Source organism: Abrus precatorius, unplaced genomic scaffold (genome assembly GCF_003935025.1).
Source record: "Abrus precatorius isolate BTA unplaced genomic scaffold, Abrus_2018 Scaffold9, whole genome shotgun sequence".
Taxonomy (NCBI): Eukaryota; Viridiplantae; Streptophyta; class Magnoliopsida; order Fabales; family Fabaceae; genus Abrus; species Abrus precatorius.
In genome coordinates this window covers 32,399,410-32,541,128 of record NW_020874439.1, presented here as the reverse complement: position 1 = coordinate 32,541,128, position 141,719 = coordinate 32,399,410, and the positions used below count along the sequence as shown (strand labels likewise).

At 29.9% G+C, this 141,719-nt stretch overlaps 17 protein-coding genes, 1 non-coding gene and 1 pseudogene across 30 annotated transcripts in view; 8 read left to right on the top strand and 11 right to left on the bottom strand.

Annotated features, from left to right (window-relative positions):
- LOC113849490 (FACT complex subunit SPT16-like) overlaps positions 1-4,263 on the top strand; it is a 5,238-nt gene extending 975 nt beyond the window's left edge. For 2 of the 7 annotated variants that reach the window (XM_027479433.1, XM_027479432.1), the window contains 2 exons: positions 1-199; positions 666-4,123. The exon at positions 1-199 is cut by the window's left edge. In XM_027479433.1, coding sequence (XP_027335234.1) covers positions 672-3,875 — 3,204 coding nt within the window. In that variant the 5' untranslated portion in view covers positions 1-199; positions 666-671 and the 3' untranslated portion in view covers positions 3,876-4,123. Of the gene's footprint in view, positions 200-657 lie in introns of all 7 variants that reach the window. The other 5 variants (XM_027479429.1, XM_027479430.1, XM_027479431.1 and 2 more) reach the window with 5 other exon arrangements.
- Positions 4,264-5,579: 1,316 nt separating this feature from the next.
- LOC113849492 (FACT complex subunit SPT16-like) lies at positions 5,580-11,624 on the top strand. Of its 2 annotated transcripts, XM_027479437.1 has the most exons (4): positions 5,580-5,613; positions 5,711-5,869; positions 6,261-6,407; positions 6,884-11,624. In XM_027479437.1, the coding sequence occupies exon 4, from the start codon at positions 6,898-6,900 to the stop codon at positions 10,093-10,095; it is 3,198 nt and encodes a 1,065-aa protein (XP_027335238.1). In that variant the 5' UTR covers positions 5,580-5,613; positions 5,711-5,869; positions 6,261-6,407; positions 6,884-6,897; the 3' UTR covers positions 10,096-11,624. The 2 variants fall into 2 exon arrangements, with proteins under 2 accessions (XP_027335238.1, XP_027335237.1); XM_027479436.1 differs by lacking the exon at positions 6,261-6,407 and having other exon boundaries at positions 5,594-5,868; positions 6,882-11,624.
- Positions 11,625-25,256: 13,632 nt separating this feature from the next.
- Positions 25,257-27,623, top strand: LOC113851423 (butyrate--CoA ligase AAE11, peroxisomal-like). Of its 2 annotated transcripts, XM_027481890.1 has the most exons (3): positions 25,342-25,539; positions 25,826-26,054; positions 26,100-27,480. In XM_027481890.1, the coding sequence occupies exons 1-3, from the start codon at positions 25,342-25,344 to the stop codon at positions 27,425-27,427; spliced, it is 1,755 nt and encodes a 584-aa protein (XP_027337691.1). In that variant the 3' UTR covers positions 27,428-27,480. The 2 variants fall into 2 exon arrangements, with proteins under 2 accessions (XP_027337690.1, XP_027337691.1); XM_027481889.1 differs by having other exon boundaries at positions 25,257-25,539; positions 25,826-27,623.
- A 6,326-nt stretch (positions 27,624-33,949) lies between these two features.
- On the bottom strand, positions 33,950-38,706 carry LOC113849007 (ras-related protein RHN1). Its single transcript, XM_027478520.1, has 7 exons — positions 38,453-38,706; positions 38,304-38,381; positions 37,634-37,801; positions 36,230-36,278; positions 35,524-35,597; positions 34,753-34,846; positions 33,950-34,373 (listed from the first exon to the last, which is right to left on the bottom strand). The coding sequence occupies exons 1-7, from the start codon at positions 38,489-38,491 to the stop codon at positions 34,273-34,275; spliced, it is 603 nt and encodes a 200-aa protein (XP_027334321.1). The 5' UTR covers positions 38,492-38,706; the 3' UTR covers positions 33,950-34,272.
- A 3,129-nt stretch (positions 38,707-41,835) lies between these two features.
- LOC113849409 (probable polyamine oxidase 4) lies at positions 41,836-47,255 on the bottom strand. Its single transcript, XM_027479308.1, has 10 exons — positions 46,871-47,255; positions 45,932-46,050; positions 45,762-45,850; positions 44,814-44,927; positions 44,417-44,504; positions 44,215-44,300; positions 44,028-44,130; positions 43,411-43,508; positions 42,481-42,910; positions 41,836-42,364 (listed from the first exon to the last, which is right to left on the bottom strand). The coding sequence occupies exons 1-10, from the start codon at positions 46,908-46,910 to the stop codon at positions 42,050-42,052; spliced, it is 1,482 nt and encodes a 493-aa protein (XP_027335109.1). The 5' UTR covers positions 46,911-47,255; the 3' UTR covers positions 41,836-42,049.
- Positions 47,256-52,520: 5,265 nt separating this feature from the next.
- LOC113851403 lies at positions 52,521-53,582 on the bottom strand. The gene is made up of 2 exons (XM_027481869.1): positions 53,244-53,582; positions 52,521-53,063 (listed from the first exon to the last, which is right to left on the bottom strand). The coding sequence occupies exons 1-2, from the start codon at positions 53,486-53,488 to the stop codon at positions 52,757-52,759; spliced, it is 552 nt and encodes a 183-aa protein (XP_027337670.1). The 5' UTR covers positions 53,489-53,582; the 3' UTR covers positions 52,521-52,756.
- A 6,688-nt stretch (positions 53,583-60,270) lies between these two features.
- On the top strand, positions 60,271-62,357 carry LOC113850333 (CASP-like protein 2A2). Its single transcript, XM_027480836.1, has 3 exons — positions 60,271-60,568; positions 61,029-61,146; positions 61,860-62,357. Exons 1-3 carry the CDS (start codon positions 60,351-60,353, stop codon positions 62,130-62,132), a joined length of 609 nt encoding a protein of 202 aa, XP_027336637.1. The 5' UTR covers positions 60,271-60,350; the 3' UTR covers positions 62,133-62,357.
- A 2,517-nt stretch (positions 62,358-64,874) lies between these two features.
- LOC113849241 (zinc finger CCCH domain-containing protein 19-like) lies at positions 64,875-73,655 on the top strand. Its single transcript, XM_027478996.1, has 11 exons — positions 64,875-64,969; positions 65,645-65,724; positions 65,859-66,046; positions 66,797-67,679; positions 68,488-68,600; positions 69,172-69,231; positions 69,457-69,507; positions 69,926-69,970; positions 70,354-70,597; positions 71,292-71,489; positions 72,799-73,655. Exons 1-11 carry the CDS (start codon positions 64,875-64,877, stop codon positions 73,473-73,475), a joined length of 2,634 nt encoding a protein of 877 aa, XP_027334797.1. The 3' UTR covers positions 73,476-73,655.
- Positions 73,656-76,283: 2,628 nt separating this feature from the next.
- Positions 76,284-77,493, bottom strand: LOC113849242 (COX assembly mitochondrial protein 2 homolog). 2 transcript variants are annotated; one of them, XM_027478998.1, is made up of 4 exons: positions 77,428-77,493; positions 77,093-77,160; positions 76,551-76,655; positions 76,284-76,474 (listed from the first exon to the last, which is right to left on the bottom strand). In XM_027478998.1, the coding sequence occupies exons 2-4, from the start codon at positions 77,135-77,137 to the stop codon at positions 76,376-76,378; spliced, it is 249 nt and encodes an 82-aa protein (XP_027334799.1). In that variant the 5' UTR covers positions 77,138-77,160; positions 77,428-77,493; the 3' UTR covers positions 76,284-76,375. The 2 variants fall into 2 exon arrangements, with proteins under 2 accessions (XP_027334799.1, XP_027334798.1); XM_027478997.1 differs by lacking the exon at positions 77,428-77,493 and having other exon boundaries at positions 77,093-77,386.
- A 1,193-nt stretch (positions 77,494-78,686) lies between these two features.
- Positions 78,687-84,873, top strand: LOC113849239. Its single transcript, XM_027478995.1, has 9 exons — positions 78,687-78,807; positions 78,925-79,021; positions 79,671-80,237; positions 80,452-81,825; positions 81,962-82,286; positions 82,442-82,703; positions 82,791-83,007; positions 83,485-84,225; positions 84,325-84,873. Exons 2-8 carry the CDS (start codon positions 78,938-78,940, stop codon positions 83,488-83,490), a joined length of 2,835 nt encoding a protein of 944 aa, XP_027334796.1. The 5' UTR covers positions 78,687-78,807; positions 78,925-78,937; the 3' UTR covers positions 83,491-84,225; positions 84,325-84,873.
- A 7,141-nt stretch (positions 84,874-92,014) lies between these two features.
- Positions 92,015-100,071, top strand: LOC113848912. The gene is made up of 11 exons (XM_027478327.1): positions 92,015-92,491; positions 92,782-93,092; positions 93,187-93,251; positions 93,872-94,133; positions 95,605-95,759; positions 96,187-96,747; positions 96,993-98,282; positions 98,391-98,715; positions 98,854-99,112; positions 99,219-99,452; positions 99,630-100,071. The coding sequence occupies exons 1-11, from the start codon at positions 92,064-92,066 to the stop codon at positions 99,670-99,672; spliced, it is 3,933 nt and encodes a 1,310-aa protein (XP_027334128.1). The 5' UTR covers positions 92,015-92,063; the 3' UTR covers positions 99,673-100,071.
- Positions 100,072-100,212: 141 nt separating this feature from the next.
- On the bottom strand, positions 100,213-104,248 carry LOC113848913 (beta-catenin-like protein 1). 3 transcript variants are annotated; one of them, XM_027478329.1, is made up of 8 exons: positions 103,080-104,248; positions 102,793-102,877; positions 102,190-102,286; positions 101,856-101,919; positions 101,724-101,780; positions 101,361-101,398; positions 101,188-101,269; positions 100,213-100,717 (listed from the first exon to the last, which is right to left on the bottom strand). In XM_027478329.1, exons 1-8 carry the CDS (start codon positions 104,163-104,165, stop codon positions 100,628-100,630), a joined length of 1,599 nt encoding a protein of 532 aa, XP_027334130.1. In that variant the 5' UTR covers positions 104,166-104,248; the 3' UTR covers positions 100,213-100,627. The 3 variants fall into 3 exon arrangements, 2 of the variants coding, with proteins under 2 accessions (XP_027334130.1, XP_027334129.1); XM_027478328.1 differs by having other exon boundaries at positions 100,283-100,717; positions 101,188-101,299; positions 103,080-104,241; XR_003502040.1 differs by lacking the exon at positions 101,856-101,919 and having other exon boundaries at positions 100,255-100,717; positions 103,080-104,241.
- A 1,666-nt stretch (positions 104,249-105,914) lies between these two features.
- Positions 105,915-105,996, bottom strand: TRNAS-AGA. The gene has a single exon. It is a non-coding gene; the product is annotated as a tRNA-Ser (tRNA).
- Positions 105,997-106,934: 938 nt separating this feature from the next.
- On the top strand, positions 106,935-110,444 carry LOC113849147 (protein DJ-1 homolog D-like). Its single transcript, XM_027478825.1, has 5 exons — positions 106,935-107,095; positions 107,172-107,288; positions 107,752-108,192; positions 108,535-108,897; positions 109,905-110,444. The coding sequence occupies exons 1-5, from the start codon at positions 107,042-107,044 to the stop codon at positions 110,091-110,093; spliced, it is 1,164 nt and encodes a 387-aa protein (XP_027334626.1). The 5' UTR covers positions 106,935-107,041; the 3' UTR covers positions 110,094-110,444.
- Positions 110,445-111,498: 1,054 nt separating this feature from the next.
- LOC113849146 (cold-responsive protein kinase 1-like) lies at positions 111,499-115,507 on the bottom strand. Of its 2 annotated transcripts, none has more exons than XM_027478824.1 (8): positions 114,948-115,507; positions 113,810-114,201; positions 113,332-113,442; positions 113,129-113,256; positions 112,790-113,003; positions 112,467-112,698; positions 112,148-112,304; positions 111,499-112,061 (listed from the first exon to the last, which is right to left on the bottom strand). In XM_027478824.1, exons 1-8 carry the CDS (start codon positions 115,322-115,324, stop codon positions 111,747-111,749), a joined length of 1,926 nt encoding a protein of 641 aa, XP_027334625.1. In that variant the 5' UTR covers positions 115,325-115,507; the 3' UTR covers positions 111,499-111,746. The 2 variants fall into 2 exon arrangements, with proteins under 2 accessions (XP_027334625.1, XP_027334624.1); XM_027478823.1 differs by having other exon boundaries at positions 111,545-112,061; positions 113,129-113,259; positions 114,948-115,358.
- Positions 115,508-117,556: 2,049 nt separating this feature from the next.
- Positions 117,557-123,299, bottom strand: LOC113851479 (cold-responsive protein kinase 1-like). The gene is made up of 8 exons (XM_027481976.1): positions 122,929-123,299; positions 120,445-120,836; positions 119,832-119,951; positions 119,218-119,345; positions 118,793-119,015; positions 118,474-118,702; positions 118,158-118,311; positions 117,557-117,874 (listed from the first exon to the last, which is right to left on the bottom strand). Exons 1-8 carry the CDS (start codon positions 123,297-123,299, stop codon positions 117,557-117,559), a joined length of 1,935 nt encoding a protein of 644 aa, XP_027337777.1.
- Positions 123,300-124,514: 1,215 nt separating this feature from the next.
- LOC113851252 (cold-responsive protein kinase 1-like) lies at positions 124,515-129,218 on the bottom strand. Its single transcript, XM_027481720.1, has 8 exons — positions 128,848-129,218; positions 127,588-127,982; positions 126,918-127,037; positions 126,350-126,477; positions 125,905-126,118; positions 125,557-125,788; positions 124,910-125,066; positions 124,515-124,823 (listed from the first exon to the last, which is right to left on the bottom strand). The coding sequence occupies exons 1-8, from the start codon at positions 129,216-129,218 to the stop codon at positions 124,515-124,517; spliced, it is 1,926 nt and encodes a 641-aa protein (XP_027337521.1).
- Positions 129,219-130,977: 1,759 nt separating this feature from the next.
- LOC113851251 (cold-responsive protein kinase 1-like) lies at positions 130,978-139,622 on the bottom strand. Its single transcript, XM_027481719.1, has 9 exons — positions 139,556-139,622; positions 136,872-137,259; positions 134,140-134,540; positions 133,910-134,032; positions 132,574-132,701; positions 132,191-132,404; positions 131,868-132,099; positions 131,382-131,532; positions 130,978-131,298 (listed from the first exon to the last, which is right to left on the bottom strand). The coding sequence occupies exons 1-9, from the start codon at positions 139,620-139,622 to the stop codon at positions 130,978-130,980; spliced, it is 2,025 nt and encodes a 674-aa protein (XP_027337520.1).
- A 10-nt stretch (positions 139,623-139,632) lies between these two features.
- On the bottom strand, positions 139,633-140,793 carry LOC113851250 (annotated as a pseudogene).
- Positions 140,794-141,719: the final 926 nt, after the last annotated feature.

Below are 141,719 nucleotides of genomic sequence, written 5' to 3'. Positions count from 1 at the left end.
GGTAGGGACTCACTAGTGTCTCTTGCGATACTGATAATTTTCTTTTTGTTCCTGCGAACGGGAAAAAGCAGGTGTTTTGCTGTTATGATGGGTTACTACTGCTACTGCTAGACAGTTGTGTTCAATTTCTGAATGTTGTGAAAGTGGAGTCGTCTTTTACTCATAGCACTGAAGTTGTCCAAACACTATTCATTAAAAGGTACTATCACTAGAATCATTCTCTGTACATGCGCAAGGTTTGTGTACAAATTTCATTTGCGCAAAATATTTTTGGAGCATTTTTGCTTTTCTCTGATTATTTTTTGCACCCTCTGAGGAAAATCTGTATTGGAGACTAAAGAGAAATTTCCATCCCTGTACCATCTTTTATAAGTGATCTAATCTTTATGTAATGGAAAAAATTTCCCTAGTTTAATTTTGGGGCTCAAAGTTGAATAGCTCTGTTCTGTTGTGATTACTTGATTGATAAGCCACATATGAAAATGTAATAAAATTTTAATCCTTGGCGTACTTGAATATCAAGTTCAGATTAAACATGATGCAGTAGGACTATTTGTTCCTTTACATATAGTTTCAGAGCCAGAAGAAATTAGAAAATGGAGTTTACATCTGTAATTTTTTTGTTCAGTTTCTTATCTGTGTTTTTGTTTCTCTTTCATTCATAGTGGACCATGGCTGATCATCGGAATGGAGGTTCCCAAGCAGCCAATGGAAAGGCTAGTGCTGCAGGAAGTGCCTATTCTATTGATCTCAATGCATTTCAAACCAGACTGAGGGCATGTTATTCTCATTGGGATGAACACAAAATAGATCTATGGGGCTTTTCTGATGCAATTGCTGTTGCATGTCCTCCACCTTCAGAAGATCTGCGATACTTGAAATCAACTGCTCTGAACTTGTGGCTTCTTGGATTTGAATTCCCGGAGACAATTATGGTCTTCATGAAGAAGCAGATCCATATCTTATGCAGCCAGAAGAAGGCATCAATTCTTCAATCTGTCAAAAAAACTGCCAAAGAAGCAGTTGGTGTGGATATTGTTTTGCACGTCAAGCCTAAAAATGATGATGGAACTGCTCTAATGGATGCTATATTTCGTGCCATTCGTGCTCAGTCTAAGTCTGATGGTCATGATACTCCCACTGTGGGATACATATCGAGAGAGGCTCCGGAAGGGAAACTTCTTGAAGCGTGGGCTGAAAAATTAAAAAACACAAAATTTCAGTTGAGTGACGTGGCCAATGGGTTGTCTTCATTGTTTGCTGGAAAGAGTAATGAGGAGCTTACATCAATTAAGAGAGCAGCATATCTGACAACAAGTGTTATGAAAAACTTTGTTGTTCCAAAGCTTGAGAATGTAATTGATGAAGAGAAGAAAGTTTCTCATTCTACATTGATGGAGGAGACGGAGAAAGTTATCCTGGAGCCTTCAAAAGTCAACTGTAAACTGAAGGCAGAGAATGTTGATATTTGTTACCCACCAATTTTTCAGAGTGGAGGGGAATTTGATCTCAGACCTAGTGCTGTTAGCAATGACGAGTTACTTCATTATGACTCTGCCAGTGTGATCTTATGTGCTGTTGGGGCCCGGTATAAGAGCTACTGCTCAAACATAGCCAGGACCTTCTTGATTGATGCTGACCCTCTTCAAAGTAGGGCTTATGAGGTTCTTCTGAAAGCCCATGAAGCTGTCATTGGATCATTGAAGCCTGGAAACAGGTTGAGTGCTGCATACCAAGCTGCTGTTTCCGTTGTAGAAAGTGAGGCTGCTGACCTGATTCCGTACTTGACAAAGTCTGCTGGGACAGGCATTGGTATTGAGTTTCGAGAATCAGGTTTGAATCTTAATGCCAAAAATGAGCAGATAGTTAAAGAAGGCATGGTCTTTAATGTGTCACTAGGGTTTCAGAACGTACAAAGTGAGAGCCTCAAGTCTAAGAGCAAGAAGAACTTCTCTTTATTGCTTGCTGACACTGTCATCATAAACAAAGATAAAACTGAAGTTGTGACTATTATGAGCTCAAAAGCTCTAAAAGATGTGGCTTATTCTTTCAACGAGGATGAGGATGAGGAAATTCCCAGTGCAAAAGCTGATGCCAATGGTTCTGAGCCCTTGATGTCTAAGACTACTCTAAGGTCAGATAATCATGAGATTTCAAAGGAGGAACTTCGAAGACAGCATCAGGCAGAACTTGCTCGTCAGAAAAATGAAGAAACTGCACGGAGACTTGCTGGTGGTGGAAAGGAAACTGGAGACAACAGGTCTTCCGTGAGGACTTCTGCAGAACTGGTGGCCTATAAAAACATAAATGACCTTCCCCCTCCCAGAGAAATGATGATCCAGATTGATCAGAAGAATGAAGCAGTTCTCTTGCCTATAAATGGAAGCATGGTACCTTTTCATGTGGCTTTCATTCGAACTGTTTCCAGCCAGCAGGATACCAATCGAAATTGCTATGTCAGAATTATTTTTAACGTTCCTGGAACCCCTTTCAGTCCTCATGATTCAAACTCGATGAAGTTTCAAGGATCTATATATTTGAAGGAGGCTTCATTCCGCTCGAAGGATTCAAGGCACATAAGTGAGGTTGTGCAGTCCATTAAAACACTCAGACGACAAGTTGTAGCAAGGGAGTCTGAGAGAGCTGAGAGGGCAACCTTGGTTACTCAGGAGAAACTGCAGCTTGCTAATAATAGATTTAAGCCAATAAGATTGTCTGACCTTTGGATTCGTCCTGCTTTTGGTGGGCGTGGAAGGAAGATACCTGGTACACTAGAGGCTCACGTGAATGGTTTTCGTTATTCTACTACCAGGCAAGATGAGCGTGTAGACATAATGTTTGGGAATGTTAAGCATGCATTTTTTCAGCCGGCAGAGAATGAAATGATTACACTGCTACACTTTCATCTGCACAACCATATTATGGTTGGAAATAAAAAGACCAAGGATGTTCAATTTTATGTTGAGGTTATGGACATGGTCCAAAACGTAGGAGGTGGAAAGAGATCAGCCTATGACCCTGATGAGCTTGAAGAAGAACAGCGAGAGAGAGACAGAAAGAACAAAATTAATGTAGAATTTCAAACCTTTGTGAATCGGGTGAATGATCTATGGGGACAGCCTCAATTCAATGGCCTTGACCTTGAGTTTGATCAACCTCTTAGAGAGCTTGGGTTTCCTGGGGTGCCTCATAAATCTTCTGTATTTATTGTCCCTACTTCAGCCTGCCTTGTTGAACTGATAGAGACCCCTTTCCTTGTTGTGACACTTGGTGAGATTGAGATTGTGAATCTAGAGAGAGTTGGACTTGGGCAGAAGAACTTTGATATGACAATTGTATTTAAGGACTTCAAGCGGGATGTCCTCAGGATTGATTCTATCCCTTCTACATCACTGGATGGAATCAAGGAGTGGCTTGACACAACCGACATAAAGTATTATGAAAGCAGGCTAAATCTTAATTGGCGGCAGATCCTAAAGACAATTACAGATGACCCTCAGAGCTTTATTGAAGGTGGTGGGTGGGAGTTCCTTAATTTGGAAGCTACTGATTCCGAATCTGAGAACTCAGAGGAGTCAGACAAAGGATACGAACCATCTGATGTGGAACCTGAATCGGATTCAGAAGATGAGGCTTCTGACAGTGAATCACTTGTTGAGTCTGAGGATGATGATGAGGATGATTCTGAGGAGGATTCAGAGGAAGAGAAAGGAAAGACATGGGAGGAACTGGAGAGGGAAGCAAGCAATGCAGATAGGGAGAAAGGGAATGAATCTGACAGCGAAGAAGATAGGAAAAGAAGGAAGGCAAAAAGCTTTGGTAAATCACGAGCCAGTCTAAGTAGCAGCATGCCAAAGCGGGCCAAGTTAAGATAGATTTTGGCTGTAGTTCTTTACTGGTTTATGGTTTAGTTCAGTTACTCTAGTGTTTCTGCGAATAGCAGCTTTTGTGTTTGGAGGAGTTGTGATATCATTGTAACCTAGGCCTTTTCGTTCGTTAATATAGTTCAGCTTCAGCTTATTGTTAGCAATTCATGAATCCAATGTATGTCTTTATAATGTTTACGTGGTTGTCTCTTTTAGCAACTGCTGCAATTTTTGCTTCTCATTATGTCATCTAACTTCTTGTTTTGTGCTTTACTGTTTACATTCATTTTTTTTTGGCGGGCTGTTTTCTTTGAAACAACAGAAGAAGGATGAAGGGTAAAAGATGCAGGTTAAATACTTTGTTTTTGATAAATGGTTGAATATTTAATTTCTTTGTAGGACCTTGTATTATTTTATTTCATTTTAATTTTTTTTAATGTGGTGCGTATTCTTCTAAAATTTTTTACTTAGTTTTTATTGGTTGACCATCAAATCCTCTCCCATAACAAATATTTTCGGTTATTTGCAAGTCATTTTTAGAAATGGAGATTATAATGATTACATAATCTGATTATTAAAGTTTAGATTAATTATAATTATAATTTTTATAGTTTAACTTGTCTGTGATTTTTATTTTTTTTAAAATTTAATTGTTCTTGTTTAATCTTTTAAATTAATTTTTTACTCTAAATTTTATTTGTTAAATAAAATAATAAATATATATCATTAATTTATACAAATTTGTAATATATATATATATATATATGTATATACATACATATAAATAATTAAATAAAAATTAAATTTTTTATTATATTTTATTAAAATAATTTTTTATTAATTTATACAAATGAATATAATATCATATATTCATCAATTTTTTGTTAATTATTAAATATAATTTTAGGTTAAAATTTTAATTTAAATAATTAGAAAATTTAAAAGACAATTAAAATTAGACTAAAATTGTATATAAGTTAAAGTATAAAAATTAAAAGTGAAAATAAACTTAAAATTTGAAGTATATGAGATTTGTTTTTTAAAATTGTAGAAGCTTAATTATAAAAGAATATATTACAGAAAATTAATTACAAAACTAGTAAATTTCTCATATATTCTATGGATATTTTTAAACTTAAATAAAGTTTGTAAAAAAAATATAAAAAGAGATAAATAAAAATTTTAAAATTATGAAAAATTATAAAAACAAATTATCAAGTTATCCATACTTTTGTTATTTTTTACGACAAAACTTAAATTTCAGGACTAAATCATTCTAACTATTCTACGATAACAGACTCTTTAACGATGCCTTTTCAAAGAAGGGATAAAAAAATCAAGCTCTATATATTAAACTCGAGTTCTAGTTATTAAATAATAATTTTTTTAAGAGATATATTAAATAAGAGCATTTTTAAAAATTATTTTATATTTTTCATATCATGAAAATTATTTTATATTTAACATTTATTTTCTAATTTAATCATATTCAATATAGTAAAAATATTTATTTCTTAAAATTCATTATTTTTAAAATATAATATAATTTTAATTTAATAATATTTTTGGTATAGTACACAGACAATTTAATAGTTATATAAGAATATTCATTAATTTAAATTAATATTATAAAATTTAAAAAATAAAATAAAATAAATTACTTTTTAAAAAAGTATAAATAAAACTATATGTTAATTGTTTTCATACTCTTGTATCCTTTACATTAGTGCCTGGGCTTTCTATGATGGTATAATCATTGTTCCCAGACGAACCCTATTTTCCCTCTCTTCGAAATTCGAAGAGATGATATTTACTTTCCGTCATCTTTTTGGTTCCGATGATAGGTCGATGCTCCATCTTCCCCACAATTCACCGCACAGAGTATATGGTACGAATTGAAACTTCGATCTTGGAACCGTGCCCAATTTCGCCCCGAATTCATTGAAGGGAAAAAATAAAAAAGAAGAGCTTTGGCACACCCCAGCTGCAAATCGACCGAAAAGGTTTCGATGTTTTCCATTCTTGTGGGTTTAATTTTGGTTTTCATTATATCCTATAATTTTAGAATCATGAAACCCTAGATTTCGTCTTTGAAAGTACTAGCCATCTTCTTTTTGTGTATTTGTTTTAAACAAAATTGATTATCTGGAATTATTGGCTAAGTAATTGAAAGTTTTGGTTTGTTTATCATAGAGTTATATGAAATGATTTATTGGAGACTATCCAAATACTCATTCCTTTAGAGTAAGAAATTTGCCCTTAATTGTCTCAGTTAGTGTTACTGTATCACTTGCCCTGTGATTTGGCATTATGTACAAGGCAATTTGTATGTTGGATTTGAATTCCATCTTCATTGTTGAGGCCCTAATAACTGAAGCTTTATATTGTTCACAGGTAAACTTATATGTCAAAAAGATAGGCATTTCATGATTTTTGGACTGCTCTTGCTATGCATTGGTGTCTAGCTTTTGAAATGCTGTGAAAAGTTCAATCTTCTATTGCTCTCAAAATTGAAGTCTTCCACCAACTATTCATTGCACGGTAGCTCTACTGGAACTGATTACTGTATATATGCAGCAAATTTTCATTTCCTACTTGAATTTCTCAGAAGATTCTACCAGCCCTTTTAAATATATATATTTTTCATATGTGAATGTTTGTTGGAGTCTGAAGTAACAATTAGTCAATTTCTATTTTTTGTTTTTTTTTAATATTTATGGATGGATTCTTTTTCCTAGTTTAATTTTTAAACTTCAATGTGGAGGAAGAATATGACAATCACTAGAATAATTCATCTCTATTGCAACTGTGACTGACAAGCTAAATATGATAATGGAATACATTATTTATTGGTTTAATTTCTTGTTGAGACGAAACATCACAAACTAGGACTCCTTCCTTTAGGTACCCACTACCCACTGTTCAGTTGCTGAAATAGAACTGAAAAGTATTTTGCATCAGTAATTGTTTGTAAACTTTCTTATTAGTGTTACCATGCTTTTTTTTTTTTTTTTCAGAGTGGTAGCAAATTATGGCAGAACGTCGAAATGGAAGTACACAACCTCCCAATGGAAAGGCCAGTGCAGCAGGGACTGCATATTCAATTAATCTGAATGTATTTCAATCCCGATTGAAGACTTTTTATTCACATTGGGATGAACACAAAGCAGATCTGTGGGGCTCTTCTGATGCAATTGCAATTGCATGCCCTCCACCTTCAGAAGACCTGCGATACCTGAAATCTACTGCTCTTAACTTATGGCTGCTTGGATTTGAGTTCCCTGAGACAATTATGGTTTTCATGAAGCAGCAGATCCATATCTTGTGCAGCCAAAAAAAAGCATCTATTCTGGAATCTGTCAAAAAGCCTGCTAGAGAGGCAGTTGGTGCAGATTTTGTTTTGCATGTCAAACCTAAAAATGATGATGGAACTGCTCTAATGGATGCTATATTCCGTGCCATCCGTGCTCAGTCTAAGTCCGACGGTCGTGATTCTTCCACTGTTGGACACGTACCAAGAGAGGCTCCTGAAGGGAAACTGCTTGAAGCATGGACTGATAAATTAAAGAATACAGGATTTCATCTGAGTGATGTGGCCAATGGGTTGTCCACATTGTTTGCTGGAAAAAGTAGTGAGGAGCTTACATCAATTAAGAAAGCAGCATACTTGACATCCAGTGTGATGAAAAATTTTGTTGTTTCAAAACTTGAGAATGTAATTGATGAGGAGAAGAAAGTCTCTCATTCAACATTGATGGAGGAGACGGAGAAAGTTATACTGGAACCTTCCAAAATCAACGTTAAGCTGAAGGCAGAGAATGTTGACATTTGTTACCCCCCAATTTTTCAGAGTGGTGCAGTGTTTGATCTAAGACCTAGTGCTGTCAGCAATGATGAGTTACTGCATTATGATTCTGCCAGTGTGATTATATGTGCAGTTGGAGCCCGGTATAACAGTTACTGTTCAAACATAGCTAGAACCTTCTTGATTGATGCTGAACGTATTCAAAGTAGGGCTTATGAGGTTCTTCTGAAAGCCCAAGAAGCTGTCATTGGATCATTGAAGCCTGGAAACAGGTTGAGTACTGCATACCAAGCTGCAGCTTCTGTCGTGGAAAGGGATGCTCCAGACTTGATTTCATATTTGACAAAATCTGCCGGGACAGGCATCGGCATTGAGTTTCGCGAGTCAGGATTGAATATTAATGCAAAAAATGAACAGATAATTAAAGAAGGCATGGTCTTTAACGTGTCAATTGGTTTTCAGAATTTGCAGTGTGAGAATAGTAAGTCTAAGAACAAGCAATTCTCTCTGTTGCTTGCTGACACAATCATCATCAACAAAGATAAAACCGAAGTTGTAACTTCTATGAGCTCAAAAGCTCTGAAGGATGTGGCATATTCTTTTAATGAGGATGATGAGGAGGAAAGACCAAGCACAAAAGCAGGTGCCAATAGCGCAGTTATGTCTAAGACAACTCTAAGGTCAGACAATCATGAAATTTCAAAGGAGGAACTTCGAAGACAGCATCAGGCAGAACTTGCTCGTCAGAAAAATGAAGAAACTGCAAGGAGACTTGCTGGTGGTGGTAGTGAGAAAGGAGATAATCGTTCCTCTGCAAGGGCTTCAACAGAACTGGTGGCGTACAAGAACATAAATGACCTTCCCCCTCCCAGAGAGATGATGATTCAAATTGATCAGAAAAATGAAGCAGTTCTCTTGCCTATAAATGGAAGCATGGTACCTTTTCATGTGGCTTTCATTCGAACTGTTTCCAGCCAGCAGGACACCAACCGCAATTGCTATGTGAGAATTATTTTCAATGTTCCTGGAACCCCTTTCAGTACTCATGATGCGAACTCGGTTAAATTCCCGGGATCTATATATTTGAAGGAGGCTTCATTCCGTTCCAAGGATTCAAGACACATTAGTGAGGTTGTGCAGTCCATTAAAACACTCCGAAGACAAGTTGTAGCGAGGGAGTCTGAGAGAGCTGAGAGGGCAACCTTGGTTACTCAGGAGAAACTGCAGCTTGCTAATAATAGATTTAAGCCAATAAGGTTGTCAGACCTTTGGATCCGTCCTGCTTTTGGTGGGCGTGGAAGGAAGATACCCGGTACCCTTGAGGCTCATGTGAATGGATTTCGTTACTCTACCACCAGGCAAGATGAGCGCGTAGACATAATGTTTGGGAATGTTAAGCATGCATTTTTTCAGCCAGCTGAAAATGAAATGATCACTCTCCTGCACTTCCATCTGCACAACCATATCATGGTTGGAAATAAGAAGACCAAGGATGTTCAATTTTATGTTGAGGTTATGGACATGGTCCAGAACGTTGGAGGTGGAAAGAGATCAGCCTATGACCCTGATGAGCTTGAAGAAGAACAGCGAGAGAGAGACAGAAAGAACAAAATTAATGTAGAGTTTCAAAGCTTTGTGAATCGCGTGAATGATCTATGGGGACAACCACAATTCAATGGCCTTGACTTGGAGTTTGATCAACCTCTTAGAGAGCTTGGGTTTCCTGGGGTGCCTCATAAATCTTCTGTATTTATTGTCCCTACTTCAGCCTGCCTTGTTGAACTGATAGAGACCCCTTTCCTTGTTGTGACACTTGGTGAGATTGAGATTGTGAATCTAGAGAGAGTTGGACTTGGGCAGAAGAACTTTGATATGACAATTGTATTTAAGGACTTCAAGCGGGATGTCCTCAGGATTGATTCTATCCCTTCTACATCACTGGATGGAATCAAGGAGTGGCTTGACACAACCGACATAAAGTATTATGAAAGCAGGCTGAATCTTAACTGGCGTCAGATCCTAAAGACAATCACAGATGACCCTCAGAGCTTTATTGAAGGTGGTGGTTGGGAGTTTCTGAATTTGGAAGCTACTGATTCTGAGTCTGAGAACTCAGAGGAGTCGGACAAAGGTTATGAACCATCCGATGTGGAACCTGAATCAGATTCAGAAGATGATGCTTCTGACAGTGAATCACTTGTTGAGTCGGAGGATGACGACGAAGAGGATGATTCTGAGGAGGATTCAGAGGAAGAGAAAGGAAAGACATGGGAGGAACTGGAGAGGGAAGCAAGCAATGCAGATAGGGAGAAAGGGAATGAATCTGACAGCGAAGAAGATAGGAAAAGAAGGAAGGCAAAGAGCTTTGGTAAGTCACGAGCCAGTCTTAGTAGTAGCATGCCAAAGCGGGCCAAGTTAAGATAGATTTTGGTTTTCATTGTTAGCCAAATTATGGTTTAGTACAGTTGCTTTTTGTTTCCGCAGATAGCAGCTTTTGTGTTTGGAGGAGCGGCCTTTGCCCTCTTAATATCGTTGTAACTTGAGCTTTCCCTTCCATAATATAGTCCACACTGGATAAGAATCCTTGAATCCAATGCATGTCGTTAAGAGTTGTTTTATTCCTCTCTTTTCACTGTTGCTTGTGTGTTTTTTTTTTTCCTCCACTCTTCCATGCCAGCTATTAGACCTAACTTGTTTTACTCCAATTTGTTTCTAGTTAAAATTTCAGAGCATCATTTTTTTTTATTCTCAACTGTATTTTTCAATTTGAGCACTGATAAAAAGAATTGAAATTAACAAAAGTTGGCAAACAACAATAAATGCATTCTTTCTTTGTATTTTGTTAGTGCTTTTGGAGTTCAACTCAAGCCTCATCCACTTTGTTGGGGTGATTGAACCCAGGTGTTGCCTTAATCAGATGTTAATAATCATTCTGACTTTTACGTCCGCCCTTACGATTTAAATCCGTTATTATGCAGACTGTGTCTGTGGAACTGGGGAAAACAAATAAGGCAAAGTGGTATTAACACCATTTCTTTTGATATCCGGTTCGTGTAAATATTTTCGCACTATTCAATCAAACACAATGTGTTCACAGATCATTAAAAATTAACTTCTGTGACAATCTCTGTCCTGATACTTTTTTGTTGTTGTTGAATTAATGTTATTTTGAGCGTAAAAAACTCATTGACATTGCTCAAAATCATTCCTTAACACCTAAGTAGATAGAAAAAAAATTGCTTTCGGTTTGTCTTTATTTTAACAGCGCCTTGTAATAGCACATATTGAGAGAATTATAAGGAGTTATGTTTTTATTTTTTTTTATTTTATTATTCAAGTTATACTCAGGTAGAGAGTAGTCAAAATGGGCTGATTGGGCTGATTAATTTATATGCTCAACTGAACAAAGTCTTTTTTTTTTTCACGAATAAACTTATGTTTTGTAATATAGATGATGCTACCGATTAAAATTAAAGTTTTATTTTAATAAAATTTTGTATTTAATACTACCATGTTATTGAAGTAAATCGCTAATTTTAATTAATAAATAACATTAATAACATTTATAGAACTACGCTTAAGATTTGTCACTATTTTTTCCTAATAACATTATCTCTTTCTTCCATAAACAAAGTTTTGAAATGTTAGTCACTTCTAAAAATAAAATTTTGGAACCGGAAGGGTGGTGCCAAAGAAACCATAATATATAAACTGAAACAACAAAACACAAGTTATTGTAAAAAACTGCCTGTTTAGTTTCTTAATTTATTAATTAGATAAAATTACGTTTCTCTTTTTCTTAATTTATTCTTTTTAACTTCATAAAATCAGAGTTATTTTGATGAGTCAATGAGCCGAGAAGCACGTTCCATACCTTGCATTGGGTGTTTGGGTGACTAAACTGACCAAATGTCAATCCAAAACATAGTGAGCTTGTTTTAACCCTAAACTACGTGGACCCAAAAAAAAAAAAAAGAAGCCTAATACTATGGAAACATTATGGGCAACTTTGTTAGTTTTAATGTAGACTGAGGGCTTGGTTTTATAATATAAAATAAAATTGTTAACTAACGGTTAAAGATAATTAATTAATAATAATCAATTTTGTTAAAAGAAAAGTATTTGTCATATTTTTATAATTTTAATATAATAAATATTTAATTTTTATTTATAAATACTTAAAAACTCAGTCCTAAAAATAAAACGTTTTATACACCTGCTTCAAATATTTAGTATAATTCTTGTATATAATTTGAGTCTCTATTTTTTAGAATGAAAACATTTTTTATAAAATATTTTTTTACTAAGTCACGTGCTATTTCTTACACTAAATATTTTATAATTAAAACTTGACTTTCGATGTACCATTTCATATTACTAAACAAAGAAATAATACATCATGATTTATACAATTTATTTTAATAAAATTTTCAATTGCTAAAAATCTAACTTTTAAATTTATTTTTATCTAATAGAATAGAATCGTTAATATTTACATTGAAGATATTTTTTAATATACTTTTTTTTTCAAATATATGATTCCAACATTATATATGGTGATACTTATTTTTTATTTATATATTTATTTTATTTTTTAAAGATTACCTTAAGTTTTAAATACTTGTATAATGTACTTGAATTTGCTATGCTACAGTAGAGATTTTATACTTGTAGTCAGTGCTGAGATTATTATTAAGTAAAATTATATTTTTTTTATCCTTTAAGTTTAATTTAAGTTTTCATTTGGTTTTCTAAACTTCATTAAAATATATTTATTATATTTTCAATGTAATAAATCATTTTTGATAAAAAATTACCACTTACTTAAAATCAATCATAAAAGTTAATGTAGACATCTTTCTTTCTTTTTTTATTCTAATTTTTCATTTGTTAAATCCGACAACACCACAAAGTCCTTATCATGCTTTTGATTATAGAATTATTTCCGTTGATTTGTTGCCAACAATGCTACTTTTGCACCATCAAAATATGCTTTCACACCAAAAGGAATATATAAAGAAAAAAAGATAGAGATAGTTCTAATCCAATGCATTTTCCAACGGTTTTATAATGTAGACCAATTAGAATGAGGTTGACTGCAAAGTCAACAATAGAAAAGCCAGATTACTTAAGGAGCACGCAGAAGAAAAGCTCAAACAATAATCTGCTTCTGTTCATAGATTCTCTCAGCTTTTTCTTTCCCTTTTGTCGTTTTAATTGATTTAAGTCTTTGTCTTTGTTTTATTAGCTCTGCTTAATGAAATAGAAGAAGTGATCTTCAATCGTAAATTTCAGTAATTCTCAAGAAATTAAATTCACTGCTCTTCACATTCTTGGCAACCCATCAAGGTATTTTTATTCTTTTAGTTCCATTCAGTTACTTTTTCCATCTGGGTATTCATTTTCTTCTATGATCATCATTTTTGTTTACTAAATTCTATTATCCATTTTCCATGTTTCATTTTATCTCTCTGGGACATGTTGGATGTTTTATAATGACATGCTAAAACAACAATGCTTTCATGAATACATACACGTAAATATATATGTCAACATAGTCTGCATTCAATAAGAGAGTTATTGCCTTTATTTTTTTTTTCCCTAATGTTTTCTATTCATGCTTTATTTACTGGTAGTGAATAAAAAGTGTGAAACACTTCACATGGAAAACTTCGTCTAATTTAGCATTTTCTTGGATGGTGCTAAAATCTAGAGACTTTACTGTCTGTTTCTGTGTATCTCTTGGGAAAGTTTCTTCCAAGCCACAGGAAGTTTCTTCCAAACTTTTAAAATATTCAAAGTCAACACGATTTGAATGATCATAATGAATGGTTCTTCCTTCCTTTAGAAAAAAAAATTCCACTAGCCTAAAATCAAGTGCATTAATCACGTTCATCTGTTAGTTCATAGGCCTTGATCAAGTGGTGGAAAATCGATTCTTGCCTTGAGAATCACCGGTTTGAATCAATGAGTATGGAAAATGAGAGTTGTGGAGCTGTTTGCACCGTATCTCATGATAGCAGTGTTGGTCTTGTTTGCCACTATCAGTTTGAAAATGGGTCATCTCAGTTTGTGTTCATGGATGTTGACCATGAAAGTGGAGCTTCCCTTAATCATTCCCTCAGCTTCTTCACTGATAGCTTTGTGCAGACCCTTGCTTCTTGCAATGGCTTAATTCTCTTGTCTGGTTATAGTGAGGATCAATCATGTTACCATGTGTTCAATCCCCTCACCAAGCACTCTATCATGATCCCTCAAGCATGTATCCAAGGGCATGTTGTTAGAGTTGGATTAGCCTTTGATGGATGTCAATTTGAGGTTGTGCTTGTTGAAGCAGGATCTTCAAAATCCAATGAACTAGAATTGCATGTTTTCTCTTCTGGCACTAGCAAATGGAGGAGCCACCTCCCCATCAACATAACTGTGCCTTCTTTGCCTGATTTTGAGTTCCAAGAACTTGGCACACCTCCTCTTTACTCAAATGGGGCAATCCATTGGGAAATAGGTGGCTATTTGTTGGTTTACGAAGTCCAAAATAGCCATTGTGAATTATATGAACTACCAAATTTTTTTGAGGATTGGTCTTGGCAATCAACAATGACTTATCGCCGTTCTTTGTGTGAATCAAGAGGCCGTGTTTACTATTGCTACACTGATTTTGATGGTTTTCATATTTGGAGTCTTCTCAATGATCATGATCATCTTGGATTATTCTATTCTTATGATTCCAAAAGATTAAGGTGGAGACTAGTCCACAGTGTCATGCATAAAGTGTTTATGTCTAGGTACCAAAACTTTTGCGGCAACTTCTGTGATTGGGAGCCTTACAAGATCACACCAATTGCCTATAGTGAACAAACACAAACCATATTTTTGCAGCTTCCTGGAAGTGTTGTTTCTTACAATTTTAATACAGCAAGTTTGAGATCAATATGCACCTACTCATATCCAGGCATAAACTTCAATTGCTGTTCATTCTTTTCTTCATCTGCTTCTGGGCATCACAATTCACAAAGAGATAAGGACTTGCTGACTAATGAAGAAACGGAGCTAAATCTCCCTATAGCAGAAATGGAAAAGTTAGCACTTTAAATCAAGTTTTGGCATAGTAATGATGTGATTGTATGCGTCAATAAATTCCATACAAGCTATGTTAGTAGTAATGTTATTTTGGTTTGTAAACATTATGTGGAAGCATCTATTTGTGTGTATGTTTACAGAAAAACATTTGAATGTTTACTAAGTTAGACATGATTATCTTTTTTTTTTTTTTTTTTTTTTTTTTTTTTTGAGCTCTATGTGACCATCAAGCACTTTTTTTCTTGATCAAACACCATAACATAAAGAAACAGGAACAGCTTGAGCCATTCTATAGGCCCTCCATTTGGGCCTTTCTCTATTTTTCTGGGTTAATAGAGAAAGGCTAGACATGGGACAGCCTGGGCCATTCTACAGGCCTTTCATTTGGGCCTAATATAGCTTCACCTACTCATCAACTTCTTACATCATTAGTGACATGGATTTATAAATTATTTTCGAATTTTTAAAAAATATATTAAATATATTTTTATAAATTAATTTATGAAAATGATAAAAAAAAAGGACGAAATAATAACCAAACTTTATACCAACTCATAATACGACCACATAGTCTCAGACCCAAAAGAAAAAGGATTGGAAGTTGGAACATTATTCGTTCTGCTGTACCATGTAGCTGCATAATGGGTTTTTATTTACAAATAACATTAGGATTTTATATCAGCAAACAATATCATTATATTCAGTAATAATATTATGAAGTTAATCAGAATAGATTGATAATGTAAAAAGATAATTATATTGATATTTAATTATAAGTTGTTATAAGTTAAAAATTATTAAATTTTATGATAATTATTTTAAAAGTCATATCATAGGACTTTTAATTAATTATATTGATAGTGTATGTATTAAAAAGAAACCCATTATATGGGAGAATTGGTATCATTAAAATGGGCCATTAATTGATCAATTCAGCTTCGTGGACTACTGAGATACCTGAATATGGACCAAACATCAATAACAGACTAAGCTAATGAGAATTAATCCTCGGCTTCAACAGTTCTCAACCATTTTATTAGTTAAATCAATTTTAATTTATTACTTAAACTGTGATATTTTAATCTGAGTTTAGCCTAATTCATTTGAAGTTCTTTTTTTTGGGTCAACATTTGAAGTTCAAAATAAACTTTTAATCAAAAGATTCATAAGAGAGTTAAAAGAAAAATATTATCAATACTTATATTATAAACCTCATTTTTTTAACATGAGAAGATATTTTATTTTATTATAGTCATGGCAAGTGACTTCTTCATTGTTTACTATTTAGTACTTATTTTATATTTTTTGAAAATTTTATTTTACTTTAGAATTTGATTTTATCCTGAAATCTTAATTTTAATCATTATTAATCATTTCATCTCAAATCTCAATTACTTGTATTTCTAATTTAATTGTACAGTTTTAAAAACTTTTCTTTCTTCTAAATTAAGCTGCTTATTTTATATTATTTTAAATATACATATTTATATCATTCTTTTGAGTATATTTGTATTCATATTAAAAACAACTAAGAATGCACTCTTTTCTTTATTTTCGGTTGAGTTTATCAAGGCTCATGAAATAAAAATAAAAAAAATACTTTCGATTCAATGAGTTTCACATGTGATTGCATAAAAAATTAAATTAACAATTATAAAAACTGTATTATAAACATTGTAAATCTCATATTTATACACTTAGTAGCCAAACTATCGAATTATAACATTCTAAACCAAAATGCAATATCTTAGGTGGCTTATAAGTTAAATATTTCTTCTTCTTCTTTTTTATGTACGCATACTCATCAATTCTGTTTAACCACGTGCTATCAAAGAAATGGTTACACTTACACGTATATATATATATATATATATATATATATATATATATATATATATATATATATATATATATATATATATATATGTATGTATATAACATACTATTAATTACGGCCACACGTTTGTACAATCATTTTATAATAATCATAAATATAATCATTCTAGTCCAAAAGTGGAACCTGTTAAATGAAAATCCAAGAACACTTTTATTGATCAATGTGTGTGAAAGATTTGAATTATAGTGGCCCAAAGTCAAGTGTGTACATTAGAATCACATGCAAGCACTGCATATTTTATCAAAACAATTTAGTCAACTGATAAAGAAATCCTCACGCGACTTCTCTAGTGACCATTAATTGACTGTTCTATGATCAAATAGTTTTTTTATATATATCTTTAACCAATAAACGATGACATGTTTGTAATAAATTCACCAATGAATGTTATAGGTTGATTTAAAGTGTGTAAAAATAATATATATTTTTTTAATAAAACTTGTCATTTTTTGTTTCCTAAAATTAATTTTGAAGACTGTTATTAACTTTTTTATTATTATTAAATGATCAGATGTTCACACGGTTCATATAGTTTGAATTCAGTCAGTTCATACCTTGTGATTTGGACATTAAAATTGATACTTGAAATATTTGTTGTTTTCAATAACATGGAAGATCAACACCTAAAAATTTGTTCAAGATTGTACTATTGTATTTTCCGCTAGCCATGTCGTGTACAGCTTTTAAAATGCAACTTTAATAATCAAAACAACAATGAACCACGCACGTTATTGTAATATAATATACGTATGGATATAAACATCAGCAAAAGGTGTTACAATACATTATTTAATGACATGAACAAAACTAAAAATATGGATAAAGTATATTCCCAAATCAAGAGTTATGGGAATTGACAAAGAATGATGGTAAGAGCAACACATTCAAAAGGGTCATAATCAAATCTTGACTTCATGACCAGATACATGTTTTCTCTGTTTCACTCGAGGCCACAGAAAATGAAAATGAACACAAATTCATATTTTAAAAAATGAAGGGGTTTCTGAATATTAGCATAAGTAGTACTTGTTAGTTGACTACAGTCCAAATTAGAGTTTGTTAAGAAATGTAACTTAAAAAAATCTTTTATCAACCATTTTGTCTCTTTGTGCGTGCAGAGCATGTTGGCGTCACTGTATTCAATGTGGGCCCTAAGATCAATAGTGCTTCATTAAAGTTCGATCTTTCAATAGAGTATTTTTTCCGTCGTTGTGGTGTGTACAGGGAAAATGGAGTTTAATCAAATTTTTATATTTTATGTTATAAGATTATTAATAAATTTTATTTTTCATATATTTGTATCTTTCTAATTCTAATGTTTTTATAATAGTTTAGATTAAAATATAACAAAATACTTACATATAAATTTAAATATAATATTTTAAGTATAAGATTAATTGGAAACTAAGTCTATTTGAACCTTATTTTAAATATAAAATTATTATAAAATAATAATATGTTAATTAATTATTTATTTATTTATTAACGCAATGCATGCATTCATCTTAACTGAATAAATTAAGTCTATACAAAGTTGAATGAAAAATATGTGCACTAGCTAAATAAATAATAAAAAGATATTGTAAATAAAATAATAATAAGATCTGAAAACTGCAGCCGCTTATTGACTGATAGGCCTTTTGGATTGAAAAAAAGATCCCCTTTGCATCAAAATAATATGATAGTTTAGATAATTGATTTTTAAGATTTGTAAAATTAAATTTTAGTGAGTAAAATAAATTTAAAAAAAAATAAACTTTTTGGTGAATTAAAATTAAGTTTAAGTATGGAGTTCACAAAATTTGCAAATATATACTTCAAAAGTGATTTTATTTTACCTTGTAAACAAAATCAATTATTCTAAATTTAATCTTATTAAAATCTAAAACAACCAAAAATTTAAATTATATAACTTTCGTTGAACTTAAATAACATGTTGAAGAACATTTTTGTATGAGCCCAAAGTGTCTGCATAACTCAAATATTATTTAGGTGAGCTGATTGAGTCAATAAAGTTCTGAATTATCATAATCTCAGTTTCAAGTAAAACTACCCACTTAAACATGCATGTTTAAAAATGAAATGGTTATATTTATTTTAATTAAATATAAATAAACACATTAAGTAAACACAAGCATTGAATATTGAATATATTATATTTTTATATTAATTGGCACTTATTCAGTGTCACAACTCAAGTCATAAATATAAGTGATCTCAACCAAAATTAATCCTGTGTTACATTAGTAACTCCAATTCTCATGGAGTTGTTCTAATAGCATAAATGAATTCAATTAAAGTACTTAGATATCAGCTAAATTTTTAATTAAGCAATCACCTTTATTTTAAATAAAACACATTAAATTAAGTTATAAATTAATAATAACAGTAAATAATTGACTTTATAAAATTTCTTTCATTTATCTAATTTTTTTTTAACATAACTAAATATCATGTAAAATTTTTTATTTTTTCTCTCTTAAAATATAACTTTCAAACAAAGTTTATCTTGACAATGAAATCAAGCACATAAATTGAATATCCTGTGAAAATAATAATGTAGACAGCAGGACAATCTCCAAAATTTTAAAATTAAAATAAATTAAATAAATGAGATATTATAATTCAATCACAAAGTACATTTCATCACATGACCTGTTTACTTTAAATTTTATTTTTTTCTTTGTGGCAATGATGGAAGAGGAACATGGCCCTGCATATGGATTGCTTATTGGCCATGTCTTTCTAATCTTTTCTGCTTCTTTGTGTTGATGAAATGAAAAAACACAGATTCTACAGTCTGTACAATAATAATTTCAACTTTTTGAAATCCTCACTCTTGTCAATTGATTTGCTTGGTCCCATCAACCATTTCATATACACAAGTTAAGGATATAAAAAATCATGAATAGTTTTTCTATTTGAAATTATAGAAAAATGTTGATTTTATGATTTATCTTTTCAATAAATTATTTTATTTATAGGTAAAGAAGAGAGAACATGCGCATATTAAATTTACATATATTTTTTTAAATAGTGATATTAATTCTAACAATAAGAGATCATGACAATAACTATGCTAGTTACATTAATTCTTTTTTATCAACAATAAATTTACTATTTTACTACATAAAAAAATTAAATTACAAAAATAACGAAAAATCACTTTAAAATTATACAACAAATCAATAAAATTACTATCAAATTTAGCTTATTATTTTTTAATAATATTAAAAAAATCAATGCGTTTTTTATGCCTTCCTTCAATAAAACATTTTCACTAAAAAATAAAATTATTAATATAAATGATAAAATTTACTCTAATAAAAAAAATATTATATTAATAATTTTATCCAGAAAATAAAATAAAATAAATCTTATCATTTAACATTTTTTAATAAAAAAATAACAATTTTTGTTATATAACATAAAAAATTGGTATATTTCATGCGCTCTTGTAGCAGTTCCGACATGGAAAATGTGGGGTTGGGGAGAAATATAGAATTGTAAGGCTAATTAAAATTATTAGACATGTTAATCAGGGAATGCACTTTTTAATAGCTATTTCTTCAATCATAATCATTAATATCATTTAGGTCAAACTTAACGGGAAGAAGGTACACTACAGTGAGCCACTCTATCATTTCTTAAATCCATTTAAACAAACACGTTCCTTATAATATACCATTAAATGTTAGTATTTCCAGTTAGTACAGCAGGCAAATAATTTTTTATTTTAAATATTTTATTATTTTATAGTTTTTAAAATAAAATAATAAATCAATCTTTTTTTTGTTTGTTAATATTATGTAGCTCACTTGTACATGTGAATTAGACTGATAATTACTTAACATTGTTAATTATATTTAGAGATGTAATGGGTTAGAATATCCTTGAATTTATATTTTATTTTTAATAAAATATTAATGCTTAACTAAATATATTTTTATAAATGATAATATTATATATAGTTTTAATCTCAGTAAAATTATTACATTTATAATTAGCTTCTTAACAAATTAAGAATGTGAATATTTAGCCTTGTTAACTTACATCAGGGAAATAAATGCTATGTTAGCTGGAAAAAAGTTTGAATTTAATATTCCCATGTGACAGACTTTTATCTTAATTAACATACAATATTTTAAATTAAATTTAAATTTTATAAAAAGTATTGCATTTAAAATATTTTCCAAAAAAATATATAAAAATTATATCATTAACTTAACACTATCATATATCTAATACTCAACGTATCCTTGTCCGTATATAATAATTTAAATAAAATATGAAGGTTAAGTTATATATATATATATATATATATATATATATATATATATATATCAGCAGACATGTATTCGGCATATATTTTAAATTGTTTTTTCTTTTATTTTTGTGATGCTAAAATGGTTAGAACGAGTTAGTGTTTAGCTTTAAGTCCTAATGTACATTAAAAAATTGATTTTTTTTTATTTTTCAATAAAAAATTAATTTCTAAAATAATATTGATTTTCCATTTATTTTTAGATAAATCAATATTGAAATAATGTTTTATCTATTAATTTTTTAAAAAATAAACGTTTGAAAAATTAATATTAATATTAATATTTAATTATACGTTTTTAATTATAAAAAAACACAGTATTTTACCAACCATCTTAAATTTTTATTAATTTATAATTTTTATATTTTATTTGTTTTATAAATTAATAACTATACATTTAAATAATACTTTTTGGTTTTACTCATTAATTTTATTTTTATCTGTTTATTTTTAATATAACACCCAAAGTATATATATATATATTGAATTTATTTTGAGCTTATTATATGATTTCTAATATTATTTCTCTTTTACATTAAGACGAGCGTATAAAATATTTAAGAATTTGATAAATATGTATATAAAATTGTATATGAAAGGATAATATTACTATGCTCTTAAATTTTTAAATAGAAAATAAAGTCCTGTTAATGAATGTCCAAAGAAATTTATTAAAGAATTAATAAATAATAACTTTATTAAAAATAAAGACATAGATATATTAGCAACATTAAAATTTATGTTTATTTTAATAATATTATGATAAAGATATGTTGGCAATACTAATTTTTCATTCGTGCGTGTGTGGATCGAGAATATAAACATAATAGACTCAGCATCTTTTAACAAAATATTTTTTTTAACAAATTAGTTAACATTCTTGATTATAATAATAACAACAAAAAAATTAAAGCTGAGTCATTTTGTTTTATATGCTGCATGCTGTTGATTAAATTTTTTTCTATTTTAAGTTAGCAAAGAAACCTCTATCAAAATCGAAAATGGATCTCGATTGCAGGACCTGTAGTCCTTTTCTTTTTCTTTTTTTACCGTTGATTGTCTTTAATTATATTTTTATTATTATTTTGTTTAAATTATTTTATGTTAACAAAAAATTTTTTTTTTTTGACATACATTGAATTTGTATAAATTTTGATATGTATATTCATTAGGTTGATATCACGTGCATAAACTATAATATTTTATTGTTATCAACAACTAATCCATCTATCTCTGCCCATCCTCATCTTAAAAAAGTAAAATATATAGATTTTTGCACTCATAACGTGTATAGGTATATTTCTTTCTCATTTTTATGATATTAACTATTTAATTATATCAAATAATACTAAACAAGTAGTATTGTTTAAAACATTATATATTTTAAAATAAAATATTCTAGTTTATTTTTTTAATAAAGAGAAAAAGACAAACTGGTAAACTATTTAGATATTATAGTTTATTTTAAGAAATTAAATCAATTATTTCATTCTCTAAACATTTACATTTTCCATTTTTATATTTTTATATCTATTTTATTTTTATTCTTCCATCTATTTAACATCGTAAAATAAGATAATAGTTAAACATTTGCTTTGTAGCAAACATAACTTCGTCATCACGTTGAGTTAGTATAACCTATCTTCTAACAGGAATCATATGCTTTACCCCACGATTTAGTTTTCATCAATAATTTAAGTGCGATAAACTGAAAATAATTGCATAAACGAAAACGAATTAACTTTTATGAAATAAAAAATTGATATATAATAAAATTTTACTAACGATTATGTATTAAATATTGTTAAAACGCGTTAGATCTTGTCATATTTATGATTTTAAAAATTTATATGTAAATTTTCAATGTGTGCTATTAAATAAATATGTTAAAAAAACTATATTAAAAATTGTACAATGTCTTCTAACGATAATTGAAAACACGAAAGGAGATAAAGACACGTGAGTGAACATGAAATCGATTCATAGACGGAGCAAAGTTTCCGATTGACAATAGGAACTAATTTGTTTTTTCCTTTATATCACAGACTGTTTAATATTCTTTATGTATGAAATTAATTCTCACTTAAATATATATTTGATGGTATCATCACAGATGATATTCAAACTTGTGCTGTAATTAAGTTCATTCACATAGATTTACTTTAATATTTTGAAAGTACAAGAAGCAGCTGCTACCAAACAAATAAAAAATAAGGCTAGAAGAAATAAACTAAAAGAGTGAAAATGTAGCAGAAAAAATTGATAGGAAAAGAAGAGAAAAGTAAACAAAAGAAAGGACATTAATTTCCATGGAAAATTTTGCCCACCTTCTAGATTTTTTGGAAATTACAAACAATTTCCTCTACCAATAATTAACCCCCATTACTAGACAAATAAGGCACCCCATTCTTCTTAAAATACTTGACATGTAGCTTTCTCCTTAACTTTTTTCTTGTGGTCTTGTTGAGATGCTCTCCCATTAAGCAGAAGATGACAAGGATAACTTCCATGTATGCCTGCATCAAGAATTTTCAAGGTCGAAATTCAACAAGACTATAGAAAGTGTTATGTAATTGGTATTTATTCAAACAAATTGCACTCGCTGTTCAGCATTTGAAATATTATATCACGACAATTTCCTGGAAAATTTTTGTGATGAACTTTGGAATTCAATTTATTGGAGTTGAATTGGGGAAAGAATTAATAATATTCAACAAGACTAGACCAAGACACTGAACCATTTTTTAAGTTGGAATGACTATTAAATAAGGGAAAGTATAAAGTTTGTATTAGGTGGAAATTTATATATATTACTATACATTGTTCTCATTGTTAAAGTTGTTGTAGCAATATTATGGCACCCAGAAAGATATGAGAAAGATTAAAGTGTGTGTGAAAATTTAGAAGCTGCGGATAAAGAGAGAAAAAGAGAGAGCATGGGATGAAATTGCTTGAATGATGTTACTTTCTAGCAAATGTGTATATCAACATGCGCCACTCATCGAGAATTAACTTTAACGTAATCTAACCCACTTTTGGAACGAGGAAGGAAATTTTCAACACGACTCAATTCACTAACCAGTGGGTTGACTCATATTGGTTTACTAGATAAAAAATAAAATAAGGGATTTTTTCTAAATTAAAATATTAAGTTTAAATTTTTTAATTATTTAATTTTAAATTTTATTAAATAATAATTTTTTAAATTATAAATTGAGTTAACCCAAGTCAAGTATAGGTTTGCTTGACTTAATCCATAAATTAGGTGAGTTAGATGAAACAAAATCAAAATATCTATAAATTTAGTTTAACTTAATTCGCTCCTATAGCCTGTGATAAGTTGAATTCCACTCATAGGTTGTAACTATCACTAATGCAAAACGCATATAAAATAGAGAGAGAAAACGCTTATTTTTATAATATAATTAATTAATTATAACTTTGGATTAAAGAATGATCATAATAATTATTGAACATATTTGAATTAATCTTGTGTTAAATGTGATAAGTTAATCTTAACCACCGCTTAGTATTATTTATTTAACTTTATTTACTTAAAAATAGTTAATTATAAATATTTTACTCGACTTGAAAAAATAATTAATCAACGAGGTGAATTACATATCTTTACAAACGAGAAAACAAAATAAATTCATTATTAGTTTTTTATTTTGTGATTAAATTAACATCAAGTGGATGTTCATTATTCTCCAAAGTAAAAGCTTAAGAAAAGGACTTGACAGTATGATATTATTTAAAAGTATGACTATTATTAGTTTACTTGCTAATTGCAATTAATTAGTAACAAGAAATAAGGGGAGAAAAAAAGTGAAAATACAAAAGTAGATGGATAAAAAATTAGCTGATCGACAGAATCATTTATTAAGTGGTTAGTTCACTTTATTATTTTGGCTAATAATAAGTGACAAGAAGGGTTCATGGTAAGCATGGTATTAATTTCATGTGATAGTGGAACAGGTGCGTGGGGTCTAGGTGGCTAAATTAAGTGTGAAAAACCTATTTTACATATAATAAAGCAACAAGCAATAGACACAGAATTGAAAAACAAGGTCTATTGTCAACAACCGTGTGTTCATACACCCATTTTGGAGCATCAAAGCAACTTCCTCGTATTTTATATTCCACACCCAAACTTCACTGCATCTTCTTACTTACTGAAGTGGTCCCAACCCCTTCCCAAATAACGTGGCCTCAACAAACTTAACCCTGTTCAAGCATAACAATTTTCCTATATATATATGAACCCCATCAACCTTAACTCTCATTCTTAACCACAACAACCCTGATCTCTCTCTCTCTCTCTCTGCAACATATAAGCAAGTGAGTCATAAATCTGCTATAATATCTAATGGATAACCTTCCAAAATGCCAAGCAAACTATACCTCACTCACCCCTTTAACGTTTTTGATGAGAGCTGCTGCATGCTATGCAAATCGTACCTCAGTGATCCATGAAGGAACGCGCTTCACATGGGCACAAACTTATGAGCGTTGCCTTCGCCTTGCTTCCTCGCTCCGTGCCCTCAACATTGCTAGGAATGATGTTGTATGTGTAACAATTTCTTCAACTACATAAATTTCTTGTACTTTTAAAATATTAATGTCATTATTTGAATATCTAATTACTACCCAGTATTTGACACTTTTGTTGTGAAAATAAAAACATTTTCCAAAACACAATAATCAAAGTGAAAAGTTAATTAATGCCAGTGACCATGCATGCATATATTACATCTATGATTCATGCTTTAACCAATTAATTAATTAATTAGAAGCTGGTTTATGTATATACACACACTAATAATTGGTTTATTTTTTTCTCTATGGAACAGGTATCAGTGCTGGCCCCTAACATCCCAGCAACATATGAGATGCATTTTGCAGTGCCTATGGCAGGTGCTGTGCTCAACACCATTAACATGCGTTTAGATGCAAAGAACATAGCCGCCATTCTGAGGCACTCTGAAGCCAAAGTTTTCTTTGTGGACTATGAATATGTGTCCAAGGCAAGAGAAGCCCTCAGAATACTCATGGACAACAACAACAACCTTCAAGACGGTGGTGCAAAACCAACAAATCAAAACTACTCGTTATCTCTTCCACTAGTCATTGTCATAGATGACATAAACTCTCCCACTGGGATCAGACTAGGTGAGCTTGAATATGAGCAAATGGTTCACCATGGTAATCCAAACTATGTTCCTGAGGAAATCCAAGATGAATGGGCTCCAATTGCTTTGAACTACACATCAGGAACTACCTCAGAACCAAAGGGTGTTGTGTATAGCCACAGAGGAGCATACCTTAGCACCCTGAGCCTAATACTGGGGTGGGAAATGGGTAGTGAACCTGTTTACCTTTGGACACTACCAATGTTCCATTGCAATGGGTGGACCTTCACATGGGGTGTGGCTGCACGTGGTGGTACAAATGTTTGTCTTCGTAACACTGCAGCATCTGACATATACAGGAACATAGCTCAACACAATGTGACGCACATGTGTTGCGCACCTATTGTTTTCAACATTATTTTAGAAGCCAAACCAAGTGAACGCCATGAGATAAAATCTCCGGTTGAAATACTCACTGGAGGAGCACCACCACCAGCATCATTGCTTGAGAAAATTGAGTCACTTGGGTTTCATGTCACACATGCATATGGGCTAACAGAGGCAACAGGACCAGCCCTTGTGTGTGAGTGGCAGAAAAAATGGAACATGTTGCCAAAACAACAACAGGCCCAACTGAAGGCCCGTCAAGGAGTTAGTGTCTTGACGCTAGCTGGTGTTGATGTGAAGAACCTTGACACAATGGAAAGTGTGCCAAGAGATGGGAAAACTATGGGGGAAATTGTGTTAAAAGGAAGTGGAATCATGATGGGGTATTATAAAGACCCTAAAGCAACTTCAAAAGCGTTTGGCAATGGTTGGTTTCAAACCGGTGATGTAGGTGTTATACACCCTGATGGGTATTTGGAAATTAAAGATAGGTCTAAGGATGTGATCATATCAGGAGGTGAAAACATAAGCAGTGTTGAAGTTGAGTCACTTTTGTATAGGCATCCAAGGGTGTTGGAAGCTGCAGTGGTGGCAATGCCACACCCAAGGTGGGGTGAAAGTCCTTGTGCTTTTGTGTCCCTAAAGAAGAATTCATTAGGGAAAACCAATGATGTCACTGAAGCTGAAATAATTGCCTATTGTAGGAAGAACTTGCCACATTTCATGGTCCCTAAGATGGTAAAGTTCTTGGAGGAGTTACCGAAGACTTCAACCGGTAAGATTCAGAAGTTTGAATTGAGGGTCAAGGCTAAGGATTTCGTAGTATCCGAGAATCTGCAGCAAAAGAATAACAAGAAGTCCAGCATAGTCAATCAAAATAATATTGCAGGATATAATAATAATAATGTGCATGTTTTGGCTGTGTCTCGTCTTTGAAGTTTCAAAGTTCTGTCTACAGTTTGTTTGTTTCATATAATGCAAAGAGAATATTGTGTGTACATATGGCGTTATGGGCTATTTGGTTGTATTTAAATGGTTATAATTTCAGAGAATCCGAGGCTTTAGTTTCATGTTCCATCTACTTCGGCTTGTTTTGTGGCAAAGTGCTAAATATATAAAATAACTTTTTCATCTTGTTCCCTGCTTTGTTTAAGAATTCCATTACATCTTTAATCGAAATCTACAACATATTAAATCGTATATATATATTCTCTCCTTTGTTAATTACTTCTAAAATTTTCCTCTTATTTCATTTAACCTGTGAACTTGATGGGTTTAGAACATTTTGTTTATAGTCACTCTATTCTTTATATAAATTTTACAGTTTTTTATATTTTTTTTATCTTTCTTTATTACACCAATAATTTTATTTCACACTTTTCTCTCTCTTTTCTTCGTAAAATCCATGAGTAGAAACAGATTTGTTTATCGTGATGTACTAGTTCAAATGGAAGGATTTTGAAATTTTTTTAACCATTTTATTTTACATGTACATACAAATATTGTTAATCAGAAAGTATCTGTAAATTTTTTGTATTAGTCAGTGAATGAAAAGATGGTCTAGACAACTAAAAGATGTCTTTGTGCTTACTTTCGGTTTTTTTTTCTTTTTGTGCTTTTAAAATTTATGAGATGTTTTAATTAAATTGAAAATAAATGGATCCGTATTTGAATTTTATACGGTTGTTTATTATGAAAAGAGTCAATTTTCTCCCTTTTTTTTTAAAGTTTGCATGACTTAAAATATTATTTAAACATTAATTTTATTTAAATTATTTTATGATTCGTTTTTTTTTTTTTATCAAAAAGTGTGTTCCAGAAAGAAAGAGAAATTTCATAGAATATGAACAACAACTGTGTTATTTGAATATTTAAAAATTAATATAAGATGTAATATTCTATATACTTATTTTTTGTACACACGCCTTTAAAATATTTTTTAAAATTTAAAAAGAAACACAAAAAGTGCCCCACTTTAAGAAAAACATTTTTATATAAATAACAAGGGTTCTCAAATTTGAGAACAAGTTTAGTGAAGTCTATTCCGACTCCCCATGAACGCATGACATGATACGACAAATCCCTGCCAAGCCATTACTAATGTGGAGGTGTCTTTTTTCAAAAGGCCAAAACAGTGTTTTTTTTAGCTTGCGATTGTTATAATTTTCACTATGTCTGTATTTCTTTTATTTAATGTGATATATCTTTTCTTGTTTCTTTTAATTTACTTTTTCGAGACTTATATTAAAAATAAAAAATAAAATAAAAATCCATTTATAATATTAAATACAACATCCATTATTTGATCTGAAAACGATGGAACTGCACTTCTTTCTTTGGGCAGAAATTATTGTATTGATTGAACACAAAATTATTGGAGAATGGAGAGAATCTTTCTGGGGTAATTGATATGATTGAAATGTGGTGTCTATTGTCTAATATCACAACATGTTACGCCGTAAAAAATGGAGAAAGTTTTGGGTGTTCCTATCACACATTCTTACTATTGGTCCACATAAAGAATGAGCTACTTCATATTTACACAATTTACTTCAAATTTATACTGCACTGCTATAAGTTTCAGCAAGATACGATATACGATACTCTTAAAGATATTAGAAATAGAATCACAATACTTCTTATAAAAATGATCTAGCTTTTAAGAGTGAATTAATCCACCTGTGGACGAAATCAATCAGTGGGTATTACAAATTAGGGGACCATGAGATTAATGCCCCCTATCACCACAAAACACAAAGTGCCCATTAGCTATTGACAATTGTCCATTTTGACTCTTTAATATAACAAACAAGTTTCAGTGGGATCTGGGTCTCAATCATGTAAGATATTTCTGATAAAATGTTGAAGATAATAATGATCAATTGGTGCTCCAAGTTCGTGTCACTAAACACTAAAACTTTGTTAGGTACTATATATCCTTCAAGAGACTAGGTTATCCTCAAGATCTGGTAATTTTTGTTATTTTCTATAATAAAAGGTGTGTGTTCCATTCAGTTTACTTTAAACAAATTGTTACTTTTTTATATACCTTTCTTTTTGACAAATAAGTAGTCATAGTTGAACATATGCTAATTAGTATTTGAATCAAAATTATTCATGTTAGAAGATATAAAAACACAGTTGTCTATGATCTTCTAACATAATTTTTAGGGCAAAATACATTTACATTTTTTGAATGTGATAAAATTTTGCTTGATATCCTTATTTATATTATTTTAACCTTTTTTAAGTGTATAAAAAATTAGGGAAGAATGATATGTAGTGTTATATTATACAATATAAAAGAGATTTGTTTAAGATAAAAAATTGTAAATCAAGAGAACATTATATGATGATTTCTCACATGTAAATAATAGTTAATTAAAATGATATTTAAATATAATATGTTGTCAAGCAAGTACGAAATATACGGAGTATTACTAAATTAGCACAAGAATGAGCACGTGACACCACCCAATTATTGATCCATTTAGTTATCAATGATGACATGTCGGCGTCACTCCTCCATAATTTGTATCCAAGATCCACACTCAATATGAACCAAAATGTCTTTATAGTGTAATTTTCTAGGATTTATTATTTTTAATTTTTGACATATTTTTAATGAATTAAAACAAAAATCGAAATGGGGTTTTATTTTTGGTAAAAAGTTCTTAAACTAGAAACGTCCAAAATAGAGTTGGGTATTACGATGTTGGGTTGTGGAATGGTCCATTCAACTTATCTTATGTGCATATTATTGTTGCTGAGATCATGTTGATAAAAAGAAATCCTAATTGTTAAAACTTTAATGGCTGATTAATTAGGTTGTAATATTGAATTACTAGGTAATATGTTGAGTTTCATATGATACCATACTTTAATTTTAAATGTTGAGTTTCAATTCAATTTGTTAAATACTACATTTTACCTATTTTATTTTGAATATTATTTATGTAATTCAAATTAAATCTAAAATTTTTTAGTTCAGTCTTGTTAAAGTTTATTAACCACCATGGGTCTGCCCAAATAATTTAAATAACTCATTTTGTCAATTCTAAAATTTATATGTAGATTATTGGTTTATATATATATATATAATTATAATTATAATTATAAATTATTAAATAATATAATTTTGATCTAAATATAACCTATCTTTCAATATATGCATGTAATAGTTTTGTTGCCGAGCCTATCTTCAGACTCTATACCTATAGCCTATAAAGTTGTTAAATAGCCCCTAAAAAAACTATTAAATATTCTTCAAAATTATAAATAAGCATGTTTTTGTTCTTTTATCCAGTAAATATAAGGATTAATTAACTTGATGTTTTTAATTTTCAAGAATTAAAATAATTAATATTTTTATGGAATCAATTTTTTTTCTGGACCAATTTAAATATTTATCTAACTTGTTCTTTCAACTAACTAGTCTGATTTGTATGAGCTGTTGATTCACCAATTTAGAGTCAAATTGTTAGCCAAATAATTCCAAAATATATTTATTTATTGGTAGACTCATAAGGATGTTCACACAGATAGAAATTCAAGAATCAACAAAATGTACCTCTCAAGTCTCATCTATTTAAATTAGACAGATATCACGTTTTATTAGTTTAACCGTAATTAAATTAACTTGTAATAAAAATAATAATAAATTTTTAATATTATACATTATAATTTATTCTACAAAAAATTATAAAAAATTTATAATTGTGAAATATTTATTATTATTATTGTTCTTACTTGTCTTTTATAGATGCAGTTCGTTAAAAGTTAAATTTAAACTAACAAAAGTAAACATTGATTGTGGGGTTTACGTTTGGTTAGTTTAATTATATTAATTGAGAACAAAATTATTATGTTACAATATTTTTAAAATTAAATGATTTAATTAGTTTATATTACATATTAAAGTAATTTTATAAAAAAAATTAGAGAAAGTGTTAAATAATAAATTAATAAATAATTATAAAAATTAAGTTCACTAAAACTTTTAATTAGCATAAAATATCATTTTTTTTATTTTATAAGATAAAAATTCATAAAAAGAGTTAAGTAATAATAAATATACAAATTTAATGAATAATTTTTTATTTATTTGAAAAATAATTTAAAATAAAATTAAAAACCAAAGAAAATAGAGTGGCCAATTTAAACTAGTTTTCTACACTATTTTTGCCGGACTTTAACCATTTTTTACTGATACTTAATTGCCGTTTTGCTCCACCAATATTGTTTTTAGTCAATTCAAATTTGGTTAATTCAATCCGATTTTATATTTTTAGTAATTATGCTTTTTTAGAATATTGGATTTCATAAACTTTGTTAACGTGTCATTTTATAACTTTTGGTTTAGAAGTTATAAATTTGACTAATTGACTCTTAATTTGTGAGTGATGCAAGCATGTTGAACCTTATAAACACTAAAATGATTAGCATATAGTAAAGGGAAAAAAAAGCTATTAGATGATAATTTTCCATTTTTAGCATTGTCTTTATTTAATATAAAATAATGAAAATATTATAAATTTATATTAATAAACAATTTTATTAGTATAAAAAAATTATTTTCCATTATTGATGCGTCATCTTGTTAATTTTTAACCTAAAATATTTATATTAGTAATTTAATTTGTTATCTTAATCTAATATTAGTAAAGAGAAGGTGAAAATTAAAAAAAAAAAAGGTACAAATTAATCTAAACAGGCTAAAGTTAGATTCACAAATGACTTATCACTACAGAATGAGAGTTTCCAAGAAGGAAAAAAAATATTAATTTATCTATATATCAAAACTATTATTTATTAATTAGTTTTAAAAAACATTATTTATTAATTATTTGTTAGGCCTGTCAAACTTAAAACATGGACCACCTTGTTTTAAGGTTTGCCATTGGCCCACCAATAGGCCCACGTTGCGGGGTTCTTGTGGTGCCTCTTGAATTTTTAATAACCGACCATCTTGACCAAAAACACCATCACTAACCGTCTCTTACGGGTATCCTTAGGCCCAGTCTTATCAAGTGATACATTGACCAAAAATAATCTCTCACTTTCATTAATAAAAATATCTTTTCAGATGTCATTTTCATTGAAGGATAAGAGGAATGTAGTTAGATATCTGAATTTAGCTTTTTTAATGTGAGAGGAGGATGGATAATGTATGGTTATAATTAAGATTGTGATAAAATATGTACACATACTATGAAATTGTTAAAATCTCAGACATCAATTTGTTTTATACACAAAATTAGAAATTATGTAAAATGGGTGAAAATAAACAAAATGGAAATATTTCTCTGGGTATGCACATACAGATATTCTTCTTGTTAACGGAAGCTTCTCACCAGGGATATTAAATGGATTGGATTTCTTGATAGTACAATTACTAACGTATTCTACAGAAAATGTGCATTTTTGTTTTGTTTATCCAACAATTTAAAACAATCTATAGTCATGTTTTTATATAAAGTTCTAATGATAATTTGTAATATTGTAAGTCAATGGATGTTTGATATGATCTCCAAAAACATGTATTTGTTGCATGGATGCAATATTTTAAGTGGTTATTTGAATTATTGGAGGAAATTTAAGTTTAGCATGTAGTTTAGAAATTAGTTACACAAGTGACAAGACCCACACATAAAATCATAAATATTTTTTATATTTATTTTCTTAATCAGTTTTCTTAAAACACTCACTAACATTTACCATGTTTTTGTTCTAAAAAATGTCGTGTGTGCCAAGGGAAGTGGGATTTTGCTGAACAATAGCTCAAACCTGTTTTTGAAGTCTAGTTAATATGATGTACTGTGAGTTCTATCACTTGAGCTTCATTAGGCTACAACTAATAGTTATGATCATAAGCTGAATTTCATGGGACTTATCACAATCCTCGAGGTTGTAAATTCCTTCCATACGCTAAATTTCTAGAGATTTATTATATGGTGAACTTCCCTATATCTGAGTCATCGCTTCCCTAACCAAAAAATTACGAAGTATCACTTCCAAAAAAATTGTACCCTATCTACTAGAACATTTAACGGAATTTGATTCTCAAACAAAATTTCAATTTCAAAATTTATAAATGAAAAAAAAAATGTAAACAAAAATTAACCTTTTTAATTAAATAACCATGCATTTCGTTTTCTGTTTAAGTATGGCAGACGTGAGTGGTAAGCTACTAAATACAACTTTTAACGAATAGACAAACGTTCAAGGAAAATAAAGCGGGTCTAAACACACGCAAAGCGACTCAGAAGTCTAACGTGTCTTCCACGTAACAAAGGTCTAAGATCAAAGAAACCAACTACCATCCAAACCCAAAATTACGCAAGTAATTATTGAAGGAAATACTGTGAATTTAATCTGTTTTGGATTTGTTGTTAATGCACACATACACTAATTTATTTTATGAACCACGGGAAATTAACACTATATAAATGTCATCATGGTAACAAGGGGAGTTTTTTATACAAGAAAAAAAAAGGTGTGAGACAACTCAGAGTAAGGGAGAATGCAAAGAATCATAAATCTTGTCTAGAAACATATGAATGAACCTTAACATTTATGCTTTTTCAACACATAATACTCAAACAAATGAAGGGACACATGAAAGGATATGTTTTGCACCATCAAGTTGTTTTATAAATTGCAACCATAAACTTGTTGGAGCTCCACAAAACAGTGACATCAAAGTGTGTAGTACATACAAACCACAGAAAACAGGATTAATTTTTGAGGGGGGAGGGGGGATGCAAATACAGCTCAAATATTTATGAACAACATGATGCAGCCCTTGTTCCTTCGGCAGGTCTATCAACAAGAACCATCCCTGGTGGATTTTGTGCTGGCTGAGCCCTTGGTAACCTCTTGGCTGTTCACATAAGCAATTGTGAGTCTAGCAACGTAAACAAAATTCAACAGTTTATAGTAAAGGAAACACTACTTAAAAGCACTGCATGGTACTATAATCACAAAAAGAGTGCATGTTGAATGACTTGTATGTTTCCTAAACGAGTTTCCACAGATATCCAGAAAGTATAGTAACTGAGTAAATGAATAAAATTTTATGCATCACAAAAGTAAAGTAGATGCCACCAGGAATAAACAAAATTTAGTCCAAGAATGTTGCAATAAACAGTAACAAGGGCATGGTAAAAAACAAAGGAAAAGGAGGGCAAATATTGCTCACCATAACTTTTTCCTAAGCGATTCAATTAAAAAATAAAGAAAGTAAATAGGAATAGACTCACCTATTTCATAAAATATATCATTAACATTGGCTGCAGTTTTGGCAGAGGTCTCCATAAAGAACAAACCATTTTCCTCAGCATACACACGTGCTTCCTACAATATCAATGAGTCAAAAATCGATACACTGGTAGGTCTAAGAAATCTCATTTTACCACTATAAAACATGAAACTACACAAAAATATGCAAGTTGCTAAACACAAAAGAAGAATTCAAACATAATGCAATGGTAAACTACTCGTTATAGCATCTTTTGTATCCAAAATTGAAGTTTTATGATGGCAGAGATTTGACAAAATGGTGCAATTATCCTGCCGGATAAAACCAAAAGCACTTGTATATAAAATGCTCAAGTCAAACAGGTTATCAAATTTGCACTTTGAAAATTCATTAAAAATCTTTGGGAAAATTAGGTCAAATTCTAAATCTTGAATTGTATCCCATGCCTTCTAGTTTTAGAAAGATTCACTTCCCTCTTGAACAATTCGAAGATAAAAAAAACAATGGAACTGTTAATCAAATTAGTTAAATTGGACAGTGGGAAAATTCTCTATTATGCCTGTGATAAATTTCTTGGACACAAATTGATGAGTACATACATATCAATCCCCACTGCTCTGTTTTCTACTGTTTGGGACCAGAATCCACAGTGTATTTAATTTTTTTCACTTTTCCAACAATTTATATAATCAATACACATTATTGTTAAGATTATAATTTCTTGATAATTAACATGGCATAAAAAGGAATATTGAAAAGCAATAATGCTTACTTCAGCTGTCACTTTTCTCTTATCTTCCAAGTCAGCCTTGTTACCAGCAAGAGCCATGACCATGTTAGGATTCCCTGTAACAACAACAAGCCGAGTGCATTATTCGAGAATCTAATCATGCAACTACAGCTACCACAAACCTTGTATTGCTAGAGGGAAACAAAAGTAACTACTGTTTCACACAATAATTTAGAGCAAACCCTCCGGTTGAGCATTATCTTTTAAAAAAAGCATTGTCTGTCGTATGCTGATTGAGATTGTACATTGATAGCTAAGTTACATGAATGGAAAAATACAACTAAATATTTATGTCAACCATATCATAGATAACTTGTAAAATTAACTCAAAAGTTCGATGTATCCCTGGCTCTCTACAAATGGAATATTGGATCTCCCCAACTGTGAAGAAACTTCTCATGCACACAATCATTCTCACATCATCTCATATATATTTCATCTATATCTATGTCATTCTATTATAAAATATGACTTGGAATTTCCTAATTTCCTTCACTGATTAATGTATGTAGTTCTGATCAAAGTTAATAAAAAGTTCAAAAAAGACACAAAGGAACATTGAAGGATGTGACAAAAATGTGAAGTTTGTAAATGGTTAATAAATAGTTTTAACTCCACCTGCAATCTATATATTTTATTTCACTTCAGGAAAAAAAATGACAAAACTTCAGAGCTAATCAGCTAATACCTTGTTTTTGAAGTTCTTGGACCCACTTCTTAGCCCGTGTAAAGGACTCCTGTGAAGAGAAATTAGAAATAATAATATAAAACCTTATTAAATAGACAATAGTGTTAAAAGCATAGGTTCAGCCCTACCAAAAGACAAAAGAATATATAAATCAAAAGAAAGAACACCATGCTAGCAGATTTTGTCTGCTACTAATTCATCAAAAGATTGTTCTGGAAATTCAAAATAAGATGTCAGTTCATCATACTCATTGTACAAAATCTTGCACCAATAATGGTTTGATGTTCAAACTAACAATCTACAAATATATTTTGGCAAATTATAAAAGGCAATCATGATTTTTGTTAGATATAAATAAAATCATTCATGAGCCTTCATCTTACGGCTTCAGTTTTGGGGAGAGTAGGTTATTGACAAGATATCAAAACAACCTTAACTAACAACAACAAAAAAGCCTTATCCCACAAGATGAGGTCTGCTATATGAATCACACTACACCATTGAACTCAATCAAAAACCAAATCAAAGCATCCTTGACTAAGTGGTCAAAAAATTTATCCTTATTGCCTCATCCCTCCAATAAAAAGATGAATTCAGCATAAAGTAAGGTGGACCTATGCATCATCTACCTTTCCAGCTCTTGTGTGAGGGGTGTATTGGATATGAAATCATTTATGATGTTGTGACCCAACAGTTTTAAAGTTTTGGGGAGATGTGGTCATAGACAAATTCTTTTAAATAAACTACTTGCTTACATTGATTAGTTTCAAGAAGTTATATTAGAATAAGTGGGTCCTTTGCATACAATTTCAATGAGGATGTCTCGGGAATTGTTTTGTGCAAAGTTTTTTGTTAAAAAGGAACAATCAGATGTTCCCTGACAAGTAGCCTATAATGTCTTAAAAGTAGCCTATAATACCATAATAAGGATTGTTCTGAATGCTACTCACAGTTCTAATAATTACTCCTTTATTCCATTTTAAGGTATACTCCACACGCATATATTCCACTCAGTAAGAACATTTTCAATGTATCTATTACTTTTCAAGCAAAACAAAGATATAATGAAATTAGGCAAACCATCAAAAACAATTTAACATCAGTCCAGAAATACATTCATTTGATCAAAGAAATGCAGCATCAGAAGTACATATCCACATAATAGAACAAATCTTTGTTCATAACCACTGTGATTTTGAGACATATCAACCATTACAAATAGGCTGCAATTTTTCCATGTCTTGTTATAAATAACTATCATTTTACAAATTTTTTATGTAGCGCACAAAAACAAGACAGAAATAGCAGATTTAAATTACATGTTAAAAACAGTTAGTCAATGTAAACCAAACACTGCCAATTTAAATAGGTACTAAGAAATATAAAAAGGAAAAGATATCATACTGCGCTAGTGATGTCATAGACAATGATAGCAGCAGCAGCGCCTCGGTAATACATAGGAGCCAAACTATGGTATCGCTCTTGTCCTGCCGTGTCCCAAATCTCAAACTTCACTGTTGCATCATTTACTGCCAGTGTCTGTGAAAAGAAGGCCGCCCCTATTGTTGATTCCTGTCAAAAGAGAAGAGAACATAAATTCAGCAACATAATCTCCACAGGCACAAAAAATAACAGCTCTCAAAAGTCAAAACCCATAGCTATAAACACACAACTCCAAAGAGAAGAAGATATACACCACACCACAATTATTAAAGCATCATTTCAAGTTCCAAAGTTATAACAACTAACACACACTGGTCACTACTTTCAAAGTTCCATGATCAAATCATGTTGTACCCTTTTGCAATCAGCTGGAATTTCTCACATTACCTATCATGGTTTTTAAGAAAAGTTCATTTGAAACAACCTAACCGCATCTCTGATCAATCAATTTCATGGACGAATCAATATAAATTATCTTAACTCAACACATGCCCGTGATGAACCACGTGTTATTCAGGGAATATTTTCATTACACATAAAAGAAACCCAATACAAAATCTCAGCAATAAAGCAACACTTCAAATTTGAAATTTTCCCAACCAAAACGAAGAAATCAAATAGGGGGAAAAACCTGAAATTCGAGAAATTGACCCTTAACAAAGCGCAAAACGAGACTGGATTTACCGGCACCCATATCCCCGAGGAGAACCTGATGAAAAAAGCAAAGTGAGGACACAATCGGAATCGAAATGATTGAGAGAGAAACAGAGGAAATCGAACCAATTTAGCATTGAGATTGTTGTGTCCGATCGTAGCCATGGGAAGAGAATTGGATCGATCGGAAACAAAGAGAGAAACGAAAACCCAATACGCGAAAGATTAGAGCTCTGCACTTTGCGGATATGAAGAATTGAAGATTGAAATTATCAATTCAAAGAGACAGAGACTCTCTCTCTCTCTCTCTCTCTGAATTCTATTGCTTTTCGCTTACGGTGGGTTTCCTTGCTAGCGTCTGCGTCCAAACGCGTTCGTTTTATTTGTTTTTATTGTCGTTTTTGTCTTTTCTTTTGCATTTCTTTTTTTATTTTAATTTTAATTGTTGTTATTGGTGGCTTGACTTTGACATGCAAATGCAAAATTGCTTTTGCTTACAACTTGGGGCAAAGTCCAATTTTGATCCCTCTTTAAAGTGTGATGGTGAGGCCCATATGTAACTCTTCTTCTCTCATCCATTTTCATTGGATTCTCCCACACCTATTGTCTCCTTTTATGGGGTTCATATCATATTGCTTTTCTATTTTTCCTTTAATTCTTCAAGTCATCATGATTTCTCATTATTAAATAAAAGTTACACACACACACACACATATAGAGTTATTTTTACACTTTTTTTTTTATAATAATAATAATAATAATAATAATTTTATCAGGACACTAGTTAAAAAATTAATAAAAAATTAACTTTCCTACATTATCAATATAAAAATTTATATATCGTCAACTAATTATAATATATTATAAATATAATTTTTATATTAACTATTACAAAAATTAAGTATTGTTGTTGATATGATAATTTATAATAAAACAATAAACTTTTTATATTATCAGTGTATCTAAATTAAATTCATTAATATATAATAAAATTTTTATTATAAATCATGTTATGAAGCATTAAAAAATTTTACTTTTAATTACTTAATTGGTACTCTCTGCATTTTTACTTTTGAAAAATAAGTAGTTGCTTGCCCAATAAAAATAAACAAACTTGTCTTGATCCGTTTTAAGCTAGTCAATGACATGATACTGCCCATCAAACCGATTTATATTTTTAGATAATTTTTGTAGTAATGGTAAATTAAGAAAGCATTTTATGTCTTAATTATTAGATGTTATGTCGTGCAGCGTTAAAATAAATGTACAATCAATGTAAACGTGAGATTAAACGTATGCTAATTGGATAAAAATAATGTAAATTATTGAATGATGTGAACATGAATAGATGAGTTTATAAGAGTAATTGTGTGCTGTAATTACAACATTTAAATGAGAAATTCTTAATTCTATTATATTGATTAAATATATGTTTAGCACCCCTTTAAAAATCCATATATTCTCTTAATTTTACGAATGAGATGATAATATTGAGTGCAAGTTTGAATGTGCCTGGCACGGCTTCATCGGAAAGAGGCGAAGCTTATCCCTTATCTATCGCCATTGCAATCATCGTTGGAGACATTTTTTCAACAAAAAATGATATATCTCATCTACTCATCTTAGGTTTCAAGAATGTTGGAGAATATCTTCTAAGATGTCACGTTAGTTAAGTATGGGGGCAAATCTTCATTTGTTTTTGAAAAAATGGGTTTTTTAGATTATTTAAATTCAATCAATTCTCAATTATAATATAATACCGTAATATATTTCAGCTATGATAATACGCTGCCTATAAATATGTTCAATCTTTTTACATCATAAATATCTATTTCTTAATAAGAGGAGTGTTTTAAATTTGTATAAGTGAAGTGTCATTTATAATAGCTTAAATAATCCTAACTTTGAAATTAAGTTGCATGTATTTTCAATTTTACCATCCTAATAGGTTGACAAAGATTTAAACTTTTATTGTCTGTTTTAAAAAATATTTAATTAAAAATACTCTTAATATTCATAAAAGTTTTGGAAAGTAAATTGTGTAATTTGTAAATATTAATTGGTCATGGGTTTACTTTTTTATACGTAAATAGAGAGAGATTTATCGATTAAAATTAGTTCAATTAGTAAAAATCAAATTTGTATTGTACAAAAATATGAATCTAAATCTCATTATTAATATAAAAATTGTGTTGATAAATTATTTACAAGTGTAAATATTTTTTAAACTTTGAAATATATTTTTATCTAGTGAATTTGAGACCCAAATTATTTGGACTTTGATTGAGAGGTTTTAGAAAAAGAGAAAAAGAAAGTGTTTGAAGGATAAGAGAAAAATGGGAAAAAAATGCATCACTTCTTGACTAAATTACATCTCATCCAATCAAATTATATTAATATAATAATAAATTTAATTAAATAATATGTTCTTAAAAGCTTTAACATTTAAGATTAAAACTGCATAACAATAAATATCGCTTAAGAGAATTTCAATTTGAATGAAAAGTTAATATAAAATTTTTTAAAATAAGAAAACTTAAAAACATGAAATTAAAAGGATTCAGAAGATTTTATCTTAATAAAAATTCTCAAATATATTATTATCATTACGTAAATTTTTTTTTTCTCAAAAATAAAGCAAAAGTTTGTAAAAAAAAAAAAAGGCAAACAAAGAAATATTTGGAGTACTATTACGTTCAAATAATTTGGGGACTATCTCGATGGAGTTAAAGCAGTCAATATGAAAAGTCTAATTATTTTTATTTTTTAGAAAAATAAAGTGGTGCCTCTTAGCTTAGACAACAAGCTGTGACGTTTGTAAACCATAGATTCCAATTCCCAGGGAAAAATAGTCACATCACATGTAATCATTTAGAAAAGTTAAATTTTCTTTTATTTCAAGCACGTCATAAGAAAATAAATTTTGAGACTGTCAATTAGAATCACATGGGAAAAACATTTAATTAACCAAAACTACTTGTATAACATAAAATTCAGGATTTCTATGAAAATTACATATAGACTTTTGTAGTTAACAAATACTACTTTTGTTTTAAAAAATTATATCAGATACTAGATTGTAAGTGGCTAAGTTTGAGTACCTTCTTTATTTGTTTCTCTTTGTGGTCTATTTTATGAGATGTTCCCGTACCATTCCGGTGCTTCCTCTTCACTAAGAGCAATTTGACGTTATACATTTTAAAAGGAAGAGTAATGAAAATCACGTTTTCTTTTGGTCTTTTTGTCGGCTTGATGCAAAACACAATAAGCAGAAACAAGACAAAGGCATGACAAACAAACAGAGCCTAAGGAAACGATAGCCCGTTGTCTGCCAAGATGTTGATTAAGGAAAATGTTGCGAAGCCACCCAGTAATAGTATACCTCTACCATTTAGAGAATTGTGGGGTACTACTGAGACAACTTCCATTTCCATACCAGTAATTGCGTTATATGTACTGTGCTAAAACGGACGTAGATACATGCATCTTAATAAGCCAAGCCTAGTAGCAAAGTCAGCGATCTTAAGTAAATTTAAAATATAAAAGGTCAATTAATGGGGTATTAAAGATAACTTAGACAAAAAGCTGTTCTACTCCAGTCTGAATAAGAGGAAATAGTGTTATTCGTAAGATAATCACGATCCTCCAAATTGCTAATATTTTGCCATTATGTTATGCAAATTTAAATAAATGTTCATTTTTTGAAAAACAACTAAGCACAAATCACATCCTCGAGATCTGAAGAGGTATAAGAGTTTCAAGTATTTGATGCCTAACAGAAACTAGAGGCAGCTTTTCCAGCTGACCTTGTTTCTCTAAAAGATATCTCTGACAATTTTCAGAAGCCATAACTCCAGCAGAGTAAGCTCCATGCACGGATCCCTGGTTGTCCAAGCTTACAGCTTCCCCACCAAAGAATAGGTTACCCAAGGGTGCGCGAAGCTTGTCATACACATCATTAGGTTTTCCAACTAAATCATATGAGTAACAACCAAGAGAGTTTGGATCTGTTCCCCAACGTGACACGAGATATTGAACCTGCAATCCAACAATCCAAAGGTCAGGCTCAAGCAGGAGGAGGTAGTAACTTCGAGAGCAAACTTTATTGAATGGACAGTATGAAGTGTTGAAGACAACATGATAGTTGAACTTACTGGCTCTGAAGCATCAGGAAACATCTTCTTGAGCTGTAGCATTACAAACTTTGCAGCTGACTCATCAGATAGCTTCTCAAGGTCATAAGCAAACCTTCCTGCTGCCATATAGACAAGAACTGGATGGCCTGTTGCTTTATGTAGATTGAGAAAATAACCACAGGCATAAGAGGTTGGAGCAACAATGCCCAGGAGTTCTACATTAGGCCAAAACACTTTATCAAATCTTAGGGCAATCTTATTTTCATTGCCCACACCAAGATCTGAAATTGCAGAAACTTTCCACTCGGGAAGTTTTGGTTCAAATTCAATTAAATTGGCTTTTAGGACTCCAAGAGGAACAGTTATTATAGCAGCATCAGCAACAAAGTTCCTGCCATCCTCAACCGTAACCATTACCTTATTGTAACCACTGGATATCTTTGTCACCCTACATGGTGAGCAGTTTCACAAAAGGATCAAAATCAGGACAAAGGAAAAATTAGGGAACTATTCTTATTTTAAAGTATCCAAAACAATTCACACTTTAATAGATTCAAATTTTGTAGTCCCACAAACAATTGGTAGAGTCAGTTACCGCTAGAGGAGTTTGGCTTAAATAGAGTAGAAAATGATTTTGGAACATTGTTAACTGATGGTAAAGCAATCAATGAACCACCAAGTATCAATTAAGCCAGAGGTGTCTATCAATGTCTTTACAAAATACTAGGAAATGGATTAGGGATATAGGTTTTAAAAACAACATATTTCAACTTAACAGAAAATCAACTTCAGAAACAAAACCTGGAAAAAATCACACTTTCCAGCACTTATTATTCTCTGGGCTCCAAACAGGACATTTATATTTTGCTCTTTTCTTTGAGTTTATTTCATGCTCTGTCATAAATCATTAAAAATGACCATGTAATTAGGTCTGGTATGCAAGCATACCTGTGGTTTAAGCGTATATCAATATCTTTTGCAAGAGCTTTTATAACAGGATCATATCCTTGCACCATGAGTCCGTGACCTCCAGAGAGGACGTGTTCCTATAATCAGGAACATCAACAATGTAAGCATTAATTTGGGTATGAAATAATGAGTTGATCTTCCACAGGTAGATAGAAAACAACAATATAAACTCAATCTCTGTATGAAAAGCCTTTATCTCATTTTGTCAACTGAAACTAGTGAACATTAACAGTAAGTAAAAAAATGGTCATGGGAAGCTCAAATGTCAACTTATTTTTAATCAAACACAAATCATTAGTCAATTGATTAACAATTATTGATAATTTATCTCCAACATTATCTCCATATTTTTTTTTAGTTTTCAAATAGTAAATAACTCATAATAATAATAATAATAATGAATCAATACTTTGATCATTTTATGTAATTAGATTTTTTTTCCTGCTTATTAAACTCATCCCAAAACTTCATCATTTACATGAACAATAACACAGGGACATGATGGCAAATTAAGGTTCATGAATAAAACAAATAAGTGTTAGTAAGTTTAAGGGCAAAAGGATATTTTATATCCTTCAACTAATATAGGCACTTGCCTGATCCCACGTGTTCAGTGAAATCATATCAGCATCAGCAGCAAACCAAGCTTCCATTCTACATATATACCATTGCAGCACTTCATGGGCAAGTCCTTGTTGCCTGCAGAAAACATGTCAATTACAATGATAGATTGGAACTTAAGCCTCAATACAAGCATATAATATTCTCTTCTCAATTAAGTACCTTAGTTCTGGATGCCTGCCCAGCACAATTGAAATCGCTTGGGAAACTGAAATGTCCTCAGGATGCTCATCCCTCACTTTCCCTGTCTGTAGTCACCAGAAGGTCATTCATTAGATTCAAGATTAAGATAATCATAATTGCACTTATATGATTGGAAAAAAAATACCACATGCTATATGCTGCAAAATGAAAAGAATTTTACCTCTTCCAGAATTTTCTTAAAAGTGTCTCCAACTTCAATGACCATCTGTTGAGGAACTTGATTACCGTTGATGTTAAACAGCATATAACTAAAAAAAAAAATTAAAATGTGGTTACCATATAACACTGCTAGTAGAATTGCAAAAAATTCAAATGTTATTTTGTTTCAAACATAACAATAAATCATATACGTATGCTTGAATTTCATATAAGAGAAGGTGATTCATAAACACTTCATGCATAAAGAAAAGGTTAAGGCGAGGAAGAGTGACCATTTTGGTAATTTTGCAACTAATCATGTAGGATAGTTTAAATATTATTAAACTATATTCTAAAAATTGCATCATAAACGTTGAAATGCATCAATCTTAATGGGTTGTAGAACGAGGGATTATTACCTTTCCAAATCATGGTCATACAAGACAGAGTTGTCACCACTGGTACGATACAATGTAAGCCCCAGGCCACGTATCAATGGAGCCAATGGATTCTCATTACAAACTCCATGTAGCCTGAAAAATAATCAAGAAGAAACTAATCGTATTCAAAATTCATCAATCTAACTCATTCCATTGACATTTCCTTAATTTTAAAGAATAAAGTACGAAGAGTAGAAATAACTAGAGGGGACCCGTCACTTGTCAGTACAATCATAAACAGCATACATCTCATGAATATCTTCCAGAATAAGTATTATGTATTAGAGAACTCTCTTCTAGCATATAAAAGAACAGCCAGCTCCTTAGAAGGAGGGTTGAAAGTTGAAAAGAAATATTTAAACAAAAACGTCAATAAATGAAAGAGGTAATGACCATAGGACAAAACTTAGGTGTTATTGTTTTAGTGTTCTGTAAGGCAAAAAAGGAGCCATCTTTCAGAACTAGCACCCTATCAATAGATAAGTCCTTATGAGTTATTGAAAACTCTTCTTCGGGCAATATGGGCAAAGCTGGATATGGTGGTCTAGTTCAAGACATGGAAGGTGAGGGCAGCTTCAGCACCACAACAATATGCAAGCAGAGATTTATGCCATGAGAATGATTAATTTTGGCATAAAAATCTAAGTGTTAAACAAACTCAAATTCCTTGCACTCTATCAAATTATCAATCAGCATGTCCCTGTTTTAAACAACAACAAACACGAAAGTAGGGGGAGAAAGGTGGGCAAGCTACCAGCTATCAAGTTAACATGATAGGATTAAAATTTTATGTAAAAAAAAAAGCACACAAAATCAAAAACAAGTAAAAAGTTAATGAATACAGTGCACAAATTCTGTTCATCTTTCACCCACAAAACTTTGTGCACGTGCACAAACACATTTTTCAGTAGAACAAATTGACCTTACCATGAGGCTCCCATGTCAACTGGACAACCAAATGAGTAGTCAGTCTGAATGCGACCACCAAGCCTATCCCGTGACTCCAGTATAGTTACCTAACCAAATGATGAAAATAAGACAAAGCAAAAAGAAAGGAAAAATTCTTTAAGTTGACCTATCACATAATGATATGAGACCTTAAAAGATGCATCATAGAGACTTCGTGCTGCAGCAATTCCAGATATTCCAGCACCAATTACAATAACTGAAGGGAGATGTCTGTGTTGGCTTTCAATGCGTCGTGATGCAATAGTGTCTGATCATTGTACACAAAAATCAGAAGGGGAAAAATCCCAAATTCATAATGAAAACGAACAGAACATAATACTGCATCTGTTCATAAAACTGAAAAAATTATTAAAAAAATCATAAAACAATAAGATTAGAAGGAAACAAAATTCTCCAAAATTTTGTAACATCAAAAAGTAACTCAAGGGAGGTAATAAACTTAGAGTTAACTATCAATTTCGTCCCTAACATTTCACATATTCCTCAAATTATTCCCTAAACTACATGATGCCATCCTTTATATTAGCCCCTACCATTATAATCTTTATGTTATCATTAACTAAATCCCTACGTGCCCTGTTAATGATATTGAAATGTCCTTTTAAGACTCATTTGATGTACTAATTGAATGTTAGAGTTTATACAATGCCGGGATGCCCCTTTATTAGTATCAATTAGTAGAATTAGTAAATCAAATGAGCCCTCAGAAAACACTTCAGCATCATGAACGAACCACATAGGCTTAAAGGACAACTAAATACGTTTTTATTCCTATAGCAAAGGCAATCATATTTGAGTTGAATAAAAACACTGTACGCAGCAAAGCTCTCCTGCATGTCTAAGAACTCAAACTCGAGACCACAAATCTCAAAACCATCAATTAAGCTGTAACAACCTCGCCAGTTAACAACTACATAAGTTAAACCCAATTATTTTTTGAATTTAAAAACTAATTTGACAAACGTTTGAAGCCTTGGATATGAAATTAGTAGTTTACTCAGTAAAACTAATCAAGCGAGAACCAGTGCGTAAAATTGGGGGCAAAAAAAAGAGGGTGAAAGACTAACCGTCGAGAAAATTCGTGCAGAAGAAACGTTTAGGATCCATGAAGAGAGACAATAGAGAGAGAGAGAGAGGGATGAAAGAAAACCTAAGAGAACGGAAAGCTTCAAGGGTGTATAGGAATGGGGAAATTGGAGACTAACTGAAAGGAATTGCAAAAGATCAAGAGAAGAATGCCGGCAATGAAGCGGCTGAGATAGGAAGAGAAACGAAGCTTCTCAAACAATATCATAATCTTAATCTTTCAATCAAAATCCAACGCAACTCGCCGGAGATTCTTGCTTGCATATGATCGATGCCTAACACCAATTCGATCGCATTCACGCGCTTTATCTCTCTCTCTCTCTTTCTCTTTCTCTTTCTCTCTCCACCGCCACTTCGATTATGCATATTAACCCGCCATACAAACACACTATTTATACTTCACGGAACCACCTTTTCTTTTTCTTTTTTCTTTTTTCTTTTTTCTTTTTTCTTTTTTCTTTTTTTATACACTAATCACGGTACCATTTTCAAATTACCTAAAACTAAAAGGAACCCAAGTGCTTTTAAGGAAATTATAAATTTATAATTAATGTTTAATCATATGAATAATATAAAAAAATATTTATACGTCGTTTAATTATAGAGTATTACATACATAATTATATAATGTTATGTTAAAAATCATTTTAAATTTTATAATAATTCATATAAAAAATATATACATAGTGTATTTTAATTAGTTAGTAATGTAAATAATAATTTCATTATATTAGTAGTGTGCAAAAATTAAATTCTAATTATATAATTACTATATTTATATTTTAAGTAAATGAAACTATTTATAAACAATTTCTATTTATTTTTTAGAGTGTACTAAAATTGTCCTTAGCTTATAACACTTTATTGGTATATCTTTTCACCAATCATGGTAAACGTTTATTCAATAAAAAATGTATTTATTTCTCCAACATAATGATATTATAAAAAAATTTAAAGCAATAAAGAATATCCTTTTTAGATAAATCAAATTTAAGATAAACAACCAACTTAAAGTAAGTTAAAATTTTCTGAATTTGAAATATTATTTTTTTATTTTAATAATTTGATTTTTAATTTCAAAAATGATTTGTTTAATATTCTTGCTATTTTGTGAATTTTGTCGTTTTAATTTTTAGTTAGGAGAGGCGAAGGTGTGCGTTTATGATAGAGACGGCAACCTAACAAATAAAAACTTGCTCATTCTGTTATTTTCCCTTGTCATGGTCACATGGAAGGGTCGGTATTCATATTTTAGCAAAAAGAATATTCCTTTTCCCCTTTTTAATTATTTATCGCATTAGCTCAATCCAAAAGCAATAATTTGCCCTTTAAAAAAAAAGTCAAGTTAATATTTCACAATTATTATTATTTTGTCTTAAATTTATAATTTTAATTTGATTTTGGGTTTATATTAATTTCATAGTTTCAATTATAACATAGACAACCGAAGGAACATGGTCATAGCACGTCGCTGACACCATTATTTCCAGAAAAAATCAACGACAACTTGAGTTATTGGCATTATATTAACAAAAAAACGAAACTTACAAGAAAGTGGTGAGGTTCCTGTAAATCATGCCAATTCTGTCGATAAAAGACGATTTTTTTTTACTCATTCTCAACTCCTAAACTTTGACTTACTTTATTTTTTGTTCTCTTTTTATCGTCATCCCTCACAAATTACAAGTACTTAGCCAACCTAACAAAATAATAATATAATAGTTTATTTAATCTATAGAATATGACCGCTTTTCCCTTTTTAAGGTGTTAGGTATTTTGTATGATAAATGCTAATACAAGTGTGCTCTTTCACTGGGGTGCTGTCACTGATGTGTGCTGCCCCAGCACCGCCACCAGCTGGTACAGCTCCCAAGCTGCTTTCGATTTTGCTTTCTCTTTGCTGCAATTTGATTTCTTTATTAATTATGATTCCTTACCTTTAGATTCGTCAATCTTTGACCAATTAATGTGCTGCTGTTTACAGACAAAATTTTCATTAAAATCCACCACCAAAAACCAAAAAACTTTAAAGGTTTGCTTTTATATTTAATTATATTTTTATGGTATGTATATTAAAAAAATAATAATATATAATATTAAATATAGTGTATTTTCAGTGATTTAAAATATTAAATAAGAAAACTGAATATAAAACATGCTCATGCAATTAAAATTAAATTAAATTAAACTTTGTATAAATAAATTTATTTTATTTAATAATTTTAAAATTAAAGCTTGATTTATTACTTGTTCTGAATTTTTTATTAAGCTTAATTTATCTTTAAAATATTTTTATTAAATTTAACATGCTTTTTTAAACGTTTGATTTAGTTTATTAATTTTTAATTACTTATTTCATCTTGAGATATTTAGTAAGTCATTGAACCTTTTTTATAAATAAGTTATTAAACTATTTAAATAGATATATCATATTAAGACATTCAATAGAATTATTTCTCTCTTAAAGATATTTTTTGACTCTAATAAAAAAATTAAAATTTTTAATTTAAGATTTTATTATTTTAAAATTTAATTGATTTCATATATTATTATATTATAATTTTTATATAAAAATATTTAATATATTATTATAAATTTTAAATAGATCATTTTAATAAGTTTAACAAAAAAAATTTTAAATTTAAATTTAATCTATTTAATTAATTAAATTTTAAAAATATAAATTAATTTTATTAATTAAATAGACTAGATTAAATTATATTTTAAAAAGATTAAGTTATAGATTTTTGTTGAATAATTAAACCTATTTTTATGTCTAACTGCACAATATTCTCTTTCTCCCTTAAATATATTATCAATAATAAATACTTGTTAAGATTTCTTGTCAACTAATAATACAAATTTAAAAATTAAATCATAAAATAGTTGAACATAGAAGTGACCCATCTTGACGAAACACATCAAATTTAGAAAGGAAAAATCGGTCAAAGAAATTTCTTTATGAGCATAAACAATAAAATGTTGAAGTTGAAATTACAAACTAATTTTATCGTATTCATTAGACCTAAGAATAAAAACAAACTTATAATTAACAATTTCAAGGCTTAATCACTAAATATATATTTTCAAACAAGTTTTGTAATTGCTTGTCACTGGTAATAAAATATTTTTACTTTAGAATTTTATTTTTATATGTGTAAATTTTGAATTACATAAATTTTATATTTTTTAATTACAGTATTTTTTATATTTTGAATTTAATTATTTATAATAAAATTTAATAAATTATTCTTCTTTCTGTATAAACTTATTCTTTTCATTTGATTCGTCACTTACGTTACGATTGCGTGTGATTCATGAATCTAACAATCTTCCCGGAAGGGGAGGGAATGAGGATTAGTATATGCCAATTGATGATAAGGTTGGCATTTTTATATTCTAAACAAATTCTACTAAAACTAAAACACTTTATTTTATATAAAATTTGTATATTGAAATATTCTTTCAAAAATGAATTATTTGTGATAATTGAGTTGGTTCCGATTTAATGTTGTTGAAAATATTAAATTTTAATATCCAAATCAATTAAAATAAGATTAATTTGGATAAACACAAATTAAACCCACATCTAGCTTGTTTAATTTTTACAATTAGTTAAGATTAGCGCACGATTATCCCTACAACCTGTGGGCTAAGGACTAATCATGATAACTTTCGGCCAAATTGATTAATTTTTATGATTTTAAATTTATTGTATCATTGCACAATCAAATTTGGCTTATCATTAACTATCACCAAATGAAAAAAGGTGCCACCTGTATAAGAATTAGGTTACCAAACTATGTTGCATCCCATTCAGTATCCACCATAAACCAAAACAACTAAAAAAAAGAGAGGAAAATATTCACATGATCACATATTAATTGAACTATCTTTCAGCAATCCCACCCTAGCCCTAAATAGCATATATACATTGAATAAGAAGAATTATGCTTTTTTTAAATACTAGTTAAAAATTAATTTTAAAATTATTTATAAAATACAATTCTGTGTAGTTTTAAAAGTGATATTAAAGATAAACAATAATTAAAATATATAATTAATATTTACTTGCCATCTACCTCCTATGTTTTTTTTTTTAATTTATGATAGTTCAGGTTGAATAGAGATGAGTTCATATTAATATGAGTTATATTTATTTTATATCATTTGATGTTTTTATTAAATGATTTTATTTTAAAATTCAACGTTGAATTATAATTTTATATCACTCGTAACATATTTACAACATTTGAATTTAATTAAAAAATATTGAGTATATAGTTTTATATATCAAAATTAATGTAATATATGGTTTAAAAATATATAAAAACAATAATCATTTACCTATTTGTTTTAATTAATTTTTACATGCTTTAATGTGAATAATCTATATAATATATTGTAAGAATTAAATAGTTGAAGGACTTAACTTTTATCAATGAGAAGTATAAAAAGTGGGTGTAATTCGATACAAGTCAAAATTTCTATAATTTATGAATTATGTTTGTATAAAGAAATGGATGACCTAATATTGCATTACCATCGTGCATGCCAAAGAATATATATTTTAATCGCATATCAGTTAATTATCAACCCTTCTAACGTAATGCTACGCGTGCGTAAAATATATATATTATTTGAATATATATATATATATATATATATATATATTATAAAAGTAATAATAAATTTAAAATATATTTGAAAATCATATTTTATAATTTAATTTAAACTTCATGTAGTATTTTTTTTTATAAATACTAAATGTATAAAAAATATATAAATTGAACAACATGTTGACATTTTTTTCTTAAATAACATAAAATTAAAGTTACACATTTCACATTATTTTCTTGTTGTCAACGATCATTTTCTAACTTTGAATTTTGTCTCACTATATTTTTATATTAATTTTTAAGAAAATTAATAATAGACTCTTTCAAATATATTATTTATTATTAACTAAAATATATTAAAAATTATACAAAAGTATTCAAACTTTTAATTTAATGAATTATACTTGTATTTTTATAAGTTTTAATTAATAAATAAGATTGTTTAAACCTATTTTTTTTTTCTTTATTTTATTTTTGTTGTTTTGGTTAAGCTTGTTTTCTTTCTTTCCTTTTCGGTCATTAAGCTTTATTTTCTTAATAACCAATGAAAACAAGAGGAAGTAGAGATAGGGCCTGTAAATGTGGGCCCCAATACCCAATGGTTTCACGTTTTTCGGATTATGACGAATATGAGATTGGAGAAATGCGCTGTAAACCAGCAACGAAAAGAAAACACTTTTAAATACATTTAATCAGTGAATAAGTTATATATAAACTTCACTAACTACAATATAAACCTAAGTTATTCGATAAGATCAAAATAAAATATATTTAATAATCAAAATTATTTAATTTTTTTACTAGTTCTGATACAATAAAAGTATATTTTAGAAAAATTTAAATAAACTTATAAGTTTTTATAAAATAAAATTTTCATCTAAAATATTAAATAAATTAAAAAAATTAACATTATATATATATATATATATAAAATGTTTTCTTATTGTTATACGCGTTTTCTTTATTTAGTGTTAATTTGGTCAAATCCGTCCAATCGAATTCTTTCGCGTCACACCCTGAATTGATTTTCCCCGTTTGGGCTACAATCTCATATAACATTGATCAATTGCACATGTGAATCGCAATATAAAAATTAAAAAAAATAAAATTGAGCTTAGGTGTAAACATGTTCCACCCATGGGATTCATTTTTCCTCTCTGAATGAAATTAATTAATCTACATCATGTGATACCCCGCAAATCAAAGCAAAAATCTTAATTCAAGAACAAAAAAATCACACAATTTCTTTCAAGCAAACAACACTGTTTGACTAGGGATGGTGCTATTGGATCTATGAGGAGGGATTGGTGGCCTCCTCAAGGAAGAACATGAACCCCTTGAAGTTGGTGAATTCATCGTTCCCCTCTTTGAAATAGATTTAGGATTGTTGCACTTTGTTCTATGCTTCTCACTCAACCCTCCACCATAGCTCTTGCAAGACTTCAACCTCTTGTTGTAAGGGTTCTCTGGCTTTGCAAGATCCTCCAAGCTCCTCACATTTGTCAATGATGTGAAAGATTGTGACTTTCCTTGGTAGAATTTTGAAAGCCCCCTCCTACACCATTATCAAAAGACACAAACTTTAGCAAATTCAGAAACAAACACAAATACCCAAATAAAAAAGAAACTAATTTTGTTTCAATTTTGAGATTACATGCATCAATTTGAGTTAAGTACAAAATAATTTGAGTTTACTAACAACCAAAGAAAAAAAAAAAGAAACTAAGAAGCTTACTTGATGGGAAGTTGTTGAAACAAAGACGACATGTCACTCAACGGATCAGATGACGATGAAGAAGAAGCTGGGGAGGTTACTTCTTCAAAAGAATCCGATTCTAACGATGACCCACTTGAAATTCCACTAAGAGAAGAGGAAGAAGAACATGAAGAAGGAAAAGAACCAACAACATTATCAGACTCATGAACTTGTTCTTCTTCCTTATGGGCTTGAATCCTTGGATTGGTCAAATGTTGCTCCATCTCTAATGTTTTGTTCTTGATATATCCCTTTGCGATCAACCACACCCAACAATTTATATCTGACAAACTCTTTATAGCTACGAACACATATCCCTTTTCTAAGAGCTAAATATGGAATTGAAGATATTAGATATGATTTTATAAGGAAAAGTGGTAAGGTGGTGGATAAGATTAAAGTTTTTATTTTATTTTGCCCCTTTTATCCTATTAGTTTATATTTTATATTCCCCTTTGGAAAGAAATAGTAGTAAGATTCGGCTTTATCCGAATATGATTTCTCTTGTCCCCTCTCTATACCCACCCTATCATGGATCATCCTTCTACCAAGCTAAATATGGCACTTCCTTTTGTTTATCACGGATTCAAAACTCAACACGTCTCTTTCGCGCGTAACTTTTCATGTTCAAAACATTTTTTTTTTTTAAATAATTTACCTTTGAATACTCATGTAAACGAGTTTTTTCATCCATAACTATTTATAACACAACCAATTAAAAAGTTAAATTATAATATCATAACTTTAAAATAATCAATGAATAATAAAATAATTGTGGGTGGGAGAGAGCGCGTGGAGAGTGAGGGTGTGCAAGTGTTTGGATAAGGTTGAAAAATTGGGAGTTGAGTTGTGACTCAACGCAACGGAACGATGAATGGAACGCGCGGCGCCCACTGAGTTGAATGAAAATTGAAAATTGAAAACAGAAAAAGAGGCATTGTTTGTGTGATTGGTATCCTTCTTTTTAGGGCAAAAGGCCCCAACTTCACCCTTTTCTGTCTCTCTGTCTCCATTCGCACGCATTCTTCTTGTTGGGGACTTGTTTGTAAATATCTCCATTAGCTTATTTTTATTTTTTCCTTTAAATAAAATTTACACTCTGTGAAGCAAATATTATCTATTTAATAATATTTCAATTGTTTTACATTTTAATTTAATTTGTAATCTTGAATTTGGGTTTAAATAACAAAAATATGATCAACAAAATCCATTGTTAACAGTAAACAATATAGTTCAGAAAAATCAATCATTTTAAGTTTTAAATTGAGAAAATAAACCATAAAAATAAAAAATTTAAAATGAAGAAAAAATAATATAACATAATAACGTAATAATTTCCAACAATATTTCTGTAAGAAGAAGACTTCTATTAAATATATAGAAGTATATTAGAGAGGCCAAATAAGTAAACAAATTTAAAATGACTCTTAAAATAAAAAATAAACCAAAAAACTAATGGATAATATACAAAGAAAAAATTACGATAAATAAATTATAAATTAAATAAAAATTTGTGCTATTTAAAAAAGATAAAATAAGATATTAAAATTTTTTGAGTTCAATTATTTAGGTCTTATTTGTTTTAGATTTAGTTTTTAAATTTAAATTTAAATTTAATAATCTTAAAAAATGAAATAAAACTTATTTGTTAGTTTAATTTTTAAAATTGTTTTTAAGATGAAAAAAATATAAAACATCTTAATTTTTTAAAATTAAAATAAAAAATTAATTTAAAATTAATTTTTCACAACTCATTTTAATAAATAAATTTTATTTTTTAAACTTATATAGCGTCTTTTATTTATTTTTAATTCTTTTTGGTTCTTTATCTAATTAACGAATGCTAACTTTCCGCGACAGCTGCTCCGTTTTCTTTCTCGCCTTTTTTTTTTATGCTGTTTTTAAATAATTTTATTCATATATTTCAGTTGGATTAATATTTTTGAATATTTTTCACGAATTTTATTCTGAATATCTCAAATTTTCATCTTGTGGTACACTTTAACTTTTTAGCTTATATTTTTCTATTATTATGTTTTCGCATTGTAAATGTAAAGCATTCATAATTTTTAAGATAAGGACGTGCTACTTATTCACGTGGCAAGACTTTGTATGAACTTTGCCTATAGTGGAGATTAGTAATAAGCCTAATGATAATGAATTTTTTTAGACTATTAATTAAAATTGTAAAATTATTACTAATATACTTTTATTATAAATTTTAATAATTAAATATTAATTCTTTACTAATATTAACAAGATCCTAATTATAATAAGGAGAGCCACAATTTTTCTAACTTTTTTTTGTAACAATATATAATTAATAATATAGTAAAGCAAATAAAGTATTGATCCTAAAAACGATTTATCATACACGATATTTTTTTTAAAAGAACGTTAATTTATGAATAAAAGTTAAAATCCACCCTCGTATTTGGGAATAAAACTTTTTTTATATAAAAATAACCTATACTATTACTAAATTATTTTCATTTATTTTTAGGTTAAATTACTCTGTAGGTGCTCAAATTCTTTATACTTAAAAGTTTGTACCTATGCACCTAAATTTTTATTGGATCCCCGATTACATATTTGTTTAGATTCCGTTAAGTGCATGAACATAATTATAATTTTAAAATAATTTAGAGAATATCTTACAAGTTTAATTATCCACAAATCCTTGAAATATTTAAAAATTGGTGGTTATATAGGTTTTTACAATTAACCAAACTCATGTAAATGTGATCAAATATTAAAAAATTTAATTATAAACTTTTAAAGTATAAGAGTTATCAACGGAGGTTAGTTCGAGTGACAAGTGACTTTGTATATTTTAAGCAATCTCTCGAGTTCGAGTCTTTGTGTATGTAAAAAATCTCTAGTAATAGACTTATCTACCACATTTAGGTGCACAATTCAAGTCAGAGTCAAATCCGAATTCAACCTAATGAAAACTAAAAAAAATATATATATAAGAGCTGACCTATTTATAATTTGTAAAAAAGTGTTCAAAAGTGGTCTCCATACAACTTGCCATACAGTTTGTTTTTAAAAGCCTCAACTACGTTACCCTTTAAAATCATAAGGAAATATGCCTAACAACCATAGCAGTGGTAAGCTTTACATTAACTTAGTTAAGCACTAATATTGTTAATGTTCTCCTTCACGTGAACTAAGTTAAGCACAGAAAAATACTGTTGTTATTATTATTTTTCTAAGATTAATTATTTAGTCCAATCTAGAAGCATTAATATTTTTTGGACTGACTGATACTCTAGTAAACTTTAATTGTTGTGTTGACCAACCAATAATTTAGTCATTGAGTAACATAATACTAAGTTTGGTTGAAAACCTTCTCACCCCTCAAAACCCAATTAAATTAGGTCAAAAAATAGTGTCAATACTTAGTAACAAGAAAACCCTTAGTATATTATCCTTTAATAAATGTTATAAATGCTTATGAATGATAGCAGTGACTACACGGCAACATGGGTTACAGCTAAATCAATGTGGAAACAAATAAATGTCATTGAACATCAAAGTGTGATCAATTGGTGCATTTATATACATAAAGGAACAGTCAGCATTGAGCATCCACTAGGTATAGGTATTGATTTTCGTTCAGACACGTTGGCCAATAAGCACCCATCCACACAACAAATTGCGACTCTACGAAAAGGAAATAACAAAGAAAGAAAAACATTAATGTTTGGGAGTTGAGGTGGGAAAAGGGTGGACTAACATATGGATGCAAAAAATAATGCATGTTTTTTTTTAAATATTGTGCCTACTACGTGGTATAATTGAGATCAAGATTCGTTCATGGACATATATCTATATCTATATATCTATATATATCACATGACCTAAAACCATTTTTCGTAATTAAAACTAAACAATTCGAGGATTGTCTTCAATTATTGCAAAATTATCACTGTTTTTTTTTTTTTCTTAGAATTTCTTCCATCACACACATGTATCAACAAACTTTGGTCGGTGTGTATATATATATATATATATTTGGGAAGCTTCCAGGCATACTAATTTGAAACATAACACTAACGTTATATATCACTTTGAGAGTGATGAAGCCTGAGCGTGAAAACACAAAATTTAAGTTTAGTATTATAAATATTTTTAATCAAGATTCAAATTTTACTTTAATATGTTATTGTTGACTTTGTTATATGAATTATGTGTAAGATTTTAATTTTAACTAAAAATATCGTAAAAAAAAATTTAATCTCATTGATAATAAAAGCTTATAGCTCATTTCAAAAGAATAATAAATTTGTAACTTCCATGCTTTGAGACGGATAAGTTGTTGCGCAGAACAAGAAAAGAGAGAGGAGTCTTCTCTAATTTTATTATTGGAAGTGCCAAAGAAAGTAAGAAACATAAAAAAGGAGAAAAATAATTATAGATTTACACTTCTTATTTACAATTACAAACTCTTAACATAATTAATTTTATTTCTAATTTTTTTACCAAATAAAATTACAAATCATCCTACCTACAGTTTTTAACAATAAATTGTCACTTTGACATACAGATGTCCAAACACTTAGTATATGTTATTGTGATAAGTAATATAAAATATTTTTTATTTATAATATTTTAATGATTATTTTTCTTCAAATTAGTCCATGTGTAATTTAAATGAATATCTCACTTTAGTCTAACATACGTATTACTAATAAATAATTTTTTATTTTATTAAATAGTGTTTTTTTCTTTAATTAGTGTCTTACGAATATTGATAAACATTTTTTCAGTCCTCGCTCCTCAATGTGTTTTAGTTTGACTTGGTTGAGGTCTATTACTAGCAAGAGTCTATTCTTTTGCACATTTTCTTTGATATTTGCAATTGCAGGGCTTTCAGAAAGAGACAAAAACGACTGTAATTTGTAAATATGGTTTTAAAGACTCCAAAAACATTGTTATTAATTGCTGTCATTGTTGGGATTTCTAATCACAATTAAAACTTCATTTTTTCTTTATTTGTATTTTTTCGTTTCTATCTTTAAAGAAAATATCACTGTGCTAGAAGTCACAAGTAGTGTTTTTAGTTCTTACACGTAACTCGGTTTCCACGTGTAAACAAAAATAAGCTAAAGATTCATCCTTTTGACCTGTTTAGACTGTTTTCATGAATCACGTTTTTATTTTTCTTTTTTTCGATTGAAATGAGTTTTTCTTCTCAACTCTATTTGTTCTTGTACGGGACAACATGAGATTCATTCTTTGACCTGTTTAATCATTATTCAAGAACAATAGTTTTCGTTTCCTTTACCATTTTTTTTTATTGAGTAGTTTTTCTTCTCACCAGTTTAGTCACAGATTTTAACTTTTGAGATAGGTTAACTGTACATGAAACGTTTGAACAAAAGAACTAATTATAAGAGAAATTTTTGAGGGGTAAAAGATTGTGTGTTTTCAGCTAGACTTCAAATTGGGATAGCCAGTCAAAATGACTTTATTTTTATAACTTAGACTGTTTGATTTAGTTATTGCATTAGTACAGTATATGAAAGTACATCTCCATTTATTATCTAATTGGAAATTTTAATTTATATATTATTTTTATAACTGAAATATTCATTAAACATTTCTTTAGGCAAAGCAAGGAATATCAGTGGTATTTTCATTTTTTTTACTTTATATTATGGTGTGGAAAGAGAAAAAATATAAATAAGTGTCAGAATATATATGTGTTTAAAATAATGATTCAAATAATACAGTTATTATATATTTTTTTACAAATATGAAAAAATAAAAACATTAAATAATTTAAGAGCAAAATTTTCTTACATTAATGTAAGTCTAAAAATTTTTACACTGGTGTAAAGTAATAAATTATAACCCATTAAATTTAAGTTAAATAAAATATTTAAATTGAATATAATTTTTTTTAAATTTATACTAATATATAAGAAGATCTTTCTCTGTTAAATTATATTTATGTAGCATATTTTGATAAGCACAAAAAGGTGAGCTTAATATAGTTTTAAGTTCAAGTTGGTGCAGAATAGGTGGATATGTGTTTGAAAATGATGGAGTAAGCATATGTTTAAAATGCAAGTAAAGAAATCTTGGATGTATATATATATTGGGTTATTCGTTTGTGTCAGTGGTAAATTTTGAACCTACTAAAGTTGTAAAAATATGTAATGAAATTTTTTTAGAAAAATGTCAACATTAATAGCTTTAAGAGTTAATTTTAAGTAAATAAAAGTGATAATTTATTAAAAAGAAATTACTTATTACATAAAAAATATAAAAATGCTATAGTTTTTTTATTCCAACTTTTAACGTTTAAAATAATCCATTAAATTGATGTTAACAAAATTGAAAATTATTATATATGTTATTACATACTTTTATTGTATAATAAAATAAAAAAATAATTTTAAAAATGATCAATTTATGGAATAAATATTTTAACTTTTTTAAATGGACCCATGAATAACAAGTTGATTGAAAAATGTATTTAAAAGTGTTTTTTTAACCATTCTCTTGTATCATATATGAAATTTTGAATACATGTTAAGAAATATTAAATATTATATTAAATACTTGAAATTATTATAAAATGATTTTTTAAATATTTTTAAAATGAAAATAATAAATTTTTTTATATTTAATAATATTTTTTTTTTTATTTTCTAACATGTTCCTGATCACCCGTTTAAGAAACCATTTCATACATATGCCTCAACAGCTCAACTTTTGACATAAGTGAAGTGTATGTCATGTGAAAGAGTAAACTAAACTAAAAGTAACTGTTACATTTATACCATTTATTGTGCTCTGGATGATGAATGGGGAATGGAGAGAGAGAGAGATGAAATGGGTAATCAAAATGGCTTGGGAATATGTGGCCTGCCATAATGACATTGATTGCTGCTTCACTCACCATACCTGCCTCTCACTCTTTTCTTCATCAAATTAAAGTCCCACATGCCTTACCCCAAACCTATACCACTACTTGTACTTGCTCTTCTCATATATCATAATGCATCTCTTCCTTTGTTAAAACTTACTCCTCAAAACGAACCAAAAACACTTCATTCACACACAGTGGTGATGGAGAAAGGAACTACTGCAGTTGAAGCTGCAAGATCTCCCATGCAACTCATGATGGGAGATGAATTTGAAGGCAACAACACCACCCTTCGAACTGCTGAAACCTTCCTCCGTTTGCTTCCCATTGCTCTCTGCGTTTCAGCCCTTGTTCTCATGCTTAAGAACTCTCAAGAAAACGAATATGGCTCTGTTGGTTATAGTGATCTTGGAGCCTTCAGGTAAATATATCATCATCAAGTACACACAAACATTTTTAGTCTATCTTTCTCATGCCTCTTTCCAATTTCCCTCAAGTACAAACTAATTGAATATATTGATTTTATTTACTAATGAAACTGTCTATCAGTATGTTGCATGATATTGCTAATATATAGATTTTAGCAATATCTTGTACAAAAATAATAATATTTTGTTATTATGTGACATTTTTTAATAATGCATTTATAGATGTTAGAAAAAACTCAAGCATGTATAATTGGTTTTGAGCTGAGATTTTGTAAGATGAATCTTAGTTTGGGTGAACTTTTAGTCTTAAACTTTGAAACAATAATACAATGACCATTTTGCAGTGATAATTTGGGGGCATTCTGTAGATGATAAATCCGAAAGATGTGAATCCTATATATGAAAATAACAAACATAAATCTTCATATGGGTAATGGGTTATGGATATTGCAGGTATCTGGTGCATGCAAATGGCATTTGCGCAGGTTACTCCTTACTTTCAGCGGTCTTTGTTGCTGTGCCACGCCCTTCCACCATGCCTCGGGCTTGGACTTTCTTTTTGCTTGACCAGGTCATCTATTTATTCTCACTAATTTCTTCCTGTTCTGGACAAAGTCCTTTTATTTCAAAACATAAATAAATAGCTTTTTTCAACATTTCACCAACTTCTTAGTTTCTAAAATATGCCCTTAGTATATATATACTGGTATCGTGGATGGTTCAGGCGAAGTTTTATTTATTTATTGATTATTTTTTTCAACGTACGATTAAAATACAAAATAATAAATAATAAATTTTGATTGGAAATAATAATATTCAATGTATTTAATGCATTAAATTTTGCGATCTTTTATAATTTCTCATAAAAAAATATTTATTTATTTAAATTGTATGTTAATTATGCATGTATATATTATGTGTGTACCTGCCAATCAATCAATTTATATTTATATTTATCTCTCTATCTATATCATCAATTGTTATCTGAAAAACTTAAGAAGTAATTATGTGCTGGTTAAGTAATGGAAATTTTTATTATGTAAAAGATATGGATGGAACTTCATGAAACAATCAAAGGAATAACGAAATTTAAAAAGTAAAGTATATTTCGATCTCATACTTACATGCCAAAGATGCATCTGAACATGAAGGATATGTTAAAAAAATTTGAACCACGATCATTTTACCTGGAGGATGAAGAGAGTTCAATAGATTCCAATAGCATGCATGATGAGATTATTATATGACAAAGATTATTCTATATATATTTGCATGAATTCCCAGGTATTAACGTACATAATTCTGGGTGCTGGAGCTGTGTCAACGGAGGTGCTATACTTGGCAGAGAATGGAGACACTGAAATAACGTGGAGCTCAGCATGTGGGTCATTTGGTCAATTTTGTGACAAGGTGACAGCATCAATAGCTATAACATTTGTGGCTGTGGTTTGCTATGTGGTGCTTTCCCTCATTTCTTCATACAAGCTATTTAGCAAATATGATGCACCCATAAGCAGGCCCACTACAGGCATTGAGGTTGCTGCTTTCCCTGCATGACCCATAATTAACTTCATATGCTTGATATATGTGCTAGCTAGAAATTAATAATGTATTTATTACTTTGTTAGAACTTAGGATAATAGACTTGTCAATTAGGTGTGAGTGTATAATAACTCTTACCTAGTTCTTTGTATCATCATGGTTCATGGTTCATGGATGCCTTTGACTTGTTTCACAAGAGACATGGTGCTTAATTTTACCTCAAAATTAACTACAAACTTTGCCCTTTTAATTTTGAGATTTGTTTGTTGACAAATGTTAATGACTATATGGAATAGTCAAAATAGTAACTTTTTTAAAGGAATTTACTTCATAGTTTTTCTCAAATGAATTCTTTACTTGTAATCATTTTTACTAAGAGTATGTTTGTTTGCATCTTTAAAAAGAGCTTTCTCTTTTTTAAAAACTAAAATTACATGTATTTTTAATTTTTAAAAAGAGAAAACTCTTTTTAAAAATACATGCAAACATTCCCTAAATATTTTTCTAATGATTATCATTTGATTTCTTAAAATACTTACATTTAATTCCGTTAGGTCCCACAAATTTTATTTAATCTTCTTAAATATCATAAATTTTCTGTTTGGTCATAAAATGATAAATTAAATGAAAAAATTAAGACGGAACAAATGAAAATTTTTTGGAAGAATCATATAATAAACAATATATTACGGGAACTACCAACTACATGAATGAAGCGTGAAAATAAATTTTAACATACTTCGCTAAAAAAGTTAATCTAAAAATGAGTTTTTTAGGAATAAAATATTTGAAGCTATTTTCTTCAGTTTTAAATATAATATATTTATCCTCAATTATCATTAAAACAGTAATTTTATAGTTAAATATCGTAGAAAAGTTTTATTTTTATTGACAAAGATGAGAAAGTTTTAGAGCATGTTTATTTTATTTTTAAAAATAATTTTTAAAAAAAATAAAAATATACTTTTTTTTACTTTTAAAAATAAAAAATCTTTTACAAAATAAATAAACATACTCTTAATCTCATTTATAGATTAATATTCTTATTCTAAAAAAGTATTTTTATTAAATATGATAAAATTTAATTCTTATATCACTTTTTTTTAAAATAATAAGACGTCTCTTATATTAGAGATAAACGTAAGGTGTATTTGATAATTGAAAGAAAAAAAAAGAAATAATTATTACAAAGATAAAAATTAAGGGTATGCTTGATTTCAATTTTAAAAACAGTTTTCTGTTTTTAAAAATAAAATAAAATATAAATATTTATTAAATTTTATTTTTAAAAACAGAAAACTATTTTTGAAAACGAAAACAAACACTTTCTAAATCTTTACTAATAGTTATCAGTTTATAAGTTAAACTATGTTAATTAATAAACTCGTGAATGTATTATTTTATTTTATTTTTAAAAAAAGTCTCAATTTTTTTTTCATGTGTGATATTAAATTATAAATTGTAAAAATATTTTTTGAAATAAGCAACAATTGAAGTTTATTCCTAAGAAATCATTAAAAGTGAATGATTTTAGATAACTGTTTCTTTTTTAAAAAATTAACATAGTTAATTATAAATATATTTTTATAAAAATATCTTAATTTAAAATAGATAATAAAAGCTTCAACAACCAAAAAAGTAATAGAGGTTTTAAAAAAAGCTTTCTTTTGCTTTTGATTCCTTCCTATCGAAATAATAAAAATAAGATTTACCAAAATGAAGTATAAGTTAATTATAAATCTTTTATATTTATTTATCTTTATTGCTTATAACGGTGTTATTTGTTTTAAACATAATTACTTCCTACTCCTACATAATATATAGTTCAGAAAAAAATATAATAAGTAATTGTTTTATTGATAATGAAATATATATTTAAAAATGTAAGCTTTAAAAATCAGAAAAATATTCTTATAATGATGTATAATTATTCTATAATAATCAAATTTTATTAAAGGAATTTAAGTATTAATTAATAAAATTATGGAAATTAAATATTTTTATCAGAATAATTAATTAAGAACATTAATATTGATTTTATTTAATGTAAAAAGATAAGACAGAAACTGATTAAGTTTAAATGAATCCTTTAAAAAGGAAGATATGGTGTGATTTCAAAAGAATAATAAAAAGTGTATCAAAATTTAAAATAAAATTAAAATTGATTAATTTGAATCATTAACAATTAGCTGATCTAAAAAAGGAAAATATTTTAAAATTAATGCAGTATATTAAGCTTTTAATTACAAATTGAGAATTAAAATAATATTTTAAAAAATAAAAGTTAATAAAACGACACAAATAAAATATTGGTAACAGAAAGACTCCTATAGTAAATTCTCATTACTTGCAGGTACGCAAAACGAAATTGAAAATGAGACTATGATTCATGTAGTTGCAGTGAGTCACCAATTCAATTCATAATCATACTCCAGTACCCACATTTCTCGTATGCATTTGTTTATTAACGCAACAGTGACACCACTCACCACACAGTCACAGCAATTGTTACTCTGTTCTCTCTCTCTCTCTCTCTCTCTTATTTGTTTTTTTTCTTCTAAGGTTTTTACTATACTGCATTCTCTGAACTCTTTTTTTTTTTTTTGTTTGTCTGGCTCTTTCTGGCAAATGGGTCCTTCAAATTTTATTTTATTTTTTTTACTCTGATTATGGTTTTCTACACCTACATTGGGTAGTGTTGTTGAAGAGAACCTTTGATTAAAAGTTTGGTTTTTATTTTTATTTTTCTAAAGCAAGATGGTAAGAAAGAACAAAAGAAAGAAGGAAGAGATTGCTGAGGATTGGTGTTTTGTCTGTAAGGATGGAGGGTTGCTAATGGTGTGCGATCATAGGTAAGTTTCAGTTTAGAAATATGAATAAGCGCAATCTTAATTTTTAAAAAAAAAAAAGAGAAATAATAATTGTAGTTGTGCACAATTTTTATCTGATCATGGTTTCAACTGGAAAGGTTTAAAAACGTTGGCGTTGCTTATTTGTGAATCCCTAAGACCTTTTTTTCAGGTGTGCATAATGATATTTGCTGTTGCATACACAATTTGTAGGGATGATAACACAGGGAACGTGTTTTAATGTCTATAACACACCCATATGTATATATGTAAATTAAAGTGGAGTCAGCTTCCCATGATAGAAGAAGCTATTTATTCTAAGGGCATTGTGCAAATGAATGAGATGTGAATTCCCAACATGAATGTTTTATTAGCTAAATTGAGTTTTTTCGGTAGTTAGTGACTGATGAATGCTATAAAAGCACATGTAATTGCTTAATTTATGTTTAAGTTTAGCTTTAACAAAGAAGTGACTCATACTTTGGCTTTGTGTATTTTACTTTTTGTTGATAAAATTGTGGTTTGCTTATGAATTTCTCCATGTTTTTTTCACCAAAGCTTGACCATCACTATCAGTAGTATGCTTATCAAATTAATGATGGATTTGGATCATTTTCGAAAACATAATTTGTCTTGGAAGTGACTCTTTTTGATAGTATTAACTCATGATGCTTGAAGGGATTGCCTTAAATCGTATCATCCTTGTTGCGTGGGAAAAGATGATTCCTTTGTGGAGAATGGCAGTCGATGGACCTGTGGTAAGCTGCTTCAACCTCTCTCTCTACTACTATTGCAAGGCATTCAAGTACATTTCCTTTTCTACTTTTGGCATGATACATATTTATGCATTTCCTTTTGGTATTGAATATTTTTGAATAAATTCTATTTGCAGATTCACATATTTGCTTCCTTTGCCATAAAGTGTCAAAGTTTAAGTGCTATTGTTGCCCAAGTGCTGTTTGTGGGAGTTGCATCTATGTTGCTGAATTTGCTACTGTCAAAGGCAACAGAGGATTTTGTTGTCACTGTTCAAAACTTGCACTTCTAATTGAAGAAAATGCTGATGTTGATTCTGATGGGGTAAGGCTGTTTTCAATCATGTATTATATGCAGCAAGGGAAAGGGAGAAGAAAATCTGTAATAGTATTTGGAATCCTAATTCTAAAAACAAAATGACAAATTGCTATTTCTTTACCATTTATCTATATTTACAAATTGAGAATTTTTTACACAAATTACCAATGTTAGTGGGAAGAATTGCCAAGTAAAACAATGCAGGTTTGTTAGGCAACAATAATAACAGAAGCACTTGTTTGGTTACATCTAAATTTTGTTTTAATGTGTTTAAAAGAAGAAAACTGTTCTATTTATCTTTGAAAGTTCTACAAACACATTCTCAAACTATTTTATCTTATCCTTGTCATTTTTCTTAATGGAAAAAAATTGTTTTTGAAAACATTAATAGGAACCTAATTGGTACTATATAATTAACATTCCATCAATTGTATGAAATGAGATTTTGCAAATAAAAGCTTACATATTGTCTGAAACAGTCAGACTTTTAATGAATTATAAGGGAAACTATATAATTTTTAAATGATGGATGCTTGATGGATTTTTGTGAATGTAAAGCTTATCATGACTGAATGAAATTTCAATGTAAGTGTAGTTGTAAAATTTCGCACCTTAAAACTATGATCAAGTGTATTAGTGTAATAATTCTTGGTCAGCTTGGAGTTTATAAGGAACTTTTATCTCTCTATCTGGGGCTTCCTCAAAATTTTCTTTTTCTTTACATTGTTTTATTCTTACATTCCTTTTTATGGACAGGGAATGGTAGATTTCAAAGATCGAGACACATATGAATGCTTATTTTCAGAATATTATGAAATTATCAAAGAAAAAGAAGGGCTGAATTCTCAGCATGTACATTCTTCTCTTAATTCCTTAAAGAATAGAAACAATAAATGTGACATGGATCTAGATGAAATTGGTGAAGAGGATATTGGAGAATCTGAAGATGTTAGTAACTTTATAGTATCTGATTCTGATGACCTGAATGACACAGCAGGATCAAAATCAGTGAGAAAAAAGAAGGGTGAGAGAAAGCTAAAATCAATGAGAGGAAATGTGAAAGATAAGAAAAAGGAGTTTATTGGATGGGGTTCAAGAAGTCTCATAAAATTTCTTCAAAATATTGGTAAAGACACAAGCAAAGAATTTTCTGAACATGATGTTACTTCTATCATTATTGAGTACTGCAGGGACAAGAAGCTTTTTGACCCTGTGAAAAAGAGAAAGGTACTTTGTGATGCACAACTTAGGTCTTTACTAGGGAGGAAATCAGTTAATAGAAACAACATACAAAACCTTTTGGCACGGCATTTTGCGGAGAACTTTGAGGAAATGGATTATATCCCAAGTAGTTCAGAAGATATGGATGACAATGAGCCATTCCAATTTTTGTGCCAGGAAAAAATTATCTCAAGTGCTAAATCTCGTCAGAATGTTGTTTCTGAAGTGCGCCAAAGCTGTTTTGCAGCCATAGTTAGTTCAAACCTCAAACTTGTCTATTTGAAGAGGAGTTTAATGGAGGAGCTTTTGAAGCAACCAGAAACTTTTGATGACAAAGTGCTAGGAAGTTATGTAAGAGTCAAATCTGACCCTCATGACTATTTTCAGAAGAATTCGCATCTGCTCGTACAAGTTGTAGGTAATTAATTGTCTTTGTGATGCATATGAGGTTCCAGTCATAAAAAGTCAATGAAACAATTTTTTATACAATGCTGTCAGAATTTTATCTTATTTTTCTGGTTGCAAAAATGGTTTTCCAATATGCTTCTGTTTTAATGATCTTATTTCTGGAATGCTGTCAGAAGTTCTATACAAGCACTGAGTTCATGTTTTTTAATCTGCTTAAAAAATTTCATGTCATGCATTGAAGAGATCCACAGTTTATTGCATTTTTTAGTGAGTTAAAGAAAACTGTAAATTTAAAGAACCGTAGCTATACAGACTATTTTGGTAATAAAGTAAAATTATAGACTATATTGTGAAGAATGCTATTTTATGTCAAATTATACATACTGACTGCCTATATTTTATTTTTTTCCTGAAAGCAAACTACTTTTTTTTTTTCATGAGTGAACAATATGATTGTTTTTAGACAAGTACATTTAAAATGTTAATTTGATTAGCTATGATAACTTTATCTTGAGTTTCAGTTTTTATTTATTTTTATAATTTAGGAATTTTTAGAAAAATGTAGTGAATCATGCATGTAATTTTGACAGTAATTTGCTTTAATTGGAAGAAAAAGAATATTGCATAAAACTGAGTCATACTCTTTATCCAAAGCCCATATCTAACTTTGAAAAATCAAGTATAAAATTGTAAGCTTTATGTGCAATATTTGCTTTTTAGTGGCATAACATTGAGTGTCAACACGAGTGATGTTCTTTTATTGGCCCCTACCTTTCTAACATGCGTAGATTGACATTATGTATCTGCATAAATCACAGGAATAAACAGAACCTCAAAGAATGATGAAATCAACAAAGAAATTCTGCTTCACCTTTCTAATGTGCCAAAAGATCTACCTATCTGCAAAATTTCAGATGGTGAATTTTCTGAGGTATTATTGCTATTGTAACAGGATTTTCTGCCTCAATTCCCATTTCTAGAGACATTGGAGCAAAATAAGCAGCAGTTTCCTAGTAGCATTGGTTTACATTTTCTAAACCATTTTTTTCCTGTTTGTTGTTGAATGTTTATCACGCGGTCCTATTTTTATATAAGACCTTTCTAACATTTCAACCTTACCCCATTTTAAATACACTCTCTATTATGATTTTCATTGTTGAAATGTTAGAAAGTTTCAAATTTATGAAGGAAATATGTAAATAAATAATGAATCTTCTAAAACATTGAAAAGAGCCTTAGTAAGGGCCAACACAATTTTTCAAAAGGGTCTAATAAAAAGTACTGGAGGGAGGATCAGTTTTCTGCCTAAGAGCATGACACTGTTTATGAGTGATCTTTGTTTATACTTGCCTGAATGTTATCTCTAATATGTGATCTGCATATCCTTATTTGTTAAGTAAATCATACCTAAATTTCAATATTTAGCTGAGTGTACACTTATCCTAGTTGTTCACATATATTTTCTTTGGATTTAAAATTATAAAATTTGGTATTATCTGCAGGAAGAATGTCAAGATTTGTATCAGAGAATGAGAAATGGTCTGCTCAAACAGCCTACTATAGTAAGTTTGTTGTTTATGGGTGATTTAGTGTGTATCACTGAAAGCTTTTTGTTCAGTGTTCTGATCAAATATGAGTTAGGGCCCTGTGAATCTTCTGATTTGAAAAATAAATTTTGTTGTTATGTGGTCCAAAATTATATTGGCTGTGCTAGAAAATAGCTGCAAAATATGTTGGACTACTTGAATAATGTGAACAAATGACAACCACATCTATATGTTTGACAGCTGGAGCTTGAGCAGAAAGCCAGAAGTCTACATGAAGATAGAATAAAGCATGTATGTACATATCAATATTATTTTGTCGAAATCCTTTTTGCTATTATAAAGATAGAGCTCAATATAAATCAAAAGTCTAGCAATTAAACATGGGATGTGCATATTCAATAAGGGAAAGAGCTAACTTAAAATGTTCCAGAATTCAGCGGTTAAAACTCATCATACATGCATAGAATTCAGATTCTTTTAGTTATGAAACTTGCTTGAGTAAATGGCACTATGTGAGTAGGCGTAAACCTATTAGTCAAACTGAACATTTTGAAATCTACCCTTAAATTATTACTTTAATCCTTTATGCTTATGCTCTATTTGCCAAATGGCTTGTTAACATTATTGAAGACTCATGAATCTTCTAGACTATAAAAGAACTACTATTTTTTTCACTGATATTTGTCTTTTCGACTGTTTTATGTGGCAGTGGATCCCCAGGGAGTTAGCATTGTTACAAAACCGTATTGATCAGGCAAATGAAAAGGGATGGAGGAGAGAATATCCTTTCATAACATACATTTTTAGATTGTTGCATCATATTGTGAATTCTTACCCAATTTAATGCTTGATCAAGTATATTATCTCAGTCACTTCAAATTTGTAAACCAAGTGCATGTTTGTTTAGTTTATTTTGCAAAGACAATAATTTCTTTTTATAAACTTGCTGAGAGATTTGTTAAAATATATAAGATATTATTTATGGGAAAATAGTCTTTCCTAAACATACACGAAGCTGAAAGCTATCATTACTGTTTTGGTTTTTGATAAATTGTCTTGTATTATTCTGTGTTGAGTTTTATAATAGCTGTTATTGGGCAGTTTGGGCCTTGACCATATTTTCATACACTTTTTGAGTACATGGATCGAAAACTGAAGCTTGAGACTCCATTAGAACAATCACGTTTGTTAAGTGACATTCCAAAAGTAATTGCTGAAATAGTTGAAACCAATGTGTCAACGGAGAGTTCCCCTGTAAAAGATAAGATTGAGCAAAATGGCTTATCAGAATTAGCCATTGGAGAGAATTGTAACTCTGTTGGACTCTACCCCAAACACGGTGGTTCTGCTCATTGTCCAAATAATAGAACCTATGTTGCAGGTTTGTAGGTCTTGTTCACGTTGTGCTTTGTCATTTCATCAAGTATCATATGCAAATTTGAGGAATTTTTTGTTCCTTGTGTAAATTAGAATATTTACTTTTAGTTATTGTAAATATTTTTTAATCCATAGGCCAGCTTGCTAATTCCATAAGAGTAATTTGTTTGATGGCTTCCTGTTTAGAGATTTGTTTCCATAATTACTGTTTCCTTATGTTTTGCAGTCTCGTATACACACGTTTTTTAAGATGATATGATTTATAAGAATAGTGCGCTGCTCTGTCGTATACACACAATGTGTTGTAAGATGATATGACTCATAAGAATAGTGCGATGCTCTGTCAGCTATTGATTCTTCATCAAGATGTTTGCTACTCCCGCAAATTGTCTTGACTTCAATAGTCCAACCTCTCTCTAATTCAATCATTGCACACATAGTGCAGAATCCAAAATATGCCTATGGGTGGATCTCACTTGGTTGAGACTAAAAATAAGTTGTATTGTCTTTGTTCATGCACACAGTAATTATATGTCTAAATTTGATCCCTTGATTGAAAAATGTGTTTTCATTGGTTATGCACCTACTAGAAAAAGGATATAAATGCTTTAACCCTACAACAAAAAAAACTTTATGTCAACATGAAAATTCTCTACATGAGTCTATGCCTTATCTTATCTTGCATTCTATTTCTCTAGTTGAAACAATTGTTCAAGATGTTGAAAATGATGGAGTACCAACATTAGATAGTTCTGAGACAAGGGGAGAAATATTACTGTCAAATAAGGAGCTACGTGTTTATACGCGAAGGAATTTACAACAGAAGACAATTCATCTTATCATCCCAAAAATGCAACAAGTAGATTCCCCAGAGATCTCTCCTGAAAATGTTTCAGGTAATACTGAGCATACTTATTCTAATACAGATTCTAATACCCCTATAGCCTTTAGGAAATGTGTTTGAACTTGTACTAGGGAAAGTACTAGAACTTTAAGTCCATCTCCTATCAAACTATATCTCAAACTTACATTTACTTGTAGAATTACCAATTTGTTTGTTTCAAGAAACATTCAAAAAACCTCTAGATGGTCAAAATTGAATCTAATGAAGAGAATTGTTAGGTCTCTTGAATGCGTAGATTGTACTAGAATTATTTGTCCCATATTTGTCGGGACAACCTTTGTGGTGAACATAGTAAGTCACTTTAAGCATTCACCTAGACTTGAACATTTTGAAACCATGAACAAAAAAGGGTATCTAAAAGGATTTCCTGGAAAAGGATTAGTATACAGAAAACATACAAGTGGAAGTCTATACTGATGTAGACTGAGCCAGTAGCAATATTGATTAAAGGTCCACTGTAGGTTATTGTAGCTTTATTGGAGGAAATCTTGTTACCTGGGGCAATAAAAATCAGAATGTGTTTGCTAAGAGCAGTACCATGGATTGACAAACTAATAAGGGAGCTACAGTTCCACACGAATGAAACTGAATTGTGACAATAAATTTGCAATTTTAATTGCTCACAATCCAGTTCTATGTGACAAAATGAAGCATGTGGAAGTCTACCAACAGACCATTGAACAAAAGATAGAGAATAGGGGTTTTGGATTCCATATATCCCAAGAAAATATCAGACAGATATCCTGACTTAGGGTTTGTGGAAGAACTCTGACAGCATAGTTTTCAAGATGTCCATGGACAATATCTTTAAGCTAGCATAGGGGGAATATGTTGTATGTAGTAGGCGATCTTGTTAGTTCCCTAAGAGTAATTTGTTTAGTAGCTTCCTTGGTTAATTAGGGGTTCGTTTCCTTAATTATTGGCAACTGTTCCTAATTTTCTGCCATTTCTCATATATGTAGATACTATTGTATATTTAAAAATATATATATACAAGCAATATTTTCATGTTTTTCTGATTTAAACAACCAAATCCATGTTTTACTCTGACAAAGGTCAATTAGAAGTAAAATATGTATTTTGTGAATCTTTTATTAGTTTGTTTCTGCATTTAATCCCCCATATCCTCTAAAGGTCAGGCTACCTTTAGATGTATATATGCCTTTCACTGTCAAATGTGACTCTTCCTTGCTTTTATTTTGCTGCTGAAAGTTCTTAAGCCAGAAGCATTTTATGGGCCGGTAATCAAGTGTATGTGAAACATAACTCACAGAATTCTTATGTGAATTTTCATGGCTTAGGTCAAAATGCTCGAGTAAAGAAAAGTGAAGACGGTACAGTCTTTCCTGCCTCTATTGAGCAATTTGTCTATACTGCTTCACTAGATAAAGACACTTCTCAAAGAAAGCTGCTGCAATCTACCTCAAAAGCAAGGCAAGATGATTCCAGGGCTACACACTTTGAAGAATTAAATTTAGATTCTCAGAACTCCAATCCAGCAAATTGTGGCTTGCATCAATCCAGAAACACAAAATCTAGTTCTGGTATAGTTGGAAGAAATCTTAGTGCTACCAGGAATGCTAAACAGACAACAAAGGAAAAACAGAGCATTTCAGTTGCTGATTCTGTTAAAGTTGCTAATGACAAACATGATACAAATATCTCTATTTCATTGGAAGAACAAGAATTTAGCATTTCAACTACAGACATTATTGTGTTAAGTGACACTGTTGAACAAGAGGCCAATATTGCAGAAATTTCAGAGGGACGAAAAGTAGTGGAGAATCCTGAGATTTCTATTTGGCATTGTGTGGGTCCTTATGGTGAAAAGAGAGGGCCCTATTCAATGTCTGCACTCAAACGCTGGAGTGAAACTGTCTCACATCCCTTAGAATTCAAGGTGTGGAAGACAGGTCAAAGTGAAAAAGAGGCAATACCTCTTACAGATGCGCTTAACCACATTTTCTTAAGTACGTAGGTAAAAGGGAAATGAAAGGAAAACATTTCCTTACTTTAAGTACATTACTAGTTTTAACCATATAGGTGCTTAAGTGGAATGCTGTTAAGTCAAAAGTACTTCATCTATTGACAGTTCATGAGTGATCTTGTTTTCTTTTGGTTGTAAATTTCACCAGTACAATTACTAATACAAGTTTTGCATGCCTTGTGCGTAGGCTTCCACAATGCACCTAAAATTTTAACCATTGATGGAAGTCATGCTTTCTATTCCTTGATTAGTCAATGATTAAAACACTCGTCCACCTTAACCTTTTGGGTGCTTTGTAGAATTGAACGCCATGTGCATCTAAAATGTTTCTTTATTTCGCTTAGCATGTACCTCTGTTGTGCAAGTTGAGCACGGAATAGGAAAAAACCACAGTGATGCTTCCAAAGTTGTCGAATAATGGAATCCCAACTATTTTCCCCCTTGTACCTCTTTATCATTCAACAACAACTAATTTTGGTTAAAGTTGTCAAATCTTTTTCCTTACAACAAACCACGGTGGAAAACCTCAGCAAAATCAAATCACTCAACAAAAAAAATGAAAGCAACCCAACTTTCTTTATATCTCTCTCTTTCTCTCACCATTTTCACTCATTTAACAAGTTTGAAAAGATAAATTTTCCGAGCATCATTATTAGGGTTAATGAAAGAATGATGATCGGTTACAAGATAAACATATTTTAAGTATATAAAATGACACAAATGTGCATCTCTATATAATCCATTTTGGATGTAGGGATGACAATGGATAGGGTATGGGTAGGGTATTATAGTATCAATTCTCATACCCGCGTTTTAAAAAAATACTCGTACTTGGCTCCATACCTGTGTTTTAAAAAAATATCCATACCTGGTCCCATACCTGTGTGAGTATGAATATTAATCCCCATACCTTTTGGGTACCCGCATACCTATCTTGTACCCATTACCCGTGCTTATTTGAGAAAAAAAATATTTATAAAAAAAAATATATTTATATAACTTCACCTAAATAGCATAATAATATAAAAATTTAATATGTAGTTGCCGAACAAGGTACAAACATAGATAAAAACAAATATTCAAAGATCATAAATGTTAAATGTATCTTAATATAATAATTTTCTAAACTAAAATTCTTAGAAACAATAAGCGAAACTAAACACATAAGTTATTTGTCAGTGATAACCCTATCTTGTGTGAGATTTGATCGATTGGTAATGTTAGAGTGATAACGAAATAGATCTGTACAGTGGTTGTCCCTTCGTGTGGATCACTTGGTGACCTCTTGTGACGACATTGACAACTAACTTTAATAAATAATGTTTCATAATTGTTAAGTTTTAATGAGACAGAAATTGAGAATGAGAATAGAATTAGAGTAAAGAAGTTTAATACTAACAACAGAAAGTAGATATATAAAATATTGTTTTTAACTTTTGAATTTAAAATTGTAAAAAAAATAATAGATTTAATTAAAATAATATATATATATATATATATATATATATTAATATTAGTATTTTTAACTTATATACTATACGAAAGTATTTTATTAAAAATACAAATTTTTGAAAAATTATTTTAATGAATTAAATATTTATAATGTATATAAATTTTAAAAGAAAGAATTTGAATAAAAGATAAATAGTTATAATAAAATTTTATAATAAAGAAATATACGTGTATATTAAAAAAATTATACTTTTTTATCTGAAAAAATTAACAAATAAAAATTAACAATAATTTTTTATATTTATATCTTTTGAAAAACTTATTTGAACGTGAATAAATAGTAAAAAAATATTATTTAGATTCAATAGATTATAGTTGTGCTTTGTAATACATATGTTGCATAGAAAAATATTATTTAAATTAAAATATAAAAATAAAATTTAAATATTATTAATAAATAATAAATTTACAGTAATAGTAGATGATTGTAAAATTTATAAAATATTTACGATATATTTATTATTTATTATTCACTTTATGATTTAAATATCAATATAATTTTATAAACAAAAACATTTTATGTATCATATATAAATAATATTTTAAAAAAAGTCAATCTCATATTAATTATGTAATAATTAAATTGTATTAGCCTAATTAAATGATATAAAATAGTAAATAAATTTTTTTATTAAAAATATAAATTAAAATAATTTTTTTGGTTTACTTTATTATTAAATATATTTTAATATTAATCTTATATAATTTCACATAAGTAATATAATAATACAAAAATTCAATGCATAATTATAAAATAAAGTTCAAGCATACATATATATATATATATATATATATATGTGGGTATGGAGCGGGATGGATACTTAGATACCCATATCCGCACCCATCTCCATTAAAATTTGTAAATTTTTACCCACATTCATACCCGTATAGCGGGTAAATACCATACTCATTGTGGATAAATTTTACGAGTGTCCATTGGGTACTTTACCCATTGCCATCCCTATTTGGATGTGAACAATATCAAAAGGCTTTTATTCATTTTGGGGGAGCGGGGGCAAACAAAGTTACACTGAATAGAGTGAATGATATATACATTAAAGGTAATGGTGAATAGTTGCAGCCATCATGATCCCTAATTTTGGCTTCCAGCATGATGCTCTCATCATCTATGAAATAACTTCTATCTCAATTTAAGATAAAATAGTTACATACAAATTGATTCATCAAATGAGGATCATAATTTTCAACAAAATATACTTTTTTATTGAAAAATGTAACAATGCACTCATTCCCGTATTTTCTAACGTATATATATTAGAGGCAGAGAAAATCATATCATGTTGAGCCCCTTGTACAAAATTATGGATTGTACTTTGCAGAATAGTTTGGCTTTTTCAACACTGCAAAAAATCCTACTATTATTGACAGCTGCTTGCAGCATTTTCTTTCCTGAAAGCTCGCAACTGTTCCTTAAACTTTTTACTCTCTTCAAAGTTAGCCTTTCGCTTCAAAGCTTTCTGTTGGAAAAAACAGAGAGACTCTTAAAAAACAACAAATAAAAAAAAGAAAAAAAGAAAAAATTGAAAAGCTCACCTCTTGTCTAAAACAGCGATCCAATTTTATTTTCAAATCAGTACATTCACCAAAGAATTTTGCTACAGGATGTTCTATATGACACTTTTGAAACTGCTCAATTATCTGCATAAAATCATAGTCTGAATTAAAATAGGCCATAGCGTACACTGGTTCACATTTGCAACACCAAAATTACTACTATAACTTTCAGGACCAAAGGAAAATTAAATGATCCAAAATTCTTAATCTACAATGTGATTCCAAAATCCATCATTGGACTGCCAAGGAAAGAGAGAGGAATTTGAAGATTGCCAATGCAGTAAATCCACTCCATTGTTCCAATATAAGCCTCCTCTCATTGCTATTACATAGCCAAATTCTTTTGTTTGGGACCAAATATCCTACAATTGGCTATTTTCCCATGACATTGGCATGTTTATATATGAAACTAATCATAAGCAACAAGCATCCCAATTGTCCAATAACACAAAAAATATATAATACTAATAATAATAACAAGTAAATAATTTTATAAGAGTAGGATGATCAAACAAACTCACTTCAGCACACATTGGATGTTTGTGCAATGTTAAAGGAGGATGCATCTTCCCACAATCAAATCAATCTCCTGCAATGCAATTCAACAACCCCACTGTTATGTTCCCTTCACAGTACCAGACAAACGAAAGCTATAAACAAAAAATTGGAATTGACCCAGAGAAAATCCATTGCCAAAGATCATAACTTTGGAACCTAGCACGCCTAAAGATTAAAATATAGGAAGAACCTTTCTCTATGGAATCGACCAAAGTGAAATCCAATGGACAGAAAAAGGAACCAAAGTGAAGATTTGGTATTAAATAAACATGGGAAATGAAACAAAAAATGAACTTACACAGCTCCAAATTTCAGATCGAAGCCTCAAATCAGAGTTTGGAAGCGCAGTGCCATCAAGTTTTAGACGAAGATTTTTTTTTTTCGTTCAAGATTTTTAGACGAAAATATAATTAATAGAAAAGGGCGAAACACACAGCCCATAAATTTTTGATAAACTTTTGGGCTTAGCCCAAAATGTTTTCTTTTGTTAATTTATTTTATAATAAAAAATGATAACTTAATAAACAATCTTTTCCTAAATATTTTTAACTTTATATTGTTTCTTATTTTAAATTTTTTATATACATCTGTGTTTTTTAATTTTAAATAAATAATAAATTTATATAAAAATTATAACAATTTCTACAGAAAAGAGAAAAAAAGAAAAAATATAAAATAAAAATAAAACATGAGATATAATGAAAATAGATTATTTTTAAGCCTCATCTTAAATGAAAGTATTTTTAAGTATTATTCTTCTCATGTTAAAAAAGAATATTTTTTACAGGTTATTTTAAATGTGACTTTTCATATTTTAATATTTTAAATTTAAATTTTATGTTTTAAAGTTTTATACTTTTTTAAACTTTAAACAAGGATTATAATCTCTTTTTACAATATAAGTGTTTAATGTTCCATAAAAATGCAAGTCGATGAATTTCTTGAAAAATTAAAAAATATAACTTATTAAAAAAATATTTTAGTAAGAGAATTTCAAGTAAATACTTAAAATGGATTAAATTATAATATATTTAAAATTTTTAAGAGAGAATATTATAATATTTTAAAAAATATAAACAACATATTCTCTAATATATATTTTATTATTTACTAAAATTTATTAAAAATAATAAATATTAATTTAAGGATAAAAAAAGTGAGACTCACATAATTTTTGTAATTTTTAATAAAATTTAGCTAATAATAATAAAGAGTGTATAAATATGTGTTATTAATATTATTCTATTTTTAAATGTGTATATATATATATATATATATATTAATTTTAAGTAAAGTAGTATATTTATACTCAAAAAATATAACAATTTTCACTTGAAAGTGAAAATAGAAAGATAAGAAAAAGTATAGAATAAAATTAAAATATTGGGATGTAATGAAAAGAAACAAACATATTTAAAAATTATTGTATAAATTACATTACTCTATAATACATCCTTCCACTTCCTGTTATTTCAAAAGGATTTTCATAATTTCTTTAATGGTCTCTAAATGGATATCTTTATATAAATATATTTTTATCACTTTTTGCGCCAAAAAGAAAAATAACGAAAAAGGAGCCAATACCCAACATCACCCAATTCTCTCTTTGCCGCTCTTAACCACATTACGGTACGTACTCATATTCTGCTCCATTTTTCTGTTTTCTGCAACAAAAATTGTTCATTTTTTCGAATACCCTTTGCTTTTTCATCGCCGCTTAACTAAAAAGTTAATTCCTCTGTATCTCTTTCTCATTGTTGATCTGTGATCAGTGACAATTTGATTGAATTTTCAGGGAAACCCAAGTGATGGAAAGGGGTGAAGGCTTGGTGAGTTTGGTATTTTCTTGGTCTCTTGAGGATATACTCAACAATGATCTCTATAGAGACAAGGTCTGATTACTCTATCACCTTTTTTTTTGAGAACTCTTTACTAGTTGTAGTTTACAATATAAAATTTCACTTTCGAACCTTAAAGTTTCCTTGCTTGGAATTCGATGTATGTTTGTTTTTACGATGTGTTTGTCCAGCTAGGCTAGTAGGCTTAGAGCAACTTGTTGTCCTTGCAGTTGAGTTTCATTTGGCTTCTACATTGTTCCATGGTGTTGGTGTAATTTAGGGTGGTTTAGGTAAACAATTTAAATCAACACTTATTCAATAAGCTCTTGTCACATATGGGTGTATGGTACACGTTTGATCATGGAATTTATTGGTATAAGCCGAAAAAAGGTTTATTTTGATAAGTTGTGCCAAAAAGCTTGCTGAAATAGTTTAAAAAAAAGCTTATGCATTTTTTCAAGTGTTCCCTTAATTTGTTTGAAAGCATATGGATTTTTCATATTGATGTGCTTGGTGAAATATGCAATGTGTAAACCAAAAGATACCCTGCAGGCAGTTGTGGGGCTGAGTACTGACCATTTCCATTTTAATAAAAAATTGATAAATATCTGATGGTGAAGTCATTGTTCATTGCATACTAGAAGTTCTTTGCTTTTTGCATGTAATTAGCTTCTAAAACTATCGTGTTTGTATCTTTCAACAGGTGAAGCAAATTCCAAGGACGTTCTTGTCAAGACATCACTATCTGAACTCATTTATTTTTCCACTTATTGAGGAGACACGAACAGATTTATGCTCAAGCATGAAAATGGTGTCAGAAGCTCCAATGTGTGAAATAATTGACATTGATTTTTCTAAAGATTACAATCTTCCAAATAATTTGTTATACCAAGTTCAAATGAAAACAACAGTGATTATTGATAAAAAAGGGGATATTTATGAGCCTGAGGTTGGAGACCTCATTGTTTTGACTGATATGAAGCCAACATGCATTGATGACTTGAACAAGCCGGGAAATTCCTATTCTACTGCTTTAATTAGAAAGGTAAAAAAAGAAAAAGAAAATGAAGATGTTTATAAGGTTCAAATACTAGCCTCAAAGCCCATTAAGTTCAAAATGCAGTTGCAAAAGGATGAAACATATATATATGGTTTTGCTGTCTGTCTTGTGAACTTAACAACAAATTTGCGTGTATGGAATGCGTTAAACTCAGATGCAGAAGGTCCAGGCATGCATCTCATCAAGCAGCTGCTTCAACTTAATACTTCTGTAAGAACAGTGATTTATTCTCTCTCTTATTATTGATATATACCTTGCAATATCACTATCCATTTAATGGTAGTACAAATGTTTAGCAGATGATGCTTGGCATTTTCATATTATTTCCCCCTTTTTATTCTGTACATTGTTACATTGTCAATATCACCTTATTTATTGAATAAATGCATTCATATACTTTTATTATTGTTACACCTTTTGACAGGTTGCGGAAAACTGCACTCAATGTTTCTCTAGTGAAAGGTATGCTATTGACGTATCAAATCTTGGTGCTGTCATTCGCTCATTTGATTTAAACAAAGCGCAAGAAGAGGGAGTTTTAAGTTGTATAGCTGCGAGGGAATGCTCCCACAAAAATACTGTGAAATTGATTTGGGGCCCTCCAGGGACAGGGAAAACAAAAACTGTTGGCTCGTTACTATTTGCCCTTTTCAAAAGGAAATGCAGAACACTTACTTGTGCCCCAACTAATGTGGCCATACTGGAAGTGACATCTCGGTTTCTACGGCTAGTGATGGAGTCCCTTGATTATCATACTTATGGTCTTGGAGACATAGTATTATTTGGCAATAGAAAGCAGATGAATATTGCCAATCGTGATGATCTTGTTGATATATTTCTCGATTACCGTGTAAATACTCTTGCCAAGTGCTTTGCACCCTTGTCTGGTTGGAAACATCATCTAGAACAGCTGATATCGTTACTTGAAAACCCTGAAAAACAGTATCATGAATATTTAAAGTGTGAGGGAAAGAAGGATTATGTGATAGATGATGATGATTGCTTGAAAGAAGAGAATGAACTACTCGCAATTGCAAGTCAACAAACAGATCAAGAGAAAAAGAATATCTATTCCGAGGATCCAAAAATTTGTAAGCAAAATGAGTGGACAAGAATTATTAATAAAACTTTAATAGAAAACAGGTTGCATTTTAAAGAGGGAAGCAAAAGAAAATATGATAAACAGGAGAAGAAGGATAATATTTTTCACAAGAGCAAAATAACAATATTGACATTTCATGAGTTTGTCAAGGAAAAATTGAATTTCATCAGGGGGAAGATGAGGAAATTTGCCGTTGATATGTGTACTCATTTGCCAACTTCTTTTATTTCATTAAGTGTAGTGAAAACTTTATTTGAATGTCTTGATCAGCATAAAGTCCTTGCAGTGGTGCTATCAAACAATTCCATTACTGATCAAGGATTTAAACATGCTCTTGCTACTTATGTTGATGAAAGTAGCATTAGTTGCTGTACTTGGCAGGATAAGTTGCATATGACCAGGAAAGAATGCCTTAAAATGTTGAAATCACTTCAAAAAGTGTTGATTCTTCCTGATTTTTTTGATGAATATTCAATAAAAAACTTTTGTTTGAGATGCTCTCGCATGGTTTTTTGTACTGCTTCAAGCTCTGCAAGACTGCATGCAGTAGGATTTGATAGACTAGAAATGTTAGTTATTGATGAAGCTGCTCAACTCAAAGAATGTGAATCAATTATACCTTTACAACTTCCTGGTCTTCGTCATATTGTACTTATTGGAGATGAGAAGCAATTGCCTGCCTTAGTCAAAAGTGAGGTGTGTTCCAGTCTTGTTAATTCCTGACTTCCTGTCTATGCAAGCTTGTTTGTTATTATGCCTCACATTTTTTGTTCTTCAATGAGATTCATAGACAAACTATCTTAACATTCTATAAATTTTTGCCAACATGTAGATTTCTGACAAGGCGGGGTTTGGGAGAAGTTTGTTTGAAAGGCTGGTTCTTTTGGGTCATGAAAAACACCTTCTCAATGTTCAATATAGAATGCATCCATCCATTAGCTTGTTTCCAAATATGGAGTTCTATGACAAACAGATTTTGGATTCTCCTAGTGTCAAAGGAAAAAGCTATGAGAAGCTTGTTTTACAAGGAGATATGTTTAAGTTCTACTCTTTCATAAATGTTGCTTATGGACAAGATGAATTTGGTGAAGGGAATAGCAGAAAAAATATGGTGGAAGTTGGTGTGGTATCTGAGATTGTTCATGACCTTTATAAAGGTAATTTTTAATGTGATATGATACATGACCACGAGTGAAAAACACCAACTGAACTATAAATGCTTGTTATGTGTTGCTTTGTCCATATAATTTATGAATAATGTATTTCCATCCTAATTATGAGGTTGTTATTATTATCTATAATCTCTTTACAGAATCAACTTCTAGAAAACAGACTGTTACTGTTGGTGTTATTTCACCATATAAAGCTCAAGTTGTTGCCATACAAGATGCTCTTGGAAAAAGGATTGGTGGTCATGTGCATAAAGACTTTTCCGTGAAAGTTTCTACTGTTGATGGTTTCCAAGGTGGTGAAGAGGATGTGATAATAATATCTACTGTCAGATATAATAGCATGGGATTTGTGGGATTTATTTCTAATTTTCAGAGAACTAATGTTGCTTTAACAAGAGCAAGGTATGGTGACAATGTGTTCTCTGCCAAGCACTATATCTAATTCTTTATTTCTGCTAGTTACAGATGTACTTTCCTTGTCTAATGTAGGTATTGCCTTTGGATAGTAGGTAATGGTGTAACTTTGATTAATAGTGGCTCTGTTTGGGAGAGACTAGTCCTTGATGCTATGGCTCGAGGGTGTTATCACAATGCTGATGAGGATGAGAGATTGTCTTCTGCTATTGCAACTGCCATGATTGAGCTTGGTCAAGTTGACGATCTACTGAATTTGAATTCTCTGCTCTTTAGGAAAGCAAGGTGGAAGGTATGATGCTTGAAATTGTTCTTACATCTATTTTTATCGTCAAACAAGCCATAAGATTTTAACTTACAAGTTAAGCCCCCAAAAGATACATAAGAAGAAATAGAGAATATTTCCAACTAGAACTTGATTAGTGTAGATAACAAACTTCTGACTGAATAAAATGTGAGAAATCCCAATCAACATTTTCAAAAGGTTTAATTGAGACCTATGGAATCCACATCTTCAATCTGGACCTGAATCCAATTTCTTTCCTCACAACAGTCAATTCCTAGTTAGTTAATGAGGGAATCTTGCCCTTATTTATCACATGTAACAGTTCCTAAACAAACATGTCTTCTTGTGGTCATATTTTAGTATCATACATAATGCAAATAATCACCTGTAGGGGGCTCGTTTGATGGAAATGCAGCAAGTTGCATACTCTTGCAATGGCCCCTATCTTCATTCTTGATAAAAGTTTGAATATGTTTCGTGAAGTTGTAGAAAGCTGGAAATAAACATTTCACCATCAACATGTAATACATGAAAAGGAACAAGGCAGCTCATGTGTTTACCAAGCCCAGGGTTGTGACTGCCCAGACCTACCAGTTTACTCAGTCCAATTACCTGAATCCCAATAATTTTTCTCGCATTGCAAATGCGTAACAGATCAATATGTATTTAGCATATGCAGAAAATTGTTCTAAAATTAAAATTCTCTCATCAAAGGAGAAGGCATTTAGATTGATGAATTTTAGCTGCTCTCTAACCCATATGACAGATGCAGCAGATGAAGGTCTTCCGAAGAATCTTAAAAGCTTTACCATTTTCATGTATTCTCAATCTTTTCAGTGACCATCTATCTTTATTATAGGTTTTCTTCAATCAGAGTTTTCTGATCTCTATGACAAGAATTAAGAGCACTGAGATTTGCAAGAAAATATGTTCTCTGCTGATGCAACTTTCAAGTGGTTGGCGTCAACCCCACCAGGAGATAAATATTGGAGTTGTGGATGATACTTCTTCCCAAGTGTTGGAGGTGTATAAGGTTAATGAGTTGCTTTACCTTGTATGGACTGTAGATGTTCTTAAGGAGAACTCAAATTATATTCAAGTTTTGAAGATTTGGGATGTCTTGCCATTATCTGAGGTATCAACGATGGCAAGGGATATTGACATCTCATACAAGAATTATTCTGTTGATATTCTTAGATGCTGCAAAATCAGATGTTCTGATGGGTATAAATCTACTACTAATTATATGATTTGCATCATCTAGTTAAAAATAGTGGAAAGGTTATTTCAAGTAGAAATGTTAATATAATTATTTACTTGCAGGAAATTTGACTTTCCAGTGACATGGTCAGCTAGTTCGAGTTATCCAACCAATTATAATCTTACACAAACTGATCCTCTGCAGTCTCTATGTAACCAATTTGCTTTGCTCAGACTGAGGGATGTTTAAATTAAAATCAATAGTATATTACTCATCTTCCTTGAATTTTGTTTCTATTACTCTAAGCTAGGTTTTTCAATGCATATTTACAATTTAAGGGAGGTTTGTGTAGGGTTTTACAATAGAGAAGAGGTTAGTGTAATGCAAGTAAATATAACCGAGGTCAGAGTAATTTACTCTCAAATTCGGTCAGTCCGAAGTCATGGGTAAGTTTTTCTTTCTGCCTGTTTAGGACTTCGAAGTCATGGCCATGATATATTTTAGATTTTATTTTGTAGTTATTGCTATTCTAAATTCAAAAACAAGCCTTTCCTTTTGTTAGTGCGAATGCGATATTGACCTTGGTTTCTCTCTTTAGATGTTCATCATCTTTATATTTATCAAGAAAAAAGCATTATGGCCGGTTTTACATTTGGAACTAAGAATAATTTGTTTATAGCTTTCCAAATTGGTTTCTTCTTGAGTTTTCACATTATTTATTCATTTTCTTTTGTTAATGTTGAGGCAGATAATGATTCTTTCTTGATTTTTAAAATATATTGGACAACAAATCTCTGAAGTTTGGGAAAGCATCTGCTGCAACCTGCAAGGAATGTCCAAGAATTTTTCTAGATTAGGGTAGGATGATTGTTATATGTCTCTTTAATCTCAACTCTCTTGTTACTTCTAATTGGTGAAAAATGATAATTTTCTTGTATTTGATTAGTCATTCTTGAGTCTTTTAATAGTGATGCTTAAATTGTAGGGAGAAAAATGGTGAGGAGGGAAATTGACATATTTTACAATTTGAAATGATATATCCTAAGTAAGATTACATCTTTATATTAGAGTTGTCAAAATGAGTGGTCTGGCCCGGCCCGATATGGGTAGTGGGCTCAAACAGGTCGGACTTAATTAGTTCAAGATAAAAATGAGCTTATATTTTTACTGTCCAAGCCTTATCCTATGCGAGGTAAGAGTTTCTGCTAGTCGGCTCGACAATTTAAATAATTTTATTTTTATTTTTATAACATGTCATTTGTTTTTACTATTTTTGTAACAACATACCATTGTTTTTATTGTTGTTTTTAGTGTTTGTAACGGATCATTGTAAAAGTCTACTGATACTTTTTTTTATTGTTTTTGTAACAGCTATTTTTTTTATTTTTATACACACAATAAGTCCACAAAAATATAAAAAAAGTTTATAATTAAACAAATTTCTTAAGAAAAAAAGTCCATGCACATAATAAGTCTATAAAAATATAAAACAATATTTGACAATCTTCTAAATTTCTCAATCTCACATTAGAATCTATTGACAAACTGTAAATAATTTAAAACTTATTTAGCTATTTAACAAAAAAAAAAGATTTTAACAACTAAATTAAAATGAGAAACTAATAAGATAATAAATTAATTAAAAATAAATAAATCAATGAGCATCAAGTCAAATTAAATTTGCCTAAAAATAAATAAATATTTAGTTTGCAAATAGAATATTAGAATGCTAATAAATTACCTAGAATGAAATATTGGAATTTGGAATGCAAAAAACAAATATAATTTGCAATTGCAATCTCCGTTCGACGTTAGATGACCAGTATGTGAAAATTGGAATATATGCAATTTGTGTTCAGCGTAGAGATAAGTGGAATAACGGTGCTCCTTTTGATTATTAGGATTTGTAATTTTAGAGTTTTGAAACTACATTATATTCTATTCTAAATTATTTATAACTTAGAGTTTAATTTATATATATATATACTGGCTACTCGAACTCATATGAATTAACCTGGTTGAAGCCCTATCGCTTATCGAACATATTTGGACCTGGCCAAAATAACCCAAAGTTATTTCGGGTCTAATTTTTTAGAGCTTAAATCTGTCCATTTAACAAATTTTTTGACAGATTTTTTTTGACCCAATTCATCTGGCTGGGCCATTTTGCCAGCTCTAATTTATATGCACTCACACGTGCATTCACCCACTGCATTGAAATGATATATGTCATGCATACATCCACCTAATAAATATAAGAAAGCTTCTTAGTTTTTTTTTTTTTTTTTTGCTATTTATCTTAATTGGATTTTCTTTATAGGTTAAATCCAATATTCCAACTTGATATGTTACGGAAGAAGCAGTGTGGTATGTGAAACCTGTATTTACTTTGATGCTTTTGGGGTGTCTTTTTAGTTCCATCTCATTTATTGTACAGATTAATTTTCTTTTCACTACCCACTTTTTTGAAATTTTCTTCTGATGGTCACCAGTTACTCTTATCAAGACAAGTGATATTCTTTTGTAGGGATTTGACTCTCTGAAGCAAGCTCTCATTTTAGAGAGAAAAGTAAAGAATCTCAATCATTGATGAGAAAAATCAACGGATGATCTTGTATTAACATAGCCAACCAATCATACATTTGTTAAAATATACTGTCCTAATTTTTTTCATTAATGATTAAGATGTCTCACTTTACTCAAATTACTCTCCCTAGATGAGTCAAATCCCTTCTATAGATTTAGATATTCGAGTAGTCCATTTATTCATGTACAAGATCAGGCATGAGGTTGGTGCTCCATTTAATGTACATTTTTTTTAAAGTGAAGATGACACAATTGAAAAGGTGAATTTGGAAAGTTTTCCTTCTGAATCAGATTTGGGTCATGCAAAGAATCAGTTAATGACAATTGGTAAATCAAATAAATTTTATACATGTTTAATCGATTTTATAATTTGATTAATTAATTGTCATTAAGTTCCATATTCGAAGTAAAAGTGGCGTTGTAAGAGGCTTAAGAGTTTCATCCAAGTTGATGTTCTTTCAACTTACATATTGTAAACTTCAGTAGTTCATCTTTATAAAATGAAAAGCATTTGATAGAAAAAAAATTAATTGGTATTTGATAATAAGTTTTGTGGTGCTATGTGTTGACATTAACTTGCGCCCAAAAGAGTTAGAAGTCAAAAAATGCAAAGCATAACTTTAAGTCAATTTTAGTCATTAAATTGCATTTGATAATAAGTTTTGTGGTGCTATCAGCACTGGATTGTTCCTAAGAGAGTTGGAAGCCAAAAAGATTAGGTTTAACAAGTTAAGTTTATTGAAAAGTGATCCCAATTTCTTTTTTGCAAAAGGTTTCTTACTCTATGCTACTAAGCAGATGTACGGGAAAGGGAGATTTTGAAGGGACGAGAGAAAAAGACAAAATTTATATTTTAAATTATTTTTTAAAATAAAAGATAAAAATTAATATATTAACATAAATTTAATGTATTAATAATATATTTATCATCATAAATAATGTATATATATATATATATAATTTTAATTTGAAATTAAAAAATATATCTTTTCTTCCTTCTCTCTTTAAAAATAGTTTCTAAAATATCGTACGGAAAAATCTTGTATACTAAAAAAGAATTATTTCAATTTTTACAATATATAATACTTGTAAGTAAAGAAAATTTTTATTCTTTTTTTATGACCTTTCTTTCTTTAACATAAAATTTCCACTTTTAAGATTACGAAGACTTTTATTTCTAGTATTCGAATTAAATGAATGAGTTCCAAAAGGTTTAGCTTTCTTGTATTTCATGCAAGAATCCAATCCAGGTTTGGATTTTAGTTGGCCTTGCAATTACTTCAAGAGAAAATTGTAGTCAAAGCCAATCAAGAAAGATCATTTATGCATTTTCTTTACGATAAATGCAATTAACATACTTTGTATGAATTGTTTAATTTTTTAAAAAGTCAAAATAATATTTAAAATTGATCAATTTATAAGGTAAGTAGACTTTTTAAAAAATAAATCAATTACAAGAATTGTAGTAAAAATATGCTCAAAATAATGTTTGTTTTAATCTATTTTGTTTATTTACTTGATGTTGACGGGTCAATTTATTTTAGTTATAAGTTATTTATATATTTATAAACTTTTAACTTCAAATTCTCAAATTCCAGCTAACTTTACGACAAAGTTCACTATTTTCAGCTTATTTTTAAAAAATAACTAAATTTGATTTTAGGAATAGATAGAGGAATATATATGAAAAAATTAATCTAATTAACGCCATAAAACATTATTACCATTGTTTTGTTTACAAATGCTGAGCAAAATATTATTTTCCTGCTGATTTACAACAAATGTTCCAACTCCATCAAAGATTTTGTATTTTTGTTAAATCAAGATAAAATAACTAAAAAAAAAAAAAAAGACAAAAGTGTGAAACAAAGTTGATAGGAAACACCAATTTTTTTAAAAAACAAACAGATGTAATTATATGAAAAATAAAATAAAAAATAAACTCATTAATTTTAGTTAAAATATGCAAAATACTTAGTTTAAGAGTATTTTATCACTACAAATAGATTATGCCAATACTTTCATATATAATTTCTTGTTAGAACTGCACTAAAAATAGTAAGACTAAATAGATAATATGAAAAAAAAATATAAGAACAGCATAAAAGAATAAAAAATCGTTTTTCTTTTCATTATATCATCTTAAAAATCCGAACACACTCTCTCTCTCTCTTTATATAGATAGATATAATCTGACATATGGATATGTAGTGGAGACACGTCATTTGTTTCTAATAAATGAAAATAATTTAGAATAGAATACATTTTACATAGAATTTGATTTAACTTATTAGGTTTTTTAATATCTTAATTCATATTTAGACTTTTGATGGATTATTAAATCTATTTATAAATAAATTATCAAACTATTTATATAAGTATGTTTAATAAAAGCTATAAAATTTATATTTAAATAAACCATAAAAAAATTGTTTAATATCTTAAATATTTGTAATAAAGTTATATATTTTTATTTATTATTTTTAAATTATATATATATATATTTTCATGTGCACACACAATTAAAGAAAATGATAAATAAAATGAATTAATAATAGACATAATTAAGACAATGTAAATACATATTAATGTATCTATATAAGATAAATTAAGTAATAATAATGGGAAAAATTGCTCTAGAAAGCAATGTTTCATCTCTCAAATATATAACTTTTCTATTTTAAAAAAATATTAAAGTTTTAAATTTAAATTTTATTTATTTTATTTTATATAAATTATATTGTAATTTATTTATAAAATTATTTAATACATTATTGTAAATTTTAAGAATTTTAAATATGTTATTTTATCTTATTTAATAAGTTTTTTTAAACTCAAATATGATCTTGAGAAATTTAAAAAATTAAATTAAACTTATTACTCAAATAAAATAAATAAAATCAGACTTTAAATAGACTAATCTCTAGGCTCCGTCAAACGGCTCTATAACCATAGTTGAAGCCATATCATTAATGTTTTTCTAAATTTGGCCACTACAATTGCTGCTGAATCAACCGACCACATTGATGTGTAATATTAAGAATTATGATATAACTGTAACTGCAACCGGAAGTTGGAACCACAACATATAGGAACTTTGACAAACCATATGTTTACTGTATGTAAAAATTTGGCAATCATAAATTTTATAGAGAATAAGACACTAAATGAAAAATATGTGATATTTAGAGAGGTCAAATGAAAAAAATAAACATAAAAAGCTATTTTGTAACAAAAAATATTTTATATAGAATTTGTCTAAAAATAATTTAAAATGTAGGACCAATTAAAAAATCATAAATTTTTAAGGAACTGAAAATCAATTAAAAAAATATATTTGGTATTAGAAATAATGGATTTTCTAACTTACAAGTTAAGGAGTAAAAAAAAATCTAATGCAAAAATTATTATATTTATTATTGATGTAATAAATTATTATTTGAAACAGACAGCATGCTTTTGTAAGTCTTCAATGGCCAAAGTATTGAATCTAAATAACTCAGAGTTGACTTAATGATATAAACTCAATTGCATTTATATGTGTGTAATGATCTATTTAGCAAGAAGTTTTAAGTTTAAACTCTACTGTGTACGAAATTTTTTTCAAGACAATGGCAACCACCAACCGTGAACAAGGATTAGATTCTGAAAAATGTTATTGTATTTATTAATTTTTTATGTTGGAAAAAACATTCAAATTAATTAAAGAACTTCTGGTGTTAAATATTTTGATGCAATGAATTACCAGTCAACACAATGCATATATATATACATGATTGGTTTACATAGTGATTTTGTTGGACCAAAATTTTCAGTGGATACTTCATGATTGGAGTGATGAAGAGTGCTTGAAGCTCTTGAAGAATTGCCACAAGGCTATCCCTGATGATGGAAAGGTTATTGTGGTGGATACAATTCTTCCCATTTTGCCAGTGAAAGGAGCCAAAGTTGCTTTCCAATTGGACATGTACATGATGACTCAACTTCCAGGAGGAAAAGAGAGAACCCAGCAAGAATTCATGGATTTGGCCACTGCATCTGGATTTACTCGCTTCAAACTTGTTTGTGAGGTTTCTGGTTTTGGGTCATGGAGTTCTACAAATAGACTCACCTAGATTACTATTCCCTTAAATTGTTCTGTCATCAATAATCACATTTTATGTTTTCAGTACTTATTACAAATTTATGTATGATAAATTTTTATTCATAATCATAAGATATCATAAAGTTTAATGTATTAATAATCACCAATGATTTCTGAATTGCCAAATAAGTAACTATAATTATGGTAATAAAATAAAATAGATTAATTTTTAATTAAAAATTTAACCAAAAAAATGGTGACATCTTGGGAATATGCATAATGTTTTTTCACAAGTAATTTAGTAAATCAATTGGATATTTCAGTAATTTTATCCATGAGCAAATGGTTCTTCAACACCTATTTGTTCAGACAATCACATGGTGGGCTTGGTGATAGGCCCAGGGATGGAACCATGCACGCAGAAGAGGGACCACTGATTTGGAAGTTTCAAAATTTTCTCCTGCGTATGAAAATGAGGGTGAAAATTTTGAATAACATAATGTATAATATATTTTAAAATTATAAGTAAATATTAAATTTAAAACAGGCTTTTCAAGTGCAAGGTGAGTGATAAAAGATCAAGAAAGATATTCATTGACTTCATGTTTCTTTTTTTTTTTTATCATAAAATATTTTATTTTTATTTTTATCATATTACATTTATCAAGTGTAATATTGAATTCATTACTTTGTCTGATTCAAACTTTTAAAATTGAATTGAGAAGAATAATATTATATTGATAAAAATTATGTGTTCAACATGATAGTTTAAGAATTTAGATTAAAAATTTTAAATTTAAATTCTCTAATTGAATTAAAATATATTTTTATAAAGTAAAAATTACAGGTTTTATTAATTTTTTTTATATTTTAATTTCTTAATTATGTTCTTACTTACCTTTAAATTTCTCTTAATTTTTATATTTTAGTTTTAATGTTTGTAACTGAAATCTTTGTGAGAATGACATAAAGTTAGTTCTTAATTTGTTGCATTTAATTTTACTTTTTGTTTGATAAAGAAGCAAGTTTTATTATATAGACTCAAAATCTCATTAATTGATTTTTTTTTCTACTTTTTTTAACAATCACACACACATAGTTGTACATCCCTCTTATCCTAGAAAGTTGGCCTTATTATGCATAGTTGTATATCCCTCTTACTAGTTGCTCCATTTAGCATTCCAACTCCTTATGGCGAGTTCATTAGAATGTAAAGTAGAACTTGTCAATGGTGAAGACAAGATTCATATGGCACAAGAAGACGACGTTAATGTTGCTATCCAATGGACAAGTTCAATTGTTTTTTCCATGACATTGCATTGCGCTTTCGAGTTGGGCGTTTTCAACATCATAGCGAAATCGGGTGAAGGTGCCAAGCTCTCTGCAGAGGATATTGCACTTCAAATTGGGGGCAACAACCCAGAAGCACCCCAAATGCTTGATCGTATTCTTGGGCTATTGGCTAGTTATTCTGTATTACATTGCTCTATTTCTCAAGATTCACGAAGGCTCTATGCTCTGACACCTCCCTCCAAATATTTTGTGACTAATGACGATGATGGTGTCTCACTTGGCCCCTTAATGGCTTTAGCTAAAGACAAAGTCGAGCATGTAAGCTGGTAAGTTTTATTAGCTTTTGGGTTATGCCTTCCCCTAAGAGAAGAATATTGTGTGCTACTGGAAAGGAACATTTTCTATAAATTTCATTATTTCAACCGCTAGAAATTAACATAATATCGTACATGCTCTGTACTGTTGGTAACATGTCCAGACTTAACTTGCATAAATTTCAGAGACCAGGAAAAAAAAATTTGCCCAAACTTAATTAAGGTGAAGTGTAAGACCATGGGGCGTTTCTTTATTTTAATTTTTTTTGTTATATAAGCAATTTATTTGTGTTGGATTGTAGGATGGAGCTAAAAGGAGCAATCCTAGAAGGTGGTTTACCATTCAACAGGGCTCATGGCATGAATATCTTTGAGTATTCAAGGGGAGATCTCAGGTTTAATGAAGTTTTCAACAGAGCAATGCTGCACACAACCACTATAACTACAAAGAAGATCCTTGAAGTCTACAAAGGATTTGAGCAAATAGGTAGATTGGTGGATGTTGGTGGTGGTCTTGGAGTCAATCTCGAGTTGATCACTTCCAGATACCCTCATCTCCACGGTGTGAATTTTGATTTACCTCATGTCATCAAACATGCTCCTGTCTATGCTGGTATGATCTATAATCCTTTAATTTATATTTGAAAAATTTCTTTAAAAGAAACTATTATCTACGCTAATTAAAACTGTTGATTATAACATTGTAGGCGTGGAGCATGTGGAAGGAGATATGTTTGAGAGCGTTCCTAGAGGAGATGCCATTTTTATGAAGGTGATATTTATAATTTTTTTAAATTACCATGGAAATTATATATCCTTCTAAAAATAATCTATTTAATTAGTTAAACTTATAAAAAATTTAAAATTAAATCTATTATTTGAATAATGCAATTTAAATCATTCTTTAAATAAGACTAAGTTGTAGGTATCTTTCGAATACCTATTTTCATTCCTAAACGTAATATTTTATACAGCTAGGATCATAATCATATGGATTTGAATTGCTTTCGATAACCACACTTGCAGCCATATCATTAATGTTCTTCATAAATTTGGCCACTACAATTGATGTTGAACTAACCAACCACATTTATGGGTAATATTAAGAATTATGATATTAAATCTAAATAACTCAAAGAGTTGACGCAATGATATAAACTCAATTTATATGCATGTATATGTTTACCTGAAGGCAATGGCAAACATGAAGCATGAACGAGGATTAGTTTCTAAAAATGTTATTGTATATATTAATCTTTGATGTTGGAATTTTTTTTAAAATAATTAAAGAACTTCTGGTGTTAAATATTTTCATGCAATAAGTGAACAAAATTCGTATTATATATATATGATTGATTGACAAAATGATTTTGTTGGACCAAAAATTTTCAGTGGATACTTCATAATTGGAGTGATGAAGAGTGCTTGAAGCTCTTGAAGAATTGCCACAAGGCTATACCTGATGATGGAAAGGTTATTGTGGTGGATACAATTCTTCCCATTTTGCCAGTGAAAGGAGCCAAAGTTGCTTTCATATGGGACCTCTACATGATGACTCAATTTTCAGGAGGAAAAGAGAGAACCCAGCAAGAATTCATGGATTTGGGAACAGCATCTGGATTTACTCGCTTCAAAGTCGTCTGTGCAGTTTCTGGTTTTTGGGTCATGGAGTTCTACAAATAATCACATTTCATATATCATTTTATTAATAATCATAAGATATTATAAAGTTTAAATGTATCAAATAAATTTTGTATACTTCAAAAGTAATTTTAAGAATGTGTTCTAAGCTTATAAGCAGGTTAACAAAAGAGATAGTGGCTCTTAATTTATAAATTATTTTTCTATAATTTATAAAGAATTTAAAATTTTAATTAAATTATTTATTAACTCTTCCTCAATCGTGATACAAGAAATTTAATAAAATTTTAAAACTTTTATTTTTTATCATTCAATTCATTAAAATTTTAAATTAAATAATTATAAAAATAAAATATATCAAAATTTAATGAGCAGATTATTCCCTCTCAAAAATTTTTATTTTAGCCCTATATTTTATAACATGTGTACTGGGTTGATGCAGTAAAAAGATTACATACATTGAAACTAAGCTTATTCATAGAAAACAATGGAAATCTATGTTAATTCAGAAGAATTTTTGCTTCTAAAAAAATCAGAAGAATTTATTATTTTTAGCAATCCAAAAAGTTGACCATAATTAGGAATTTTTAATCTTTTTCTTATCAATTATTGATTTTAGGAAACTAACATATTATCATTTTTTAAATATTTGACTAGGATTATGATATTATTCTATATGCCTCTTTAGGTTCTCTTTTTAATTGATACTTATGCATTAAGTAATAAGGTAGAATTCCTTATTCTGTACACAACATTTTCCATTGAAATCAACAAACTTGTAGAAAACATCGAAAGTGATAGAAAATTCCAAAAACATAGTCAGAATATTTTCAAACCAAACATACCCTTCAGGTTGCTTCATTTCACATTCCACCAAAATTGTTAGGAAAGTACCCAATAGTGCATAAAGCCGAGTAGCCGACCTCTTTTAGATTGTCCAATGGAATTACTTATAGTTGACCTCACGTCAATATCTTAGTACATTTGTTTAAGAGAAGTGCTAACAATGTATTCTTTTGATTATGCTATTTATCCTTAACTTATTTTGTAAAAGATCATAGTGTTTATTTCGTTAATTAATTATATTTAAAAAATTGTTTTAACTTTTTAAAAATCAACTAATTATAAAATATGTGTGAAAGAGTGAGTTATTAGTATTATAAAATGTATTAACAAGTGTTATTAATATTTTTCGTGTTATTAATATTTTTCTGTTTTATAGTTCCACAACTTTTCCTTTAGTTGTGACGTTTTATGTGTACGTTAAGTTACTTTTGATGACCATAAAAAAGGGTCCATTAACTATAAGAATCTTCCTTTCACTTTCATCATGAATATGAAACACTGGTATATCTGTTGAGCAAGTTTTGTGTCGACTATTTAGTTCCTTTATATGTAAGGGATTCTTTATATTTGTCTTTTTGTTTTGGTTTGCATATATATAGAAGAAAGTGTGATTGAGTTGTGACATTCTTCTACTATAGATTGCCTTGTTGAGAAAGAAGTGGTTAGGAGAAAGCAAATGATGGAGAAGATATGTAATGCAAAAGGGGAGGGTCTTGATTATGCCAGTTTGGTGGAGATTGTATTCTCTTGGACTCTCAAGGATGTTCTCAACGAAAACCTCTGCAAGCACAAAGTTGTTCTCTCTCTCTCTCTCTCTCTCTCTCTTTCCAATACTAAACATGAAAAGCAACGTAACATCTGAAAAAATATCTGTCAGAAACTCATCAATCATCCATGTGGTTCTAAGGATTCTACATTTTGTCATTATTCTGTTTTTCTTATGCCTGTTTTAGTTTAGGAAAATGGAATTTAGACCTGCATGATGAAAAAATTTGAAATTTGTTTTTCATATCTTTCTTGGTTGCAAAACTCACTTAACTGTCCTTAATGCTCTCTGCATCTTTTTTACGTAATTTCGCATGATAAATATTTAAGTCTATCAGGAGAATGGCTACAATCTGTTAGGAGAATCCACTTGCATTAACATTAGCAAGTCATTGTGTCCCTCTAAAGATATATATTATCAAATTATGCAAACTTGAAACATTGTTTTCTCTCAGATACGGAAGATCCCGCAAACATTCTTGTCAACTAAAGATTACATGAACTCCTTCATTCCTTCACTCGTTGAGGAAATTCACAGTGAACTGTCTTCAAGCTTAACAGGCGTGTCTCGAGCTCCCTTTTGTGAAATCTTGAGTGTTGAACTTGAAAGATCAAGAAGCTTCACACCTACCAAGGGATTTTTCTACCAAATTTCAGTGAAAAGAACCAATAATGATGTCAAAGATGTTGGAAAATATGAGCCTGAGGTTGGAGATCTATTTGCCTTCACAGATGTTAAACCAAAAACTGTAGATGACCTGAACAGGCCCAAAAGAAACTACCATATCGCTTATGTTCATGGTTCAAAAGAAAACACTGACAATATCTCAATTCTATCATCCAAATGCTTTGACATGGACATTGAGTTAGCCTTGAAGAGCAACAATGCACCAAAGCTTTATGCCATCTATCTTTTGAACCTGACAACAAATATTCGTATTTGGAAAGCCTTGAACTCCGAGCTGGAGGGTGCAAGCACGACCATGATTAAAAAAGTGCTACAAGCTGATTCAAATGTAAGAATCACCATGTCCATTCATCACTAGCTCTATTATTATTTGGTAATATATGATATTACTTAAGCTATTTTACTAACTGTAACTTCATATATACCATTAGTAGCTTTTTCTACATGAGTACTTATTTTGACATGTTCATGCATTTGTTTCAAAGTGGCATGATGCCATATATGTTCAAATATATTTCTTGAAAAAATGGGAAGAATTTAATGACTAATTCATGTTTGCTTTATATTTTACAGAATGGAGAAAATTGTCATCTTTGCTTTTCTGAGGAAAACCATAGTGTAGCTTGTTCTAGGGTACAAAACATAATCCAGTCTCAGAATCTGAATGAATCCCAGAAAAATGCAGTTCTAAGCTGTGTTACCATGAGGGAATGTCATCATAATGACAACATTAAACTTATATGGGGCCCACCAGGGACTGGCAAGACAAAGACAGTGGCTTCCTTGTTATTTTCCCTTCTCAAGTTGAAAACTAGAACATTAACATGTGCTCCAACTAATACTGCAGTGTTGGAAGTGGCTTCTCGCCTCCAGAATTTAGTTAAGGAGTCACTTGACCATGATACATATGGCTTTGGTGACATAGTGGTATTTGGCAATAAATCTCGAATGAAAGTAGATGGATATCGCGGCCTCCATGATGTCTTTCTTGATTATCGTGTGGATAATCTTGTCGAGTGTTTTGCTCCATTGACTGGATGGAAACATTACTTGGAATCAATGATCAAGTTGCTTGAGGACCCCAAAGAGCAATATGGTTTGTATAAGTGTGGCATAGGTGATGAGCAAAAAGATGGCCTTATGTCATTAGAAGAGTTTGTTAAGCAAAAGTACAGTTATGTAGAACTTGCATATCGTTCATACAAGCAACGTGGGAAGAATGATGATCCTCTAACACTAGAGGAATTTTTGAAGAAAAAATACTCTTACATTGAAGCGCAATACCTTTTGTATAAGGATGTACGCAAGAATAGAGTCATGACATTGGAACAATTTTTTATGCAGAGATTCAGTCTCATTGGAGAGAAACTCAAGGTATACAAAAGAACATTGTATACACACCTACCAACTTCTTTAATTCCATTTGAGGAGATAAAGAAAATTTCTTCAGCTCTTGATTTACTAGGATCTCTTGAAACCTCTTTTAGTAAAGCCAAGTTGAAGCAAACTTTCCAAGGCTGTGAGGATGAAGAAAGCATTCTTGACTGCCCTGGAAGGTTAAGAATAAAAAAGGACTTCCTTCTCAAACTGAGATCACTTTCCAAGACAATTTCACTTCCAAACATTACTGACAAATATGGAGTGGCAAAAATTTGCTTGATGAATGCGTGCCTGATTTTTTGTACTGCAGCAAGTTCTACCAGACTGTTCACAGATGGAATGACACCGGTGCAATTTTTAGTTATTGATGAAGCAGCACAGCTAAAGGAATGTGAATCAGCCATTCCATTGCAGCTGCCAGGCCTCCACCATGTAGTCCTCATTGGTGATGAGAGACAACTTCCTGCAGTAGTCAAAAGCAAGGTACTTGTTTTCTTGTCTTTCTTTTTTGTTTTTCATGTGATTTGGATTGTGTGCATCGTTTAGGAGTAGCTTCCACTTTCCAATATGATTATAATGATGAAAATTCAGGTTTCTGAAGAGGCTGAATATGGAAGAAGTTTATTTGAGAGGCTGGTATTGTTGGGATACAAGAAGCATCTGCTTAATGTTCAGTATAGAATGCATCCATCCATCAGCTTATTCCCAAATAAGGAGTTCTATGATGAGCAACTTACTGATGCCCCCATTGTCAGAGAAATGAGCTATAATAAGTGTTTTCTTGAAGGAAAAATGTATTCTTCATATTCATTTATAAACATAGCTAAGGGTAAAGAGCAACAGAGTCATGGATACAGTGTGAAGAACAAGATTGAGGCTGCTGTTGTTTCTAAGATTATCGAAAGCCTTGAAAATGGTTAAAATTTCTTTCTCCTCTCTAATGTCCAATTATGCGTTTGTGAATTATGTGTTGAATTAATCTCATATAAGAACGCTTCTTCTATTGGATACAACAATATACCATGTACATGATAATGTTCCTTTTTTGCAACAGAATTTTTGAGGACAAAGAAGAAAGTTAGCATAGGAATCATATCTCCATATAATGCTCAGGTGTATGAAATCCAGGAAAAAATTAAGCAGAACAATTTGGTTTCTGATCCTGACTTCGCTGTTAGTGTTCGTTCTGTTGATGGCTTTCAAGGTGGTGAAGAAGATATAATAATAATCTCCACGGTGAGATCTAATGATAATGCAAAAATTGGTTTTCTTTCCAATCGGCAGAGAGCAAATGTGGCACTGACTCGGGCTAGGTATGCTACTTGACACTTGTATAAGATGATCATGTTACTACATTGATGCTTCAAAGTTTCAAGAACATGCAAGAGTGAAACTGAAAACTGGGTTTAATTTGTGCAGACATTGCCTTTGGATATTAGGGAATGCAAAAACTTTAAAAAGTAGTGACTCTGTATGGAGAAATCTAGTGCATGATGCTGAAGGAAAAGAGTGTTTCCATAATGCCGATGATGACAAGAAACTGGCAGAGGCCATTGAGGAAGCCTTGTTTATAGAATTACTTGATGAATCCGAGTCCCCATTCAAGAAACTAAGTCTAAGGGATACATCACCAACAACAGCTAGCACTTCCAGGTAAGTTGATATTAACCTACCCATTGATTTTTATTTTACTCATTAATAACCAAATAGGCAATTGAAAATGAAGTAATATTCCTTTAAGTATCAACGAGCATGCAAAAATAAAATGTACACATTAGATTAGCGTTATTGCTAGTTTGAATAACTAGTTCTTATATATCTATATTCCAGAGGTTCTTCTTTAAGGGGTAGGCCATGGAAACGAAGGTGGTGAGGGATGGAGTTTAAATATTGCACCCCAGGAACAACAGTTCGAGTTGTAATAGGTCGCCTGAAGATGATGTTCAATGTGTCCATTTAGATTATGTAACATCTTAGAGCCGAATCCAAGGATTTGTAACAGTTTACTACCGTAATATATAAGATCGAGAATATGCACTATTTAAGAGTCAAGTCCTAAGAAGCGTGACAGGGTGTGAAAATTCCATAGTCGTGAAATCTACAAAGGTGTGTTCTTATATGTTAAATTCGAGGACAATGTCAAACCGAAGCAAAAATACCTTCAGGGATTTCTCAAATCCAATAAAAGTAATGGTATAACATATGCTAATTATGTTCTCAAAACATTCCTCTATTATGATCACATTTCACGGTATGATTATTATCAACTCACATCATATACATGATCAAACAAGAACTTGGATCTCGTCGGTATAACATAACATTGTGAACTTAGCCCCATTCTTTTACGTTGAAATATACTTCGTATTCATCTTATGATGACGATTACAAAAGACCATTAAGTATAGTATGGCTCCCTGCGGGAAATAACATTGGTCGTAGGAAAGGTATATTAAAATCACAGACAAATTTACCTATAATATTGAAGGGTTCAGAAGTTAGAATCATCACTACATGGAAAACTTTTAAGTGACTATCACTCTTTGCGTGGAGGTTAATCTCAGGTTATACCTATTGAGAATACACAGTGAAAGACTGAAGTTTCCCTATTGAACTAGTCCCCCCACGAAAGGGGAAAATAATATCCGTTATAACTACCATAAAAGTTGTGACAAAAACGATACGTGACAGTGATCTCAACAACATTTGCAGATTCCTCCATTACCCTCACCAATCTATTCCTCGTTCTGGACAAAAAAGGAGATTTTACATGCATTTAGAAAAAAAATTTAATCACATCAGTTTAAGTTTATTAAGTTTTACACTAGTTAAAATGCCATTATGAACTTCTGAATTTTCGTCTGTGCTCGCTCCTTCTCTTCTGGTCCATCCAGATCACCTATATTATCATGATATTCCTGAACCATAGAAGAAATTCCAACAGATTAGAGCCTCTAATATTTATTTTTTAAAATACTAGGTTTCTCGAAGTGATGCACAGAATGATTCAAACACACAAGTAGGGAAGCTAAGAAGGGTCAGTTATGATAAAGGGAATATAACTAAATTACCAAAATTAATACTGCCACAGGTACACTACAGCCAACTCACTGCTAAAAGATAATCAAGTTCACGGGCTCTTATTTTGAAACTACAATTCTTTTGGTTGCGGTAAGCGAATAAAATATTTTTTAGAAAAAGATCATGAAATTGCTGTTGCCTTGAAATATGAAAAAGCATGAGAAAAATTGCAAACTGATATTTTAGTTGAGCATTAGACTTCATCAATGCATCCTCCACATAGAAACTAACACTAACAAAATAAACAAAAGTAAATAGAGATTTCAAAGTTATCATTTCAAATATTAGCCGCCTAGGAAATATATACCTGAAGGATATCCTTGATATGCTGCTTAGTAAGTTTGTTCTGCTTGAGTAGTAGTTCAATTCTTCCTCTCATTTGTGGATGCCTGACCATAAAATATTTAATTAACACAAGTCTGGTGAAAGCATATATATCAACGCTCTTGACCTTCTCAATATATAGGGGCAAATACTTACTCTGAGCACCAAATTTGACCCAAAATAACAGCAATCAACTGCAGAAGGATATATAAAATTGTGAGTGCACTAATGGTGGTTTAAAATTGGTATCTGCTTCTACATAGACGATGCTAGGACAAGCACCACTGGCGTTTATGGAAATACTTCCTAAATGTAATAAATGAAAAGAAACTAAAACTTTATATAATCCATTTTGTTAATAACTATACATTTGGTTATGTACAAAGATAAGATGTTCACTATGATATCATATAAAGACATTTATCTATTTGAAATTGTTATGTTTGAGTTCATAAAACACAAAAAGGTACAACTACATGTCCTTTCTCAGCATCAGTTAGTGCATTAAAGAAAAATTACCTGAAGAGTATAAAGTCCAGATTCTAGTTTACGATTGTATTTTTCATCTTCATCCATCTATAAAATAAAGAAATATTAGATTATGCTAAAAGAGAGGTTATTTCAATATGACGTGTAGAATAATTCAACTACCTCCAAGTCATCAAGCTCAACTTGATTCAACCGTTCAGTTTCTGCTTTGACTCTATCTGAATATCTGGGGAGGTAAAAAACTCCAAATGTTCAAATGAACATATAATCCCTAAAACAAGAGCCCTACTAAGAACTAACACAACTTCTCCGGTGTACTGACAAATAGAAGGTTTTTATTGGAAGTCACAAAAAAGATGCATCGGTAACATTAAATGTTACACTTTACTATAAAACCATCCCACTTTTGATTCCTTAACCAATGTCTTTAAGACACTCGTTAGCATTCTCCAACAATAATGAACTTCACAAAGAGATGAAAACAAGTCCGACCTACCTGATGTATAGTTCCATTAGCCTGTCTATCTTCTCACATTCATTTTCAACAAATTTACTTAATAATCTTTCTCTCCTAGAACCCCTCAAGATTCCACCTGGAAAAAATAGAACACTGAAGCTCAATATCTCAAAAGGTATACATACAAATTCATGTCTCACTAAAATGCATATTTCAATTTCATGTATGGATGCACTAAGTGCCACTTTGAAAAATTCAAAACTTTGGCGTCATTTTCATATATAAATAACATGTAACAGACACCAATAATATTTCAAATTTCAATCCAAAATAGCATGTACTACATTCCAAACATAGGTAACAATGCAGGAGAAGAACACCTTCACAGATAACAACCTGGCCTTATCCCACAGATGAGATTGGCTAGATTGAGCGATGCAATTGTGCTCTCTTAAGAACCAAATTTTCAATAACCCATTTAGAGCACAAACTCTCCATTACAGTTTGAGGGTTATCATACGCAATCAAATGTAGGATGCACTGTGTATTTGCAGAAGCAACTGCAACCTGACCATAATAAATTTTAAAAAACCTATGATGCACACAATCTTGAACTCAACAAAATCTCACTTGCCTGCTTACCAAATAATGACGCAATCAGTGACACAAGGCGCTCCTCCAATTCTTCTTGGTACCTTTCTTTCTTATTCTTCTTACTTACAGGAATCTACATGTCAACATACACAACAAAAAATCTATTCATAAGACGGCTATGAAATCACATTTTACAAAATGAGGATAGCAAAAACTAAACATATGCAATTTAAACAAATACATAACCATTACAAGCGCTAATAAATAGTTTAAAACAATAATTATTTGAACTCTCGACGGTTCTGCAAAACTTAGTGGAAGGTTGTAGCACTTGCCTTACCCATAAAAGCAGCAAACGCTGTCTTCAAGCCCAAAACATCCACAAATCGTTCACAAGCAGGAGGGTACTTGGTCATTGCAAAATCAAGCGCCCTAATAGCAGACCCATAAGCCAATTTCTTCTGTTTCATGATAATTATCATCAACTCCACCCCTTCAGCCTTCACAAACCTTTCCTTGTTCTCCAACGGCATCAACAAACAACACAAGCAATCGAACAAATTCTCAACCATCTCCTCCTCATCAGAACTCTTTGGATCCTTAGACTTATACATTGCCACAGCCTGAAGCACCACATCAACCCCATTCATCTGCCCCAACTTCTTCTGGTTCACTGTGCTACTCTGCAACAAAATCGCCAAAATCTCAGATGCATACTGCTTGTTACTGTCAAATTCCCTCACCTTGATCTTCCCCAGCAACCACTTCAAGAGCTTGGTCCTCTCACACACCAATTCCGCCACTGCGGGCTTCACCTCGATAAAATTTTCAATCGTCGCGAGCGTGTTGTAAACGGCGGCGTTTTCGTCGGGGTCGGAATCGTTCAACCGGTGGAGATTCTGAACGAGGAGCTCGAGCGCGCTGTTTTCGACCAAAGCATCGACCAAAACCCTAGCGGAATCGTCGTTGTCGTCGAGAACGTCCTCGTCGGTGAGGTCCTGGAGCAACTGAACGACGTCGATGGCGATGTCTGTGTTGTCGTGGTTGAGTAGATCGACGATTGAAGGAACGACATTGAGACTGACGAGGTCAGGGTAGAGTTCGGGTGCTCCGGCGAGGACCTTGAGTTTCTGAAGCTCATCGTGGAGTTCAACTTCGGAGTCGGCGAAGCGATCGGGTTGATTAGGGTACTTGAGACGAGCTTCGATGTTCTCTTTGAGGCGACGTTCGAAGGAGAGAACGAGCTTCTTTAGGGTTCGGAGGTCGAGAACTTCGACGGCGTTTTGGGATTTCTCTATGGCTTCGAGAAGGGAAAGATCGACGTCGTTGTTGAAGCCGTTGGAAACGGATGCCGGTGACTCTGAAACGCCGTCTTCGAATTTCCGTTTGGTGGCGCGCTTCCGGGCGTTCGTTACCTCCATTGTCGCCGGAGCTGTGAACCCTAACGCTCTTGTTTTGAGGTTTTCGAAGATAAAGTGCTCGGTCAAACGACAGGACTACTGCTGTCGTTTATGAGTGAAAAACAGTGGATTTAAGTGCTGTTTGTAGCACTGTAATTGAGGTTAGGCCAGCCGGATAACTATCCACATTTTTCAGAAAAAAAAATTATTTAATTAATATTTGTATATATAAAATTATCACTTTTTTTTTTACCGTATTTTAGTACTGTCGTATTTCTAGTATTAACAACATGTGTAACTCGGTAGAGTTTATCGCATATGTCTTTTTATCTTTTTATTTATTTGAAGTATAAAACTAATCTAGTAAACTAAATAAGTTGGTGCTCAGATAATTATAAAAAAATTAAGCCAATGGCTAATACAATTTATTATAATTTAATTAATTATTGAACTAGGTTAAATTAAAGAAATAATAATAATAATAATAATTTTTTTACATATTTTTTATTATTTATTAAAATTATAAAATTATATAAGTCGTACTCTTTTTTCATTATAATTGGATAATTTTTTTTCTTATACTTTTATAATGTTTTATATATTTTAATCATTAATTAATAGTATATTGAAAAGAATGAATTGAAGAGTAAGTTACGTACATAGTTTTATAGAATATTTGATTTTAAGTAAGGATGCAGATAGACTCACATTTATTCTTATACATTTTCAAACTTTTTAATGTTTCCAAACATACACTCATTGAATGAAAACAAAATCTAAACTTATGGTCTGTTGATTTATTTCTCAAACTCTCTCCCTCTTCCTTCTGTTTGTGTTTTTTTGTCAAATTTATTTTACTCTTGACAATAGTTCAAATTTGTAAGATAAAAAATATATACATAAGAAAGACAAGGTGATAACATTATATGCGGTAAAGAATTTAAGTAATGCTTTGGCCCATCAATCTCACTCGTAAAATCTATATCTCTAGACAAGAGTACCAATATTCATGGTGATTGAAGTGAGTATACTCAATCATCACCAGTTAATGTCATCACAATCTTACGCAGGTTGCCTTTTTTTATTGGCTACATGATCTTGGTTTGGCAAAATCTGAAGGGTCTTAAAAGCATTAGTGAATGGATGTGAGACTTAAATCCTACTTAGGGATTATATCAGAATATTTTTACTGTAACAAAAAAACTTTAGTTTGACATTAAAAAGAAGTGAGTGGAAGCCAACATGAAAGAATTGAAAGCCTGCGAGCAGCTTAACACCCTTTGGCCCAACGCTGGATTTACATCAAGCTTCAAAAATAATCATTTTATAGTGGAATTAAAGAATACAGCAAACTGAAATATAAATCCTATGCCGTATGAAAGGATGTCAGGAGTTGAAATATTTTCTACTTTTTGAAAAACTGCGAAGGGAACCAAAGTAAAAATTGCAGAACCTTTATTATAGCAGAAGATTTCGTGCTGATAAATTGTACAAAGAATCACCAAAGAATAAAACTAGTATGTATAAAGATAATAACGAGTACTCAGAAATAGAGAAGAGAAAAGACAAGAATGAGATCAAGACTAAGAACAAGAAACCGATGACAAGGTCAAAACCATGTCTAAGAATTAACAAGAGAACATGACCAGACCAAAAACAAGAAAACGAAAACAAGATCAAGATTGAGAACAAGAACACAAGGAAGACCTACAAGACCAAGAACAAAAACTACCTATTAAAAGGACAGGGTAAATAAAATTGGAAAAATTACGTGAACGGCAGGATTCGAACCTGCGCGGGCAGAGCCCACATGATTTCTAGTCATGCCCGATAACCACTCCGGCACGTCCACTTTCACATTGCTCCAATGAAAAAGTTTAAAGTCATAAAATATTTGATTTTATTTATTTGATCCGAAATTGTTTATTTATTTGAAAGGACGCAGAAGATGGTGGCATTAGTCTGGAGATTTCTATTCTAATGGCTTCTCTTCCGATGTGACTGTTGACAATTCCTTTTCTCCACATCTGTCCATTCACTGAATCAATATTTTGTGTTTAAATAATATAATATCCGATTAGAAATTTCATAAACCCAACTTCAAGAATTTCTGCTTAATTCCAAAGACGGAGAAAATAATGCAACCGTCAATATTTTTATTTGTTTTATTTTCAAGTTCATAAGTCTTTAACTATAATCACAACATTTGCTGCTTTTTTTTAAGACAATACGAAAATTCAGACTATAATTCTAAATTTCTAAACATAATTCTTATATTCTAAAATTTTGAAAAATTATACAAATATTTTAAAATTCAGTAGAGATGATAGTAGTTAAATAGAAACATTATATAATAAATTTCCTATCAATGTTTTAAAAAATATTTTCTTCAATTTTATATTTTCATGGATAGCAATTCCAGTGTTTCTTTTAATTAAAAATAATATGATATTTTCTATTACTATTAAAAAATACATCAATATATATAAGGCAGCCAAAGCGGCAACTTTTGTTGTACTATAACAATGCATTTTGTCTGTTTTTGCAAATTTTAAGTTGGTATTACAATTAAAATAAATGAATGAATGAAACAAAATAAAATAAAATATTATGATGAAAAATAGCATATAATTGAATTTTATTATTTATGTTATTTTGACTGGTTAAGTAGAATTAAGTAAATTCATTTAAAATAATTTTTTATTTTAAAACTAAATAGTTTTGGGTGATTAATGTTTTTTAATATTTGCTCAAATATTAATTTACTAACAGCCATCAATTTGAAGGCATTATCACTATATAAGCGTGGTTGCGGTGAAGAAGATGCTGCTGATTGCAGCATAACAATCTCATCTGCATTTTCTGCGAGAGTGTTTGTGAATTGTTTGAAGCAAAGCATGGTTTCGAAAAGGGTTCTGCTACTTTGCGGGGACTTCATGGAAGACTATGAAGTACGTTCCATTTCACTTCACTCACACTCACACGCTCTTCAATTCATTTATATCTCACGTTTCGTGTTACTTGCAGGCCATGATTCCGTTTCAGGCATTGCAAGCTTTCGGAATCTCCGTTGACGCCGTTTGTCCCGGAAAGAAAGCCGCCGACGTCTGCCGCACCGCCGTCCATGAGCTTGCCGGTGCACAGGTCCACGCGCTTCGCTCTTTCTTAATTCTTACCTTAATTCAATTTATTTGCAGAAATTAAGGTTTGTAGTTTGTTTGCTATTTCTGCAAAAAAAATAAAAATAAAATGATGAATTAAATTTTTACTTACAATTACTAGAGGTGAAGTGGTTGAGATTATACTCTATAAGAATTTAGTTGAAATGCAGTGTAACAATTTTTTGACAGCATCATCCAATCATAAGTTGTCATGTGAGCAAGAATTTCTTACTTCTATAGAAGAAATACTTAATATTAAGTATTTACGCGAAATGTGCATCAAAATTAAACTCATAATATAAACATAAAATTTCCATGGACACAACTTAAAATCAAAATTATTTTAATAGAAACATGCCAATCTAATCAATCAATTCCCAGAATTGTAGTCAGTTCCAAATGCTTTGTATGGTAAAGTTGATTGATTGCATTTTGGGTGGTTTCAGACGTATACTGAGACAATTGGTCACAATTTTGCACTCAATGCTACTTTCGATGAAGTTGATGCTGCGAATTATGATGGGTTGTGGGTGCCGGGTGGAAGGGCGCCGGAGTATCTTGCTCATATTCCTGGTGTTGTGGAACTGGTGACTAAGTTTTTCAGTTTGGGGAAACAAATTGCTTGCATTTGTCACGGACATTTGATTCTTGCGGCTGCTGGAGTGGTTAAAGGTCGCAAGTGCACTTCTTTTCCTCCTGTTAAACCTGTGCTGGTTGCCGCTGGTGCTCATTGGGTTGAACCTGACACCATGGCGACAACGGTGGTAGATGGTAATCTCATTAGTGCACCTACTTATGATGGGCACCCGGAGCTTATTCACCATTTTGTGAAGGCATTGGGCGGCAAAATGAGTGGCTCCAAGAAGAAAGTCCTCTTTATTTGTGGGGTAGGTTACAATGTTTTTCGAGTTGCTTGCAGATGAAAATCACCTTGCTTCTTTAGGCGTGACTAGTTGTAGGAGTACAATTTTCAGGCTTAGATAAGACTATTTACTGTTTATTACCAAGTGGTTTTTGTTTGAGAGATTCCTTGCCATGCCTGGTGTAAGACTGTCCTCTTCCACTTGTGAGCATTATGTAATTTCACCTAAACTATGTGCACCATTTGCCTTAGCTATTGAACCTAGTGTAACCGATTAATTTCTCTGTTTTCACGTTTCTTTCATAATATTTTCACTTTCATTGCTATGATGATTGACGAAGATGTGTTTTAACGATTTTAATTGCAGGATTACATGGAAGATTATGAGGTCAAGGTTCCTTTTCAATCTCTTCAGGCTTTAGAATGCCATGTTGATGCAGTTTGCCCCTCAAAGAAAGCTGGCGACACTTGTCCAACTGCTATTCATGATTTTGAAGGTGATCAAACTTACAGTGAGAAGCCAGGACATAGTTTTGCTATTACAGCAACCTTTGATGATGTGGATCCTTCAATCTATGATGCTCTTGTCATCCCTGGAGGTCGTTCACCTGAGTATTTGGCATTGAACGAGTCAGTCATTGCCTTGGTGAAGCATTTTATGGAAAGCAAGAAGCCAGTTGCATCTATCTGCCATGGCCAACAGATTTTAGCTGCTGCTGGTGTTCTCAAGGTATTATTGTATCACTGTAAACTGTAAACTCGTTAGAAATGCTGTGTTTGCTTATGCTTCTAGTATGCTATTAGCCTGCATTTGAGTCAAGTGGCTATTGATACTGTTTGACCAAAAAAAAAAAGCATGAGTTGCATATCTTGTGTTAATCTTGAACTTGAAGTATTTTACTACTATTTTCTTAGAACTCTTGTTCAATCTACACTTTTCTATCTGTTTTTCTAGTCAATATTTGTCTTTTACCAACTATCTATCAGGGAAGAAAAATGCTATATTTGACTACATTTCACAATAATTTGTAATTTCATGCATGGATTGAGAATCATAGCATCCGTTGTGCAGAATATTTCTAATTAATCTGGATTAATGGAATTTATGCACCCAGCTTTTGTGCGGCTTTATCTAGCGGTGTATTTTTGTGCTCATAAAATGCTAGTATGTCTTTTGTCACTCAAAGTTATTCTTATCTTAGTTCTTTCTCACTTAGGCGGTCTTCTAGCTTTTGTACACCTTGTTTGCTTGCTTGGATAATTGGATCGTAATTCTTAAGTATCTTCATCAGATATCTCATTTTCCTTGCCCTCTATCTCTCATCAATAAAAAGAAATAATGATGATATATAGAATCAAGCATAAAGACATTAAGTACATGTGGAACTGGACAGATGTTAACTAACAGATTCTGTAAACTGTTTCTCTGAGTTGAGCACTTCTAATTCTCCATCTATTATGAAATGATAAAATCTTTAATCATGGGTGCATCCTTGTTTTCTAGAATCATGACAATATGCATATAAAAGAAAAAAATAATGACAATATGCATATAATAAGATTATATTTGTGTTATTTCCCTTATTTCAACTATTGCTACAGAACTTCAAAATCTGGCACTATTATTTTTTCGGATTTGCTGGTTCTACACTGTTTCTTTGTGATGACAAACTTGTTATGCGCTGGATGGTAGACTGCATCTTAGTGCTATGGTGACATACATTTTTATTGTAACAGGGAAGAAAATGTACTGCTTATCCGGCTGTGAAGCTTAATGTGGTTCTCTCAGGAGCGACATGGCTGGAGCCTGATCCCATAAGCCGTTGCTTCACTGATGGAAACCTCGTTACAGGAGCCGCGTGGCCGGGGCACCCTGAGTTCATTTCTCAGTTGATGGCACTACTTGGCATTCAAGTATCTTTCTAGCTGCACTTGGTGATGTAATTAGTTACTAATGAATAAAACCTGGCAGTTGTCATAAGCCTCTTGTATCAAATATCAAAATATGTGAATGTGTTATACAGTATTGTATGTGAAGGACCTGTAATGTGCAAGGCATGGATGCACGTGCTATTTTGAGATCAGGGAATCTTTGGTGGCTAGTATGCAAATTTTTCTCAAAATTTTCTTTTCCCCTGTTATTATTTTTGTATCAGTATGGATGTGTTCAGTTATTTTGTTGAGTTTTCGATTCTGCTTATGTTGTGTGACGCCAATTTTTATGCCACATATGTCATACTCGGATCACGAATAAAATTTACAGGATAAAACTTCATTGATTTTTCCCCGTCTTGCTGAACTTGCGAACTTGTTGCATGTCTCTGTTTTCCAGCTCTGTGGAGCTGTTTCGATGAGACTTTATGAGGTTATTTACGTTTGTTGGAGAATGTGTACATTCTATTTTCTTTCTGCTAAAAGAAAAAATCCTTTTTGGTTAATAAATGCCAATGTCCATTTTAAGTAATTTCGTTTGTAGCAAAGTGGGGTAAGGAAAAATAATGTGGCAAGGAAGGAAACAGCTCAAACAAAACCTTTATCTAATGTGGTTGTGAGCACATTCAGTTTTCTGTTATTGGTCTAACAAGGAAACATGCCAGTATTATTTGATACTAATTAACCAATAAATATTAAAAAATTAAAATAAAACAAACAATGAGCACATACGTTTTTCTTTGTACTTGCATCTTTGCTTTTCAAGTTGGGAATTATTTCTTAATTTTATGGCAAGAAAGCAACGTAATACTGGGATGAATTTAAGTAATTAAATTTAAAAGATGTTTAACACTAAAGGTTGGGATAAACAATTAATAATAATAAAATTTTATTAAAAATAATATTTATTAATTTATAAAAGAAATTTATTTATAAATGTTTAAATTGAGCTTTAAAGTTGAGATTAACAAAATTTATTAAATTATTGAAGAAGCGTTTTTTTATTGTTAAACTATTGTTAAACTTGGATTTGAATATAACAAAGTATTTAAAAATTGAAAAAGACCAAAAAAGTAACAATCACAAAGATATAATGCATTAATCTGCTTAATACGTGGTTCTTAAAATAATTTGTGGCACGCTATTATTTAAAATAATGGAAGAAAGAAATAAAATTTCATAATATATATATATATATATATATACATATATATATATAACACCATTTTATTAGTAATTTTAATTTTATCTATATTTTGAAAAGCTTAACAATATGAAAACATAGTGATAGTAAGATGAGAAGAGTAATTTTGGTATATAACCAAAGAGTCTTACTATTCCGTCGAATCAATACCTCAATGCGAGAAAATAATGTACCTTTACAACTAAAGTACGTGCAAGTGAAATAGAATTTTAGGCTGGAGTTCAGTATATACTCTATCATAACAAATTAATTGGAAATTATCATAAATCCATAACAGTAATCTAATTCATGCACTTTCCAACCATGCATAAAACACAAGAGAAGTTGCACATACACTTGCGTGATTTTGAACTAAGAAACTAGAAATGAAGAGCAATACTTCTCTAATTTATTACATTACTTTATTGGTTCAAGTAATCAAGACCCTTTACTTCGTGCTATAATCATCTTGCTGATAGAACAGAAATGGAAGCAGTAGCATTAGAAGAAGAAGCAGTAGTTGATGAAGAATTCCTTTCTCGAGACTGGAGATTGGTTTCAACAAACACAGGCATAGTTGGTTGCAAGTTCTCTATTAAGCCTTTACTTTTGAGTAGAACTACTACTTCAGACATTGTTGGCCTTGTTGCAGCTGATGCTTGAGTACACAACAAAGCAATTTCTATGACTTTCTTCACTTCTTCAAAATCATACTCATTTGGGTCTATGGCCTTGTCCACTAGCTCCAAGTGCATGCCTCTCTCATGTACCTTCCATGCCTAAGAAGTGAAAATCAAAGGTTCATCATATGGTGAAATATTATAAGTAGAAAACTAATAATTCCTAGTTATGAGAAATTGCCTACACGTTGAAGAAGGTACTCACGACCATCCTCATCATCATCCTTCACATTAGTACTCTTTTGACCACTTATAATTTCTAGGACTACAATACCATAACTGTAGGTATCAGCCTTCTCAGATAATTGACCATGGATTGCATATTCAGGTGCTGTGTATCCCCTGAAAAGTGCATAATTTATAGTCCATTGTTAATTAGAAAAAGCACTTATACATAGCATGTTACATTTTTCCCACAATGGTTTTTAATTTGTCTCTTTTGCTGTAACTTGATGCTCAAATAAATGTCAAGAAATTAAAGTGAATGCAACTATTTTGTCTTACAATGTTCCTGCAAATCTTGTGCTGAGATGAGATCGATCCCCTGGCAAAAGTCTTGCTAACCCAAAATCAGCAATTTTTGGTTGAAGATCATCATCTAAGAGGATATTACTAGTCTTTATATCTCTATGTATTATGGAAACATGGAATTCCTCATGTAAATAGGCCAATCCCCTTGCTGTGCCTAAAATTATGTCATACCGTTGTTTCCAATTGAGGGAACCTTTTTTGTTACCTGTTTACCAAATTTATATACTTAAGATTGTGGAAAGAAGAAAAATCAAATAAGATTAAAAAAATAACTCCATTGAAATATAATGAGTTACCAAATAAGAATTTGTCAAGGCTGCTATTTGCCATGTATTCATAAACTAGGATTCTCTCTTGGCCTTTGCTGCAACAACCAAGAAGTCTAACGAGATTTCTATGATGAACATTACTTATTAGCTTGACTTCACCTTCAAAATCATCCTCCATCTTGCTAGATTTGCCCAACATTAATTTCTTGATCGCCACAACCTTTCCATTCTTTAGAGTACCCTGTTCAGTAGTAGGATTGACAAATGAAAGTGTTTTTTCATTATATTAAAAAATAACTCATAATCAGCATTGTCTTTGAATATGCTTTCCGTTATAATACTGAAGAAAAAATATCACAACTTTACCTTGTATACATCACCAAAACCTCCTTCTCCTAGTTTATTTTCATTACTAAATTTTTTTGTTGCAGCTTTTAAATCATTATACTTGTAATTAACCGGACCTTTCAACTCGGTAGCTCCCAATATGTCACCTGCTAAAGAACACACGAATTTCAATTATATTCAACAATTTAAAATTAATTTTATCAAAATTAGCCTCTACTTACCTCTGGGAACCCTCTTTGGTTTTCTGGATATTCGCCAAGCAAACAATGCAAGAAGGATCACAACGCCTCCTACAACACCACCGATAATTGCCCACTTCTTGCTTGAACCACCTATGTATTATAAGTTTTTATCAGGACAAAATTAAAACTAAAATTTTATTTTAATGAAAGATTGATATTCAATATTATTATCTGTTATAGGGGTAAAACTCCAATATTAATTAAGAGATAGTACTAAAAACATTGATGGGACTCTACATAAGTTTTGTCCTTTTAAAAAAATAACAGACATAACATAGTTCAATATATTAATAACATTAAATGTTACAATAAAGTATACTATTTACTGATTTTTTAAAGACACATGTTAGACAAACTATTATTTATAAAAATATAAAGTGTTTTCATAGACCAAATAACCAAATCATTTTTATGAAAATATGCATTCATCAAGGAAAGGGAATTATCAAAATTCTACCTTGTTCTAAGTAGGGTGTGATATCAATGGTCTGATTATCAGCAAAGAAGGGTGACATGGAATATCTCATAAAACAGCCAGCATCATATGCTCTACCGTCTATTTTGGGAAGACAACTTTGTAAGTTGTTGTATGCAACTTGCATGCAATTCAGACAATTACTCTCTGTGGCAGTTTCAACACATTGTGCAACGGCATAAATTGCACTACTACCAGGCACCTGTATCTTAGTAGCTGCATAGAAACCTTTAACTTTTGGTGTTGCTATTTGGAGGTCCATTAGCAGTTGTTGCCCATTAGCTCTAAAACCAGTGCTATTTGCACTCGTGTTCCCACATACTACACCATTACCAGGTTCAGTGGTCTGATCGTAGAATCTCTCGCTCTCATACCTCATCACATATTGAAAATACCCAACAAATTAAAATCAAATAAATATTAATACTGTGTTTGGATGAAATAATTCTCAATTATTATATTATATGTATTTAGACAGTAAAAAACGTGTTTTTAGATATACTTCAAAATTTTAATTTGATAACCTTTCTATTAAATAAAAAATTTAAAACCTCTTATATTATATTTAACTTTTTTATAATTATCTTTTATAATTGCTTTCTTACTTATTTTTTTTACTTAAATAATTACTTAATTACGTGTATGTAAGCAAGTTGATGTTAATTCTTTAAGTAATATGACTTGTAGGCATAGTAGATAATATTTAAGACTATTAATCAAACACATTCAGTGATACGAGTAATGCTCTTAATTATTCAGATAATTAATAGTTGATGAAATAATTAATTAAATGGAATGGAAAATAGAGTGAATTAATTCAATTTCTTTATAAATAAAGATAATATGTTTATTCCACTTAGGCCAATAGATTCTCTCAAATTTCACTCCCCTAATTTTTATTTTTATTTTTGTTAATTGTTGATCTTAAACAAAACAGTTAAACGTTAATTTTTTTTAGTCTAATATTTATTTGATTTATTAAATTATTAATGTAAATATTATAAATTTATCCAGCTGCATATCATATAAAAATTAACAAATAATTTATTTGATAAAAACTAAATTATTATTATTAGTTGTGTTGTGAGTATAGCACACATGCAAGCAAACATGAACAGACCTGAGGAAGCAACCGTCGTAGATGAGTCTGGCGCCGTTGGCGGCGGAGCAGTTGCGGATTTGGGTGGCGGCGGCGGCGAAGCAAGCGAGACAATCATTGTTTGAGAGATAGTTTCTGCATTGAAACATTGCGTATGTCAGCGTCTCTCCCCTCGCTTCTTGTGCTACGCCAAAGTGCTTGTTTTGATTCTGAATCTGTGCTCTTAGCGCTGAAAACGTTCCATTGATATTAGCAAAGAAGCTACGCAAGTTGGAAGCGTTGTATGTGCTGCACCCACTATTTACTACGTGCGTTTGTGGGGATGCAAGTGCATCTTCAAGATTACTGCACCACCATATCAGAGTTAATAAGCCCATTAGCTTAGTTAGATGAACCATGCTTTTAGTGAATTACTATATCAGAACTCTGATTCTGTTTTTTGCTTTGCCTAGTAAACTTGGTCTCTGTAATATATATATACTCATGAGATCTGATAATTGTAAAACCAAATTGATAATTTTTTTAAGAAAAATCCTATGGGCAAGAATAAGTAATTGAATGGTAAAAGTGAACAGAAGAGTACGTCCAAGAGACTGGGAACAAAGTTTAATATTCTACGACGACTCTAGAAAACGTAGTCAATACGTAAATCTCAATCTTTTTAATTAAATATCAATAATATAATAAATTTATAATACAAGACTCTTAAAAATAAATTTTAAATTAAAAAAATAGAAAAATTTATATAGAATAAAAAAATTTAAATAAAAACTTTAATTTTCAAAATTTACAAAATTAATAAAGTGCGTGATTAAATATTAAAATCATTATACGATAAAGATTATAATTTATATATCATTTTCAGTTAATTTTAATTTTAAAATATACATGTAAGAAAAAAATTTCACTGATAATTTTCCTTCACAGACAGTAGACATAGACATAATATAGATTTTATATATTTACATCATTTGTATATCACTTTCTATAAATGAGTTTTTCTCTAAAATAAATAAGTACTTTTAAATCTAAATCAATCCTGAGTTAATTTAAATTACATGAATTCTCTTGTTTAGTTCAGATCGATCAGAATAAGTGGGTTGACCTATTTAGACTTTACCTTCTTATCTTTCAACAAAACATAGTTATGTCAAGAGTTTCTACAATCGAAAATGGTTTGTTAACCACCGAATTTGATACTTGGAGGGGACATTGGGTGATGTCTTTACTTTTTTAATGTGTGAAGGGACGTTATATATATATATATGTTATTGTATAAATTAAACTATTATGCAAATATCTTGATTAATTAGATTGGTTGAACAGTCTAAACAATGTTATGTAAAGAAATATAAATTGCTTTAAGGATGATCTCTATTCTATTTACAACTTTCGACTGACGAAGACCATGTTAACGTCATAACCTGACTTTTTTGGGTTAAATGTCATCATTAAAACAGTTGATCCACAAATAATAATAATAATAATGATAAGAAGAAGAAGAAAATGGTGTTCTACGGGTTCATTAAATAACTAATGGATCAATTATTTAAAAAAAAGTTTAATATTAAGATAAAATATGTGAAACCTTTAGATCTTTTCAAATTATTTTATGGATAACCCTAATTAGTTATTGGATTATTAATCATGAAAATTAATAGCATAACACTGTAATTATCACGATGGATATTATTATTGATATTTTGATAAAAATAGCTCACAAAATTTTTTTTTATTGTAATGATAAATTTTGAAGTGATTAATCAAACACACTCAAAATAGAATTGCTTATGAATTTTATGGAAATTTTTTATATTTTTTAAAAAATTTTAAATTATTGAGTGAATTTCATATTATTTGTGGAAAACTAATCAAATAAATTCATGTAAAATTATTGACTATGTAAAAATTAATCTAACTTATATTGATATAATTTAATTCTGTCTCTAAAATTTATTAATTTATGTCAAGTCTAACCTGTATGAATGGATAATGAATCTCTGTTAAAGAGTAATTAAATTTAAAAAATTGGATAATATATATTGTTAAAAAAAATTCAATTTAGTTTATATTTTTAGAAATTCTACTCACCATAAAAATAAAGGATAAAATAACTATGAATTTTTTTTAAAATTTTTTTTAAAAAAATTACAATAAATTCGAATACACAATAAAAACTGAGAAACAAAAGTGAACAAAAGACACAATATTTCTCTATATGGGGAGACTATTGAACCATTAGACAATTAATAGAGGAAAATAGTGAACTTAAACAGTTGAAATGCAAGCAGTTTAGACTAGAGTCAACAATAAGTCCTCAAGCTAGCTTACTAAGAAGACAACATACAAGCAAATTAAGTGGAAAATTAATATGTATCATAAATAATAGTAATATAAACAAACTAATACATGCACTTTCTCAACCAAACACTTCTCTTGAGACTCACTTTTGTTATACATACTAATAATGTCCTTCAATATATTAAAAAACATTCTTAATTTTACTTACTAAACAACATCACAATAATCACTATCTCCAATATGCGTTCTACTTGAGCAATCCTCATCTGTTTTATTGTGTCACTTTATTGGTTCAAGTGATTAAGTCCCTTTTCTCCATCATATATTAATCATCGAGCTGATAGAACAGAAATGGAAGCCGTAGCTTTAGATGAAGAACCAGTAGTTGAAGAGGTTGAGTTCCCTTCTCGGTTCTTCAAATTCGATTCAACAAACACAGGCATGGTTGGTTGAAGATGCTCAAATAAGCTCTTACTTTTGAGTAGAACTACTACTTCAGACATTGTTGGTCTTGATGCAGCTGATGCTTGAGTGCATAGCAAAGCAATTTCTATGATTTTCTGCACTTCTTCACCATCATAGTCATTAGGGTCTATGCCCTTGTCCACTAGCTCCAAGTGCATGCCTCTCTCATATAGCTTCCATGCCTAAGAAGTGAAAATAAAGGTCCATAATTTGGTAAAATTTATGAGAAAATTAAAGATTGTTTCGTTTCAAAAAAATGTTTTCTGTTTTTATTTTATTACAAGACTGCTATCTTATTTTTATTTTATTTTCTATTTCCAAAAATTTTACTACTTTTTGTACAAGTCTTTAGAAATAGAAAAAAAAAGAAAGAAAAAAGATGATAATGCTATGATTAAAAATGAAAATTAAAAATTAAAAAAAATAAAATAACTCTTAAGAATTCATAGTTGAGATATTGCTTACGCGTTTAAGAAGATATTCGCGACCATCCTCATCTTCCCTGACATTTGTACTCTTTTGGCCACTTATGATTTCTAGGACTACAATACCATAGCTGTAGGTATCAGCCTTCTCAGATAATTGACCATGGATTGCATACTCAGGTGCTGTGTATCCCCTGAAAAGTGCATAATTTATAGTCCATAGTTAATTAGAAAAAGCACTTATACATAGCATGTTACATTTTTCCCACAATGGTTTTTAATTTGTCTCTTTTGCTGTAACTTGATGCTCAAATAAATGTCAAGAAATTAAAGTGAATGCAACTATTTTGTCTTACAATGTTCCTGCAAATCTTGTGCTGAGATGAGATCGATCCCCTGGCAAAAGTCTTGCTAATCCAAAATCAGCAATTTTTGGTTGAAGATCATCATCTAAGAGGATATTACCAGTTTTTATATCTCTATGTATTATGGAAACATGAAATTCCTCATGCAAATAAGCCAATCCCCTTGCTGTGCCTAGAATTATGTCATACCGTTGGGTCCAATTGAGGGAACCTTTGTTACCTGTTGTTTCCCAAGTTTGTATGATTAAAATTGTTGAAAAGAGAGGAAATTAATAATTAAAATAAAATTATATTTCTTTTGGAGGTTGACTTGAGTTACCAAATAAGAATCTGTCAAGGCTGCTATTTGCCATGTATTCATAAACCAAGATTCTCTCTTCACCTTTACTGCAACAACCAAGAAGTCTAACGAGATTTCGATGATGAACATTACTTATTAACTTTACTTCACTTTCAAAATCATCCTCCATCTTGTTGGATTTTCTCAACACTAATTTCTTGACTGCTACAATCTTTCCATTTTTCAAGGTACCCTGTTCAATAGTATAATTGACTAATTTTAGTATACCAAAGTAATTGTTTTTTTCATTTACTAAGTTGCTGTTTAATTAGTTTGAAAAAATATTGTGTTTTCTTTATAGTTTTTAAAAAAATTAATTTTTTATTTTTAATGATATTTTTAAAGATTTACGTAAAAAGAAATGAAAATAATATTGAAATAAAAATTATGTTTACCTTGTATACATCCCCAAATCCTCCTTCTCCTAGTTTATTTTCATTACTAAAATTTTTTGTTGCAGCTTTCAAATCATCATACTTATAGTTGACTGGACCTTTTAACTCCGTTGCTCCCAATATATCACCTGCAAAGGAACATAGAAGTTTTAATTTCTTAACAAATAATATAAGTCAAGCAAGAGATGTCTTTTTCGATTGACAAAACTTAAATCAATGAAACAACACATGTGAGTAATTAAATAACATCCTGTAAGAAGATTTTGCTTATTTTCTTTTAAAAAATATCCATTTGTTATTATTTTATTTGAGAATTTAATGACAACAATATAAATACCTTTATATAATTTTTTGAATTCTACTATTTTGAAATTAAAATAATCTATGATCAAAAGTAGATTAAAAGAGCTTCTGAAAAAAGTTTTCACAAAATAATCCATGAAAGAAATTAGGAAACAAAATAAAGATATTACAATTACATGGACATAGGGTGAAAAGAACCGACATTGATGAACAAACCACTCTAGATTTTTACATTTGAAAAGCATTAAAATGCAAATTATGAACTGATTGACACCAAACATCATGTTTTCAGACTTTCCAAATTTACTTACCTCTAGGAACTCTCTTAGGTTTTCTGGATCTTCGCCAGGCAAACAATGCAAGGAGGATCACCAGAAGACCTCCACCTCCAACAACACCACCTATAATGGCCCACTTCTTGCTAGAACCTCCTGCAATACAGGAAAACAAATTGACAACGTTCAAATGAGGTACTATATCCTAATGTTGGTTTTCATTTTTTATTTAAATAATTATAAGAATAAAAAATTATTCTTATGTTATTGTTAAAATGTAACAAAATAATGAAAACAACATGCACCTTTTTAATACAAATCCTTAAAAACTTTAATTTTAATACACAATTAAAGTATAAATTTTTTTACACTATCAATAAATTATAATACACGATAAATATGACTTTTTATTTTGTTATTATAAAAGTCAATGATTTTTGTTAATACCACAATCTATGATTAGATGAAAGTGTAGTGCATTCCAATTATAATTATTTTTAAAATTAAAAAAATGATGTGAAAAAGTTTCCATTTTGTAATTATTTATGAAAAAAAAAAAACTTTTACAATCAAACAAACCCAAAAGGCCATTTTTGTCTTAAAATACATTATTAATTCATCCTAAATCAAGGGAAGTGAATTATTGTACCTTGTTTTAAATAGGGTTTTATGACAATGGTCTGGTTATCAGGAAAGAAGGGTGTGGTGGAGTATCTCATAAAACACCCAGCATCATATGCTCTACCATCTGTGTTGGGAAGACAATTATATAAGTTGTTGTATCCAACTTTCAAGCAATCCAAACAACCACTGGGTGTGATTGTTTCAACACATTGCGCAAAGGCATAAATTGCACCAACACCAACCACAGGTGTCTTAGTAGCTGCAAAAAACCCTTTAATGGAGGGTGTTGCTGTTTGGAGATCCATTAGCACTTGTAGCCCAGTTGCTCTAAAACCAGCACTCTTTGCACTCGTGTTCACACATGATACACCATTGCCAGGTTCAGTGGTTTGATCGTAGAACCTCTCACTCTCGTACCTAGTCACACCCCACATCAAAGTCAAACATAATTTGACTCAAACTTATTAGCCACTTAGGAATATCGTGCCACATATTGTAGTACTATCTTCTCATTTATAGCAACAATATTCCAACACCAATAATTAATAATTCACATTTGAATAATTAATTTATTAGAAGTCATCAACTTATGCCACAACAATAATAATTGGAAACCAAACTTAGAATGCCAACTGACTCAACCCGCACTGAGCTGTTACATGGATATTTCCTACATATTCATATTTAAATAAAGACTAAATAATATATTCAGAAATTTGTTATGTTTTAATTTTTATTGTTTACATTTTACTCCCTACTATTAATAGTGTTCATAATGTTATAACAATAGGAACCAAAACATAACAAAGTATAACTAAAATATAAGTTTCCTTAAATACAAGAAGCTAATTTGTAAACAAGTTTTAATTATAAGAATTAAAAATATATTTTAACCAAAAATAATTTTTTTAATAAATTTATCTAGAAAAAAATTAAAATAAGTCATTAAATAAAAGAATTATAAATTTTAAAAATACAAAAAATTCATATATTTAAATTAAATATCATTTATAATTTAAGATTATATATATTTATTAATAAAATTTATTGATTTAGTAATAATAATAATTATAGTTAATAAAATACTAAGAATATTTCACATATCATATATATTTGTTATTAGAATTAAAAAAATATTTAAACATATCTAGTCTTTTTGAGTCCACAATAAAATTTAAAAACTAGATATATCTAAATATTTTTTAATCTAATTGATAGAGAAAGTAACAAAAAATCAACGAATGATATTTTGAGTCAAAATAGTAAGAATTTCTTAGTTATATTATGATAAAGAATTTCAAATTTATTCATTTTTTAAGAAAAATAGTAAAAAAACAAAATACTATAAAAATTGATATATCATACAAAAATATATAAACAAAAACTTACATTTTAGTCTTTATTCTTAAAAAAAACTTAGATGTTACTTTCTATTATTAAAAAAATTTACATATTAATTCTTATACTAAGAATAGCTAATGTTTTGATTTTTATACAAATATTTTGTTATAATTTACTTCTTTCCATTATTAACATTGTTATAACAGTATAGATTAAAATATAACAAAATATTTGTATAGGTATTAAAATATAATTTTTTAAAATATATAAACTAATTCATAGATATGTCAATTATAAAGACTAAATATATAATTTAAATTTAAATAAATATATATATTTAACAAGTATATAGTTAATTAGATTTAAGAATTGACTGTATTTTTTTTATGTATAAGACTCCAAAAGCATAATAAGGTAAGTTATTTTCATTTAATAACTTACGTTAAATTTTATTAATTTAATTATTTTCATATTTTAATAATCATACATATAAAATTTTAGATAGTTTCAATATCAATAAATGTTATCTTATAACTATATGTATTTTAAAGAATATAGTATTCGTTCAAAAAAAATAATTTATGAAGTTAATTAACTTCTTAAATTGTATAATTTTTTTAATCTTGATTTACTCAATGATAACATTCAATTTAATGTTGAATTAACAAAATTAAATATTCATAATAAGTTATTGAATGAAATAACCTTATTAATACTTTTAGAATAAATGAATCTCATCCCTATACGTATGTATACGTGTAAGTATGCTATTTTTTTATTAAAATGTTTTAATATAATTCCAATAATATAGTAATTTTTAATATCGTCTGTGTCGTCTATTACAATCATAATGTTGACATGAAGTTATTGTCAAGTATATATGAGCAACAATTAGATCAGAAATATATAAGAACAAAGATATAATATTTCTATTTCAATTCTCGTACATGACACGTAATTTTATTTTATATACATGGTTGGGTTTTAATTCTATTTAATAGTGTTACATCATTAACTAATTTAACTAACTATAATCATATATAAAGATTAAATTCATTTTTTTGTTTTTAGATTAAATAGAATTTTGTTTAATATAAAGACCCAAATAAAATGAGTGTAGCACGTGGTGACAGTGTGTGTGTGAGAGAGATCTAATGTATATATAAACCTGAGGAAGCAGCCATCATAGATGATTCTGGCACCGTTGGCATCTGAACAGTTGCGGATTTGGGCGGTGGCAGTGGTGAAGCAAGCAAGACAATCATTTTTTGAGAGATAGTTTCTGCATTGAAACATGGAATATGTCAGCATCTCTCCCCTTGCTTTCTCTGCTGTGGCAAAGTGCTTGTTTTGATTGCTAATTTGTGCTCTCATTCTTGAAAACGTGTCATTGATATTGGCAAAGAAGCTATGCATGTTGGATGCGTTGTATGGGCTGCATCCTTTGTTTACAAAATGTGTCTGTGGGTTTGCAACTGCACCATGAAGGTTAATGCACCCCCATATCATGGTTAAGGCCAGTAGCTTAAGTTGAAGCATGCTTTTAGCTTTGTCTAATAACATAAATAGTAGTGTTTGGTAAGAGTGATGACAAGTGTTTCTGCTTATTAGAAAGTTTTATTGTGTATATACTACTGGCTATAGGAGTGCAAGAGATTTGGGGCAATTAATGTTTTTGATATCTTACAGACTATATATTGAAGGAAGGAGTTTAATATTCCACACTACAAAACAGTTGAGGTTTGAATTTTGATGAAAGATCTATTATTGGCACCTTAGTGCTTGGTGGACCAATTTGTGAATGTAGGATAAGGTGCTTGGAAAGTTTGGTGTTTATTTCAATATGTGAATGATTTCCATTAAGTGTGAAGCTACCCACTTCTCATAATGGCACACCGTAAATAGAAACTAAGCAGTTTTCCAACACCATGATCAATAATCAAGTATTTATCCAAGATTAGAAATGATAGTTTTACATAAAATATCTTGCACCATTTTTATATCTCTCTCTTTTCAATAATAAAATAAAATTATACATTTTGATGAATAACATTACTTATGTATCATTTTATTTTATAAAAAATGTTCTTTAAAAGTGTGTCCACCTCTATAATGATCAAGAAAGACAAAAGTTTTATTTGAATAAATTTTTATAGAAGTTCTTATAACAGAAAAAAAAATCAGTATAAAAAATAAATACATTTTATCTCTTAAATTAGAAATAACTTATATTTTAAAAAATTCTGAAAAACTCATTCATTTAACTTCTTTAAAATTTGATAAGAAAATAAGTTATTTTTAATTTATAAAAAATTTATTGTGATGTTTTTCTCTTATTATGATTTTTTTAGAAGTTTACCTTAATTGGTTGAAATTTACCATTAAATATTAATGAGATATTTTGAATTAAATGATATGGCCCCACCCTTTAGCATAACTAAAGTGAGAAGAGATGTTGAGGGACATCGTTACAAAGAATGTCGCGTCAAATCCCTTGTAAAATGATCTTACTAACTAATAGCTTAATTCAAGTTTGGTTCTTATGTTAGTGAATGATTGTACAGAATTTATTATGGTTTTAAATTGTTGTTGTGTTGTGATTAATAAAATTATGGGTAAATGTAATCACAATTATTGTAACACTTGGAGTTGTATGTGGACTACCCTTTATAAAATAAAATTTATATATAATCAGACCAAATTCTAAATAATGAACTAAACAAGAACATTCTTCTACATTATATATATAATTAATCATCTAGCAGATGCATCAGAAGTAGAGACAGTAGCATTGGAGGAAGTGATTGAGTTAGGAACATCTCCTTGGGGCCTTAGATTTCTTTCAACAAACACTGGTATTGAAGGTCTCACATGCTCGATAAAGTTCTTGCTGTTGAGTAGAACTACTACTTCAGACATTGTTGGCCTCGTTGCAGCTGATGCTTGAGTGCACAACAAAGCTATTTCTATGATTTTCTTCACTCCTTCTACATCATACTCATTAGAGTTTAAGCTTTTATCCACTAACTCCAAGTGCATGCCTTCTTCATACAGTTTCCATGCCTGTTAAAGCGAAAACCAAAGGGTATAATATAATGAGAGAATTAACTAACATTAATCTTTGTATATAGTTATGGGAAATTCCATACTCGTCGAAGAAGGTATTCATGACTACCATCATCATCAACCCTTAGCTCGGTACTCTTTTGACCGCTTATTATTTCTAAGACTACAATACCATAGCTGTAGGTGTCAGCTTTTTCTGATAGTTGACCATGAATTGCATACTCAGGTGCTGTGTATCCCCTGACAAGTGCATAATATTTATGCCATATATATAGTTAATAAACGAAGATCTATAGTTAGCATGTGGTAACGTACATTTTAGCTTCTAAGTTTTCAAGTTGAGTAATTGTGATTATTTGAGACTTAAAACATATTTCTGACCATCCTTGAAAATATGATTTTATTTTTTATTTTTTTTGGTTTTTAGACCTTTCATGTAATAAAAATAATATGTTTTGGAAAATTTTACCTTGACACTTGTTTTTCTGGTTTAGAATGGGTGAAGAAAAAAAGATATAGAAAAAAATAAGATATGTGACTGCTGATCTGATTAAGAGAGAGAGAAAGAGACATAAAAAGAAAAAGAAGATAAAAAAATGGGTGTAAAAATTAATATAATTTTAGTCTCTTACAAAGGACTAAGGACAAAAAAAATGATTTTACATTTTTTAAGAATTAAGTTAAAAAAAATCATGGATCAAAGATGTATTTACGTTATATTTTGACTTACAATGTTCCTGCAAATCTTGTTTTAAGATGTGATTTGTCCCCAGGTAAAAGCCTTGCTAACCCAAAATCAGAAATTTTGGGTTGAAATTCATGATCCAAGAGGATATTGCCACTCTTGATATCCCTATGTATGATAGAAACGTGGAATTCCTCATGCAGATAGGTCAGTCCCCTTGCTGTGCCTAAAATTATATCATACCGTTGTTTCCAATTGAGGGAACCTTCTTTGTCACCTGTCTCACATCAAGTTTATATGCTTAAAATTCTGAGGAGAAAAAAGGAGGGAAAAGAGAGAAAACCATGTTACACAAATTGCTTTTATTAGAATTTAGAGATTGACATATGTTACCAAATAAGAATCTGTCAAGGCTATTGTTTGCCATGTATTCATAAACAAGTATTCTTTCTTGGCCTTTACTGCAACAACCAAGAAGCCGGACCAAATTTCTATGATGAACATTACTTATAAGCTTGACTTCACTTTCAAAATCATCATCAGTCTTGTCGGATTTGCCTAAAATTAATTTTTTGACTGCTACAACTTTCCCATTTTTCAGTGTACCCTGTTCAATAGCATCAAGATTAAAATTTTTCATAAAGTGATTAATGATATTGTTGGAAGTGTAGCTTATAATAATTTTTTTCTAATCAAATTTTACTATTACTAAACTTACTTTTCTAGCTTAGGAAAGTCTTCACGTTTCTTTCTTGAAAAAGAAGGAAATATTCTCCAAAAATCACGTATGTCTTAGAACAAGATCTTGATTGAAAACTGAGAAATAATTAAAACTTACCTTGTATACATCTCCAAAGCCTCCTTCTCCTAATTTATTTTCATCACTAAAATTTTTTGTTGCATCTTTCAAATCATTATACTTGTAGTTGACAGGACCTCTCAACTCGGTTGCTCCCAATATGTTGCCTGCAAAGTAATACATGCATGTGTTTGATTTTTCTTTATATATAAATTGATTCAGGGATTCATCTATGTTTAAGAAAGAAACGATTTAAAAAGAAAGGCATGATAATTGCATAGAAACTGGATGCAAAACATAGCAAGAAATAAGCAAAAAATAATTAATAATAAATATATACCTTTTGGATATTGAATTTAATTTGAATGGATATTGTTAATGTAAAAAGTGTTTTATCCTATTATGCAATGGCGTGCTAGTAGGTGACAACACATAACTGAATGATAACTTAAAATGAAATGACACCAAATTAAGTTCTTGTATCATTCCAAATGGATCATAAATTGAGGGCATGAACTTGTGAGCCATAATACTTTTTATAGGAAAGAAAAATGAACGCCAAGCACCACATAAAGAGTAAAGACAATTTCCAAATTAATAGTTTTACCTCTAGAAACTCTCTTGGGTTTTTGAGATCTTCTACACCAGACAAATAATGAAAGGAGGATCACAAGTACTATACCTCCAACAACACCACCAATAATGGCCCACTTCTTGCTTGAACCTCCTCCTTCAAGACAGATATTAAAGAAATTGACCTCAAATCCAAAAAATGTTACCATTAATTCAAGCAAAAATATTTCTTGCACGACTTTGGGAGATAACTTTTAATTGTCTCTCTTTTTTTAATATAGTTATATATATATATATACACACACACATAAAAAAAAAATACTCCTTTGATCTTTTTATGATAAATAAATAATTAATTCATCAAAATTAATAAAAATAGTTATATACCATAAATTTATAGTGTATTTTAAAAATATGTAGTATAATAAATGGTAAAATTAGTTGCTCATATCAAATGAATAAATATATTTACTTGTATAAGTAATGAGAGAGTGTTTTATCAATACAAATCTCACAATAATTATGGGTATAAAAAAAACTTAACAATTAATACAGTTAAAAATAGATCATTATTTTTTATAATTAGAACAAAAAACAGTGATATATAATTTTTTTTATAAAAAGGATCAAGGGAATAAAAGATAAAAAAAAGATAATAATTGTATATATTGTCCATAAAATGGAGTTACTTCATATATATGTACCTTGTTTTAGATAGGGGTTAATATCAATAGTCTGGTTATCAGCAAAGAAGGGTGTGGTGGAGTATCTCATAAAACACCCAGCATCATATGCTCTACCATTTGTATTGGGAAGACAGGTATGCATGTTGTTGTAATCAACTCTCAAGCAATCTGAACAACCACTGGGTGTGATTGTTTGAATACATTGTGCAATGGCATAAATTGCACCAACACCAACCACAGGTGTCTTAGTAGCTGCAAAAAACCCTTTAATTTTGGGTGTTGCTATTTGGAGGTTCATTAGCACTTGCCGTCCAATTGCACTAAACACATCTCTTTCATGTGCAGTTTGATTCCCACATGAAACACCGTTGCCTAGATCAGTACTCTGATCGTAGAATCCCTCACTCTCGTACCTTGAAAGTTACAAAAAAACATTTGAAAATGTATAAATATTCCTCTCCGACTTCAGTTTCTCCACTTGCCATAGAAATATTCCACTCTGACTTAAGCTTCTCCACTTGCCATAAAAATATTTTTCATCACCAGCTTGTAAAATCTATTTCATAATTTACATTTTCCAAAGTTTACTTCTTCTAAAGATAGTATCGATAACTCGTAAGTAATATAAATTTATTTGTTATTTAATCTTTAATCTTCCACTGTTATTATTTTTTTATAATGTGACATTCTCTCTTTGAGAATAGATTGATACTTTATTGTATTTGAACTCTTAATATATTAAAATAAATTTAAATTTCTAAATTTAATATTATTATTTAAGTTAAATCTAATTTTACATGTGATAAATATATAGCATTAAATACTAGTATTATATATAAGAGAGAAATTAAATCATATTAATACAAGTATATTTACCCTTGTATTAATTTATCTTATATAAATAAATGCATTAAAATGATAAATTATTTTCGCAAGTTAAGTTGTAAAGTTTTGTACTAATTTATGTTCTTATTATCCTCCTATGTCCACACTTTAAGTCGTAAAGTTTTGATGTTATCTACACTGTTAACCGTGTAAAAATATTACTAATTATAGCATGTCATTAAAATAATTACATATATTATTTATATCATCAATTAAAAAAAATAGTCAAGTTTTATTTTAGCTTAACTTTCATTCGATAAAAATTAAGTTATTAATATAAATGTATAAATTTATCCAGCAGTATAATAATATACCAAATTAATAAATAATTGATTTGATAAAAAGTAAAGTGTTAATAGTAGCGTTGTGTGTTTAGGTAGAGACAACAGAGACCTGAAGAAGCAGCCGTCGTAGGTGACACGGGCGCCGCTGGCGGTGGAGCAGTTGCGGAGTTGGGCGGAGGCGGTGGCGAAGCAACTGAGACAATCGTTTTTGGAGAGATAGTTTCTGCATTGAAACATTGTATATGAAAGGGCACCTCCACTCGTTTTCGTGACTGTCCCAAACTGCATGTTTTCACTGCTAATCTTTTCTCTCAGCTCTGAAAATGTTGCGTTCAGATTCGCTAAGAAGCGATTCAAGTTTGTTGCGTTGTAACGGCTGCACCCAGCGTTGAGTAGAAGTGTTTGAGGGTCTGCGTCACTGCTCCACCATATGCATAACAACGTTGATGAGAACAACGCCACTTGCACGAACATCTTCATTGTTTTTCGATTTGTTTTGTTAATGTTGTGTTTGTGTTCTTATTGCGTTGTATATAAATAAATTGATGAAGTGGATGATGCATCAATGGAAGAGACCAAGAAACGATTCAACCGCAATGCAAGGAGTCTTCATCTGGCTGCTAAATTAATTATACATTCTATTCCTTTCGTGTAATCTTTTTAAACAGAGTAACTACATTTTTACGTTCACTTTTTTTAATTTTATTTTTTTCTGCAAATTTTTTATATGGTTCTAAAATATATCATGAGACAATGAATATCTTATAAGAAAACCTTAATTTCTTAAAAGTTCACCATTTTAAAATATTTTGATTCCAAAATCACTTATACAATTACTTTTTAATACAATCAAGTGAAAATATAAATTATATATTTTTTTAAAATTATGAATATGATAATTTTTTATTTTAAATAATTTATGTTCCTATGAAAACATGTTTGGATGTTGAAAAGTATAAACATAGTTTAAAATTTATATAAATATATTTAATAACTTTATAATAAAATTAATTTTATTTTCAACTTCATGTTTAATTTATATGATAAATTATATTTTTGTGTTAAATTAAAAATTTTATATTAAATTTTAATATAAAATTATTTTTAAAATAAAAAAATTAAACATAATAAACTTTTAATTAAAATTAAGTTTATTCAAAACCAACTTTATAAACATTCAACCAAACACATGACAAGAATTTAGAAACACATGATTTATTTGTAGTTGAGTAACTTTTTGTCATCATCTCGTATGATTATACAAGAGAGAGACAATTTTTTTTGTTAAATAAGAACACATAACAATTGACTGTGGAATTTACTAATCAAATTTAATAAAAACTGTTTTTTTATTTCTCAGAGATCACCATATATATCATGTTAGTTAATAAGATGAAAATATTTAAATCCATTTAAAAATACCATCATTTTCAATGACATTTTAATTGGTTTAATTAATCTTTTTCCCCCTTTGATTAATTCTTCTTGACCTGTCATTCGAAATATTTTACCTGTGCTGGGAACATGTCTTTGTACTTTCAGTCTTCCCAATACAAGGAACTGGTGGACTTGTCAATAACCTACGCAACCACGTTAAGTAACATGAGGTGACGGTCATAAGATAATTAATCATCAACTAGCTTTGTTAACATCAAAATTGCAGAATTATTCATAACTTGGCTCTGAAAGTATGGCAAAATATTTTTTAAAAAAAAAAACATTAGTATACAAAATAGAGGAGGAGAGGATTTTAGGTGATATTTCAGGCATGTCCTTTTGTATAATGTATAGTATATATCTATGCTAAGTGCTTTAAGTGTACTTGTTAAGAAATTAAAAATAAAAAATAATAATAAATGCACTTTTTTTATATTTTTCAATGCAATTCAACATAATTTTCAATACAAAAATTTCAATCCTAATTTCTTAACCACTGCTTTGAGGGCACCAGTTAGTAAGACCTATAGCTATTTAAACCCTTTTGTATCACACACAATCACACTTTGGGAAGTCTTAGTATACATTGGAAAACTTTATACAATTATACTACTTCATACATGATTAGCATCCCATCCTGAAGAAAAGGTAGAGTGCTGTCATTATTAATATTAACAAAATTATTGATTCAACGTTACAGTAATCACTATTTCACAATATACTTTTGTATTAGTGGCATTAATGCACAGTACTTAAGAATTCTGGAAGAAAAATCCTCTTCTTTTCCTACATAATGTATACTTCATCTTGCTGATAGTACAGAAGTGGAAACAGTGGCATTAGATGTAGTAGAGGAACCAGCAGTTGAGATAGAAATGTCTACCCGAGACCTAAAGTTAGATTCAACAAAAACAGGCATAGCAGGCCTCATATGACCCAGTAAATTTTTGCTTTTGAGTAAGATTGCTATTTCAGACATTGTTGGCCTCGCAGCAGCTGATGCTTGAGTGCATAGCAATGCAATCTCTATTATTTTTTTCACTTCTTCTGCATCATAGTCATCAGGATTCAATGTCTTGTCAACCAACTCCAAATGCATATCACCCTCATAAAGTTTCCATGCCTGTTAAGGTAATCTAGGCTCATATAGTTAAATGATAAAATAAAACTGATACTTTTCTTATGTGGTTATGTGAAATTGCTTACCCTTTGAAGGAGAAATTCACCTTCAGCATCATCCCTCAATTCACTGCTCTTTTGGCCACTTATGATTTCTAGGACCACAACACCAAAGCTGTAGGTGTCAGCCTTCTCTGATAATTGACCATGGATTGCATACTCAGGTGCTGTGTATCCCCTGACATTTGTACAATTTTTTTTAGCATAGCTGATAAAAGAATATTTATATTGATTTTTCTAACATGTGCTTAAGAGCGCACAATAAGTACCTATGTATGGTAAGTTTATATTAAAAGTAACAAAATATCATAGAATTCAATACATTAATAACATTGAATTACAATTTTCAATAAAAACTTACTATTTCTTACTTTCTTAAGATGTGCCCTTAAGCACCCGTTAGACAAACTATATTTATATTTAGAGTTGAGCATGGAAAACTAAAATTAATAAGAATTGATGTTTCTTTTGCTAGGCTACCACTCAAAGTGAAGTAAATATGTTTGGACTTACAATGTTCCTGCAAATCTGGTGCTAAGATGAGATTGATCCTCTGGTAGAAGTCTTGCCAACCCAAAATCAGCAATTCTAGGCTGAAGGTCATCATCTAAGAGGATATTGCTAGGCTTTATATCTCTATGTATGATGCAAACATGGAAATCCTCGTGAAGATAGGCCAAACCCCTTGCTGTGCCTAAAATTATATCATATCTTTGTTTCCAATTAAGAGAACCATTCTTTTCACCTGTTTTTAAAAAAATAAATAGATTGAACAAAGGAAGAGAAGAGAGGGAAAAACTTGAATAGAGATTCACAAAATGCTTCGATTAGGCTACCGAATAAGAATTTGTCAAGGCTGCTGTTTGGCATGTATTCATAAACAAGGATTCTCTCTTGGCCTTTACTGCAACATCCAAGAAGCCGAACTAGATTCCTATGATGAACATTACTTATAAGCTTTACTTCACTTTCGAATTGTTCATCCATCTTTCCGGATTGGCCTAAAATTAATTTCTTGACTGCAACTACTTTACCATTTTTCAGAGTGCCCTGCACCATAAATTTGCCATAAGAATTTTTATACTTCAAAAGTGATTTATCGTTATCTCTGGAGAAATAGCTCATCATAAATTTTGCTTGTCCTTAACATAGCTTACTCAGAATCATGCTTGTTTTGTAACATTTTCTCCAATATAATGTTGAACAGAACTAAGTTTACCTTGTATACATCTCCAAAGCCTCCTTCTCCAAGTTTGTTTTCATCACTGAAATTTTTTGTTGCTGACTTTAAATCTTTATACCTGTAGGTAACTGGACCTTTTAACTCAGTTGCTCCCAGTATGTCACCTGATAAGGAAAACATAATTAGGAACCACTTAATGAATAAATGAATAAATAAATAAATAAATATATATATATATATATATATATATATATTTAGAATATGCTGACACCAAGTGTTAATTTGCACACTTATACTACTTAATAAATTTTCATAAAATGCAAGATTAAATAATTTAATTGTTTAATTATTTTAATTAATTTTATAATTATGTAAATCAAATTTTACATAATTTAGACATTTATAGGTATATTTTATCTATAATTTAATATTTATTTATATTTTAAAAATATATTACTCATTAAAATAAAATAATTTATTTTTGTATGTAACTTTATAAACTTAATCTACTTAATAAGAACTTCTACACTAACTGTTGGATTAGTTAATTTTGCATTCTATGACACCTCATGTAAATATTCTAACTTTATATATATAATAAGGAAATAAACAAAGAAAGAAAGCAAGAAGAAAGAGGAAAAAGAAAAAAAGAATACACATTCCATAGTAATTAATTCATTAAAGAACAAAATTTTTATTAATATTGTAATTTCAAAAGGGATTAAAAATGTAAATTGCATGTTAAAAGAAGTTTTAAAAGAGAATAAGAGTGTGTTTAGATACATTGCCTAATTAAGCACTTATTTAATAAAATATTTTTATACATTAACTTATATAGTAGATTTAAACATAAAACTTATTAAAATAAATTAAAAATAATTTATTTCGATAAATTATACTAAAAAAAGTTTATTAAAATAAGCTAATAAGAGCTTAGAAAATTCAAACTATTTTCATAAGTTGACCTAAACTTGTCTAAAGCAAGTAAGAAGAATGGGAAAAAAAAATTCAAAAAAGTATGCATTTGGTAATTGATTCATTAAATTACAGAGAGCTTATTAATATTGTGATGCAAAAAGGGATTAAAAATGTAAATTGCATATTAAAAGAAGTCTTATACACATAAAAGAGTGTGTTTGGATACATTCCCTAATTAATCACCTATTTAATAAATAAATGGAAAACAATTTATTTCGATAAGTTATTCTAAAAAGTTTATTGAACAATAACTTATAAAATTCAAGCTATTTTCATAAGTTGACCTAAACATTTCTAAATCTCCTGCAAACAGTAGTTTCAACATTGAATGATTTGCCATTGTATTTTCTTTGGTAAGAAATCATCAATTCAAAGAACTTCAATGTAGTCTCACCTCTTGGAGCCCTCTTGGGTTTCTGGTACCATCTAAGCCAGGCAAATAGTGCAAGGAGGATCACAACAAGACCTACACCTCCAACAACACCACCAATAATAGCTCCTTTCTTGCTTGAACCATCTGCAAGATAAAGATGCAGTTCAAAATATATATACTATTTTCTTCTAAATAAACTATCACTCATTTATCCAAAATCAATGTAAAGAAACTATATATCCTTATTCTACCTTGTTTCAAGAAGGGTGTGATATCAATGGTCTGGTTATCAGGAAAGAAGGATATCTCTGAGTATCTCATAAAACAGCCAGCATCAAATGCTCTACCATCTGTATTGGGCAAACAACTTTGTATGTTGGTGACCCCAACTGTCAAGCAATCCAAGCAACCACTCTCTGTGACAGTTTCAGCACATTGTGCAATGGCATAGATTGCACCACCACCAGCCACTTGTGTCTTGGTAGCTGCAAAAAAACCACTAATTTTGGGTGTTGCAATTTGCAAATCCATTAACACTTGTCGTGCTGTTGCATTAAAAGTGGTACTGGTGGCTCCAACTGCTCTCTGATTTCCACAAATCATACTGTTGCCAGGTAAAGTGGTTTGATCAAAGAAGCCACTGCTCTCATACCTTAACACATTTGAGAGTTCCAAACATCAAATGCCAACACATGTTCTTGTAATGAAAACATATTTTGAGAGTCTAAGAAAAACTAATCTGAATTCTCAATCATCCATAAACATTTTGTTGACAATTTATGCCATTGAAATCTCAACTTGCTTAGACAATAAAAAGGGTGAAAAAGGAGTAATATATACACACAACCAAATGGATAAATCATATTTGATTATGATATAGGACTCGTATAAACTCCAAAATTCTACCAAAATAAACAACCTTTATTGGGCTTTTTGAAAGAGTTAATTGGCAGTGTAACCAAAACAATTACGTGAGTTGTATAAATTACATCTCATCATTCTCATGAATGAATAATTCTAAATCTGTCCTACTCTTTATTCCTACAAATTCTTCTGATTACTAAATGAAAAAATATGTAATGTGCTTTAAGTTTTCAATACAATAATAAATAAACATATACATTTAATACTTATTTTATAAATTATTATAACGATAAAACAAAGCTCCTCGTAAATAATCTAGATAGTAGTGAATAGCATAAAATAAAAATAAAATAAAATATTCCAACAAAGTCATATACACTATATGACTTGTAAATTTAGAAAGTGTTTATTTTCGTTCCTATATGTCTATTTTTATTTTTATTTTAACTTGTTTTTATTTGAAATTAATATCCTTCTTTCATTTGGTCTATTATTTTTTTCTTCAACTTGATTATTAATTTTCAAAAAGTGTGATGTTAAATTTAAAGAAAAGAATAAAAAAAATATTTTTTCAAAATATGTTAATTTTTAAAGAATTAAAAAAATTATAAAAAATAAAAATATTAATTTTAAAAAAAAATATTTAATTTTTTGTATTTTTAAAAAATATATAATATAAAAAATATAAAGGATAATAATATCATTTACATCATCAAACCCTCCATCACTCTTTTCTCTCAATATTAAAAATAAAGGAAGAGTTTCACTCTCTTTTTCCTCCTTTCTCCTTAAACTCTTTCCTTTTTTTCTTTTTTAAATATCTAAACAAAGCCTAAAGAAAAATTATATATCTAAAAATAATAATATATACATAAAAATAAACAAAGCCTAAAGAAAAATTATGTATATAAAAGTAATAATATATACATAAAAGTAATAATATTATAGCTATACTAGTTCAATGCGTGTATATCACTCTATATTGGTCAACTCATTGACAATAACTTAGTATTTATTTTTTATATTAGTTTACTTCAATGATATAATTTTAAAAAATGGATCACTACTTTAATTAAATTATGAAAAAAAAAATCACACTAGGGTCCGCGACCGTGTGGCCACCAAATAAAAACATTATCTTTTACATATTTCTAGAAACAAAGTGTATGTTGACAATACATTATGATGTCAAAAGATGTCTGTCATGAACTCAAGATCATAGTTATATTTTCTTTTCCGAATAAGCGATTGTTTGTTAGACAATTGATTGATATATTTTAAAATAAGTTTGAAGAGTTAGCATGGTGTAACTTAGAATTTAGAGGCATAATCAATTTAGGGATGAATTGTTATATAATTATTCGTATAAATGTTATTCTCAATGTATTTACCTTCATATAAATGAAAAACAAAGATAATTACATACGATATTCGATATAGTGGTAATTTTCAACATTCAAATACTAAAAGTCATTTATTAATGCAATTACTCATAAAATTTGGTTTCAGACCCTCAAATTCACTTTATTAATATACAATTTGGCTGACCACACTATTGAGGCGGCGCAAAAAGAAAATAAAAAGAAGAAAGTGACAAGACATGCAATAGGGAAAAATTTAGTTATCATTTTTTTAATATATTTTTAAAATATTTAAAGATAAAACTAATAATTATTATATATATAGTAGTAATTAATTATTTAAATTATGAAACTACATGTCGAATATATTAAAATATTGTATAACATTATCAACTTTAATTTATAAACCCTTAATATTGATATTTATTTAACATGTTTTTATCTTTCTTTATTTCTTTCTTTTCATTACACCCATTATCTATCATTTTATTTTTCTTTGTTCATACACATTTCTAATACTAATGCATGACAACTCTCCAAAGTCCAAACGGTGCAACACATCTTGGACACAAAAACCATTAAATTATCATTTCATGATCTAATTCATGACATGTTTCCAGCAAAAATATCTCTAGAAGTTGGCATTCGCCAGCATTATGCACATTGTATCCATAATAAAAAAGTCTATGATGTCAACCAAATTATTAGGCATAAGAATAACAAAAAATATAATTTAAACAAACTCATAATAGATGTACCTAAGGAAGCAGCCGTCGTATATGACACGAGCACCGTTGGCTCCGGCGGAGCAGTTGCGGATTTGGGCGGCGGCGACGTCGAAGCAGGCGGCGCAATCAGCGTTAGAGAGGTATTTTCTACATTGAAATAAAGCATAGACAGGATCTGCTCCTTTTGCTTCCTGGGCTGTGGCAAAGTTCTTGCTTTGGTTACTAACTTGTGTTCTTAGATCAACGAAAGTTGCGTTCAGATTTTGGTAAAAATTGAGCAAATTGGTAGCGTTGTATTGGCTACACCCCTTGTTGATTAATCGAATTTGAGGGTCTGCTATTGCCCCCACCATCAACAAGGCTAAGACAAGGAGCTTCAACTTCAACTCCACCTCCATCTTCTTAAGATTATAAGAGCCTATGATAAAGCTTAATATAAAGCTTTATGTATATATATATATATATATATATATATATATATATATATAACATGAATTATAAGGGTAAAGGGTGTTTGATTATCCAAACGGGTCTACGTGTGGATGGTGTCCACGCGTGGTGGACCAGGACAGAATAGACTTCGTTGTCACCACCCTTTAAAAAGGTCCAATGAGAAAAGGTTTTAATGAAATTCTGCTTCAATATTTTGTTTGGGTACCACATTAAAAATTGATCATGCTAGTGAACTATATCTTAAAAAAGTTTAACATAAAAATAAAACTATATGGGCTAATTAATATAAAAAATAAAACTATATATATAGTCATTTAGTATAGCATAATCACTGAGCCTACAGTAGACTAGTAAGGAATTTTTGGGGCATGAAGGGTTGACGAAATCACTTGTCTTATTAGTGAAATAATGAATGTGGACCAATACAAAGACAGAGGAGTGTAGTGTAGTGCCCAATCAAAAGAAAAGTCAATTTGGCCCCTATTATACTTTGTTCAAGTACATCACCAAGCTTATATTAATAAGAATGCATTTTTTATTAACAAAATATTAGCAAGCATGTGAATCATTTAAAGTAGTTCTAATTTAATCTGTAATTTTGAGTTCAAATGTCAGTAAATATGTTTTTAGAAAAAAAAGAGTTATTAAAAAAATTGTTTTAATAACTTACCATGTCGTCACAAGAGCATGGGAATGGACAATGTTCAGTTCTGCTAATAATGTGCGTTTGTGTAAGATATGTCTCATCAACAACAACTCTGATAATTTTGTAGTGTTTCCAATTGAAGCTATGTATAAGATTCTTTTAATGAGACGCTTCACACCTGAACAGTTATGGACCCTGCATTTTCTCTTCGTGAAAAACTAGGTTGCGTGCTCGCAGGTTGTGGTTGACTTGACTACACTGTATTTGTTATTTGTTTGGGAAAATGAGTTTTTGTAAATATTTAAAGAAAATCTTTTCAGTGTTTTTTTATTATAAGAATATATAATAAAAATACGTGTGTATAAAATATGTTCAAATATTATATCAATTTTTTTAGTAATTTAAATAAAAAATCGTTTATTTTTATTTTTATCAATCAATGGTCTCAATTTGGCAATTTCTGTTTATTGTGTAAGCACTAAAGAATCCCACCATGGATGTGAAATTCATTTTACGATATAACATATTATTAAATGATAATACAAATCTTTATCTACACTTTTTTTTATCTAAAATTTTTTATTATAAATGTTCTTCATTTTTATAAATGATGAACACACTAGTTAGAGATGTAGCATCAATGTCTTTTTATTTGGGGTCAAGTATCAATGTCTATATATATTATACTTTTGTAAATTGTCATTAGTTCTTTTCATGCTCCTCCATACTTTTGGGTCTTTAAATCTATTATAGGCCCAAGTATTTGGGTCCAAATTCTATGACCTGGAATGGAAGGTGTTTACCAAAGAAATAATATAAAAAAGAATGGAGAAGATTCTTTGGTAAAAAGGAAGGAAAAAGCAACACATATATTCTCCCAAGTATCATATCTAAATCTTTATCTTCCTTTATTTGTCAGCTCTTCCTTTTTTATCCTTATATGATTGAAAGTTGAATCCTTCTTTTTTTAAATCCTTCATTTTTCCAGCTCATCTACCGATTCTTCCATAAACTTTTGAAATCAAATATTTTCATAATCTATTTGAAGACTATCAACTTCACTTCAACAGTTCCACCACCAATCTCCTTACATTCACTTCGTTTTTTCTCCACAACAACTCAAATTGACGGGGACAAGAAATCTACGAATACAAATATGTTTAATATAATATGTTGTTTTTCTAAAATAATATTATTTTTAAGTGCTTAAATTTAACTCTAAGAGTTGAGAATAATTTTTTTTATAAATACTTAGTAAACCATACAAATGATAGTTAAGACTTCAAGTGGAAAGTAAACAGATCAGAAACTTTCCTTAATCATTAGAGCGATGACCATCTCAACATTTATTCTCTTAACTGGAGCTTGGTCAAAAAAAATATCTTAGATTGCGCTGAACCAAATTTAATATGCTTATATTTTTCTATTACGTTATTTTATTTTTTGTTAGATCCTAGTGAGTGATGACATTGAGAATAAGAATCAATTTTCCATAAAAATAATTAAACATTCAATTTTCTTACTAACACTTTGTTATCAAACTTATGATATTTATATGATATACAGCATTTATTTTTCGTTTAGCTATTTTTTAGTCTATGTCCTTGTTGATTACTTTTCTTGCACCATGCCAATTCAGTCTTATTTGACATAAACTTAACAGGAACTGCTACGTTTCCCATTATCAAAATGCTAGGGAACATTATATATTATAGATAGAATGTCATATATAGCCATAACAATGTTCTGGTAACACTGCCAGACTTGTGGCCCATCTTCATCTCTTGCTATATAATCTAGCTGCATTGTACATGAATAATTGTTAAGCAATAACCACTTACACAACAACAACAAACTTTTTATCTTAATTGTGAATATGTTGCTAGCATTTTTCAACCAAAAATCCAACTTGAAGATGGGTATCAGTTTAACAAATTAATAGATTATAAGTAAGCATTTGACATTACTTTGCTCAAACAATTGATCAAAGAACATGCACAAATATGTCTCCCCAATCATTAAGCGACATGTAATTTATGGTAGGTCATTTCTGTTGAGTATCTAAGTAAAATTATCAACTTACCTCTATAGAATAAAGAGCTTCACTTAAACTTATATCTCTCTTGTCCTATTTTCTTCTCTTACTGTAATTGTCTATACTCTGTACTTTCTTTTCATAACAAAATTACTTTTTTATATTTTAATCATTCATAAACATTCAAAAGTAAAATGAAACAAACCAATCTTGGCGCAGTAAATATATTTTTTTTAATAAAAAAATATTAAAAGTCTGTAAAAGTCATTTTGTATTTAATAATCGGTGGAGCTATATGAATGAGGTCAAATTACTTTGATAGAAGGATTTAAGAAAAATTAAAAACTAGATAACAAATTCATGTGTGCACACGTGTGAGTCAATTATGACTATGAGATTGAAAATGCACCTTCCACTTTGCTTATGCATGAAGATGATGGGCATGTTACAACACTTAACTCTAGTTACATTGTTGAAGAGAGTAGAATAGAGCTTCCTTAGATGTGTCTTTTGAGTTGCTTTCCATGATTCAGACTCTTAACAGTTCTCTAACCTGTAACAATTCTTGTGCATGGTTCCTAACTCTACTCTCTCATTAGGAGCCACAAATCTAAAGTCAAATGCATATGTACTTTGAGTCATACGAATGCCCTCTCCACCCAAAATCAAGTTATAGCTGCCAAAGCCCCTCACCCTTCTACTGATTTTTAGTAGAAGTTCCTTTTGCTGTAAATGGTAAAAGAAGGTTTGACACAACATGTGAAGGTTGGAAACAAATGGGTCAAGTTGGGTTGCAATATCAACGATCTTAACTCCATTATTCTAGAAACTGATCCCTGGCCACATCAAATGCATTAATTACTTCACATGAATTACTATTCCTAAATTTGAATAATAATAATATAAAAAAACATATCTTTACACAATTGGCTGTGATGCTCTATGATGAAAACAGCACAATAACTAACAATACTACATGAAAAGAAATTTTTTTGAATCGATCCATAACAAATTGAAATGCAAAGTTCTAAGGAAAATTTGAAATCTAAAACATTATATTAGAACAGCAGAAGATAAAATGAAACTGAAATGATAAAATAAAATGTAGAGATAGGTACAGAACCTTACTTTATATGCATAAGAGATGATGCCAATTGTATGAACGACAAGTTTTCTTAAGCCTTAGTAAGAACACAGTTGGTAAAAAAAACTATTATAAAGAAGATTGTAGACCACTGACATTTAGACATCATCATAAATATTCTACCAAGCAACTATAGTGAACTAGTTTCCATGCTTGATGATTAAAATAAATTAATATAACAGTCATCTATTCATAAAACACAAATTTTGTTATCATAAAGAAAACATAATATGCTAAAATTAATCTTGGAAACTGTGAATAATGATATGTCTTAAATATTTGGACCTATAAAATTTTCTTACAAAGTTATTAGGTAACACTTTGAATTTATCATAACTTAAAAAATTTGCACCATACGATTACTTTATATAAGAGCGATTTAATTATTAGGGTAATTTTTTTTTTTGAAGAGATAACCTCGGTTATATTATTTCCCAAACAAAAAAAAATTATGATCGAGGTTTTTTTAATATCCACTATTTATTTAGTTATATTAGTCTTTAAATATGTTTCACATTAGTTCATGAGATTCTTAAATATTTTTTTTTTTTACTTGAAATCCTCTCATTAGAGAAGCAAAAGATATATGATCATGTGCTA

Excerpts from the sequence above, each read along its gene's own strand:
- LOC113849492 (XM_027479437.1), top strand. The coding sequence starts at position 6,898 with ATGGCAGAACGTCGAAATGGAAGTACACAACCTCCCAATGGAAAGGCC.
- LOC113851423 (XM_027481889.1), top strand. The coding sequence starts at position 25,342 with ATGGATAACCTTCCAAAATGCCAAGCAAACTATACCTCACTCACCCCT. Across the intron at positions 25,540-25,825 it reads ACATTGCTAGGAATGATGTT|GTATCAGTGCTGGCCCCTAA; the intron begins GTATGTGTAACA and ends TCTATGGAACAG.
- LOC113849007 (XM_027478520.1), bottom strand. The coding sequence starts at position 38,491 with ATGGCTACGATCGGACACAACAATCTCAATGCTAAATTG. Across the intron at positions 38,382-38,452 it reads ACAATCTCAATGCTAAATTG|GTTCTCCTCGGGGATATGGG; the intron begins GTTCGATTTCCT and ends TTTTTTCATCAG. Across the intron at positions 36,279-37,633 it reads TCTATGACATCACTAGCGCA|GAGTCCTTTACACGGGCTAA; the intron begins GTATGATATCTT and ends TTCTCTTCACAG.
- LOC113849409 (XM_027479308.1), bottom strand. The coding sequence starts at position 46,910 with ATGGATCCTAAACGTTTCTTCTGCACGAATTTTCTCGACG. Across the intron at positions 44,928-45,761 it reads GTTGACATGGGAGCCTCATG|GCTACATGGAGTTTGTAATG; the intron begins GTAAGGTCAATT and ends ATTATTTTTCAG. Across the intron at positions 42,365-42,480 it reads TTCCTGATGCTTCAGAGCCA|GTTCAATATCTCGTGTCACG; the intron begins GTAAGTTCAACT and ends GTTGGATTGCAG.
- LOC113851403 (XM_027481869.1), bottom strand. The coding sequence starts at position 53,488 with ATGGAGCAACATTTGACCAATCCAAGGATTCAAGCCCATAAGGAAGAA. Across the intron at positions 53,064-53,243 it reads TTTCAACAACTTCCCATCAA|GAGGGGGCTTTCAAAATTCT; the intron begins GTAAGCTTCTTA and ends ATAATGGTGTAG.
- LOC113850333 (XM_027480836.1), top strand. The coding sequence starts at position 60,351 with ATGGAGAAAGGAACTACTGCAGTTGAAGCTGCAAGATCTCCCATGCAA. Across the intron at positions 60,569-61,028 it reads AGTGATCTTGGAGCCTTCAG|GTATCTGGTGCATGCAAATG; the intron begins GTAAATATATCA and ends TGGATATTGCAG. Across the intron at positions 61,147-61,859 it reads CTTTCTTTTTGCTTGACCAG|GTATTAACGTACATAATTCT; the intron begins GTCATCTATTTA and ends ATGAATTCCCAG.
- LOC113849241 (XM_027478996.1), top strand. The coding sequence starts at position 64,875 with ATGGTAAGAAAGAACAAAAGAAAGAAGGAAGAGATTGCTGAGGATTGG. Across the intron at positions 69,232-69,456 it reads TGCTCAAACAGCCTACTATA|CTGGAGCTTGAGCAGAAAGC; the intron begins GTAAGTTTGTTG and ends TATGTTTGACAG. Across the intron at positions 69,508-69,925 it reads ATGAAGATAGAATAAAGCAT|TGGATCCCCAGGGAGTTAGC; the intron begins GTATGTACATAT and ends TTTATGTGGCAG.
- LOC113849242 (XM_027478998.1), bottom strand. The coding sequence starts at position 77,137 with ATGCATCCTCCTTTAACATTGCACAAACATCCAATGTGTGCTGAA. Across the intron at positions 76,656-77,092 it reads AACATCCAATGTGTGCTGAA|ATAATTGAGCAGTTTCAAAA; the intron begins GTGAGTTTGTTT and ends GATTTTATGCAG. Across the intron at positions 76,475-76,550 it reads ATCGCTGTTTTAGACAAGAG|AAAGCTTTGAAGCGAAAGGC; the intron begins GTGAGCTTTTCA and ends TTTTTCCAACAG.
- LOC113849239 (XM_027478995.1), top strand. The coding sequence starts at position 78,938 with ATGGAAAGGGGTGAAGGCTTGGTGAGTTTGGTATTTTCTTGGTCTCTT. Across the intron at positions 79,022-79,670 it reads ATGATCTCTATAGAGACAAG|GTGAAGCAAATTCCAAGGAC; the intron begins GTCTGATTACTC and ends ATCTTTCAACAG. Across the intron at positions 82,287-82,441 it reads TGTTCATGACCTTTATAAAG|AATCAACTTCTAGAAAACAG; the intron begins GTAATTTTTAAT and ends ATCTCTTTACAG.
- LOC113848912 (XM_027478327.1), top strand. The coding sequence starts at position 92,064 with ATGGCGAGTTCATTAGAATGTAAAGTAGAACTTGTCAATGGTGAAGAC. Across the intron at positions 96,748-96,992 it reads TGCTACAAGCTGATTCAAAT|AATGGAGAAAATTGTCATCT; the intron begins GTAAGAATCACC and ends TATATTTTACAG. Across the intron at positions 99,113-99,218 it reads GTGGCACTGACTCGGGCTAG|ACATTGCCTTTGGATATTAG; the intron begins GTATGCTACTTG and ends TAATTTGTGCAG.
- LOC113848913 (XM_027478328.1), bottom strand. The coding sequence starts at position 104,165 with ATGGAGGTAACGAACGCCCGGAAGCGCGCCACCAAACGGAAATTCGAA. Across the intron at positions 101,781-101,855 it reads TTGAGCTTGATGACTTGGAG|ATGGATGAAGATGAAAAATA; the intron begins GTAGTTGAATTA and ends TTTATTTTATAG. Across the intron at positions 101,399-101,723 it reads CTGGACTTTATACTCTTCAG|TTGATTGCTGTTATTTTGGG; the intron begins GTAATTTTTCTT and ends ATCCTTCTGCAG.
- LOC113849147 (XM_027478825.1), top strand. The coding sequence starts at position 107,042 with ATGGTTTCGAAAAGGGTTCTGCTACTTTGCGGGGACTTCATGGAAGAC. Across the intron at positions 107,096-107,171 it reads ACTTCATGGAAGACTATGAA|GCCATGATTCCGTTTCAGGC; the intron begins GTACGTTCCATT and ends TGTTACTTGCAG. Across the intron at positions 108,898-109,904 it reads CTGCTGCTGGTGTTCTCAAG|GGAAGAAAATGTACTGCTTA; the intron begins GTATTATTGTAT and ends TTATTGTAACAG.
- LOC113849146 (XM_027478823.1), bottom strand. The coding sequence starts at position 115,324 with ATGGTTCATCTAACTAAGCTAATGGGCTTATTAACTCTGATATGGTGG. Across the intron at positions 113,260-113,331 it reads ACCAAAGAGGGTTCCCAGAG|CAGGTGACATATTGGGAGCT; the intron begins GTAAGTAGAGGC and ends TGTGTTCTTTAG. Across the intron at positions 112,699-112,789 it reads CCTTGACAAATTCTTATTTG|GTAACAAAAAAGGTTCCCTC; the intron begins GTAACTCATTAT and ends TTTGGTAAACAG.
- LOC113851479 (XM_027481976.1), bottom strand. The coding sequence starts at position 123,299 with ATGCTTCAACTTAAGCTACTGGCCTTAACCATGATATGGGGGTGCATT. Across the intron at positions 120,837-122,928 it reads TATGATGGCTGCTTCCTCAG|GTACGAGAGTGAGAGGTTCT; the intron begins GTTTATATATAC and ends GGGTGTGACTAG. Across the intron at positions 119,346-119,831 it reads ACCTAAGAGAGTTCCTAGAG|GTGATATATTGGGAGCAACG; the intron begins GTAAGTAAATTT and ends GTTCCTTTGCAG.
- LOC113851252 (XM_027481720.1), bottom strand. The coding sequence starts at position 129,218 with ATGAAGATGTTCGTGCAAGTGGCGTTGTTCTCATCAACGTTGTTATGC. Across the intron at positions 127,983-128,847 it reads TACGACGGCTGCTTCTTCAG|GTACGAGAGTGAGGGATTCT; the intron begins GTCTCTGTTGTC and ends GTAACTTTCAAG. Across the intron at positions 124,824-124,909 it reads ATGAATACCTTCTTCGACGA|GCATGGAAACTGTATGAAGA; the intron begins GTATGGAATTTC and ends TCGCTTTAACAG.
- LOC113851251 (XM_027481719.1), bottom strand. The coding sequence starts at position 139,622 with ATGGGAAACGTAGCAGTTCCTGTTAAGTTTATGTCAAATAAGACTGAA. Across the intron at positions 137,260-139,555 it reads ATTGGCATGGTGCAAGAAAA|GCTCTTATAATCTTAAGAAG; the intron begins GTAATCAACAAG and ends GCTTTATCATAG. Across the intron at positions 134,541-136,871 it reads TACGACGGCTGCTTCCTTAG|GTATGAGAGCAGTGGCTTCT; the intron begins GTACATCTATTA and ends AAATGTGTTAAG.